The sequence below is a fragment of the Colias philodice genome, chromosome 19, assembly GCF_061535455.1.
Source record: "Colias philodice isolate Cphi_HAF_F1 chromosome 19, ilColPhil1 Martin Lab GWU primary, whole genome shotgun sequence".
NCBI lineage: Eukaryota > Metazoa > Arthropoda > Insecta > Lepidoptera > Pieridae > Colias > Colias philodice.
Window position 1 is genome coordinate 2,901,379 of NC_143104.1, and position 144,179 is coordinate 3,045,557.

At 34.0% G+C, this 144,179-nt stretch overlaps 4 protein-coding genes across 6 annotated transcripts; 1 reads left to right on the forward strand and 3 right to left on the reverse strand.

Moving 5' to 3' along the window:
* Positions 1 to 10,270: 10,270 nt before the first annotated feature.
* On the reverse strand, positions 10,271 to 13,459 carry LOC149479828 (uncharacterized). Its single transcript, XM_089707385.1, has 2 exons — positions 10,978 to 13,459; positions 10,271 to 10,905 (listed from the first exon to the last, which is right to left on the reverse strand). Exon 1 carries the CDS (start codon positions 13,308 to 13,310, stop codon positions 11,136 to 11,138), a length of 2,175 nt encoding a protein of 724 aa, XP_089563511.1. The 5' UTR covers positions 13,311 to 13,459; the 3' UTR covers positions 10,271 to 10,905; positions 10,978 to 11,135.
* A 5,942-nt stretch (positions 13,460 to 19,401) lies between these two features.
* Positions 19,402 to 83,367, reverse strand: LOC149479829 (uncharacterized). Of its 2 annotated transcripts, none has more exons than XM_089707445.1 (4): positions 83,262 to 83,367; positions 82,252 to 82,460; positions 81,692 to 81,840; positions 19,402 to 19,761 (listed from the first exon to the last, which is right to left on the reverse strand). In XM_089707445.1, the coding sequence occupies exons 1-3, from the start codon at positions 83,360 to 83,362 to the stop codon at positions 81,755 to 81,757; spliced, it is 396 nt and encodes a 131-aa protein (XP_089563571.1). In that variant the 5' UTR covers positions 83,363 to 83,367; the 3' UTR covers positions 19,402 to 19,761; positions 81,692 to 81,754. The 2 variants fall into 2 exon arrangements, with proteins under 2 accessions (XP_089563571.1, XP_089563570.1); XM_089707444.1 differs by lacking the exon at positions 19,402 to 19,761 and adding an exon at positions 76,226 to 76,387.
* On the reverse strand, positions 76,226 to 77,110 carry LOC149479830 (uncharacterized). The gene is made up of 2 exons (XM_089707446.1): positions 76,801 to 77,110; positions 76,226 to 76,387 (listed from the first exon to the last, which is right to left on the reverse strand). Exons 1-2 carry the CDS (start codon positions 76,987 to 76,989, stop codon positions 76,247 to 76,249), a joined length of 330 nt encoding a protein of 109 aa, XP_089563572.1. The 5' UTR covers positions 76,990 to 77,110; the 3' UTR covers positions 76,226 to 76,246.
* A 680-nt stretch (positions 83,368 to 84,047) lies between the features above and the next one.
* Positions 84,048 to 105,412, forward strand: LOC149479831 (uncharacterized). 2 transcript variants are annotated; one of them, XM_089707382.1, is made up of 11 exons: positions 84,048 to 84,348; positions 86,098 to 86,207; positions 87,194 to 87,230; positions 87,302 to 89,426; positions 89,720 to 89,873; positions 96,981 to 97,071; positions 97,403 to 97,567; positions 98,070 to 98,278; positions 98,891 to 99,045; positions 99,284 to 100,127; positions 100,506 to 105,412. In XM_089707382.1, exons 1-11 carry the CDS (start codon positions 84,294 to 84,296, stop codon positions 100,836 to 100,838), a joined length of 4,278 nt encoding a protein of 1,425 aa, XP_089563508.1. In that variant the 5' UTR covers positions 84,048 to 84,293; the 3' UTR covers positions 100,839 to 105,412. The 2 variants fall into 2 exon arrangements, with proteins under 2 accessions (XP_089563508.1, XP_089563510.1); XM_089707384.1 differs by having other exon boundaries at positions 98,091 to 98,278.
* The last annotated feature ends 38,767 nt before the right edge of the window (positions 105,413 to 144,179 follow it).

Sequence of the window (144,179 nt, forward strand, 5' to 3'; positions counted from 1 at the left end):
ACATTTATTTTAATTTTATTTATTTATTTATTTATTTATTCAAATGCTTTATAAATATAAATTTATAAATAATAAATTTATAAAGAATAGAAACATTCGATCACGAAATTATGTGGGTTCGAGTCTAAAACACGAAGATTAAAAATGTAACCAATGAACACAATCAATATTAGATTAATTGTAATGGTGTCTAGTTTGACTTAAAATAATAAACATCTACCCTCACTTTTAAAAATGTAGTATATTCACACGAAATATAAGCGCACCTTATAGGGAAGGGAAGATATGGGTTAAAGAGTTAAATAAATAACATGATTATATTTAAATTATTAATTTTCAACAGTTGTTCAGTAGTGATAACATGTAAATTGATTTGATTTTTACGAAATCTCATAGATGGCGCTGTTTCAAATTTGTCTTTATACTACTAAATTCATTAAACTGTTTCTCTGCCCAAATTACGTAAATGACATAGTTTTTATTTTGTAAAGCTAGATAATAGCATGGCTTACTCGAAACCAACATTTAAACATGAGTCTTTAGATTGCACGCTGTCGTAGTACACGGAATATGTAAGAAAAATAAAGGTTCACAGCTCCTCCCCCGAAGGTGATATCATGATAATATGTTTAAACTATCCTCACCCGACCTCTTAGAAATATTCATGCAAAATTTGAAGTAAATCTATGCAGTACTTTCTGAGATTAGCCCGGAAATACATACAGACAAACAGACAAACAGACAAACCGACAAACAGACAAAAATTCTAAAAACTATATTTTTGGCTTCTATATCGATTATAGATCATGGATCAAGTATTCTTTTAAAAAAATATTCAATGTACAGTTTTGACTTTCCTACGATTTTATTATATGTATATAGATTAATGTGCGTTTTGAGGACTTTAAAACAATAAATAGGCGATATTGTAAAACAATCTACAAAAGAACTTTTCGTAATTATTAAAAGGAGCTAAATTAATAGATTTTCAACTCAAATCTACATCATTAACACTAATTATGTTAAATAATTACCGTCGTTTACTAACCATGCAAGGCCCTTTATTAATTGTAAGGCTGGATGCATACTAAACACAGTTGGTACTAGATCAAGATAATATAGCGTCCTAGATCTAGATATATCACATATAACTTATGTTATTGTAGTATGATTTGCCTTATGGTATATGAATGTGCGTAGGCATAATATGAATAGGTGTGAATGTCATGCGACAAGAATATGTGTAGGCATATGAATATGCGTAGGTGTGTGTGTGTCTCGTCCTGCATACAAAAATATTTTACAGTGATTGATTTTACGATATTGAAGAGAAATTTTTCCAAATTATTAAAAATCTTCAGTGCTTTCGACATACCTAATATTAGTACTAAAACACGAATAATTACTTGTAGCATAAGAAATATTAAACCATATTATTACAAATAACTAATGAACACTAATTTGAAACATAATTCGATATCTATCAATTTATTCAATTGTTATCTTTCATTGTTAATTCTTTCGTTTTCAAATTATTTGACCGAATAATGATATAGGTAACCAATAAGTTATTAATCTTAAACCTTAGATTCACACATACAAGACTTTTATTAAACATAAAGACATACAAAACAAACATATGGACCTTATTATTTACTATTGTATGCGTGACTCGATACTAAATACGAGACGGGACGCGGGACGTTTACAAACTACGTGATTTTGACTGACTGACTGACGTGGCTGTGATTTTGTTTGATGTTATAATATTATTTGTGGCATGGTTATTTGTTATTAAATACATGGGAATAGTGATGGAATTTTTTTTTCTTTGAATCTGACACAGTATAAGATGTAGATTATTTACCAAAGAGACTCTATAAACATATTTTAATGTGATAATTGGTAATGAAGCTGGTGGGGCGCCTCATGGTAAGCGCTACCACCGCCCAAGAACATTTGCTGAAGCGTAAGGCTAATATTGCAGAGGCCTTACACCTCTACAAATAAATTGCCTACTTTTTAATAGGTATGAGACGATAGTAACAAGGAAGGATAGGATTTGAGACGGGGATAAGGTAAAGCACTCAATAGAAAATAGGCATCACAGTTAATGATATACCTATTTAACTACATTTACTGACTACGTATTAATAGATTGTTAAGATATTCAAACTAATTTGATTTACCTGCCAATACGGTACAATTCCTTACAGTTTTCGTACAGATCATTGGTAACAAATACCCAAGTTATACTCGGTATAGTCAATACGTCTAACTCGAGACAGTCATAACGGTTGAAAGAAGACAACTTCAACTCTTATCTTTGAAACTTTCCACAAAGACTTTCAACATTTACCGGGACATTTTAATGAATTTCCCACAGTGAATATCGCCGTTGGTTTTAATTTACATTTTGTTGAAATGTGAATGAAATTATTTTAAAGGATCCTATAGTTCGGACCTTTGATGTCAGAGAAATTGTGAACTTTAATTTTCTGAGGTTGTAACTTTGGGACAAAATGTAAAAGTTGTTCCAAGATATGACGGTATATTTAATGATTACGTATGTTTAAATATTATTCTTACTACTACTACTTACTACACTTTGGTAAATAAATAGAAATAGGAGGCTAGAGAATAAATTATACTACGGAGTTTCTTGCTGGTTCTTCCCCGTAGATACTGCATTCCGAATCGGTGGTAAATGGTAAAACCATGTCATGATGATTTTAAAGTGCTTCTAGAAATAAATATTTGATTTTGACTATATAGACCACTTCTTACCTTGAAGAAACATCTCATTCCCAAAGGAATTTCCTTGGATCAAACAGGCGAAGCTGCGCTTAACAGCTAGTAAAACCAAACAACACATAGTATGCAAATGACTTGTTTCCAAGTGCCAACAAACACTGTGACACGAAGTTTTTACACAAGATTTACAGAATCCACACATTTCAAAGTTACTAAACAATTTCCCGACTTCAAATTGAGTTTGAGTCTGAATCGTTTGAGTTTCAATCCTTAATGAGTTGCCCTCATTAAATAACTTGGCGGTGAAATATATTAACTCTTTAATTTTAACTTGTGTTACAAGTGTCTTGTCGTTGACGGCACCTCTGGCTAATCGTATGTAAATTTATTTAATTATACTTAAAATTATTAAAGCTTTGTTGCGGGGATAATATTTTGGTAAATTTGAAATGAAGAGAAGAATGAAGACATGTAGGTACTAATGAAAATTAAATGCTGTGTAAACTACATTCACATTTGACTGGCTGCCCTGAAGAAGTTAACACATACCTACACAATACTATTTGTAATTATTATCCTGACTTACTTGACTTAATGTCCTGTGGCTCCTATGTGGGGCAGAGGGCGTCCACAGTGCGCCGCCATCGCGTTGTTTTGTCTTGGGCTACGCTCTTCACCTCCTGCCACGTCAACCCAATCGCCCTAGCCTCCGCCGCCACCGATCGTCGCCAGGATTGCCTAGGACGGCCACACTTCCTTTTTCCTTGCGGAGTCCATTCCAGGGCTTGCCTGGGTATAATATGTGAGGTATTCTTTCTGAGGGTGTGGCCGATCCAAGTCCATTTTCGACGTAAATTATTATCCTAGAGAGATGAGATCTAGCTCCACAAAAGAACTTTAATATGAACCTTCCTTTTTTGTAGTATTACTTATTGATGAAAATACATTAACCAAAACACGAGGCAGCAAATAAATCACAAAGATTTGAGCGTGATGCATAAATATTCTACGACGCACATCTGCTAAGTTTCATGTATTGTTAAAATTAATACAATATTTTTGCCTAATAAATAGAATAGAGAATACGTTTTGAACCTTATTTTCTTCTTGAAATTTTAAGTTAAACTTTGAAGAAGAAAACCAATTTACCAGGTAAATTAACCATTTTTAAAATACCTATTCTTCAAAAAATTATCATTTGATTCTGTAATACTAAAATATATGAAATGTCTATTCAGCTAAAATTATGAAACTGAAGCATCATGTACAATTAATAATGTTGTCTGAATCCCGCGTTTTCAAATGACTCCCCAGTTGGTTTAAAAAGTGGATCAATAAACAAAAATAAAATTGAAAATAACAGCAGCAAAGAGAGAAATGAACGCATTATTTATTTAGCATTACATCTTTATACAAGGGTAAAATACTGCCTTCGCTAATACAGCGAGCAATAACACTGTCAAATAACGGGGCCCTCTGATTTACTATTAAGCCACGAATAAAATTGTTTATGTGTTATGGGTTATATAGAGCCGACCCGACTTCGTAAATGTGTCGTATTATACACATACATTTTTCCAATCAAGTTATATTGGTTTGTGTATGCTATTGTCTGCACTAATATTATGAACTTATCATTATATTATATTTATTTAGCTGTGAGAATAGAGTTAATAATTTACAAACTAATTCAAACATCTTCGTCTGCTTTCGAAGGAATGTTTTCGCAACATTTTGTCCTCCTGCTCCTGCTGCTCCACTCCTATTGGTCGTAGCGGGACAAAGACATTTTCTATGAATGTTATAATTATGCTTAACACGAAATAGTTTTTTAATTAGGACCAGTACTTTCTGAGATTAAATATTCAATTTTATAATGTTCGTACGATTTGAGCAGTATTTAACATTACATACAGTATATATTAAACAATTTCATTTTCATAAAAAATCATCACATCACGCCCTAATTATCTACATCAGTTTTAACAGTTCTTAAGTCAATTAATCAATCTCAGTAAATTTAATCAATTGATTTATAAATCATAATTAAAATTTAATAATAAGAAATCGAATTCTATTATAAAATGAACAAATCCTAATACCTATTCAAACATCCTGTAGCAAATACTTATGTGATTGCTTTTAGCTTTTAAATATTTATTAAAGATGAAAGCGGAGATATGGCCAACCATTTGCTTTATGAAGGATTTCACTTATTTATATTTAATATCCTAAATATCCGTATCTGCTAATGGGTAAAAGTTTTACTTGGTTTATTGCATTTTATGTACATAATGAATATTTAATAGTATCTAATAATCAATTTTTATTTTTTCATCGATCTATTGGTTGGACTCTTAAAAGTCCCTGCTACATTAGCAAAGTTTAAAGGAGTACAAATGTACCAAATAATACTTTATTACAGGCACAATTAATATAGTTAAAAAAACACGCTTAAACTTAAGAAACTATTGTTTTGTCACCAACCCTGGATAAGATCCTTGATGCGTGTGTATCTCATCATGTGTATCATGCGTGTGTACAAACTCTTTTCGTTTACATAGAAACATGTCGGTTACATACAAACATAGGTGAAGATCATTCTAGTTGTAAAATAAAAGCAATTTATGTCAATAGATGATCTTCCGAATCAAAATGTACCACAAAGCAATTCGAAATCAAATATGCAACACGCTATACCAAAAAATGAATATAACAAGCGTTTCAGATTTGGGATTTTCCGTGTGTTCGTCCCATGGTTTGTGAATGATTCACGTAGTTGCCTGTAGTCGGATTTTTAATTTTACTGCGAAATTGGTTTCAAACATGCATGTTTTTTAAGAAGGGTTCATGCGTTATAGGCAGGAATTATATTCAATTTGTTTTATCGATACAAATGTAAAGGTGATTTTTTGTACTAATCGGTAACAATCGATCATTTGCAACCTATAAACGAAACGAAACTTAATTATTATTAAAACATGAACATTTTAAATATTTAACTATAATATTATTAATAACCATTGCTATCAGAATTTATTTCATTTGTTACTAGCTAAAATTTAAGTTTAAAAACGTTAATTTATGTTATTATCTAAACCTACCAGAGATAAAGATTCTATAGCATCCTAATCAAAAGATATTCACAAATAATCACATTCATTTTAAACTTCACATTGCAAACAGCAATTACAATAACAGACTGTTTAAAAGTTTCCCTTAAAACCCCTTAAATCTCTGTTTCCCTTTTAATGAATTTAAAACTAAACACCGCTTTTACTGGGATTGTCGCATAAATAACTCCAAGAAAAACTCGCCTCGAATTTATATCCTTGTTAAATTGTAGATAGAATTAGTTACTTTTCCAAGTATTTGAATTAATTCTAAATTACCTAGTATCAGGATATTGTGTTTTAATGTTTCATTTCTAAAAAAGTTTAAAAACTAATTAATGTATGAATGTGGAACTTACATTGGAATATTTGCATGCAAAATGAATGTTAAAATATATATTATTTAAATAAAAATGATAATGATTCCTGTTATCATTATCATGTGAATTTATTTCCTATTATTAAAGTGTAAGAACCATCCGAGGTCTACGAGTAGGTAGTTAAAGACTTAAATTGTTTATTTTAAGCTATTGCATAGCTTTTATCTCAGACTTTGAGCGCGGCGACCGAATGTAAAAATTCTGTAACGAAAAAACCTAACACCCCCCACTCAAACCGGCACAGCGATGCGATGTTATGCCGCGGCAGTCCTCGAGTGCCAACGTCTTTATAATTCGATAGGGCCGGCTGCACACACGAAAAAACATGACTCATGCGGCGTTACCTCGCTCTGAGGCGTTCCATGTACCTAAGGCATGAAGTGCAAGCGAGAGCGCGGAACGAGCGACAAAGAAGCACAATCGGACGTTGTCACGTTCAACTATCGCCAGTAAACCGACTTTACAGACAACCAATATTTTTTTATTGATTTTACAATCAAACCGCAACAATATTGATAACAAAGAAATATCCTAATACATTACCGAAAAACGGACCATAATAAAGTGCAATAAAGTACAGAATAATGAAGATATACAAAAAGCACATGGCACATTTATTTACTGACCGTAAATAAAGATTACGGAAGCGCGGGAAATAGAAAAATAACAAGACGATAACCGTTAGCCCTTATATCTAGAGGAAAGTGATTTATTAGAAAAAAAGGCGGGAATAATTCAATGTAAAAACTAAATGAAGTCCTTGAATGTTGCCAGTAAGTTTCTATATATAGTTTAAATAGAAAACCTCTTTGATGACGAAAACGGCTAATTTTTCAAAACTAATGAAGCTAATTTTAAACTTACCTATTGTTATGAACGGAAATACAAAATTAATTACTTATTATGCATTATTTCAACCTATTGACATGAATATTTTAGCACTATTTGTAACTAGCTTTCTGCCCGCGGCTTCGACCGCGTATTCAAAAGAAAACTCGCACAGTTACATAAATATATTTGTATCAAATTTCATTCAAATCGGCTCAGTGGTTTCGAGATGAAGAAGAGATAGACGGATTGACAGAGTAACTTTCGCATTTATAACATAAGAAGGGATAAATAAATAAACACAGTATAGGTAGGTACCACTGCACAAAATGCATACAAAGAAAAAGAATGCAGACACAAAAATAAAGTATTTGTACTGTTCAAATGAATCTAGATAAGAACAGTACGGAAGGGACAGAATAAAAACAGACATTTTTGTTTTATGTATTTTGTTAAGCGCAGTCTCCCCGAAATGGGGGAGTTGCTGAATCACGTTGGCAAAGAGGTTACCCCATCCATATAAATCGGTGTTAAATGGCATATAGACAATAATATTGTTGTGTTTTTAGTTACCATAAAGTAAGAGAATATCTTCTTATATATAAAAATGAATCGCAAAATGTGTTGGTAAGCGCATAACTCGAGAACGGCTGAACCGATTTCGATAATTCTTTTTTTATTATATTCCTTGAAGTACGAGGATGGTTCTTATGTAGAGAAAACGTAAATATGTACCACGGGCGAAGCCGGGGCGGACCGCTAGTCTTATATATAAAAATGAATCGCAAAATGTGTTGGTAAGCGCATATCTCGAGAACGGCTGAACCGATTTCGATAATTCTTTTTTTATTATATTCCTTGAAGTACGAGGATGGTTTTTATGTAGAGAAAACGTAAATATGTACCACGGGCGAAGCCGGGGCGGACCGCTAGTAGTAAATAATTATTAAATTTTCACAAAAATAGTTAAACATTAATGACTGTCATTAAGCAAAAATGGCGTCAGTACACTCAATTTCAGACAAATAATTATAGTCGCAATAATGATATAGTTTAATTTACTGATGATTACACGGATTTAAAATGAATACGGCTTTTGTTATGTAGCTACAATATAGTTTTATTAAGTTATAATAATAACATTTTTTAATAATACTTACTACTGTATATCCAATAGATTAAACTGCATTAGGTACCACGTTTACGTAAAACAAAATAATGTTCGTAAAACGGTTAATGATATTTCTACACAGCTGCATAATCATCCCGATATAATATGAGAGATATATTTGAATTAAAAAATAATCATCTGGGTTACCAAGACCATCCTTATAGACTGCCCGGTTGGCTTGGTTGGTAGTGGCCCTGCCTTCCAAGCCAGAGGTCGTGGGTTCGATTCCCACCCGGGACAAATATTTGTGTGATGAACATAGATGCTCTGTGTCTGGGTGTTAATTATCTATATAAGTATGTATTTAAAATTATATATGTATGTTTATCAGCCATCTGGTTTGCATAACACAAACGAAAGCTTAGTATGGTATCAGATCGTGACGTGTGTGAAAATTGTCCTGAAATATTTATTTATTTATTATTTATTTCACCAGAGTCACTAACTAACCACCAGACCTATATGCCTTGTTTCCTACATTTGCAGAGTCAAGATAAGTACTGGACAAGCTAAAGCAAGAGCTAAACAGTGCGCAGTAGCGTTAATTTTATTAGAGTGCGCTTAGATCTTATTTATGTGTCTAGACTTTAGACATGGCTAAATACTGGGCGAAAACATGGCGTGGTTCAGAGCAATTCTATACAATGGATCGTGCTGACATTTTAACAAATGTGGCCTACGTTCATCCTACTTATTCTATATGGGTCATATAATTACGTAATAAAGAGCTTTGTTACGCGGCTGTATTACCTTTATTATGTACTGTAGAATTGTAATTAAATAAGTAATTACAGAAAACAATGTAATGTTTATCTTTAAGAAATTTCTCGAAAAATCGCAAACGCTATTATAAGAAAATTTCTATAAATTATATCTATAGATATTTTCTGTAAAATATTATATATATTTTTATTGAAGTATTTCTGAAGAATTAAGTCTTTGACACTTTAAATTGTTTATAAAAGTATCCATTTAAGAATTTTGTGCTGATATAAACACAAATTCTAGAAATTTCATTTCATTGCAATCTTTTATAGTTCGAGCTGTAAAAACTCTCGGAATCTTGCACTAAAATTCCAATAAAACGCCACATTTATCTTTACAAAAGTGCCAACTCATCGAGAATTCCATGATACAAAAATGCTAAGGAATACTCGTCTTTGTCACATTCGAAGCTGCGGTCCACTGATTTACAAACGAGAACAAACGCAGCCTCGAAATAATACATTCGGCGTCGCTTAGACGAATAAAACTGGCCACAGCGAGATAAAACTTGGAAAATGGAGCATCAGAATGCGAAAAACAATCGCTCAGTTTTTGTTACAAAGGTTCGCTGCAGGCGTTACGTTGTCTTCGTAGAGTAACACCCTTTATACAACCGCCAAGATAACTTGATCCCTTCACCCGTCTGTGTTATTTGAGATCGGAGAGGATAGTGTCGGGAACCGCGGGGGTCTCGCTACACTGGTCACTTTACACATGTCTTGTTCCGGGACGTAAAATACGGAGTGTTTTCAAAGGCTGCGGCTTGTCATGTATCCATCTGCTGTTGTCGGGACTCCGCGGTCTTTGATCGTTGTAGCTCTTTTTGCAAAATCTTCATTTCCACTTTGTTTCTGGAATAGAACCTATTCTGAAACAGGATCTTTACATGTTTGATTAGAAATTACATTTACACTATGATGTGTTAGTTAATAATTTAAAGTATCTAGTGGTCAGTTTTAAGGCAATATCAATTCTTATATTATTAAATATTGTATGTAGTTAATTTTTGATATCGAATCTTTTTAATAGAACAGAAGTTTGACTAGACATTCCGTTTAGACTGAAAATTCGTAAATAGAGTTGTATTTCATGATATTTCAAAAAAGTGTCATACATTTCCACACAGTTTAAGAACTGAAAAGCAACTGGTCGCGCCAATATAAAAATATACGTAAATATATTCTCGATATGAAAGTGGACTGTATTCAGATCTACGTGGTGTTAGCAAAGAGGGATAGACAGGATCATACGGCACATACCTCGTCGGAGGGAGTAGCGTCCAGAACACACGCGCCGCCACGCGGTCAGGGTCCTCCAGCTCGCGGCGGGCAAGAACGGCGTCCAGTCCCACACTCCACACAAACACACACGCGGCGGTGAGCGCGACCAAGGGCCGGGGCACGGGATACCCCGGTGGTGTTACAAGGGCACAATGCCTGATGATCTAGAGAGCCTCGTGGAAGCTCTCCGGCGGTGGCCGAGTCCCGAACCTCGCGAAGGAACGGAGCGAACTCGACTGACTGCAGCGACACGAACGTCGCGTTCACGTCTTATTGGACGTGTCACGTGGTTAGAGACCACGCGATGATTGGTTGTGCTCGTATGTAGGGAAGGATGAAGGAACACACCACAAACAATAAACGTTTAATTTCTACATTTACTATTTTAATTATATTGGCGTTACCATATCCACCCGCCCTAAATGGGTCACCATTTAAAACCAATCATAAGATACAGCGAAAAACTATGACTCTAGGATCGCATAATGCGCGCGGGTTAATAAAGTCCTAAGAGCCACGGCGGTAATATAAATAACAAGTTCTATGGCTCTAGGAGCGCAAAATGCGAGCGGGATAATAAAAATTCCTAAAAGTCACGGCGGAAATATAACTAACTAATTCTATGACTCTAGGATCGCGTAATGCGAGCGGGGTACAAAAAATTCCTAAAGTCACGGCGGTATTACAACTAACAAATTCTATGACTCTAGGATCGCGTAAAGCGAGCGGGGTATAAAAATTCCTAAAGTCACGGCGGTATTACAACTAAGAAATTATAAACGAAAGCGGTGCAAAACTTAAAATTAAACTTAACTAACTGCGGTAATATACTAATGCGGTATAACTATTGTCTTGGAAGCGGACATAAACGAACGACCGGGCGAAGGTAAGCTCCCTTAGCGGTTCTAACTGTACAAACGCGCGCGACGTCGTCCTTTGAAGGATGTACTTTCTCTACGACGGCTAAAGGCCAGGTTAGGGGCGGTGCATTATCATTTATTACAACCACGACCGTTCCAGGAGTAATAGGTGTCGAAGGTGTATTCCATTTCTGCCTAACCTGCAAACCGTGTAAGTATTCCATTCTCCAACGTTTCCAAAACGACTGAACTAACTTGTCCAGTAGCGAATGCCTATCAAGCAAACTGACGTGATCAGATTTGACTTGCGGCGCGGGTAAAGCTAATAAAAGCGCGGTTATTAAAATAACACGAAACAAATGCGTTATGATATTCATATAGTTAATATGATAATAGTCAATGATCATGTTAATTATGTGATCATTGCGCGGTAATATCACTGGATGCTTATGTGCATATTCCAGGGCGGAATCGCTTAGACGTCCGATGAGGATAAGTCTGTTGCGAATAAAAGGCCTCAAGCGGTTGAGAGCCTGCGAATAAAATTTATAAAAGAGTATATTATAATACTCCTCTGCAAAATATTTATTTTGCAGGGCGGGAATAATTTTATTCTCAGCGAAATTAGGTTCCTCTACGGTCATCATAACACCGCGGCGGGTTAATAATATAAGGAACCTATAAATATAAAATACACGACGCGACGAGACGCGAAGGGCGGTATCGTATAAAGCGCAATGCTTTATAGGCGGGCACACAGTGTGCACTAATAATTTTCGTTCGGGAATGTCTGCAATAGACTCACCATCGAGACTCCTAAGAGGCCAATCAGATGGGTCCGAACGAGCCCACTGGGGTCCGTGGAACCACAGAGGGTGCGGTACGAGATTTTGTGGCGTAATACCACGCGAAAGAATGACAGCGGGAATTTCAATACCAGAAACATGGTAGAAATTATCTGATGGGATGTTATACGCGACTGTGGGAGCAGCGAAGCCCATCATGTCCCACAGACGGGCGGTAATTGACAAGATGGAGTGCTTAGTGCACATCACATCGGCGGGAGCGGTAATTTTAAAATAAAAACAATCATGAACAGTAGACCAATGCAGACAAAATAATTTATGTTGCACGGTCTTATCAAACTCCACCGCGGAGGGTAAAAGTTTGTGCGAAGCGGGAAGATTATCTAACACATTTTTACTATTACTATTCCATTTAACTAGATCCCACTGAGCTCCCTTAAACAAATCGATGAGCGGCTGCGACGCGGAAACTGCTTCACATTCCGTGAGAATAGAGAAGGCGATATCATCCTCATACAACGAGGAAGACGCAATGCCACTCGCGAGCGGATATTTCGCGCCGTCATCTTCTACGAGCTGTCTTACCGTGCGCAGTGCATGATAAGGACTAGACTTGATGCCGAAGCAAACTCGATTAAATTGATAAAGAAGTAGCGGATCCTGCGGGCTGAAACGATATAAAAAACATTGAAAACGACGATCAAACTCACGCACGAATATCTGCAGAAACTGTTGGCGGCAATCGGCGGTCATGGCAATCGCGTGGAGACGAAAACCTAAAATTATTGTAAACAAATTGCCTTGTAAATTCGGCCCAACATGCAGAAGGTCATTCAACGAACGCTGGCTTCCAGAAGTTGGCATGCTAGCATCTAAAACCATGCGCAGCTTAGTCGACGATTTATCCTCGCGCAGAACAGCGTGATGCGGTATAATATAAATAGGTGTAGGGTCACGCGGATCATACGGAGGCGCGGGTGAAATATAATTTTTCGTTAGATAATCTTTTATGACGTCATCATATGCCAACCTTAATTTAGGTGAAGCCTGTAGCTTTCTTTCGAGGCACATGAAACGCTTGCGGGCAATATTAAATGAGTCACCGAGAGTGTAGAAATCATCCTTAAATGGAAGCGAAACAATATATCTACCACTCACGGGATCGCGGGTTGTAGTTAATTTATAATATTCTTCACATTCAACATCATCGGGATGTTGAACGGGCGGTGCGTTAGGAAGCTCCTCGAGCTCCCAGAAACGCCTGACTAATGAGTCAATAGCGGCGGTCTCTTGAACGTGACAACACGTCAAGGGCGATTTATGTATGTTAGGTATGGTGGGTACTGAACCCATTATTACATAGCCTAACACCGTGCGCAATGCAGCGGGCGCCGACGAGTCACGAGATGCATGAACTACGTCGGGGAGAAGCAGATGAGGGAACAGAGAAGCACCGATTAATAAATCGATTTTATTTGGCGTACCAAAACTCTCATCTGCGAGCGGTAAATACGAAATATGCGATAAGACAGAAGTGTCTATAACAGCGGTAGGTAGTAAATCCGTAACATGATCAACAACTAGCGGTGAAATATTAAAAGATATGTTGTTGTCAAGACGTGAATAAAATTTTATATTTACGGAATTACTATTTACAATTTTTTCTGAACCACCGAACCCCTTAATAATAGTACGTTCGGTTTTCTGCGGTTTAATACCTAAACGTTCACAACATTCATTCGTAATGAAGTGACTTTGCGAAGCGGAATCTAAAAGCGCGCGAATAACAAGCCGTTCGCCTTTACAATTATAAGATACGACTTCAGCGGTTGATAATAAAATAGTACATTGTTTATTCGCGGGCGCGTTGCATTGAAATGCGTTATCAGTATCAGCTGTATAGCTAGCGGTACATAGCGCAATGTCGGAGCGGACGCACCCGCCCGACGCGGACGGCGGTGACGGCGCAGGCAACGGCGGTGTGCTGCGCGGCGGGGGGTGAGACGCAGGCGCGGGAATGGACGATTCGCGTTTCAAATGTAACATCGTATGATGTTTTAATTTACAAATGCGGCAATTAGAATTAGACGAACAACTAGAAACTCGATGTTTTATACTGAGACAATTTATACACGCGTTTCTATCCTTTACGTATTTTAAACGTTCCTGCGGACTCATTTTATGAAAACTTGAACATTTAAATAAATGTTGATGCGTAATATTTGTACAAAGACAACTATATGCGGAATCAGCGGTTGTTACGTAAGACTGATACGTCTTAGGCGGTGCAGAAGAAGTATTATTTAAACTGCGGTTATAATTATTATTCTTTCGAGGCGGATTATTTATTCCCGAATTTGTGGAAGGATGAATGCGTTCTAATACCTTCGCACGAGTTTGAATAAATTGAACTAAGTTATCAAAAGTAGGCATTTCACTACCAAACTTAGTCTCGAAAGCGCGAACAGTATCTGAATCTAACTTCTTCAACGCGATATGAACAATCATTAAATCTGTAATATTATCTAACTTTATATTTTGTAAGGCGCGCACTGCGCTAATAAAGTTATCAGTAAATAAATCAAAGTTTGTTGCGGACGCACAATGCAAAGGTTTAAAATCAAACATTTGATTTAAATACGCGGAAACTAACATACGTTTATCATCATATTTATTTTTTAAAGTTTGTAATATTAAATTATAATTTTCAGCGGAGGGGGTTATACCAGCTATAACAGTTGTGGCCTTCCCCGTTAATTTACCTAGTAAATAATATAAACGCTCGGCATCTGTAAGGCCGGGATTGTTATGAACAACTGATTCAAAATTCGAAAGAAACAGCGGAAATGAGCGAATATCACCCGAAAATGGTACTAATTCGATAGGCGGTAATTTAGGCCTATTTTTATGCAAATTATTAATATCTCCGTGTGACGGACTTGGTTGCGAATATTGCGATTTAATTCTTTTAATCCTGCTATATAAAGACTCGAATGCAACGAGGCTTTTATAATCAGGTTTCGCGGTAGGTGTTAATAATAATAAGCGAGTATTGTATTCGTCTAAACACTGTTTATAATCATCGCGTAATGATTCTACCTGCGCGGACTCGTCAAGGAAACTTTCCATAAGCGCAGCGTTGTTTTGAATGTTCAAAGACAAATCATAAATTCTTTGCACCATTTCGAATATAATTTCGCGTTTAGCTAATAACATGGATAACTGCGAATCATTTATATCTTCCGAATCATTAACATCCGAAGCGTCACTATCAGGTAACTTAGTCATTTTCTTAGGCGGCATTTTTAATAACAAAAGTATATATTCAAACAGAGAATGTTACAATACAAGTTACAATAACAAGTAATACGACTAAATAAAGTAGGTCAGCGACGCAAGCGTAATATGAACCGAGTATGAATATTCAATATGGTCGGATTATAACAGCGGATCGCGGAATGACCTAGATAACGTTATAAATTTCGAGCGCGGGTAGCGGATAAATAAATATGATGAAATATGTTCGATTTATAATGATTTTAGCGTTATAACTGCGGATAAACGATATGAATATAGTTTTAATTAACTATTTTAATAATAATATACGCGTAACTTAATGTCACGGGCGGAATAAAATATATTTTAAGCAAAAAAATAATAGATGACGCAATGTCGATCTATGCGGTTATAGTTATTTCACAATGAATGTACTATTAAATCACTTATTAGGGTCTACAATGAGTATCCTAATAAGGGCGGGTTTAAAATATATTTTATATGAATAGTAGAAGACGCATTGTCGTTCTATTATATGCGGTATATTAAATAGTATTTCGCATTGAAGATACTACTAAATCGCTTATTAGGGCCTACACAATGAGTATCCTAATAAGGGCGGTGGAATCATCAGGTAATGGTTACTATCCGGGTCGAAGGTACCACTCAATGGTCGCGCCAATATAAAAATATACGTAAATATATTCTCGATATGAAAGTGGACTGTATTCAGATCTACGTGGTGTTAGCAAAGAGGGATAGACAGGATCATACGGCACATACCTCGTCGGAGGGAGTAGCGTCCAGAACACACGCGCCGCCACGCGGTCAGGGTCCTCCAGCTCGCGGCGGGCAAGAACGGCGTCCAGTCCCACACTCCACACAAACACACACGCGGCGGTGAGCGCGACCAAGGGCCGGGGCACGGGATACCCCGGTGGTGTTACAAGGGCACAATGCCTGATGATCTAGAGAGCCTCGTGGAAGCTCTCCGGCGGTGGCCGAGTCCCGAACCTCGCGAAGGAACGGAGCGAACTCGACTGACTGCAGCGACACGAACGTCGCGTTCACGTCTTATTGGACGTGTCACGTGGTTAGAGACCACGCGATGATTGGTTGTGCTCGTATGTAGGGAAGGATGAAGGAACACACCACAAACAATAAACGTTTAATTTCTACATTTACTATTTTAATTATATTGGCGTTACCAGCAACCATCTTTCAAAACTTACGCCACCTGTCGGTGATAGTCACGAAGCATCTCGCGTTTGATTTATAAATGTACTAAAAGCAACGTTAAGCATGTTGTATTTAAGTTAAGAGCGATAGAGATATTATCCTTTCATCATTAGATAATTTTTAAATTGAATTTATAAGCCCTGAAGGTCGCTTTCTAAGTTCAATTAGGAGTAAAAAATGTTATTAATTGATGTATAATTCCTTATTTTGGATGATTAGTAAATTACAAGCTAAATTAATCCCAATTTTATATGTATAACACAAATACCTATATACCAGCTGATTCTTCTAGAGAGATCTTACAACAATCGACCAAATAATGATGTACTATTGTGAACTACTTATGTACAGACATAAACTTCTCTTATCATAATTCTTTAAAACCACAACAATCTATATGCTCTGACAATCTTACTTCGATACCACGCAGCCACTGGCATTCAGTCGATCCAGAACTTTGACTCACTATAAAACCATGATCCTTCTAAAATTCAAACTTCTTCTACAGCAAATCGCTCAGCACTTATAACCAAAACTCAAAACTAAGATGTGGCACAGCACTTACTAGCAACTGACAAGTGAGCCACACTCAGTAATTTAAAACCGGCATGATAGCGTTACACACTACATTCTCATGGATATAATACGTGAAATATGTTTGGGAGTTTTCGAAATGCTTCTAGAAGATTCGGGAACCCGAAATGCACGTTCGTTTTTAAAAGGTTTTAATATTTGTTTTAAAAAGGACATTCATCAACAATATTAATTTTATGAAAGTTGACAATTAGTAGAAAAAATTCATCATAGTGGTATTGTATAAATTGATGTTGTTTCTTTTTGTGATATTTCCTGTGTCATAATTTCATTATCATTTAATAAACCCATTGCAGTTTATTAATTTTCATGTGTGCTTTTATTCCTACAAGTGGACAAAGATTTTGAATGCTGCTTTAAAAAAAATGATTCAGCATTTATGTTCCTTGTAAAGTCAGTATGTAAAATGTCCAAGCTATGTTATATATAATAGTATAATAGTTTTTAAGAAATAACGTTAAAGTGGTTGATATTTTGTGTTTTTCTTTTTTATTTATGTCAGTTCACGGCTCACGTAGTTACCGCTTTGACCAAAACTAAAACAACATCATGCGAATTTTGAGGATTTTATTTACCGGGTTCGTTAACTATCTCCACATTGATGTTGTTTGTATGTAAAACTTTATATGAAAGCAAGCTTACTTTTAGTTATTTTGAGTTTTATAATCAACAATTGGTGTATAAGCATTCTATAGATTTATCTCACTACAAATAACCTTTTTAAAAATTTTATATTAAAAAAAAAAGAAATATTTAGTGTGTGCAAAATAGTGTTAATTTCGTAATATACATAAAGAATGTAATAATGTTTCTTGCCTTAACTACGTATAAGCTTTTTAAAAATTTTATATAAAAAAAGGAAATATTTAGTATGTGCAAAATAGTGTTATTTTCATAATATCCAAGGAAATAATAGTTAATTGTTACGAATGCAAAATATTCACAAATCCCTCTGTGCTCTCTGTTTGGCTTAAATATGCTAATTAGGAGAGATGACATATTTTTGTGCACTCAAATTTACATTTTCGTAATAATATGATTATACAAGTATATTATGTTTGTGAAATTTTTGTCCAATTTTGTAAATCTGGCAGACTTAACAGTGTAGCGGAACTTTTTATCATACTTAGCCAGAACAAGGAATCAATCTATGTTTATTTCTCACTTAATATATTATTATAATGTGGTTATTTTTTAGACATTGTATTTTAATTGTTTTTGCATATATTCTATAGAAATCACAGAGCTCCATAGTCGTCCTGGGATCAATACCCTACATCTAAGGAGTGCTGGCAAACCATCTGCTCATAACAAATTGACCAGTAAAACATATTATATTATGACGTCCAATGACGACGAATATACGTCTGATCCATTTCCATAACTTATCACTACATAGTATAAAACAAAGTCGCTTTCTCTGTCCCTATGTCCCTACGTATGCTTAAATCTTTAAAACTACGCAACGGATTTTGATGCGGTTTTTTTTAATAGATAGAGAGATTCAAGAGGAAGGTTTTAGTATATAATTTATTATGTTTTAGACAAAGCGGGCGAAGCCGCGGGCGGAAAGCTAGTACATTATATTATATTATCTTCATTATACCTATGTGTAGATAACCTCCTCTCAGATCAGTATAACGCAATCTAGATCATTATGCGTTGTTTCATTGACTATACCAAGGGACCCGGCATCGATTTCAACACTAGAGATTATATTATCACTATATTGCAAACGGATACGTGAGCGTATTTCAAATGTATCTTTTATATCCATTTTTACCTAAAGCACGAAATAGCCTGAAAATTTTATGAGCTCCTGGAACCGTTTCATAAGTTGTTTAATGTTCTTTCAACATTTAAATAAGTAAAAGAATTTAATTTCACAATAAGGAAAATAAACATAATTGTATAAAGTAATTATATTTAAGGCAAAGTTTATCCTCTTTATGTTAATTTTTTATTATATGTATTACTTATATTAAAATTGAAAAAGTTTGTGATGCTTGAATGTTTGATACTTTCACGAAAAACAGTTAAACAGAATAAAAAATTTGGGACACAGATACATTTTAGTCTATACCTAAAATATTAATTAGTATTTGGACGATTCAAAACTGCTTCTAAAGGAAGTTTAGTTGTATGAATAAATGTTTGAGTTTGACCCTAATAGTATTTGTACTCATACTGGCGAAAGGCTGAATACCACGCAAGTAAAGCCGTGAATCTAACCTATACTTACCTTAAATTATAAAGGCTCATTATCCGTACAAATTTTAGTAGAACACCGTGCAATGATAATGCATACTAAAATCTACGACATGCAACGTCTCTGTGCCATGAAAACCCCGGATACATTAATTAACCTTTAATAATGCCATTTACCAGCAAACACCGCCATTAGCCAAAGAACTATTAAAGTGCATTCACAAATAAAGCACATAAATAAACAAAAACGAATAAAAAAACGTATGCGAAAGGAAAGCAGGATGTAGGTCGGAAGCTAAGCGTTGGGTACAAAAAGCTCTAATGCTGAGGGTTCTTAATGTAATGGACGTTGGAAAGTTTTAATATACGGCCACTAATAGAACAGGGGTGAAGTTTTACACGAAACGGTTGCGGGGACCACTGGTGTTTAGAACGGGGAGCGTAGTGTACCACTAGATAGTATGAACCGCCTGAAGTTAGCCGCGATCTGAAACACAAAAAAGTATATCACATTAATCAATTGTTTTTTCATTAATTCAGTCATCAAATGATTCATAATAAATTGAAAAAATTCATAATAAAAGAAAAATGTTGTGTGGTTTTATGAAACCACGGTAAAAGTGAAACTGTTCGAACGGTTCCGAACACTGCTTTGTGTAGCGCATGTCGCGTGACGGTCGGCTGCCGAGTAGGTATACCTACTCGGCAGCCGCGATACGTACGCGACATGCGCTACACAGACCAAAAAGTTTGAGACGATGTAATAAAAGTTTCACTTTAAAAAAGCTTGGTTTTTACAATATAGAAAATTAATCAGAAACATATATAAACGATAAGTAGTTAATATAAATTGTGGTGCTTTTGAGCATATAACCTATTAAATATCGATAAAAAAATGAGCAAACCACTATAACAATAATTATACTACACGTTTAGCTGTACCAACCATGCTTCACTATACCACATTATAGTTGCATGGACGAAAAATGAGTAAAAATAGATACCTAGTCTTTGAAGCGGCTTTTACCGGATTAAAATTTAAGTTCATTCGATTAACTTTTTCAGGTATGTGCATTTGTATTTCACCGTTATTTAAAATGTAATTTTTCCACTAGTTTTTTGTTAAGAATAAATTTTCAACAGAAAATCTAAAAAGATACTGGCCCTTACTTACTTTCTACTTGGTATAGATGTTATAACTTTACCTCCACCGAACTGGTAAGTACTTTAAAAGGTTGTAAAATTTTAGTGTCCTTGTGTATCGTTTGTTTAGGTGCCTCCCACGTGTTCACTCGTTCGGAAATTAAAAACACGGTTTTCGAGTTAAAAGGGAAAACTTTGCTGGAGTCAATGTCTGCCCGAACTTTTTATTGTACACAATTCACGGCGTAATTACTGTTTATATTATAATTTATTGCTTGGAAGTAATGGATTTGCTGATCAATGTGTTTTATTTTTATAGCTTTTTCGCGATTTTTTATAGAATGGTGCCTGTTATACTTTCGCTGACTTTTAAATGTACAAGATATATAGAAAGAACATTAAATACATTTTATATTGTTTGATTTTTAAAATCTGTGTTGTTAATACTTGATTAAAATTGTATTTATAAGTATTTTTGTTTTCTGTCTATATTATATTTTGTTTCCAAGACGTAATAGTTTAATTTTGATAAATATGGTTAAGCATCAAACATTTGCATTTTCATTTCATTAACTTATTTTTAAACAGCAGCGTATGAAGAATCTCTAGGAAAAATCCACGAATGCTTTTCATAATTTTTAAAACTGCATCAAATGACTTAAGGTTTGTGGCCACATTAACGAGTATGATTTGTTTCTAATTTTCACGCCTACTTTAAAAATACAACGTTCCATAGTTTCTTTCAGCGAACAATCGATATAAGGTGTTCTTAAAGGTTGCCTTATTCAAAAGGCCAGCAACGCACCCACGATGTTCTTGGTGTTATATTTATCTGAAAATAAAATCTAACAAGCAAAAACACATAAACATCCAACCAACCCATTCGTTAAAAACTAAAATACTCCGCAAATCCTTTGAAATCTTACAATCGACTCACAATTTAGAGGTAAGCTCGTTCAATTTAAAAATTCCCGCAAACCTTACGTCTCTAAGTTGTGTTACCTTTGTTGAAATAATTCTGAACTCGATGCACGCCAAAGCCAGCTGAAATTATAACTAAATTGCATTTTCCTGCGTATTCCACACCTTCCTAACTTCCTCTGAATAAAATTCCCGCAAAATGCTTTTTAAACTGCTATTTTCGTTGCTATCTGTACTTTGAAAGAGGTTAATTTTAGTAGCGAACGGCTTTGTAGCTATTTTTAAAGCTCTCCAAACAAGTTTGGAGGGATTTTTAAATCTGTAACGATTGGAATTTTCAATTTTAAATTTGTCAGTTACATGCGGTGAACTTAAAATTTATTTTTTGTCTTTTTTCGTGGTTAGTGCTATTTTAGTGACGTTTTAATTTCACAAAAAATAATTACTTACTTTATGCTAAAAATCTGGAAAGTATGTGAAGATTTTGTTGTGTAAAACTTTTTGTTTAATTTACGTATCCGAACAGTGTAATACAATTTATTTGCCCAAAAGAATATCCTTTCTGGCCACAAAGTAAGTAATTGCTGGAAAACTACTGGCTAGGTTACGTTTCCGGGGATCAGGTGAGACCAAATTGTGTTTGGCTTGATGGATGACTCTCCAGGTGTACGTTCATTACGGTAATTTCATTTGGTAAAGGTCAAATATAAAATAATATACCTATCCAATCAATGTTTATACATTGAACATCTGGTTGAGGCTTAGGTATAACTTAACAGATAATTGAATAAAATACGTAGAAATGAAATGTTTATTTATTCAACGCAAGAAGAGCTAGTCATAGATTTACCACGTGTTCAAATACCAATTTCAAAAGAGAAGATACCTACTGCTGTTATAATGCTGATTAAAATTATATTTATTTACCTCCTTATAAACATGAAAAATTCATGACGGAACAAAACCATTTCAAAAAAGTATTTTAATGTTATACGAAGATCTTATAACCAGAGTATACGCAGAGTGTAGACGTATGACGGTATTAATTTCACAAAAAAGTATCCAAACGAAACTTCCACACCAAAAGCAGACCTAACATCTTATTAGACGCGAGGTGAATAAGTATGAGTGGCGTCTAAATAAAATAGAATGTAATCTACGCTTGTAGGAGCTTACACAATTTATACAGAAATATTAAGCGGGGCGTAAAACCTTCCCGTAATCTGTACACGACAGTCGCATGGACCGTAAGAGCTCTCGCATGGAAGGTATTTCAGGTTTATACTATACTAGCTTTCCTCCCGCGGCTTCGCCCGCTTTGTTTAAAATCTAATAAATTATATACTAAAACCTTCCTCTTGAATCACTCTATCTTTTAAAACAAACCGTATCAAAATATTTTGCACAGTTTAAAAGATTTAAGCATACATAGATAGGGTCATAGGGACAGAAAAAACGACTTTGTTTTATACTATGTTGTGAAGTTTTCGTTATGCTATTTGAGTCCTTAGTTTTTAAGTTAATATGACGTGGAGATTATAAATTGACGATTTAATTGATATTTCTAAGCGCTTTTAAATGAAAAGATATGGTTTTTGGATCACAACAGTGGAATATGAAGAAAAGGACCGATATCTTAACATATTTGTGACTCTTACTTATACCCTTTTTGCGAAAAAATAAAGAAAGTATGAAGATGAGAAGACAGAGGAAAGCAAAGAAGGGAATTGATCTGAATAAAGATCATTAAATTGACAAAACTTTTCTTTTCAAATTATTTTAGTTTTTATTCTGTCTATCTTCTTCTAACCATACGTGTGCAAAGGCGCTTACCGTAAAAGGTAAAGTCTTCCTGTCCAATGCGTAGTTATTCTATTATCTAAGTTTTTGGTTCTGACACGAATCGCGGGTTTATTAGTTTTCGAACTAATATTATGTGGGAAATAGTTGATCAAAATAGGAACCAGACTATTTTGATCTTTTGTTGAGCCCAGATCAATGGCCTTAAAACAATATAACTATATTGTGTCATATTTAAAGCTTTTTAATTTATAGTTGAAAAGAATAATGTTTATTTGATTTTTACCTTCTCACAGTACATACTAGGTAAATATATACTGCGTTTACAATTTGTAATTATTATACAAACGTAAAAGTAAGTAAGTAATTATTTTTACAAAATTGTTCTCTTAAATTAGACCTCTTTAGAAAAAAAATACCCATGTTCTGGAACCTTCCTCGCCGTACCATTATTAAAGAATAAGGGACTAAAAACTAGCGAATGTGGGGGCAGGAATAATAAAATCGCGGCCAGCTATACTCACGGGATTGTTTCGACAAATTGCTACTGAGGAATTTAATATAAATCCGGGGTGAAAAGGGGTTGGCCCTTGGCCCATGATTATTAGACACGTGGTGATAAAATGGCGCTTTCTACACTATAAAGGTTACGAATTTAATGTTTTTTTGGACTTTAACTCGCAGTAATTTAGGTATCTACCTTTTTATTTTATTTCCTTTTACGGTTTTTATAAATAGACAACCAATCTTTCTTTAATAATATATTAATTATTTATTATCATATAAATACTTTTAAAAGAAGACAATGGAAATATTGAAGTGTATCATTTATGTACCTATCTATGAAAATATATGAATTACTAAAACGACAAACTTACCACGAAGTCGAAGAGAAACCGACCGAACAGAACTCCTACTTGAAGTATCGTAGAATAAGTACTAATTTTGCCATCTCAAATGCATGAAATACTAAAAATTTTGTATAACACCATTTTAGCGCTGAACCACAAGCACTTAAGGCACATTTCACAGATCTTCGTGAGACCTTAGCGGCCGTTCATTTTGTTTCGTCGAAAGCGAATAAAATACCCCATAGATAAATTTGGAACACCTTCCAATGTTTTACAGGTAATTGCATCTCTATTTTGTTTGCATTCCGTTTTAATTTGAACACGTGTTTTTTATTAAAGTACCTACCTACCTATAGAGTTTGTGTTTCTATATTATATTCGATCCTGTACGTAAAGTTTGTATGTTTCTATAAATACACATACATACATAGTAGTTCAGAGTACATAATATAATGTAGATTTGTGAAATGTATGTTTCGTGCAATAGAACATCTTCTTCTTCTTCTTCTTCTTTTTTCAAACAATATAACATAACTGAGAGCTGTTGTTACATTGAAGGCGAATTTCAACCACGGAACAATCGTGGCATAGCCTAAGTATATCGTTTGGCGCATATACAGATTTTCTCTTTTCTTTATTTACAGCACTAAAAATATAGTCATTTCCCAGTTTTTTTCCAGTTCATTCCAGGACAATATTATTTCCATTCGATCATAACTCCAGACATCAACAACTAACATAATAAATTTAAAACACAATCTCTCAGGCTGATTTGCATACCGCTCAAAACATCGTGAAACCCCCGAATTTGCATCGGAATGAGCGTAAAATGACCGCGACCCTCATTAGGAGACAAAACTCAAGTCCTTGCTACTTTTGTCTAAGCCCCGCCATTTTATCACATTTTATCAGCAAGATGGCCGAATGAAAAAACATGCATTGTCCGCTGTGAATGCGGTGACGTAAAGCATTTTATATTTGCATAAAATTTGCGTATTTTTGTTTACTTGAATAAGTTATTCAGATAAAACGGCATTCAAGTATTACGCGTTCTTGCAAAGAGTTTTTTAATTATGCGGACGAATATAAAATAACGGCGGTATACAATTCAACCTGGTTGCGTGACGGAAATATTATATGCCCTGGTATGCTAGATTCATGGATTTCTTTTTATTTAACGTTATGTAACACGTACGCAATAAATTAAAGGTTTAACACCTATACGTATGTTGGTTAACATGATTTTATTATTTGATAGCAATCTAGATATAAATTCTCATAAAGAGCCCACTATGTTATAAAGAAAAATATGTAGGTTTCTTACGTTAGATGCTCTTAAATGTTACTTAATAGCACAGTCATAATAATTAAGCTATTCTTTATACTGTTTTAATAGATAGCTTTCTGCCAAACTATCAATAAAGAACGCGAGGAGACAAATATTTTCAAATACTTATTTTAACGACACATACTGATACAAATAGCAAATCTACAGCTACATTAAATGCTAAATAGAATCATAATTCCAAACAGAAACTAAAGCTACACCCAGCGGTGCACGGGATGTTAAATTCGCGCAAATTTTTACCGCAACATTTCCTAAGTAATGCCTGCTGGGACATTGGAATGCTTCACGTTGTCCTGCTTTATTACACCACGTGTTGTGGTATAAACGGAAAGCGGTTTTATCCGGTTATGTTAGAAAAAGGATGCTTTTACACCAATCATGTGCGAGAATGTGTGTGTGTTTGTAAATAACCAATAGTATCCCTTCAAACGCTAAACGGTTCATACTAAATGACTCGTACATTATTGGTGGAAAACCTAATAGACTAGAGTAGATAATTTTTGAAACAAAAAAAAATCGCAGTCGGATGAAACCCATTACAAAAGGAGGGGAATATGATGAAAATAAAAGGAAAAATAAATTACATATTATGGTGTAAAAAAAAATAAACATTAGATACCATAGTAAATGTTCTCAGGAAATGCATACAAACAGTGTGATAATGAGATTTTACTAAATCAGGCACACTTCTCGTCTATAAGGGTACATTTTGAAAGAAAACACTTGGTTATGTTTTTTTGTAGATATTCTTAAGCTGGAATCTGGATACAAAATCAATAAGAAATTCAAGCATTCGTTTTTGCACAAATACGTTCACATTCTTAAATTGTTTTATAATGTTTGCAATTGACAATAAATACTAGGTATTAATTTAAAATAACCGATGTAATATTATTATTATTCGAAAAAATTATCTTATCAAGGATAATAACTACGACCCTCAAAGAATACATACCTTCCTCATTCCACTACTACTATACTACACTATTCATAACATAAAGATTAATAAATAACTGACCTGACAAATACATAGTATAGTTTGCACCATACGCTCCATAGCCCAGTATCGGTAAAGAACTATTTACTATTGTCTATAAACAGTTTATTTGTGTCGAAAAGTTTTCTCATACTGCGCCCCCGGATTGGCCGTATTTTATACTGCAGAGGAACTCTTTTGAAACTTTTTATCCGTTGCTCAATACGTTCATTTACATGCTATTAGCTGAAAAAACGTATTGAATTTGAGGGTAGACAGAAATTCTATGCGATAACGAACTTGAGTCTGGGATACCCTAAGTAGGCTTGTGTGAAAAGGAAATTTTGTGTTTTGAAAGTTCTAATAATTATTATGTAGGTACCTAAGTTTTGATTTAAATTAGTTATTAATGGGTAAAATAAGTATATACAAAAGATTAGTGCAAGTAAGTAAAGCCATGTGAGAAAAGTAACGAAATTTACAAACATGTGATATCTTATATCTATTTAACTATTACCTATTAAACATGTCATACAGAAGTCAAAGTAAAAATAATGTTTCCTTGTAATTCTAATATCTATTTGCACCAGTTTTATGTGAGAATTGTTACATAACTAAAGATGCAGGATTACATACGAATTTACAATATAACCGACAACCACATTGCTTAAATCCCATAACATAAAAAAAACACATTTCTTATTTACCGTGTACTGTTGGCAAAAATACTAGGAAGTTCACTCGATACAAATGCATGTGAAAGTCAACTCCAATGAAAATTATTTTCAGATTCAGTTTGAATATTCTTTTGAACGCCGCCGAGTGTCTGATGCCAATTCATGGGCCAATAAACTGGGATAAGTCTTGTGGGGTGAAAATAATCGATACTTTATATAGCATTCCGGTATTCTTTTTTTATTTCCTGGCTACTATTATAACGATTACGTTCAAACTCCGATTACTGTTCTTCTATCTATATTTATAGTTTGTTTGTAGAAGTAATTCTCCTAACTTTAAATTTATCTTTTTATTTTAATGTTTAAATAACATTAATCTTGATATCATTCATAGCAAATTATAGCCAGTGTTTAAGGCATAATATCAGTTACCAATAATTATATCTAGTAAAAGAATTGCTGCGGATAATTTTATTGATTACAAACAAATCTTGCATCTTTATTTATTATCTTTTATGTAAATTAGGTACTATATTAAGTGCAGAACTTTATTAGCATCGCTATATTATAATTATTAAAATTTATATACTAGTAGAAGCATATACAGTACATAGCTATACATATAATAATGACGTCATTAAAATCCTCACATAATTGGGACATGATTCCCAAATTCTTAACAGTACTTGAGGTAATACGATTATAGAAACTCGAATTGAATAGACATCAGTTGAATGCTTGCCTTGTTAGCCTTTGCCAATAACCAGCCAATTAGTTCTGCTTTAAATGATACAATAAATGTTTCGGCATTTGATGTGATGTTAGACTTTGTTAGCGGATTATGTGTAAAGGTCTCACCTGCGTGTAACAGATTACAGACAGGCATTCATATAATTGTCAATATTTTCATAGAAATAATTGGAAATTGAGTACTTTTAGTAGGTACCTAAGTTAATTCATATTTTCTTTTTTTTTTTACGCAAGAATTTTTAGAAATTACAGATTTCCCCGTGGCCACGCTCGCTGCAAACTGTGCGAAACGTCGCGATAATACTAATGAATAGATCGCGTTTAAAATTAGTTAAAATCTTTAATTTCTAAGTTAATTCGTCTTCGTTTTTTAGTTCTTAGGATAATACATAATAAGCATTTTTCCCCCAATTGAAATTACTTATTATTACTTAATTAAATTACCTCAGTAAGCTTTATTAACATTCAGTTAGGAGTATGACGAACGAATAAATATTTAACTGAATTCTATCCAGTTTTGGTTCAACAATAAATCATATTTTGTTGAAAAATATCACACAGAGTTACATCCGTATTATGTTTATGTGCTATGATATGAACATAAACCAAAAGCTTAGCGATTTCTTTATAAATTTTAAACAATATATTTCCAAATAACAACCTCAGAATAACATAGGACAATATGAACTTGAATGATTCTACCTAGCATAAAACGCTATACGATTTTACATACAAATGTCACAAAAGAATCGATGTTCAATCTTGGCTCCAGTAATTGGTGGTCGCATGGTGATTGAGCCCAGATCAATGGTCTATTCAAAGCAGACTCAGACGGTCTGAATACACGACACGATATTTATCAATAGATGCGGTTGGTAGCGATTTAATTGACAAGGATGCAGGATAATGGGAGTACTGCACAATGACGGGATTATCAAGTGAGGTTAGTGGCCAAATTGGCGAGTTTTGTAAGTGGTCCGGGAGCCAGCAGCAGATTTTATGACCAAGTTCCTCTCAAGCGGTAATTAGTAAAATGCATCAAAGTATAGTATTATGAAGCCTCGTGAACGTCAGCTGGAGCTCGGTTGGGGGGAAGAGCGGTTGTAGCCTCCCGTATCAGCTGACGGTTTTTCCACCAAGATACAGCCAGCTGACATATATATTTATCCACAGTTACATATAAGGTATCATCAGGTAAATTTTTGTTTGAGAGGAAATAACGGAAAATAAATTTTTCTTTAAATTTAACTTTCATGTTCGAGACACCAGCTGACGTATAATACACCATGTTGTAACCAGCTGACTATTTTTTTTCGTTGAGATATTGGGTTAGCTACAATTTGACAAATTTTTAGCTGAGAGGAAATGAATGAATGAATGTATTTTTTTTCCTATGTGCGTGGGAGGCACCCCCCCAACCACGCGCCAGCTGACGTTCACGAGGCTTTATAATACTATACTCTCATGCGTCTGACGAATTATCTCTTGAGAGGAAATAGTTAACCAAATTTTCACCTGGCTCCCTAACCAAAGGTTACAGAACTTTAGTAGCCAAATTGGGAACTCGAGTTTTGTAAGTATTAGAACATTTTTGAGCTACTCTCGACCTTAGATGATGGTGATGATGACTTTAGATGGTTGCACGAAATGATGTGATGAAATGGAGATTGAAAAGTTAAATAGTGAAAGGATGCACGGAATAATTACGGTAGAAGTACACAATAAGAATGTTGGTGGTTGCACAAAATGGTGGGATATTGGGAATTGGGAAGGAGTTTTGAATAACTTTTTATAGTCGATATTTATGATGTTAATATTTTAGTCAACTTTGGCCTTTATTTACAATTATTATAAAAAACCTTTTTGTATCAAGATTTTCATGGTAAGTAAGACAAGATATTATTTTGATAAACATCTGAATTCTGATAAATAGCTTTTTTCGTAATTTTTTCTTTGGGTTAACTGTGAAAAGAAATGAAAAGGTTTTTTATCTCCTTTCGCCTTCGAACCCTTTCTGCAAACATGGTTATTTTAGTAGTCAAAACGTCACAAGCGTTTATGTATTTATTTTTTCTATTTTTTTCATAGTTTTAATAATTATAAATCGGATATAAATGCTTTAAAATAATATAATATTATGCACTTTCATTTCACGCACGCTTAATACCAATTAAAAGGGACGGAAGCAGCTAATTAGCCGGTTTTATGGCGTCGCTACGAGTTTATTTAGCAAAAATAACTAAATATACAGCTTCGTCAGAATTCCATGCGTTTGTTAACTTCCCGCAATTCCGCTCCTAGACACTGTGTGTACTTCCCTTAAGGTTAAAGCATTTGGTACTGTGAATAATAGTTTAAATGTTAATGGATCATGCTACTAGAAACAGCAGTGGTATGATCTGTCTGCGTAGTTAGATTCTTATCTTTTATACAAAGAAACAGCAATGTGGCCAGCTGTAATAAAAAAGCTAAAGCATTATGCACTGCATGACCGCCTCCTTGATAAAGTGGTTAATGCTTTAGCGTAGAACCGTCCAGTGTCGATTCCAAGTGGAGACAAAAAAGACGTGTGGCACTCGGGGATTGCCGCGGTAAAGCTATTGCATAGCATGCCTTCAAGCCACACCTCCGAGCCCGTCGGAGTGGGGAGCGTGAGGTTTTTTTCGCTACGCAATTTCTCGATTCGGTCCCCGCGCTTAAGGCCCGCGATAGAAGCTATGTAATTGCTTAAAAACAACGGTCTAGCAGAGCACTGGAGGCTGTTCACCTGCTTGTCCGAACATCAAATTGATCAGTGAAACAGTTATTAAATGCATCTGCCCCAAACCTCATAAGGGGACAAGGGACTTCACTTTAATTGCTCAACGAGAAGTTTTTCACTATAACAAAGCAGTTATATTATGATTATGAAGTTATCAAAACCTAAAAAAAAAACAAATATAAACATTCCCAAATTCACCCTGATCACCTCGAATACCAAGAAAACAACAGTAAAGTCAGTCTCCGTTAACAAAGGCGCGACAATCGGGCGTACCAACTGTTTCCACGCAAATTATAATCGTGACGTCACTGTAGGTACAGTCTACAGCAATCACTCCGCAAATTACATGTAAATTAATATTTGCATTACGTTACTGACGAGGATTTTTGATTGCTTTGCGTTGAAATATTTTAAGGTGGGTTGAACACGAATAATCCATACTAATATTATAAATGCGAAAGTAACTCTGTCTGTCTGTCTGTTACTCAATCACGCCTTAACTACTGAACCAATTTGCATGAAATTTGGTATAGAGATATTTTGATACCCGAGAAAGGACATAGGCCACTTTTTATTGCGAAATATGTATAATAATATTATGTAGTAGTTAATAATATCAAATCTTTTTTATTTCTTACTTTTCCGTTTTTGAAGTCGGTTGTTTTTAACGCAGTTATTTTTATTTAATACCTTTTAGTGTATTTTTCAACACGAATCAAACGAGCCCAAACTCGATAAAATTGAGTCAATTTATTGCTGAGTTCCTATGGCCACCTTCCGATTCCATCATCAAATCAGCTTCATGTCATGATAATGTTTCATCGCTATCAAATTTACATACGTATTCAAAATTTCAGCTCAATCGGTTACCGGGAAGTGAATCAAAGTTACTTGCTACATATCAACTTAGTCATCGAGTACAGACAAAAATGCTCATAAAATAAAAACTACTGGGCCTATCCGAAAAAAAAAATTATGGGACCAATTCGACACCATCCCGCATCGAACAAAAAAAGAATCACATAAATCGGAAACCTCGGAGTAATCGGTGTACATACATAAAAAAAAAATATACCGGCCGAATTGATAACCGCATAAAATCGCATGGAGAGCTTAATTTTCATTAAAGGCTCTAATCGCACGGAAAGCTAAATTTTCACAAAAAAGCTCTAATCGCACGGACAGCTTAATTTTCACAAAAAACTCTCATCGCACGGAGAGCTTAATTTTCACAAAAAGCTCTTATCGCACGGAAAGCTTAATTTTCACAAAAAGCTCTAATCGCAAGGAGAGCTTAATTTTCGAAAAAAGCTCTAATCGCACGGAAAGCTTAATTTTCACAAAAAGCTCTAATCGCACGGAGAGCTTAATTTTCACAAAAAAGCTCTAATCGCATGGAGAGCTTAATTTTCATAAAAAGCTCTAATCGCACGGAAAGCTTTATATTCACAAAAAGCTCTATTCGCACGGAAAGCTTAATTTTCACAAAAAAGCTCTAATCGCATGGAGAGCTTAATTTTCACAAAAAGCTCTAATCACACGGAAAGCTTAATTTTCACAAGAAGCTCTAATCACACAGAGAGCTTAATTTTCACAAGAAGCTCTAATCACACGGAGAGCTTAATTTTCATAAAAAGCTCTAATCGCACGGAAAGCTTAATTTTCACAAAAAGCTCTAATCGCATGGAGAGCTTAATTTTCGAAAAAAGCTCTAATCGCACGGAAAGCTTAATTTTCACAAAAAGCTCTAATCGCACGGAGAGCTTAATTTTCACAAAAAAGCTCTAATCACATGGAGAGCTTAATTTTCATAAAAAGCTCTAATCGCACGGAAAGCTTTATATTCACAAAAAGCTCTATTCGCACGGAAAGCTTAATTTTCACAAAAAAGCTCTAATCGCATGGAGAGCTTAATTTTCACAAAAAGCTCTAATCACACGGAAAGCTTAATTTTCACAAGAAGCTCTAATCACACAGAGAGCTTAATTTTCACAAGAAGCTCTAATCACACGGAGAGCTTAATTTTCATAAAAAGCTCTAATCGCACGGAAAGCTTAATTTTCACAAAAAGCTCTAATCGCATGGAGAGCTTAATTTTCATTAAAGGCTCTAATCGCACGGAGCTTAATTTTCACAAAAAGCTCTAATCGCACGGAGAGCTTAATTTTCACAAAAAGCTCTAATCGCATGAAGAGCTTAATTTTCACAAAAAACTCATATCGCACGGAAAGCTTAATTTTCAAAAAAAGCTCTAATCGCAAGGAGAGCTTAATTTTCACAAAGAGCTCTTATCCCATGGAGAGCTTAATTTTCACAAAAAGCTCTATTCGCACGGAAAGCTTAATTTTCACAAAAAAACTAATCACACGAAGCTTTATTTTCACAAAAAACTCTCATCACACGGAGAGCTTAATTTTTCTCATTAAGCTCTAATCGCACGGAAAGCTTAATTTTCACATAAAGCTCTAATCGCATGGAGAGCTTAATTTTCACAAAAAGCTCTAATCGCATGGAGAGCTTAATTTTCACAAAAAGCTCTAATCGCACGGAGAGCTTAATTTTCACAAAAAACTCATCGCACGGAGAGCTTAATTTTCACAAAAAGCTCTCATAGCACGGAGAGCTTAATTTTCACAAAAAGCTAATCGCACGGAAAGCTTAATTTTCATAAAAAGCTCTAATCGCGCGGAGAGCTTAATTTTCACAAAAAGCTCTAATCACATGGAGAGCTTAATTTTCACAAAAAGCTCTAATCGCACAGAGAGCTTAATTTTCACAAAAAGCTCTAATCACACGGAAAGCTTAATTTTCACAAGAAGCTCTAATCACACGGAGAGCTTAATTTTCATAAAAAGCTCTAATCGCACGGAAAGCTTAATTTTCACAAAAAGCTCTAATCGCATGGAGAGCTTAATTTTCATTTAAGGCTCTAATCGCACGGAGCTTAATTTTCACAAAAAGCTCTAATCGCACGGAAAGCTAAATTTTTACAAAAAAGCTCTAATCGCACGGAAAGCTGAATTTTCACAAAAAGCTCTAATCGCACGGAAAGCTTAATTTTCACAAAAAGCTCTAATCGCATGGAGAGCTTATTTTTCACAAAAAGCTCTATTCGCACGGAAAGCTAAACTTTCACAAAAAAGCTCTTAATCGCACGGAGAGTTTAATTTTCACAAAAGCTCTAATCGCACGGAGCTTAATTTTCACAAAAAGCTCTAATCGCACGGAAAGCTAAATTTTTACAAAAAAGCTCTAATCGCACGGAAAGCTGAATTTTCACAAAAAGCTCTAATCGCACGGAAAGCTTAATTTTCACAAAAAGCTCTAATCGCATGGAGAGCTTATTTTTCACAAAAAGCTCTATTCGCACGGAAAGCTAAACTTTCACAAAAAAGCTCTTAATCGCACGGAGAGTTTAATTTTCACAAAAGCTCTAATCGCACGGAGCTTAATTTTCACAAAAAGCTCTAATCGCACGGAAAGCTAAATTTTTACAAAAAAGCTCTAATCGCACGGAAAGCTGAATTTTCACAAAAAGCTCTAATCGCACGGAAAGCTTAATTTTCACAAAAAGCTCTAATCGCATGGAGAGCTTATTTTTCACAAAAAGCTCTATTCGCACGGAAAGCTAAACTTTCACAAAAAAGCTCTTAATCGCACGGAGAGTTTAATTTTCACAAAAGCTCTAATCGCACGCAGAGCTTAATTTTCACAAAAAGCTCCAATCGCATGGAGAGCTTAATTTTCACAAAAAGCTCTAATCGCACGGAGGCTTAATTTTCAAAAAAGCTATAATCGCACGGAGAGCTTAATTTTCATTGATGTAATTTCACTTATTTCGAAGACATTTTAATGATTTTGAAATAAAAAATTGCGTATGGCACCTATTTAACAACGAAAAAAACGTCTTGCAATAACAAATTTGTGTCTGATGGATCTATCTAAAGGCAAAAGATTAAAAATTACGCGTTAATAAATGACTTTAAATTACGGATATTTTCCTGTGCGCACTAATAAATGCAACCACTACCGCCAGCCAGACAGCGCGGACTCTTACCGAAATAGCAAGAGAAACAGTATATCAAAAACCCTACACTATACTAAAATGACTTTTTTTAAAACGTTAATAGCTCCCGTACCATAAAAAAGATTTGACATTATTATTTACTACTTACATATTATTTATATGTGCTATTTATTAAAAAGGTTTGATGTCGGTGCACGGGCTTAATACTAAAATATGCTTAATGTTCGGCACCAACGTCAAACCTATTTAATACTAGATTTCCGCCCGCGGCTTCGCCCGCGTTTTCAAAGGAAAACCCGCATAGTTCCCGTTCCCGTGGGATTTCCGGGATAAAACCTATCCTATGTGTTAATCCAAGTTACCCTCTATATGTGTGCTAAATTTCATTGTAATCGGTTCAGTAGTTTTTACGTGAAAGAGTAACAAACATCCATACATCCATACATTTATACATCCATAAATCCTTACAAACTTTCGCCTTTATTTTCGTATTAAGAGGGCGTATAAAGCCAGATAATTCTACGATTAAGCCTCGCCCATTACGCGCCATGCCGCGCGCCCTCACAATACCCTCATACACCCGGCTAATCCAACGTACGTAAAGTTCATCGCACGCTAAATTATACACAATATTCTTCGCTCGTTCAACGCGTATTTTCGGTAGTTAGTAGGTATGTTGTCTAAAATAATTGTATAAAACAGTGAAGTTGAAATCATCACAAATTATGTAATATGTCTTTTTATTATTATTTGTTTATAATTATTAATGATAATCTATACATATTATAAAACAGTAAAAAAACTGTCTGTATGTAATATATAAAAAAAAAACAATATTAGGGAAACAGTATAGAGCACGAATCCGTAAAAAAAGTCTGTCGAAATAGCGAGTATAGATACTATTTTTAAATAAACATACGCAGTCGACGACACACATTCCTCCAGAACTTTATTTTGATTAATTTGGTTATAGTCCATTGAATGAGTCCCTCCAAGGGGGGTCTAGAGTGCTTGAGTTAGTAACGTAAGATGTTTCTTCGGAAACATGTCAAGAGTCACTAGGTAATAAACATACTAAAACCCCGGGCCACTAGGAGGAGCCCCGGAGTGGGGGGAGGGGGGAAATGGGTCCATTTTTTCATTTTTCGCTTAAATCTCAAAAACGGTACATTTTGGAGAAAAACTTTCAAGGAAAAATTGAAAGGCCATAAAATTATCTACAAGTTGTACCTGAATCATTTTTTCCTATATCCTACCGTTTCTGAGTTATACGCAGTAAAACATGATTTTGGCTCAAACAATTTCAACATCAATCGATCAAAAAATATTTCTTTCTTCCAAAAAACTCAAATGTGCAACTTGTGACCAGTACTGATAGATTGCTCTTAATTAGTTCTATAATTGGTAAAATAAACACATTCCTCCATGGAAGCCTTTAGGAGGAATCGATTGTCAAAATATTATATTAGGGCAGTTTGAGTTACTGAACTTGATCTTTTTATTTTTTTCTTCCAAAAAACTCAAAAGTGCAACTTGTGACCGGTACAGATAGATTGCTCATAATTAGGTCTATCATTGCTAAAAATACCAGATTCCACCACGGAGGCGTTTACGGGGAATTGAATTTTATCAGGGTAGTTACGATACATGAACTTTTTATTTTTTTCTTCCAAAAAGCTCAAAAGTGCAACTTTTGACCGGTACAAATAGATTGCTCATAATTAGGTCTATCATTGATAAAAATACCAGATTCCACCATGGAGGCGTTTACGGGGAATTGAATTTTATTAGGGTAGTTAGTTAAAAAGTTCATGTATCGTAACTACCCTAATAAAATTCAATACCTCCTAAAGGCCTCCATGGTGGAATCTGGTTTTTTTATCAATGCTAGACCTAATTATGAGCAATCTATCGGTACCGGTCACAAGTTGCACTTTTGAGTTTTTTTGGAAGAAAAAAAATAAAAAGTTCAAGTATCGTATCTACCCTAATAAAATTCAATTCCCCGTAAACGCCTCCATGGTGGAATCTAGTATTTTTATCAATGATAGACCTAATTATGAGCAATCTATCTGTACCGGTCACAAGTTGCACTTTTGAGTTTTTTGGAAGAAAAAAATAAAAAGATCAAGTTCAGTAACTCAAACTACCATAATATAATATTTTGACAATCGATTCCTCCTAAAGGCTTCCATGGAGGAATGTGTTTATTTTACCAATTATAGACCTAATTAAGAGCAATCTATCAGTACCGGTCACAAGTTGCACTTTTGAGTTTTTTGGAAGAAAGAAATATTTTTTGATCGATTGATGTGGAAATTGTTTGAGCTAAAATCATGTTTTACTGCGTATAACTCAGAAACGGTAGGATATAGGAAAAAATGATTCAGGTACAACTTGTAGATAATTTTATGGCCTTTCAACTTTTCCTTGAAAGTTTTTCTCTAACATGTACCGTTTTTGAGATTTAAGCGAAAAATGAAAAAATGGACCCATTTTCCCCCTCCCCCCACTCCGGGGCTCCTCCTAGTGGCCCGGGGTTTTAGTATGTTTATTACCTAGGGACTCTTGACATGTTTCCGAAGAAACATCTTACGTTACTAACTCACGCACTCTAGAACTTTTTATTCAATGGACTATTAGATTGTACGACATTTTTCGACTCAGCAATTATTCTAAAAATAAACATAAAAATTATCCTTTATAAAATATTACAAAGTTCTTCGAAATTTACGTATTATTTTATCGAGAGCTGGTAACTTTAGCAGGTACCTTTCTGGAGTATTTTTTTCTGCGTGGCAATAGTCAGTAGACACAGGTAGAGAGTGAGGGTCCACATTTTCCAAATTTAAAATTGTTCTGTGAAATTAGTAAATTACTTTCAAAGTTCAAACAGGGTCAATTAAACAAATATAAATTATTCAAAGTCAAAATAGCGAGTATAGATAGTATTTTTAAATAAACATACACAGTCGACGATACACATTCCTCCAGAACTTTGTTTTTATCAAATTCGTTAGATTGTACAATATTTTTCGACTCTGCAATTATTCTGAAAATAAAAATAAATATTATCCTTGATTAATAAAAAAATAAAATATTATTTGAAAACTAGTTATTATTTTGTTCATATTAACAAATTTCTTCGGAATTTCTTCGAAATTTGTTGTATTATTTTATCGAGAGACGACTAAAAACATGTGATTCAACACTAGCTGATGCCCGCGACTTCGTTCGCGTGAACTTTAGACGTGAACAACTAGGAGAATTTATTTAGAGTAGGTGTAATTTATATATAATGGTATAGTTTGTTTGAGCTCCTAGGGTATGTTCCAGACCTTCGAATTTTTTAATTAAAATACCCATTAGACTGAACATTTTTTTTAAGACTTCATTCCTATAAATGTGTAGCTGGGCTCTTATGGGTCTATATCAGATGTTCCAGATCTTTGATTTTTTTTAATCAACAGAAAATTTCCATCAGACGCAACAATTTTTGTTGACGTCACTCCTATAAATGTTAGAGTGTGATCTCAGGGTCCCTCATCATACATTCTAGATCTTCGAATTTGCATATTTATATTGCCCAGATAATACCTACACAACAAAATAACTTTCATTCAAAGCCGTCCAATAGTTCCGGAGATTGGCGTGTACAAACAAACAGACACATAGAGTTTGGTAACGCCAATATAATTAAAATAGTAAATGTAGAAATTAAACGTTTATTGTTTGTGGTGTGTTCCTTCATCCTTCCCTACATACGAGCACAACCAATCATCGCGTGGTCACTAACCACGTGACACGTCCAATAAGACGTGAACGCGACGTTCGTGTCGCTGCAGTCAGTCGGGTTCGCTCCGTGCCTTCGCGAGGTTCGGGACTCGGCCACCGCCGGAGAGCTTCCACGAGGCTCTCTAGATCATCAGGCATTGTGCCCTTGTAACACCCCCGGGGCATCCCGTGCCCCGGCCCTTGGTCGCGCTCACCGCCGCGTGTGTGTTTGTGTGGAGTGTGGGACTGGACGCCGTTCTTGCCCGCCGCGAGCTGGAGGACCCTGACCGCGTGGCGGCGCGTGTGTTCTGGACGCTACTCCCTCCGACGAGGTACGTGCCGTGTGTATCCTGTCTATCCCTCTTTGCTAACACCACGTAGATCTAAATACAGTCCACTTTCATATCGAGAATATATTTACGTATATTTTTATATTGGCGCGACCATTGAGTGGTACCTTCGACCCGGATAGTAACCATTGTTTGGTCATTCCGTATAAATACCTGATGATTCCACCGCCCTTGTTAGGATACTCATTGTGTAGGCCCTAATAAGCGATTAGTAGTATCTTCAATGCGAAATACTATTTAATATACCGCATATAATAGAACGACAATGCGTCTTCTACTATTCATATAAAATATATTTTAAACCCGCCCTTATTAGGATACTCATTGTAGGCCCTAATAAGTGATTTAATAGTACATTCATTGTGAAATAACTATAACCGCATAGATCGACATTGCGTCATCTATTATTTTTGCTTAAAATATATTTTATTCCGCCCGTAACATTAAGTTACGCGTATATTATTATTAAAATAGTTAATTAAAACTATATTCATATCGTTTATCCGCAGTTATAACGCTAAAATCATTATAAATCGAACATATTTCATCATATTTATTTATCCGCTACCCGCGTTCGAAATTTATAACGTTATCTAGGTCATTCCGCGATCCGCTGTTATAATCCGACCATATTGAAAATTCATACTCGGTTCATATTACGCTTGCGTCGCTGACCTACTTTATTTAGTCGTATTACTTGTTATTGTAACTTGTATTGTAACATTCTCTGTTTGAATATATACTTTTGTTATTAAAAATGCCGCCTAAGAAAATGACTAAGTTACCTGATAGTGACGCTTCGGATGTTAATGATTCGGAAGATATAAATGATTCGCAGTTATCCATGTTATTAGCTAAACGCGAAGTTATATTCGAAATGGTGCAACAAATGTATGATTTGTCTTTAAACGTTCATAACAACGCCTCGCTTATGGAAAGTTTCCTTGACGAGTCCGCGCAGATAGAATCATTACGTGAAAGATTTGAAAAGTGTTTAGACGAATACAATACTCGCTTATTATTATTAACACCTACCGCGAAACCTGATTATAAAAGCCTCGTTGCATTCGAGTCTTTATATAGCAGAGTTATAAGAATTAAATCGCAATATTCGCAACCAAGTCCGTCACACGGAGATATTAATAATTTGCATAAAAATAGGCCTAAATTACCGCCTATCGAATTAGTACCATTTTCGGGTGATATTCGCTCATTTCCGCTGTTTCTTTCGAATTTTGAATCAGTTGTTCATAACAATCCCGGCCTTACAGATGCCGAGCGTTTATATTATTTACTAGGTAAATTAACGGGGAAGGCCACAACTGTTATAGCTGGTATAACCCCCTCCGCTGAAAATTATAATTTAATATTACAAACTTTAAAAAATAAATATGATGATAAACGTATGTTAGTTTCCGCGTATTTAAATCAAATGTTTGATTTTAAACCTTTGCATTGTGCGTCCGCAACAAACTTTGATTTATTTACTGATAACTTTATTAGCGCAGTGCGCGCCTTACAAAATATAAAGTTAGATAATATTACAGATTTAATGATTGTTCATATCGCGTTGAAGAAGTTAGACTCAGATACTGTTCGCGCTTTCGAGACTAAGTTTGGTAGTGAAATGCCTACTTTTGATAACTTAGTTCAATTTATTCAAACTCGTGCGAAGGTATTAGAACGCATTCATCCTTCCACAAATTCGGGAATAAATAAACCGCCTCGAAAGTATAATAATTATAACCGCAGTTCAAATAATATCTCGTCTGCTCCGCCTAAGTATCAGTCTTACGTAACAACCGCTGATTCCGCATATAGTTGTCTTTGTACAAATATTACGCATCAAAATTTATATAAATGTTCGAGTTTTCATAAAATGAGTCCGCAGGAACGTTTGAAATACGTAAAGGATAGAAACGCGTGTATAAATTGTCTCAGTATAAAACATCGAGTTTCTAGTTGTTCGTCGTATTCTGGCTGTCGCGTTTGTAAATTAAAACATCATACGATGTTACATTTGAAACGCGAATCGTCCATTCCCGCGCCTGCGTCTCACCCCCCGCCGCGCAGCACACCGCCGTTGCCTGCGCCGTCCGCGTCGGGCGAGTGCGTCCGCTCCGACATTGCGCTATGTACCGCTAGCTATACAGCTGATACTGATAACGCATTTCAATGCAACGCGCCCGCGAATAAACAATGTACTATTTTATTATCAACCGCTGAAGTCGTATCTTATAATTGTAAAGGCGAACGGCTTGTTATTCGCGCGCTTTTAGATTCCGCTTCGCAAAGTCACTTCATTACGAATGAATGTTGTGAACGTTTAGGTATTAAACCGCAGAAAACCGAACGTACTATTATTAAGGGGTTCGGTGGTTCAGAAAAAATTATAAATAGTAATTCCGTAAATATACAATTTTATTCGCGTCTTGACAACAACATATCTTTTAATATTTCTCCGCTAGTTGTTGATCATGTTACGGATTTACTACCTACCGCTGTTATAGACACTTCTGTCTTATCGCATATTTCGCATTTACCGCTCGCAGATGAGAGTTTTGGTACACCAAATAAAATCGATTTATTAATCGGTGCTTCTCTGTTCCCTCATCTGCTTCTCCCCGACGTAGTTCATGCATCTCGTGACTCGTCGGCGCCCGCTGCATTGCGCACGGTGTTAGGCTATGTAATAATGGGTTCAGTACCCACCATACCTAACATACATAAACCGCCCTTGACGTGTTGTCACGTTCAAGAGACCGCCGCTATTGACTCATTAGTCAGGCGTTTCTGGGAGCTCGAGGAGCTTCCTACCGCACCGCCCGTTCAACATCCCGATGATGTTGAATGTGAAGAATATTATAAATTAACTACAACCCGCGACCCCGTGAGTGGTAGATATATTGTTTCGCTTCCATTTAAGGATGATTTCTATACTCTCGGTGACTCATTTAATATTGCCCGCAAAACGTTTCATGTGCCTCGAAAGAAAGCTTCAAGCTTCACCTAAATTAAGGTTGGCATATGATGACGTCATAAAAGATTATCTAACGAAAAATTATATTTCACCCGCGCCTCCGTATGATCCGCGTGACCCTACACCTATTTATATTATACCGCATCACGCTGTTCTGCGCGAGGATAAATCGTCGACTAAGCTGCGCATGGTTTTAGATGCTAGCATGCCAACTTCTGGAGGCCAGCGTTCATTGAATGACCTTCTGCATGTTGGGCCGAATTTACAAGGCAATTTGTTTACAATAATTTTAGGTTTTCGTCTCCACGCGATTGCCATGACCGCCGATTGCCGCCAACAGTTTCTGCAGATATTCGTGCGTGAGTTTGATCGTCGTTTTCAATGTTTTTTATATCGCTTCAGCCCGCAGGATCCGCTGCTTCTTTATCAATTTAATCGAGTTTGCTTCGGCATCAAGTCTAGTCCTTATCATGCACTGCGCACGGTAAGACAGCTCGTAGAAGATGACGGCGCGAGATATCCGCTCGCGAGTGGCATTGCGTCTTCCTCGTTGTATATGGATGATATCGCCTTCTCTATTCCCACGGAATGTGAAGCAGTTTCCGCGTCGCAACAGCTCATCGATTTGTTTAGGGGAGCTCAGTGGGATCTTATTAAGTGGAACAGTAATAGTAAAAATGTGTTAGATAATCTTCCCGCTTCGCACAAACTTTTACCCTCCGCGGTGGAGTTTGATAAGACCGTGCAACATAAATTACTTGGTCTGCATTGGTCTACCGTTGATGATTGTTTTTATTTTAAAATTACCGCTCCCGCCGATGTGATGTGCACTAAGCACTCCATCTTGTCAATTACCGCCCGTCTGTGGGACATGATGGGCTTCGTTGCTCCCACAGTCGTGTATAACATCCCATCAGATAATTTCTACCATGTTTCTGGTATTGAAATTCCCGCTGTCATTCTTCCGCGTGGCATTACGCCGCAAAATCTCGTACCGCACCCTCTGTGGTTCCACGGACCCCAGTGGGCTCGTTCGGACCCATCTGAATGGCCTCTTAGGAGTCTCGATGGTGAGTCTATTGCAGACATTCCCGAACGAAAATTATTAACGCAAACTGTGTGCCCGCCTATAAAGCATTGCGCTTTATACGATACCGCCCTTCGCGTCTCGGCGCGTCGTGTATTTTATATATTTTATAGGTTCCTTATATTGTTACCCCGCCGCGGTGTTATGATGACCGTAGAGGAACTTAATTTCGCTGAGAATAAAATTATTCCCGCCCTGCAAAATAAATATTTTGCAGAGGAGTATTATAATATACTCTTTTATAAATTTTATTCGCAGGCTTTCAACCGCTTGAGGCCTTTTATTCGCAACAGACTTATCCTCATCGGACGTCTAAGCGATTCCGCCCTGGAATATGCACATAAGCATCCAGTGATATCACCGCGCAATGATCACCTAATTATCATGATCATTGACTATTATCAGATTAAATATTTTATGGATATTGTAACGCATTTGTTTCGTGTTATTTTAATTACCGCGCTTTTATTAGCTTTACCCGCACCTCAAGTCAAATCTGATCACGTCAGTTTGCTTGATAGGTTCTCGCTACTGGACAAGTTAGTTCAGTCGTTTTGGAAACGTTGGAGAATGGAATACTTACACGGTTTGCAGGTTAGGCAGAAATGGAATTCGCCTTCCACACCTATTACTCCTGGAACGGTCGTGGTTGTAATAAATGATAATGCACCGCCCCTAACCTGGCCTTTAGCCGTCGTAGAGAAAGTACATCCTTCAAAGGACGACGTCGCGCGCGTTTGTACAGTTAGAACCGCCAAGGGAACTTACCTTCGCCCGGTCGTTCGTTTATGTCCGCTTCCAAGACAATAGTTATACCGCAGTTAGTTAAGTTTAATTTTAAGTTTTTGCACCGCTTTCGTTTATAATTTCTTAGTTATAAAACCGCTGTGACTTTAGGAATTTTTTATACCCCGCTCGCTTTACGCGATCCTAGAGTCATAGAATTTGTTAGTTGTAATACCGCCGTGACTTTAGGAATTTATATACCCCGCTCGCATTACGCGATCCTAGAGTCATAGAATTTGTTAGTTATATTTCCGCCGTGACTTTTAGGATTTTTTATTATCCCGCTCGCATTTTGCGCTCCTAGAGCCATAGAACTTGTTATTTATATTACCGCCGTGGCTCTTAGGACTTTTATCATCCCGCGCGCATTATGCGATCCTAGAGTCATAGTTTTTCGCTGTATCTTATGATTGGTTTTAAATGGTGACCCATTTAGGGCGGGTGGATATGGTAACGCCAATATAATTAAAATAGTAAATGTAGAAATTAAACGTTTATTGTTTGTGGTGTGTTCCTTCATCCTTCCCTACATACGAGCACAACCAATCATCGCGTGGTCACTAACCACGTGACACGTCCAATAAGACGTGAACGCGACGTTCGTGTCGCTGCAGTCAGTCGGGTTCGCTCCGTGCCTTCGCGAGGTTCGGGACTCGGCCACCGCCGGAGAGCTTCCACGAGGCTCTCTAGATCATCAGGCATTGTGCCCTTGTAACACCCCCGGGGCATCCCGTGCCCCGGCCCTTGGTCGCGCTCACCGCCGCGTGTGTGTTTGTGTGGAGTGTGGGACTGGACGCCGTTCTTGCCCGCCGCGAGCTGGAGGACCCTGACCGCGTGGCGGCGCGTGTGTTCTGGACGCTACTCCCTCCGACGAGGTACGTGCCGTGTGTATCCTGTCTATCCCTCTTTGCTAACACCACGTAGATCTAAATACAGTCCACTTTCATATCGAGAATATATTTACGTATATTTTTATATTGGCGCGACCAGAGTTTTTTTAGGATTTACGGGAACAAACCTATCCAATGTCCTTTCTCAGGTCTCAAGCTATCTCTGTATCAAAGTTAAAGCTTAGAGAGCCAGACATACATACAGACAAACAGACAAAAATTCTATAAACTATGTACCTATATTTTTTGCTCCTATATCGATTGAAAATCACGCCCCAAGTAGGTATCCGTAAAAATATTCAATGTACAGTTTTGACTTTCGTACAATTTTTTTTTATACCTATGTGATTGTAATATTATTATCTAATACAGATTGTAAATATATATAATGTGTACCTAGTTACTATTCACAACCTGTATTGGTTATTTACTGGAGCAAACATAGGAATCTACCTATAGTAATACTATAATATATATATAATAATATAAAACATTCCCGATTTGATTGATTGCATTTGCAAGGCGACCGTAGGAATTAGGTACCTACATAACTAAGTATAAAAAGTGTCTTTGTAAATTGTAGGTACCCACTATGAATGTAGGTATCTATAAATATCGTCGCATGAATACTCAACTCGCGGAAACGAATTTACAGAATTTACACAAATAATAATATCCAAACTCGCCTGGATAAACTTTCTCAAATGAATCTATAGTTTAGGTGGTCTGTTGCGGTTCTGCATCAGGTGTTTCAGTTTTCAAAATAAATTATTATTTTATATTTCCCGGATAATATAATAGTACCTACACAACAAAATAACTTTCATTCAAATCCGTCCAGTAGTTCCGGAGATTAGCGTGTACAAACAAACAGACAAACACAGACAGTTTTTTTTATTTACGGGATAAAACTCATCCTATGACCTTTCTCAGGTCTCAAGCTATATCTGCACCAAAATTAGAGCCCAGACATACATACAGACAGACATACAAAAATTCTAAAAACTATATTTATGTATAGATATGTACTACATATTACTATGTAATACAGATTATGAATATATTATATATATACATATACATATGTATATTATAAAAAAATACCTATTCAATGTAAGTACAGTTTTGACTTTCGTACTGTTGTTTACCATTTTCAACAAATCAATATTCGGCGTAATTATAAAACACGGCGCAGCAATTTTAGCGTGGTCTACTCGTCTCAACGGAGCGATAGCGTCTGATGTATGAAATAGAATTATGTTTTTAGCTCCCGGAACGTGCGATGGAAGATGATTTCTTGCGTAATTAAAAATATAGTAAGCGCCAAAAGTGTTTTATCGTGATTAAACCAAAACTAAAAGTAATTACACAAAATGCTCTGACAAATATCTTGCAAATGTTTTAATATAATTGTTTATGAAAAAAAAATCATAATAAGTATTACCATGTCCAGTAAAAAACGTAAAAGTGTGAAATTTAGAGGTAACTTCGTGAATTTTTTCTATCGAGTCAATTTCAATATTTTATGTTTTTGATCTGACAATATAATCGAAAATATCATCAAGTTTTACATATATTTTATTTTTTATATTTGGTCTTGAATATTACACGTATCAACTAAAAGTTGATTGGTGATTTGACTTTATACGCGCCCTTAAGAAAGAGCACATCCATACTAATATTATAAATGCGAAAGTAACTCTGTCTGTCTGTCTGTTACTCAATCACGCCTTAACTACTGAACCAATTTGCATGAAATTTGGTATAGAGATATTTTGATACCCGAGAAAGGACATAGGCCACTTTTTATTGCGAAATATATACCACGGGCGAAGCCGGGGCGGACCGCTAGTTTACTATATTTTTTAAAATAATATTTGGATCTTTAACATAATAATATCTACTCTACATAAATGCCATAAAGAAAAAAAATTGAATTTTGGGCATATGTGTATTCAATAGAAGTTTACTTCATTATGAAAATAATATGCTACTACTATAGGAATAGCTGTTTGCAACATGCAAAACTCTTATGTTGTGTCTTATGACAATGAGCCATGAAAATTAGTTTAACGTTCACCAAAAAAACTAGCTAAAAATATTTACTTATTTAATGAATTTGATTTTAAAATTTGAATGTGTATAGACCGCCTTATTTTAATAGCCTAGTTTTCGCGTAGTTTCGTTTAAATAAAATTTTATTACTAAACTTACTTTAAAATTGAAAAAGGTAAAATACCTGGCAGTATTTAAGGAAGAGGAAGAAAGTTTTACTTTCCATTTTTTATGAATTAAAAACTAATTGAGCGTTTTGCTGAGAGTATATTAGTAGAGTAAAAAATTATAAATAAAAATTATTCCTTTTTACCCTAACTAATGTACTACTTAGTAGTAAATGCATGCTTTTCTTAAATCTATAAGTAAATAGTCCCAGATTCGACTCTATTGTAGATTGAACTCTATTATAAATAAATAAATAGTATGGAAAATATATTAATAGCATATAATATTCTCCGTTTTTATAGTTCTCATTTTATGCTTGTTTGAATATTTTGCCATGCAGTAAGTATACACAATCTGCATTTATAGGCCTTATAGAAAATATTGATATCAAACCCTTCTGAAAACTGTATAATGTCGGAGAAAATCCATTTCATAACCCTCAGAATTAGAATAGTTTTCAGCCCACCCTAATTTATCAATTCGACCAGATGGTATTTAAATTAATATTATTGAAAGTGAAAAATATTCACATTTCACATTATAAAGAGAGTCGCTTCCCGTTGTTTAAAACTGCATAATGTAACAGATATCTGGTAGGTACATTATGCTTGAACATGCATTTTTTTTAACAACTAATCGAATTGCATCTTTTTTCTTTTATTATCTGTATGCTTCAAAGAAGGTAACTTAAACATTATTCACAATTACTTCATAATATGTTTAAAGATTAGACCACGCTTCCTTCCTATGTAATCTTTCCAATGTTATGTGAAGACGGTTTAAGTATGTATTTTCATACACGTAACCATAAAGTCCATAAATCTTCGTACTCGAAATGATCCACACGCCGAAGCACCCTCAAGCGTCTCCTTAGTCAGACCACGCGTCCCAATAATTAGAACACGTTCATAATTATTTATTGTACTGTCACCGATCCTTGATAAGTGTAAAAAGTTTTAATAAAATCTGTCCGTTTAAAGTGGATCTAAATCGACTGTAAAAGAGTCGGTTACATACTAAGTAATCAACTATCTATACATATAATAAAATCGTAGGAAAGTCAAAACTGTACATTGAATATTTTTTTAAAAGAATACATAATCCATGATCTATAATCGATATAGAAGCCAAAAACATAGTTTTTAGAATTTTTGTCTGTTTGTCTGTTTGTCTGTTTGTCTGTTTGTCTGTTTGTCTGTATGTTTGTCCAGGCTAATCTCAGAAAGTACTGCACGGATTTACTTCAAATTTTGCATGAATATTACTAACAGGTCGGGTCAGGCTGTTATATACATATTATCATGCTATCACCTTCGGGGGAGGAGCTGTGAACCTTTATTTTTCTTACGTATTCCGTGTACTACGACAGCGTACAATATAAAGACTCATGTTTAAATGTTGTTTTTGAGTAAGCCATGCTATTGTCTACCTTTACACTATAAAAACTACGTCATTTAAGTAATTTTGGCAGAGAAACAGTATAATGAATCTTAGTAGTATAAAGACAAATTTAAAACAGCGCCATCTATGAGATTTCATTAAAATTAAATCAATTTACATAATATTAACGCTCCTTGGAAATTCATAATTTAAATATTATGATGTTGGTGAGTTTGTTTTTTTTTAAAGTTAAATAAATAATTCATATCTTCCCAGAGTAAATTTCAGGTGCGCTTATATTTCATGTGAATATACTAAATTTTTATAAGTGAGGGTAGATGTTTATTATTTGATGTTAGTTACAGTTATATAGGTAATAGACGTAGTATTTATATTCTCTTTGGGTAATAGTAGATAACAGTGATTGTGTTCATTGGTTACATTTTTAAAAATCTTCGGCTTTTTTTTAATTTTCGCCTTCTTGCGTTCCCACAAAAGGTAAGTTGTAGCTTTTATATTTATTGTTTATTATAATTATATAGTTAGACTCATGTTTTTAATTAGTTAAAGTTATGACAAAATAAGAAAATGATGAAATTTTATTTTTATCATGTATAACTTTTACAAGACTATATTATACGCCCAAAGAAGGTCACTTTAGTTCTTGATAAAACTTTATTTGTTAGTAGCTTTTTATTAAAATTAGGTACACTTATCTTTTGATTTTTTTTTATTTACAGATTCAATGTTCATAAAAATTGACGATTTGCGTGAGGATGTAGTGGAAATTAGTAACCTTGCGCGTGGTCAATCAATATTCAATACATATTATAATAAAATTCTAGAAAAGTGATGTCTGTACAATGAAAATATATAAAAAAAATAGCAGGGGTTATTATTAAATCGATCTCAAACCCAAAACTGTAGTTATAATTTTTTTTGTCTGTTTGTCTGTATGTTTGTGCACGCTAATCTCAGAAACGGCTTATCCGATTTAGATGCGGTTTTCACTAATATATTGTGTTATCTTCATTTAACATTAAGTGTTTATTTCATGTTAATCGGTTTGTAAATAAAAAAGTTATGACCATTTAAGTATTCACGGCGAACATTTGCAAAGGCATTCTATTGTACACTATACAGTGTACGATAAAACGTAAGTTATCTGTTATACGCTACAGTAATTATTCCTTATAAATGTCCAGGTGATCATATCGAAAGTCCCCAAGGGTGGGGGGGTAAGCTGAGGTAGTAGGGGGGGAAGGGGTCAAATTAGAATTATGCTTACTTCTAGGTAAATTTTATACATAAAATGTCCTTTAAATTATGTCGTATTATATTTTTAACCCCTTTTAACCATTTTTAACCATCAAAAAGATGGGTGATAAGTGTTTGACCGCTATGTTTGTCTGTTTGTGCCACCGTAGCTCGCTAACAGGTAATACGAATTAGATGCGTGTTAGGCAGCATATTTTCCGACGCTGGTTCTTAGATAAAGTGTATCAAAATCGGTTCATCCATTTATTATACCTAGGTATATAGAGGTAAAAGTGGGAATGTGGGAAAAAATATTAGTTATATTTTTATCCAATTCGGTTTATCCATTTATTAGATTACAGCGGTGAAAGTGGGAATGAACAATAATCGAATGTGGTCAAATAATAATATACTCAAGCGGCATATCAAAATATAAAAGAGCAACGTGTTTTATCGAAATCGGTTCATCCGTTTATTACATTTAGGGGTGACAGTGGTTAGATAAATAAACCAAATGGAGCATCAAACGACAGGATATGACGTGTACATATAGGTATAATTAGATAATATGGTTTACATCAAAATCGGTTCTGCCATTTACTAGGTGTGGAAAGAGAAGGGTTGAAAGTCTGTGAAAGAAGAGGGGGATATGGGAGCGAGAGGATAGCCACACCCTGGAAATTTTGAACTCTACTCAAAGCCACATAGGCCTGGCTCTTGGCAATTTTTTTTCCTAAAGATACCACTTCTTTTGCCACTGTGATCCATTACAATTTGTGCACGGTTACGGCCCAACTTAAAAGATGTCAAGGAGCAACAAACTTATAGATATCAATATGATGTAGGAATGTAATATGGAGGTAGAGGTAGGTCTCGCTCACTTGAAAATATCACATGAAAATAAGAAACCGAAGTTAAAAATTTAAAAATTAAAAAGAAAAACCCAACGCAACGAAGGAAAAGGAATAAATAATAATTTTACAAACTTCCCGACGATCTTTAAAATTAAGTAACATTACAAAAAAAATATAATTGTATATGATATGATAATGATGGTATGGCAGCTCCGACGACTTTGTTTTTTTATTTTTATAAATATTTAAAATGTTATTTATTTTTAAAGATCTTCGGGAAGTTTGTAAAATTAGTGAAACTTTTATTACATCGTCTCAAACTTTTTGGTCTGTGTAGCGCATGTCGCGTGACGGTCGGCTGCCGAGTAGGTATAAAGCAGTGTTCGGAGTCATTATCGTACAAATACGATAATTTTGTGCCTAAGTTTCACTTTTACCGTGGTTTCATAAAACCACACAACATTTTTTCCTTTTTCTATGCACTTTTCTTCGTTGCGTTGAGTTTTTTTTTTTATTTAATTTTTATTGCACGGTCTAAACGGTTTAGTTACTACGGCGTGAGACAGGAAAGATCTGAGCGCTGAGACAAACGTCAAAACGCAAAGGAATAGAATCTGCTATCTATAGGTACTAATTATTGTCTTAAGCGTATGATGTTTTGATAAGGATTTGTTCACCTTACCAACGACGACGACGACCACGAACAAAATTTTCATCCAGTCGTAATTTAACAAAATTGTGCAAAACACAATTAAAAATAAATTATTAAAATTTCCTGTCGTTCTGGTGATTGGAATTTTTATTTTTGAGATCAACGAATGAAAAAATAGATTTTTCGTAGAAACGGTTATATATATTGTCAAACACATCCATACAAGGAAGGAATTTATTTTTATTTTTTAGCTCAGTTTAGTAATAAATTTTACTAACAGTTCGTTTAATTATTTATGGTAGTACGTGTTTATTCAATAAAAGTTAAGTAGTAGCTACCTACTATGCAGTCACTATTCCACGCGGACGAAGTCGCGGGCACAGCTAGTAATAACATATAGGTAAAGCTAATATACGCGTGTTAATAAGATACAGACTTATCCCTTTTATAGTAAACTAGGTTTCCGCCCGCGGCTTCGCCCGCGCAGTCAAAGAAAAACCCGCATAGTTCCCGTTCCCGTGGGATTTCCCTTCTCGGGATAAAAAGTAGCCTATGTCCTTTCTCGGTTATCAAAATATCTCCATACCAAATTTCATGAAAATTGGTTCAGTAGTTTAGGCGTGATTGAGTAACAGACAGACAGACAGAGTTACTTTCGCATTTATAATATTAGTATGGATAAAGACGATTTCCTTATTATGTGACGTAATACGCATGTATATTCTTGCGTTACCATAAATCTAAGCACTCGAAATGATCCGCACGCCGAAGCACCCTCAAGCGTCTCCTAAAGCTTTGGTCTGGTGATCATGACGCACAACGCTGAGGTATGCGCCCCAACGCAGCGTCACGACGCAGCATTTACCTTCCCTGCGGAGAGGTGGTCAGTTGATTTTGCCGCAGCTACCAAGGTAGACGTGAACATGAACAATTTTGCTGTAATTATCAAACTTTTATGTTTTTTGTCTTTATTTTTATATAAAGAAGGATAGCTGCGAACTAATTCTATTAAATTGTCTTCGAAAAAATTTATATTGTCGCATTCATATATGCCGTGACGCATACCCGCACACCGCAGCGTTCAATCGAGAATGACGCCGCGCTGTGCGGGAGTACACCTCCCCACTCACCGCGCTTGCCCTTCGCCGCTGACGCATACTGCGACGGAACAAGAGAACATTGTCGACGTTTTTCATATGATTGAGTGTCCGGCATCGCAAACCGTATACCTCAGCGTTGTGCGTCATGATCACCAGACCAAAGCTTTAGTCAGACCACGCGTCCCAATAATTAAAACACGTTCATAATTTATTGTATTGTCACCGATACTTGATAAGTGTAATAAAGAGTCCGTTACATACTAAGTATTCAACTATTATAACATATACACCTTTACGTATACACCTTTACGTATATTAATACGCGTGTTAATAAGATAATATATATAGTAATAGAGACAACTTCCTTATAATGTGACGTAAAACGCTATATTCTTGCGTTACCATAATCTTCGCACTCGAAATGATCCGCACGCCGAAGCACCCTCAAGCGTCTCCTTAGTCAGACCACGCGTCCCAATAATTAAAACATCGTAATTACAGTCCCCAGTGTTGCCGCACTAATTGCACAAAGTTTTCTGACTATCTCATTAAAACTGTTCAAATCGAGATACGTCAGGCCTTTTCGTGGAGTGTTTAAGAGTTAAATATTCTGTTATGTGGAACTTTCTGGATGCTAATGCGTTTCATTCATTTCTGTGGAGTGTGGAATTAAATTAAGTACTGAGAAATGGAGTTGTTTCTGTATTTTTAATGTGTGATGTGGTAACTTTGTATAGTGCTTCTATTTTTAGTTGTAGGTTTAATCACGTTTTTCTTATTATGGTTAGGGAGCCAGGTGCAAATTTGGTTAACTATTTCCTCTCAAGAGATAATTCGTCAGACGCATGAGAGTATAGTATTATAAAGCCTCGTGAACGTCAGCTGGCGCTCGGTTGGGGGGGTGAGCGGTTGTAGCCTCCCACGCACATAGGAAAAAAAATACATTCATTCATTCATTTCCTCTCAGCTAAAAATTTGTCAAATTGTAGCTAACCCAATATCTCAACGAAAAAAAATAGTCAGCTGGTTACAACATGGTGTATTATACGTCAGCTGGTGTCTCGAACATGAAAGTTAAATTTAAAGAAAAAATTATTTTCCGTTATTTCCTCTCAAACAAAAATTTACCTGATGATAGCTTATATGTAACTGTGGATAAATATATATGTCAGCTGGCTGTATCTTGGTGGAAAAACCGTCAGCTGATACGGGAGGCTTCAACCGCTCTTCCCCCCAACCGAGCTCCAGCTGACGTTCACGAGCCTTCATAATACTATACTTTGATGCATTTTACTAATTACCGCTTGAGAGGAACTTGGTCATAAAATCTGCTGCTGGCTCCCGGACCATTAGCAGCAATACAAAATAACATCAATATTACAAAAAAACGGATATTATCTAGCCTTATTTCTTTTTCATCACATAATAATTATTCTACATAATATTATGTTACATCGCACATTATAATCCCTACCTTCTGACGCAGTATTCAAGGTCACAAATGCGCTAATCACCTAGACCTTATAAACGATTCCAAATACACTACCAACTTAAAAAAAAACATTTTTCAATAGCACTATGAATAGTCTTATAAAATTCACTCTACTTAAGTATTCAAGGTGCATGTTGGAAGTTAAAATTTATACGATATTGTAAAACTTAATCTTATTACCAGGCATTTCCAATAACGCGATTTTCAATACTTTACAAAGTAATGATGGAAGTTTGTTGGGTTTTACATTGTTTCAACATAATATTACTGGCAGGATAGAATACCACTAGTAGAAAAACTAGTATAAAAGTAACACTTTTAGATCAACCACAATTATTTTATGTTTATGTATAGCTTAAATTTTGTATTCTATACTACACAATATGTCTGAACCAACGCGTCATATTTTTTTCTCACATAATATAAAAATATGCATATTATAGGCAAGTCGAATCTTCAAGTAGGTGCCAATATGCCCTTGCAAAATTACATGCGTTAAATCTTCTTAAAAGCCTGAAACCTAAAGCATAGTCTCAAGCGTAAAAATCTGACAGTCTGTAGCTGCCCTTGACACTACAAACATGTCTGAAAATTATTTGGTTTGGATTTCAATGAATTTCTTTTTCTTCAAATTCTCATACTTTGTTTTTTATGAGCCATTCAATGTAGTAAACAAAGCAATCAATACATTCTATAAACCACATTATTAATCTGTCGTAAATCGTGAAGTGGAAATAAAGAAAATCTTAAATACAGCAGACCGCGGAATTATATTGGGGTGAATAAATCAACAATATAACGAAAAATGCTGACAATACAAAATAGGAGGACAAACCAATAATATCAGATACAATAATATCGCATCTTATTAGAGGGTATTAAAAAAATAAAAAATCAGTCAAGTGCGATTCGGACCCGCGACACAAAGGGCTCTGTACAAATCAGCTAAATTTTTTATCTCCTATCCAATTTATGAACGTGTCAACAGTTGCTTAACGCCGATTTTTTGTAACCTGTTGTTATATCAGAAACAGTAACAATTACAAATACCTTAAATTTTTAAAATCACGGATCACGAGGTACATTCTGGTGTAGAAGAACGGACACATAAAACAGGGAAGCCTCAGTAATAGAGTCCCATTTTGCATTTTTGGTACGGAACCCTAATAAGCATCTTCATTTTCGTGCAATACTTATTTTCCTTAAAACGGCTGCAATGACAAAAAATGTATATTTATTTATTTCATAACAACGCGAACAACAGTTTTATTAGATACGTATAAACTATAAATTATATGAATTATCTTTTGCCTTTGTTTAAATTCTTGGACTTCGTGTGAGCTTGTGCTAGTTTTATTTTTATTAAATTACTAGCAGTCCGCCCCGGCATCATGGCTGTATGTAGAGAAAACGTAAATATGTAGGTACGAGGATGGTTCTTATGAACCATCCTCGTAGTTCAAGGAATATAATAAAAAAAGAATTATCGAAATCGGTTCAGCCTATCTCGAGTTATGCGCTTACCAACACATTTTGCGATTCATTTTTATATATAAGAAGATGACTGGTGTTACTATTTTGATATAAATATTACTTCATATAAATAGATATTATTTAGTGATATCCACAGACATGTATATTTAAGTAGACAACGCAAGTACCGCGATCTGTATGAAAACCAAGCGTGTCATATTTTTTGTACTGACCTTGACGCGTTATGACGTCACGAGCGCTTTTTAGTGATGTTAATTTCATTTTACGCTAAATCGATTAGGCCGCCACTCGCGCGGCGATTCTAGTATCGTCCTATCCCATCGAAGTAAATCGAAAGAAATCAGTTCAAACTAGATCTATGTCTAAGAGGTAGTCAAATAAATGAATCGTAATCGATTACTAAATCGATTCAAGACAGAAAAATGATAATTACCATAGACAGAGGGATGATAAAATAAAGTTATAAACCTTTTAATATTCTAACAAGTAAACTAATGTGTTTAAGCTTTTTCTTACATATGCCCATTGATTTACCATGTACTACGTACTAGAGAGGCCATCGAAAGAAAGTAATGAAACTGTCAATCAATCAATCTTTATGTCCCGTTGCATCGATCCATTTTCCTTTTATGTTCGGGTTACTTGGAAAACTGAAAAAACAAACATAGTCTAAGCAATAAGGAGTTTTCTTAAAAAACTCCCAAGATGACACTTTAACTAATGGCGTCCATGTCATAATATTTATTTTTAGTACCTTTGTATTAAAATACTTAAAAGTTCTAGGTCAAGTCGTATTAAATGACAAAAAAAATCTATGCCTTTTTTTTCTGAAAAATTGCTCCTTCAAATTATCATTTTTCTGTTCGATTATAAAATCGATTAGAATCGAGAACTGTTGCATCAAATGAACATCACTAACCACAAAATTGGACAGAAAAATGAGAACAGAAAAATGAGAAGACGCTATTCATTGCTTGTTATCATACGACGCGATCTTTACCGTGCCAAGTAAAAGCCGCAATGTATTCCGAATCATTTCGTATGATTTGGTATCCGTGTTTGTCACGATCGTTTTCCACAGATATTCTTTATTTGATTTTAAAATAAATAGTGCATATTCTGATTAGAAAATTACTTACCGGTGGAAGGAAACATCTCTGCTAACTCGGCCACTCACAGCTGTGGAGTTTCTACAGTCTATAACGGCGCAATTCGGCATTTTACTTTATTCAGCTTCACGTCTTTCCTTGGCGAACTGCAAGCGCGGACTGAGTGCAGGCCAGCGTCAAGTAAGTTTCATAAACTTAGTTTGGACACGGGAAGTACATACACTCGCTTAGTCTATCTTGATACATGTCTGTGGTGATATCTATCTCCCATCTCATATTATATTAGACTTCCACGCTTGCTTTGATGAAATAACATCAAAATGTTAAATTTTTTCAATGCCTAAGGTCGTGAAATAAGGGATGGATATCAATATCTATACAACCTTTAATGATAATATGTGTAGTGAGTACGGCGTACGTAAGCGAAGCCGCATGAAAAACTTGAATATAAACAAATCAGGATTCAGGTCACACAACGTAAGCAAACAAAATTACGGCATAATACCATTTCGCAATACAAAACAGAAAGCTTTTATCCAACCGATACCGAATCCTGACCTAAAAATACTAGGACATAGATATTTTGCAATTGCACCCGACATGGCGTTAAACCTGTTACGTCACTTAAACCACTCCCGATCAAACAACCTAATTTCAACCTTAAAGCAGGGCATTATAACTCCTTTTCACATGTGCTATTTGCACTGCAGAGTTTACACCAAGATTTCTAGAACATTCTGATGTCTTAGTTTAGTTCCTGGAAGGCGGTACATGACTGACGTATTTTCTTGTTGTTATGTTATTATACGAAACATACAAATTACTGGTTTTGCTACTAACGAGCGTATAATTTACCGTGACAGTTAACTTGAAAAGAAATCTACACTGTAATTTTGTAACGGTAATTTTCATAATTTCTCAATACGTAGTCGTAGTCGTAGGAAATTAAACTATTAACAAACATGTTTATAGAAAATTAACGAATAAGTCGTTACTGGATGCTCAATTTTTATTAAGTTTAACTCTGTAGATGTAGAAGCAGGACGAAAGATTAGTATAATATCTTAGTATAATATATAGAGCGTTAAAGTTTGTACTTTTCTTTGTAGAGCGTAATAGAGTGAGAGCCCAGCACTACCAGACCTTACGTATTTACTATAGGATAAAATGTTATAGCATTATGTAGTGATTTTACGTTTATTGATTGCATACTTGCTTAATTGATTCATATATGGCATATTATAAGAACAAAAACCATATTTAAAATTCTAATTATTGATATTGTTGACACATATTCTATGCAAATGAAAAGAAAAGAAGACTAAATATTACCAGACGCTTTCCGTGGACCACCCCAAAAAAAATTGTAATCTATGAACTATTTATTCAAATGTCTGGTTTTTATGTAGGACTGGTTAATAACTATATAATGCATATTTCCAAAGTCACTAGTAATAACTAAAATGACTAGAGTATTCCCAAAATTGCCTCAAATCCAATGAAAATCAGCCCACTGACAATAAGATCATCCATCAAGGGTAATCTTTTTACCAAATGCCTTTCTGATCACATACAGCGCAAAGGCGGAATATATTTCAGAAATGTTCTTTTGGTCTTAGTAACGAATATCGATCTTATATGTTTAACTTTGTATAATATTATCTCATTAGATTTAAAAATAGGTATATGCAGATCCGATTGAAGTGTGTTTAAAAAGTATTGTGTGTTAGCTCGCGTAATAATAAATAATTTAATAATAATTATTGTTGTCAAAAATGTCGCTTTTAGAAATTAATTTAAATACACAGCTGGCTATAGGCTACAACGAATATTTGAGACTTAATTATTTATTCTATTTTGACCGAAGATCAAACTAACTCAACGAAATCAAAATCACGTCATCCGTTTTACAGTTGCAATACAACAAACATCGTAAACCATAATAAAAAAAAACCTTATAAAAAACCAATCCATATTTAAATATAAGGGACAGGAACATTTCATGCTTTTTACAAAATTTCCTTTGAACCTTTTTCCAAAGATTATCCTGTAGCCATCCAACAAAAAATTAACTTAGTCAATGCAATTAGTGAATAATTAAATTATCTTTTATTTGATCTCTATAATGAAGCTTATTTATTTACGGCTCTGGAGGCATTTATTATGTAAATCCACGCTTTATCCAAATTGACTTCTACCATGATGCAAAAAAGACAAATCCGTCGTTTTATAGCAAACTTTTGCTCAATATTATTTCACTTGGTTCGAATTCAAAAAGGGTTTTATTTTGTTAGGATGTTTTTAAACTGTTCAGTAGATTTTTAATGTTTTTCTAGCTTCAAATATTGCGTGTTTAAAATAATATAGTCGTTCTCAAAAGAGATAATTTATGTAGGTAATCAAAGTTAATGTTATTTCTTATATTTTAAATGCGAAAGATTTATTCAATATTTTCACGCCTGAACTACAGAGTAATCTTCAACATACGAGTGGATATAGAATATAAAATCCATTGAGATAAACATAGGCTTTTGTCAACAAAACTTGAAGTGTTCGCGAGGAAAGCGCTCGCGCAATTTTAGAACAATATTTTCACTCTTTTAATGCCATTACGCATACTATGCTATATGATATAATTTATTGTATTTTGGATGTGTTTTAGAAGGTACTAACAGCTATATACAATATATTATGTTCATTGTAGCCTTACCCGTATTTACTATTTGTCTCTAACTCTCAAGTGCTTAACTCGTACTAAACCACGCCATTTAAACATTTACCTCTATTTAGACGTAGATATTATATTTCTTTGTAGAAACTGTATATTATTTCATAACAAATAATAGTTTCATAATTATTAATAGTAAAATCATCTTGGATATAAATCTCCAGAACATTTGGATATTTACATATTATATTATTACTCATAAACACGAGACAAACCAATATCACTACATACTATACTATGTACATAGTATAAAACGAAGTCAATTTCTCTGTCTCTTTGTCCCTATGTATGCTTAAATCTTTAAAACTACGCAACGAATTTTGATGCAGTTTTTTTAATAGATAGAGTGATTCGAGAGGAAGGTTTTAGTATAGAATTTATTAGGTTTTATACAAAACGAGCGAAACCGCGGGCGTAAAGCTAGTAACAATATAAAACGTGTAGTTACAATAGTGATTGTTTCCAACGCGTCATAGTACAGGGTTGTGAACCTAATTATGGGCGTTTATTTTGCCGTGAAAACGTGACAGTTCGTTAGTCGCTTCTTACTGGAATACAATGTTTTATTCCTTTATTTTTGGACTGAAGGGTAAATAAACCTTGTAATTGTATAGACGTGTATTAAAGTAAGTAGTTAATAGAGTATAATCCATACTAATATTTTAAATGCGAAAGTAACTCTGTCTGTCTGTCTGTTACTCAATCACGCCTAAACTGCTGAACCAATTTGCATGAAATTTGGTATGGAGATATGTATTTTGATACCCGAGAAAGGACATAGGCTACCTTTTATTGCGAAATATGTAGTATATACCACGGGCGAAGCCGGGGCGGACCTCTAGTATATTATAAAAGTAGCTATGTAATGTTTGGAATTTTGATTTGAAAGCAATGAATTAATCCAGAGACTTTTTATTAATATGGTGACAAAAGCTTGTAGTAAATTATAGTTTTATAATTAACAAGCTTTCGGCCTGCAGCTTCGCCCGCGATTTAAAAAAAAACCCGCATAGTTCGCGTTCCCGTGGGATTTCCAGGATATAACCTATACTATGTGGTAATCCAAGTTACCCTCTATATGTGTGCTAAATTACAGTGTAATCGGTTCAGTAGTATTTGCGTGAAAGAATAACAAACATACATATACATACATCCATCCTCACAAACTTTCGCATTAATACTATTAGTAGGATATTTTATTAAGAGCGATAATCATAGTTCTTTTTGTGATTGTTTCTTAATTGTTTGTTAACTCATTTTATCTAGCAATTATAGACTAAATTATGCGAATGACAAGAACTTAGACTCTATTCTATACCGTATTTACTATTTAGGTAAAAGATTCACACCAAACTGTTTATATAGTACAATTAATTCTATAAAACAATTAAATTGCCTTTTAATGCGTTAACGCAAACGTTCATTGAATATTAAACAAGTATTTTATCGAGATGCGAAACTGTTGTTTCATTAAACAAGGAATTACATCGATAAGTGTGCGATAAAAATTGTTTTATTATACCAATATCGGCCGATTTATTTGTCATCAAATACACAGTTTCAGCGATTTATCGTGTACCAATATAACGGTAATTATGTCTGATTTATGGGGTAATGTTCATTCGTTTATTGGTTATAAAACTACTAGGTGATATAAATATTTTTCGGCTGTACCTTTATAGTTTGTTTTGACCTGGAGACGGGCAGCCGCTGATGGGGTTACGGACGAATTCTACCATACCCGTGGCCCTGTCGTTAATGCGGCTTGACGGAACACAGTGGGGTTTTGGTCGGTAGGAATCCGACATAACCCACGGCCCCTTCCCCGGAGGCAGTGGGTATCTATGCAAGATTTCCCTAAAAAAAGGATACCTTTATAGTTATATATTTTTTCAAGAAACACACAATTCATGTAGATTTTTGTAATAAAAATCTAAATAAAATTGGAACTAGTGAATTGTGTGTTTATTTAAAAAATCTTTACTAATTACTTATTATACAAAGCAGTTTAAAGTAACAATACAAAATATAAATAATATTATAAGATACCTACCTTTATTATAAGATTGCAATTAGTAAGTAAGTAAAGTAGAGTATAGACAAAAATTTCTTCAAGATCAATCCAGCCGTTTCGAATGAATTTGTTACAAACATAAAAACACTGTGACACTTAAATCGGTTTTAATTAACTTCAATTAAGTATTGCAAAAAAACATTGTCATCGAACTGTCGCATTATTGGTAATTGATTAAAAATTAAATCGACATTGACATGGGATAAATTAAATACAACAAGAAAGAAAACCCAATTGCTTGTTTCTTCAGTTACACAATATTATATTCGAAAAGGAAGTGTTTGATAATTATTAAATAAAAAATACGTGTGGCACTCGAGGACTGCCGCGGTAAAGCTATTGCATAGCATCGCTGTGCCGGTTGGAGTGGAGGGCGTTAGGTTTTTTCGTTACGGAATTTTAAATTCGGTCGCCGCGCTCAGTCTGAGATAAAAGCTATGCAGTAGCTTAAAAACAAACGAATAGAAATGGAAATCGATTAAACTTCGATACAGAATATTAATAAATTAACTTGGTAAATTGATTTTGCCCTCATCATTCATAATGCCACACCAATTAAAACGTTCATCAAAGTATGGGTATAAGTAGTTTGATTTCATTTAAATACGACAATCAAATTCAGGCTTTACATAATGAAAGATAATATACTATACCTTCCTGAAGAAAAGAAAAAGTTGAGAATTCCAAAATAATTGTACATACATAAGTAATTTTTTTATTTCTGAAAGAAGAAAAATATCAATAAATACATACCCTTCTAGTCCTAATAATATGTAAAAATTTAAATAGATTCAACTCATTTGTGTGAACTGCTTTGAAAGCGTGTGAAGCTGAACGAATCTGCATGAGATTTGGAATAGGTAGATTATAATTTCAAGTAAGAAAAAATATAGACTTTTTATTTACGTACAATACAAAAATAGGGCAGTATGAACTAGATATTTCTTCCGCCATCCTGGCAATAATTCATAGGAACTGTAAAGCGAGAAAATTATATGTTAAGTATTTCTATTACATATGTAAATACTTAAATGTTAAAAAAAAATTGTTGTATGTTTTTGAATTACAACCTAATAGATGAAGTAGCCAATTTTGATATTATTCATGATTCTTTAAGTTTTTACCCAAATTCAACACTTTCTTTCTCTTCAATATACGGTCTTAAACAGGCTTTATTACATAACAAATTACATGGTAGATATTATAAACAGCAAGCTATGAACTCCCCGAACATACAACGTCTAAATATCTAACCACGCTTTTAGACAATTGTCTCGCTTAAAATTATATTTAGTGCGACGTCACATATCTTTAGATGTACCGTGTCGTGAAAAAGAGCAAGTGAGCGCTGTAGTTCTTGCTTCATGATTCTGGTATTAACACCATGGTAATATGGGTGAGTTTTCTTTGTATTTTACGTGGTTTTAATGCATTTAAACCGTGTGGAGGTGTACACTTTATTCAAGGCAGCATCGCATTAGTTTCAGGCTCTCACCTGCGTTCCTTAGTCGGCAAACATATTTTACAACGCTTTTGATTTGGGAAATTCTATATGAAGCCTTGCAACTGGATGCATTTTAAGATATATAACTGTTATTTGTTTTACGCAGGTGTAGATCTTCATTTTAATACTTGCTAAAATATGGTGCACGGAGTAACTAGATATTTTCTGGGCTATTTATTTTCTGTGTAAGTTTCCTGTGCAATTTTTTATTCGTTAATTAAGTTAATTAATATTATTCTTCCGTTTAAATATTCTTCTTTTATCTATTCTCTTAATTAATTACATGCCTTCGTTATCACGAAATTAACATCCCTCCTAAGTCCTTAGTGCTAGACCAATAGATAAGTAAAAAGGTAGATAGATTAGGAGTGGTACACCAAATGTGGCTTATAAGTCAGAAGTATTTTACATTTATCTCTTTTTCGCTCGCAATAAATGGATAATTCCATCTTGCTTTGACGAGTGACGTTTTTGAAGATCGAATGTTATGTTGGTAACCTTTTTATACATTTTTACGTTATCATTGGCTGGCTCTAAAGAAAAGTTTGCGAATTCCGTATATTACAATTTAATTCCCGTATTCATTTTCCAGTCGAAGTAATCATTGACAATACTATAGCTTTAGATTAACAATAGCTGAAGTGAATTGTGAAATTCATTGACTGGACCTGACTGGACCACGAAACCTTTGTTCACGCTGATGTCACTTAGTACACTTTCTGTCACGTTATTTTGTAGATTCCACTTCATACAAAAGAGTATATTTTTCATTAAATATTATTATATTCGATTTTTGAACTATTTTAAAGTATGTATTCAAATGCATCGTATAAACAAAAATACAAATGAAATATCCTACCTCTACTTATATAAATACGACAATAGGCATGACGACAGTATCCATAAATGATCGTATTAGTGTTTTTAAGGGAAAATGTATGATAAATAAATTAAATATATTGACTTAGAAATCTTAAAAACGTTAAGATTAATGAGATTATCAATAAAATAAAACATTGAAATTCTGCAGTTGGCCATTTTGACTAAAACACGCGTGACGTCACGAAGTAAACAACTCACGTCAGATGTGTTTAGTCGTTATGAATATGTTGAGAATACGCATTTTTATTTATTTTCTATTGTTTCACGTATGCTTTATCAACTCAGAAAAGAAATATAATTGCGAATTCACGAATACATGGTTCGGGGTTCTCCGCGATAACTTTATACAATCATTTCTTATTATTTTCTCGCTTGAAATAATTACTAACACATTTTTGAGCATTAATTTTATGTGGATTCAAACTGCAATACTGCACACCACTTATAAACTTTGTAATTCGTTTCTATAACACATATTAAATAAATATTTTTTTTAATTTTCTTCGCAATGCGTACAAATAATTACGTATTTACTAAAGAGTGACGTCACGTCTACGCCATGACACCTGCGAGCTGTTTTGGCACAGTTAATAAATATTTTTTGAAAAAAGGCTTTTATCTTCGTCAAATTCAAGTATATTACCGAAATATAGGGTTTTTCTTGTATAGTAAACGTATACACACATTATGGAAGAGGATTTCAAAATCTTTCGTCATGCCTATAATTAGTTAGGTACTTACAAGCTATACGACAGAAGAAAAACAGGGCAAACTTTAAAGTTCCTGATTATTATTAGACGAATAAAATATTGGAATAATTTTAAAGAATAGAAAAATATCATGATACAGGATTCGAATTCGCGTCTTTTCGCCGTACCGTGGCATATAGTCGCTTTTTAAATTATAAAAACACGAAATTAAATGTTAACGAGCTAAGAATTAACACATCAAGACCTTATTAAAAAGAAGAAAACAATAATGAACGTAAAATAGGAATTGCAAAAGCATTTTAGCATTATTTCCCTTTATCTTAAGTTCGAGTAACTGCTAAATAAATTTACGAAGCTTAGCTCTTAATTCTCCGGGAAATGCGTCCATTTCCTACTTTTAAAATATTTAATTCAAATAAGAACTGGAAAGTATCAGGCTTATTATTAATAGCGAATATAGAATTGTTATAATTTATGTTATTCATGTAATAATGCTATTCAGAATTACCTTCACTACATATTTATAGTACCTATTTAAAACAAAGTCGCTTTCTCTGTCCCTATGTCCCTTTGTATGCTTAAATCTTTGAAACTACGCAACGGATTTTGATGCGGTTTTTTTAATAGATAGAGTGATTCAAGAGGAAGGGTTAGTATAAAATTTATTAGGTATTAGACAAAGCGGGCGAAGCCGCGGGCGGTTAGCTAGTAAATAATAAACCAATAAACAACCTAATTTTAAAGGATTACATATTTTATACCATTAGATTACATTGCATTCGTAGAAATTTGATACGGTTATTTTCTACACAAATTGCTGCTTCCAAGAAATACATATTATCTTGAATCCCGCATGGTACAGACCAACTACAATGAATAATTGCTTATACGAATATTTAGGTATATGTTATTGTTTATAATTATTTATTCTTTATTTTCCAACTAAATTATGCTATCTTGCACTTTCTGTTTCCGGCAAACCCTACATGATTTGGATGTGACTTATATACAGATACAATATTAATGAAATATGTTTATTGTTTAACTTCAACTTACATTCAGGTAGCACGCAAACGAAGCCATGTGCTAAAACTACTATTAATCGATCTACCTCGGTACAAATAAATCTATTTTCTTTCCTTCATTCTCTTCACAAATCCCGCCAACGAAGCAATGCAAACATCGACTCATCGATATAAAAACTTCATCGAATTTTTCGAGCGTAACTTGAAATTATTTTACGAATAATTAAAAATGTTTTATAATTGAGCCTCGCTCGGCAATTCAGTTTTGTTCAAATTAGATGGGGTGAGTCGGGGAAGTGACACGACCTTTTTAAATTTTTATGAAACCGTCAAGCAAATGGCGACTTTTGTAACTAAGTCAAATTTACGATTCAGCTAAAATGTATATTTTATACCTACTCAAAGAACTGGTTGTAATTAAAATAATGGGCAAAACAAATTGATCTTAACTAATTTAATTCAGTCAAATACGCTTAAGTTAAAAAATTTCAGGGTTCTTGAACTCCTGATCGATAAACAACTAGAATTTTCAATTTGACATATTAATCCCATCACCATTACTCGAATTGTCATGATGATGCTGACATATCGTAGAAATAATAGCTGTTGTAGAATATGAAGTATGCTGGTAACTTAGGTACGTAACGAGATAATACCCGTGGCCCCATCATTAAAGCGGCTCGACGGAACACAGTGGGGTTTTAGTCGGTAAGAATCCGACATAACCCACGGCTCCTTCCCCGGGGGCAGTGGGTATCTTTGGAAGATTTCCCCACTATAAAAAAAGGTACGTTACGGATGGGTAATGTTTTGCTTCAACCATCATAAATGGTTTATTTGAAGTAATATTCTTACAATAGAATGGTTCAACTGGATGAAAGTCTTCTATGATCCTTTACCAGCCTTACCTTTTATAATAATAGAATTATCGTATTATACAATCTGATAAAACTTTAAACACATACGAATAAAACACCAAATCAAACATTCGATAGGTCGCATGAAATTTCCAAACGCGCTAAGGGGGCGCATAAAGCAAAATAACCAATCTTCTATTAGATGATACGTGTAATATGCAAGACCAAATCTAAAAAATAAAATATGTATCAAACTAGATGATATGTTCAACGATTCTGTTTAATCAAAAACATAAAATATTAAAATTTACTCGATAAAAAAAAATCACCAAGTTAGCTCTAATTTTCACACTTTTACGTTTTCTACTTGACATGGTAATACTTATTATGATTTTTTTTTCATAAACAATTATATTAAAACATTTGCAAGATATTTGTCAGAGAATTTTGTGTAATTACTTTTAGTTTTGGTTTTATCTGCGATAAACCACTTTTGGCGCTCTTTTTTTCTCGAGATAAACGTTTGATTTTGTCACGATAAAAGTGGTTTATCGCAGATAAAACCAAAACTAAAAGTAATTAAACAAAATGCTCTGACAAATATCTTGCAAATGTTTTAATATAATTGTTTATGAAAAAAAAAATCATAATAAGTATTACCATGTCAAGTAGAAAACGTAAAGGTGTGAAAATTAGAGCTAACTTGGTGATTTTTTTTTATCGAGTAAATTTTAATATTTTATGTTTTTGATTAAACAGAATCGTTGAACATATCATCTAGTTTGATATATATTTTATTTTTTAGATTTGGTCTTGCATATTACACGTATCATCTAATAGAAGATTGGTTATTTTGCTTTATGCGCCCCCTTAAGACCTCATCAAATTATTGTGTCTAGACAAAAACAATATTGCTTTTATTCTGCGCGATCTTCGATACATTGCATTAATAAAAAAGAACTCCTTTTTATTACACTCATATTTTAAACATTATATTTTGATTTTAAAGATTTATATAACTTTCTTTTACTTACTTCGAAACTGCCCTATTAAGTAGGAAGGAATAAAAAAACCCGCATGGAGTAGAATTATCACATTTTAATTTTCTTTTTCATGTAAAATATACATAATATTATACTCTTTATAGTTTATACCAACGCGACGGCATATCAAAAAAACGGCGCTGTTTAATCAAGAGCCTAGACTTTTAATTAAACAGCTGAATTAACCAGTTTGCTGCCAAATATGCGAGATAATTCGTGATCAAGAGCTTCGCAAATCATTTTAACCAATGCTTATGAATAATAATTGAAATTTCTGAATATTGAAATGAAATTAATACATTAGGATTATCTATAAAACATTTCGACTAGGTTTCAAAAGCTAGCTTAAAAAGCACCTTTGAATCAACAATAATTTATTGTTGTACTAGCGGTCCGCCCCGGCTTCGCCCGTGGTACATATTTACGTTTTCTCTACATAAGAACCATCCTCGTACTTCAAGAAATATAATAAAAAAAGAATTATCGAAATCGCTTCAGCCGTTCTCAAGTTATGCGCTTACCAACCACCAGATAATTACCAGACTCCTGAGACCGATACTCCGCTCGATTTAAACTACAAAGGTATAAGTGAAGAAAACATAATATTATGTATATTGTTTAGCTTAGGTACTATCTACACTTTAAAGTTGACTTTTTTTCATTAACTAATACTATATTACTACTTATATTACATTTTAATAAAGTCCAATTAATAATTGACATAATAACAACTTAACTATCCCTTTACACGCGTTTACATGCAAACATCAAATTCATTAAATATTACGGACTAGAATTTATTATTTGACATCTGTGTAAACACAGATATCTCAGAGGAGCGATATTATTTAATATTTATAAGCCCGGACTCATGAGAACGGTGTAACTCGATATTTGTGTAAAATATAAGAGATATTTTTTTATTTGCGCTATGATTTATTCGTTTTTGTGCGAATACTTTTGACACAGATAACTTTAAATAATAATGTTAGACGTAACTTTTGATTTAATATTTTTGTGGATGAGAAGTTGTCAATATAGTTGTCACTGTTTCCTGTCCGAACATGCTTAGCTGTCGCATACTATAAATTGCCACGTTCCTTTGTCTCGTGGCGCATTCGTACGAATCGTGCCTAGGGGCTCTGACGCTGTTTATACGACGTTCGACCCAACTACCCTCACTTTACTAATAGTCGTTGACTAGCTGCGTTTTGTTATCAACTACCTACATCAATTAGGTAGCTGTGTAGAATCGCAGTACATTCTTATTACATTCAAACTAATATTTAACCCTCTCGCATATTTTATTTCTTACATCAGAAGCGGGATAGAATTCAAGCCCATACTTTTTAAATGTGTTTAAGTTTACGTAGTTTTGTAACGGCATACTGGCGTTAGTGTTTTTTCGTGCGTTGTGTAAAGTAAAAGTTTGTTACGTGGATTATTGCAACGGGAATGTAGTTCATCGAAGGAGTTGTGTGTAGTGATCCAAATCGCTAGTCGAACCCTGGCGTTGAGGTATTGTCTAGTCGCTGACGTATCGTAGTGATGTATTTCACTAGTCGAACGAGCGTAGATATACCAAGATACGCGAAGGGAGTGTAGGCACTGTCATGTGGATGTGGTTATTGTTCTGTCAGGTCAGTCTGGCCGAGGCAGGATGGTTGTGTAATCCCGAGATGAACTACCGTAGTGTTTTAATACGAGAAAAGGCGTACGAGGACGTACGATTGTCAGTATGGCCGTGTTAGACGTAACTTTTGATTTAATATTTTTGTGGATGAGAAGTTGTCAATATAGTTGTCACTGTTTCCTGTCCGAACATGCTTAGCTGTCGCATACTATAAATTGCCACGTTCCTTTGTCTCGTGGCGCATTCGTACGAATCGTGCCTAGGGGCTCTGACGCTGTTTATACGACGTTCGACCCAACTACCCTCACTTTACTAATAGTCGTTGACTAGCTGCGTTTTGTTATCAACTACCTACATCAATTAGGTAGCTGTGTAGAATCGCAGTACATTCTTATTACATTCAAACTAATATTTAACCCTCTCGCATATTTTATTTCTTACAATAATGTTATTTTTCAGTTAATTAAAGATCATCATATAGTTCCTCAAGCTATTTCATGATATTTAGATTATCCTCAACATAATGATATGCTGTAATATAGGCGTTTATTAAAAAATATATTTTCCTAGCTGTGCCCTGCGGTTTTACCCGCATTGCTCCGCTCCTGTTGGTCTTAGCGTGATAATATTATATAGCCTATAGCCTTCCTCGATAAATAGGCTATCTAACACTGAAAGATTTTTTAAATCAAACCAGTCGTTCCTGAGATTAGCACGTTCAAATAAACTCTTCAGCTTTATAATCACAAAATATATTCAATTAAATAATAAAGAGAAAATCATCTTCATGCCAGAAATTAGTAAAGGCACCATGGTGTACCTAATGTAATAAGTACTAAGAGAAGCGAAAGGTCTCTGGTGCAATAACAGTTTTAATTACGTTAAAAATTACAGAAACTTCCGTATCTTGCCACTCCATTTTGTTTTTACTGTTATTTTTATGTTGTGCCATGGCGAATATTATTTGATATTTCTATTCATTTTCTGGTATGTGTAATTGAGAACATGTTTAATGATTTTAAAATTAAAGAGGTAATTTTACTGCTTTCTTTATGAGACTCAGCAGGTATAATCTACGCCTTTTTCATTTTGTTCATAACTAATATCCAACAAAAAGTACTAGGTACCATATTGCCATAATAAAAAGTAAGTGTAACCATTTTAGTTTTAAAGAAGTACTGTCTTCTGTCTAGGTATACTAAGGAAACTATTAATAAATGCCAATGCAAATGCAAATTGCAATAATTAGGTACCCATAATCATTGATACATGATAATCATAAGTATACAGTATAAAATAATTGAGTTACTAAGTGATAATTATCTACATTTTCCGCAACTTTAATTAACTGAAAAGAAGCTCCTGAAAATAATTATATCAGACTACCCTTACGAAAATGATTATACGTTAAATTCCTTAACGATATCTCTGAGAGAATGAACTGACCTTTCAAACAAAAGTTCAAAAGGGATCGTTCTATAAAAATCATTCACATTCAACAAGTTACAAAAAAGGTAAAATTAAGGTTTTATTTACAGTATAAAAACAGCGTGGATAAATGTTTGTTAGTCTATCCCACAGCAAGGATTGGATCGAGATTTATTTTAGCAATTTTTTTAATACGAGAACCACGCGCACACGTGTTTATTAATTGTATGTAGTAAACATCACTCATAATCTGAATTAACCCACGTCTTTACATATTATGTGAATAGCTAAACATGCTGTAATAATGTATTTTAACACTTGTATACCATATTTACTTGCAAATAAACGATTTATTTATTTGTTTTATTAATTTTTGTATGATGAGTGAATCCACTGCCTAAATCTATAAGATAAGTAGTAAACATGACAACTGTAATAAATTCTCCGCGGATTCTCCATCAAGAAACAATCAACTGGCAAACTTTGAGTTATCTGAAATTAACAGACGTTCTAAAGCGTCCAAAGTTAATCCAATCGGAGTTGGCAAGTAACACAATGGAAAGATTAGGGGAATTCTTCAGAGGCAAATACATTGTCCAACTTGGCAATTTTCAAAGTAAATCCCGAATCGCAAAGTAAACTGTGAAAATTAATACAAGAAATTGTTAACTTACATCGGATATTGTGTGACTCAAATAATGGGTTTTGTTGGAAATGTTTAAATGCTTAGCGTATTCCATGGGTATTCACGGATTGCTTCTGTTTTCATTTCGAAATTGAAATGTAAGAACGTGATGTTTTGTGCTGTTACGTTATATCACAGTATTACCATATTTCCTACAGTATGGCGACGAATGTACTTGTGCAGAGAAACGGAGGGGAACTGGCGGGGGGTCGGGCGACGCGGGCCGCTTAATGCAAACACGCTGAGTTTGCATTAACTATCGCGAAAGGACGACGCAGTCGTATTTTTTGTGTAATAATTTTATTATACATAGGTACTTACCTATTCTATTATGGCGCGCAAAAACTGTTCCGTTTACGGATGTTAATCTACATTGAAATCCCAGAAGGAAACAATATTTCAGAAAGATTGTATTAATTGTATCTGTTGAATTAAAATCAAAGCTATGTAAATGTTGTCCTCATTATTTTCTAATCAGATTGTACATCCCAATGCGAATGCATTACTTAGTTAAATGTTATAATATACAATTAAGAACACCCAAAAATAGTTTCCACATAAATATTTAGCAGTGCAATATCTATAATTATATATTTATGAACAAATAATTACATCAGATTTAATAATCGCAATTATTTTGAATGTACATAATATGAATAAATGATTTCATCATAATATAAATAATCACAATTGTTTTATTTCCCATTTGTTGCAACCCTAGCGTATTTTCGTGTGGCAGCGTAAGTACCTACGCTGGCGGCGGCATCGCGCGACATCAAAGGCGATTCCTTACTGTAGGAAATAACATTGTAATACTGTGGTTATATTATGTACCAATGCATTTGATTTGATACCTATTTTAGATTGGAGTGTTAGATTAGGTTCTATTTAAGGTCTGTAATGAAAGCAATTAAATATATTTAACTTTTTAGAATCCTATGCATGCTTGTTCCTCTGATAAAGTTAAGTCAATAAATTTGTATTTTCATTCATCACATTTAATCAACCGTTTTAACTAGTACCAGACAATTTCGAAAAAAACAATCGAATATTGTAATTGGAATCCTATTAGATAACTAGCAAACCGGGCGACCTCCGTTTCGCCACCAGAGACACCTTTTCTTTGCTAAAAACCTCACGGAGGCCGAGACCTTTCCAACGAATGCAAAACCGTGGAAATGGGTTCGTGCGTTCTGCAGTTATAGCGTCAGGAAGGAAAACCCGACTTATTTTTATATACATAGTAGATTGTGCATTAATTTCGAGAGAGCAAAACTTAAGCATACTGTTTTAATGCCATAATGGTGAGACATACATCTCTCAGAACAAAACCAAAAAGCATAAAACTATTCAGTGACCGCTGCGAGCAATAAATTGCTAGAAACAGAATCTTACGCGCCAAAAAGCAAATCTTCCCGCCATTACTAGAAAATTAAGTTAAAAGCTAGCAAGAAATTTGGCACGTTACGGCTGATAGCCATCTAATGGTCTTCTTGTTACACTGTAATTGTTTTTGTTAATTCCACTTGAAATTGGTCTGGTTTAAATATAGTTTTATTTACCCTGGGTTTTGTTTTTGATTGAATATTCACAATTTTTTTGGACATACAGCCTGTAGCCTAATAGCTTGATCCAAAAAGAAGGCCTAAATTAAAAGGTGTTTAAGAGCAATATCTTGCTGGAGATTCGGAAGCTCTATGTGGCTATAATTTAGGGAAGTACCTGTGGTGTGGCATATTGATCTCTATAGAAGATGCAAGATTTAAGATTTTTTTGTTTGTTTTACAATTTTAAACATATTATCTACTTAACCGCTCTTAAAAATTAGTTTACCGTTGAAAAGCTTCTTAACAGGGCAACAAAGGCTATATTCTTATCCCGTTTTTAACCGGGTGAAGTCGAGATAGTTTGCTGGCTAGTAATTACTAATTAATATATAGATAGGAAAGTAGTTTCCAATACAAGTTTGTTCTGTTATCTGTCCTATCAACAAACAATCAAACCTCAAAGTATTCACAACTTAGTACCTACAGTATGTACTTATACGGAAGACAGAAGAGAATTATAAACAATGCTGCTTGACATATAAACCTTATCATCACAATAATATATTATTGTCCCTTGTGATCTATGTATTCCTGAAAGTTATTAAATTATGTTGTTACTATTCTTTGTAATATTGAAACGATATTAAAATGTAAAACTTTCTATCTACTTATAATTATGTTATTAACAAAAGTAAAGTCTTTGCTCTGTAGAAATAAATCTACAGAGCACAGACTCCTGAAAATAGATATTTTTCTGAGGATAAATCTTACTTCAACGTCTAATGTTTTATATCTACATGGTTCAAAATCTATTTCAAAATTCAAAATGCGAGGGTAGTTTAACAATAATATAAAATAGGCAACCAAATCACATAATACTTCTATCAATGCTTATTACTTTATCATTCCGTACCTCCTAAACCACTATTCTCATGCAAAAACTTCTCTAAAACTAGTTAGTTCACACAGATTCTATCACATGTATTTATCATACGATAAGCCGCGTGGCTACAATAGCGAAGTCAATTTAAAGTTTGGGAGCTAATTTATGTTAGTTGCGATACCGCTTCAGTATGGTTTAAACTATGTACAAACATAATTTGAGTGCTTTATTCCTGTAGTACTTTGATGGGTTTAAGCTGCTTTTGTTTGATTTTTCTATACTAATACTAGCGGTCCGCCCCGGCTTCGCCCGTGGTACATATGAAAAACAAAAATGTTGGCCGATTCTCAGACTTACCCGATATGCACAGAAAATTTCATGAGAATCGGTCCACCCGTTTCGGAGGAGTATGCAGACTAACATTGTGACACGAGAATTTTATATATAAGATTAAGAAGATTATAAAGAGGAAAGGTTTGTAATTATGTATGTATGGTTTTCACGCATAAACTACTGGTCCGATTTCAAAAATTCTTTCACCATTAGAAAGCTGCATCTTCACTGAACAACATAGGCTATATTGCATTTAAAAAAATTAGAGATCCTTACCAAAAATGCAATAATGTAACGAAAGGTGTAAAAAATTCCTTAATAAAAATTCTGTCATCGCGTGCACTGCGGAATCTATTCCTTGAAGTACGAGGATGGTTCTTATGAAAAAAAAACGTAAACATGTAACTAGGTACCACGGGCGAAGCCGGGGCGGACCGCTAGTATTATAATAAAATCTATAGATATGTACTATATTTTATGCATGAAAATATTGCATCATTTGTTGATTAAGTTTTAAAAACACGATGAACAATACCGGAAATAGATTCACTTTCGCATTTGTATGGTAGTAATTATTAATAGATAGTTCATAATTAAGTAGACAAATTAATTTTATAATATTTAGTATTTCCCTCATTCCTGTTTGAGTAAAGTAAATAGGTACCAGTATCAAAAACCAACTAATCATTTTAACAGTCTCAGAAAGTTATAATTAGCCTCCTATCACACCGTACAGAACAACAAAACCATGGACATACCACACAGTTCCAAACTATTCTAAAAATAGATTCTATTCCGGAAGCTCCTGAGGCGACACTGCGTTCGTCCGCAAAATGACAGGCTGACCACATTCACACCGTAACGTAATAGCTAAAAGGCTCTAAATATTATATTTAATTTTTTAAATCATCGTTATTTTATTCAAATTCAAAAATAATGGAACTTGAACAAACAAGAGAAAACAGCACATATGAGGGAAAAACCAAACATACAAACTAAATCGGTTTGTATTAAGAAGGGATATCTCCCAGGCAATTGGAAACTAACATAATATTTTGATTATTTTTTTGAAACTCTACATAAATACAGTTTTTTTAACCATAAAATACGGAGTATGATGAAAGGCGGGTGTCACGGTATAGCTGCTTGTTTTATTCCTTTGGTTAAATTCGTAAAAAAACAACTAAATCATTATTCTCATATTAATTGATGAATAGAATATGTTCAATATAGACTAAATCCGAGAGTGGCTTAAACTCAGAAAATATCCATCCCAAAATAGTATTTATTAGATTTACAGAATCAATGTATTTCACGCTAAAAGATGTATCTCACGTGCAAGGTATAGAGGTGAGAGGGGAAATCTAATACATATATCGAATTGTAGCCATTCCGAGGCATTCGAGGCGCGAATATTTTAAGGTTTCATAAAATTGAACACTTCATAGTTATCGCGGATATTATAGCGGATTCTAAATAATCCGGGTTGAGTGATTTTGCGTTTTAGAGGCTATGGCTTCTGCTAATATGGGTGTTATGTTAATTTTAGCTGATGAAGACGGTAATCCGTAATAGAATATTGGATGATCTATGTACTTTCCATATTTGAAAATTTAAAAAAAAATGTGTGCGTGTACTAGTGTACACACGTAAGAAGTGAAACTTCTTTATGACCTTATTTTTCAAAAAATAATTTACTATATATGCAACTTTGAAGAAATACGTCAATCACGCGTGTAAGGGATAAAAACAAGATGGCGCGTAACGGAAAAATGTTACACAAAATTTTTTTCCAACCCCGATAAAGAAGTTTCACTTCAAAAATATAGTGAAATATTACGTATTAAATACATAGGTATCGTGTTTTATTAAAGTATGGATAATTTTCAATGTTTATTTTTCAGATATGAATCAAGACGGAAGTAATAAACCGAATAGGTAGGTAGCGTAAGTTAAAATTTAAAGTGACTCCCTTGACTTAGGAAATTCTATATTACCAGTATTTAAATAGAATCATAGATAAAGTGATATTACTCGTAATTTCATGAACTAATTTTTTTATGTAGATTGTAGAAGCATTTCAATATAAAACTAAATAAAATAAAATTACAATACAGTGTGACCACGATGCACACAGCACAACGTCTGTCCGTCTGTCACATGCTATCTGAAGTTAGTTTTTGCGACTCGTTTATTTTTAGAATTCCGGTGTAAAAATATTACAAATTCGTATGCAAATGTTTTCTAGATACAATTAATTCGGTTAATTCGTGAAAGTTGAGTTGTCCTGGGTTTGAACCCCGTTACAGAACAAACTGTTACATAATATTATGTATGATGTAATAAAACGGACTTTCACAACTTGATCCGAGTCTTTGATAGTCTATTTAAAACTAATAATTATAATAATTTGTTGTCTTATTTTTTTATATTTTTAGTGCAGCAAAATTATTTTAATTTTACTCGTTCCATTAAAGTACAAAATTAATTAAAATGGTGACGTTTTCGTGATGATAAAATACAAGTTCAAAATATAATTTACATACTTATTTACATATTAATAGCGACGGTACAGTTTGATAAAATAAAAACAAAATAATATGTTATATAGGTACAATTTGTTTTAAAACTGACGATTTTTGCCTCCTTACAAATAATATCGATTTAAAAACGTTTTATTAACTTGATGTAACTATTTTAAATCGAAACCCTACTTGTTTGATGGTATCTTTTATTTTTTGTAAATTCATAATTCCGAAACAAAATATATTGCAATTATTACAAACAAAATGGTACTAAACTGATAAATTATTTAATAATGTCTGTTACAACAAAAATGTATTTGTCCAATAAAATATTAACAAGTCTGGAACATTATTTCTCCTAAAGCAACGTCACTACATTTGAATTATAATTATTGATCAATAAAACTTCCAATTTAAAATACACATTTATTAATCATCCATAAATAAAAACATCGTATTTAATCTCCCGTCCTCTGTCGCTCTTCATCCGTAAGGTCACATAGGTGTAGCCAATACCACCCTGTGTCACGTTCGCTGACGCTGAACTGTTTGTTAAATCGTAGGCGAGAATACCCTGAAAAAAACATTTTAAAGATTATAATAATACATAGTTTATACATCATACATACTATAGGTACTACAATATTACTATCCTATCCTACTATCCTACTAATTCCTACTATCAAAATTTTAATGTATCAAAAAATGAGGAAAATATCTTTGAAGCAGGTTAAATTATATTATGTAGGTACCTATAATAATATAATCAGTGTCAAAATTAGAGCTCAACCGTTGCAGATTTTTCTTTGGTTATCTCAAATACAGCATCTGTATTTATTTTTCTCTTAGTCATTCTTTTAATCTTATCTAATATCAGATTGTACATTGTAGCAACATCCAGAATGAGTCATATATCAAATTCATATTAAACCTATAGAAATATATAAAAATGAAAGTAAAAAATATTTGTGTAAATATATTAAGTACCTGAATACTCTGGTGATACGATGGCGTGGAGAAACTGAAATTCTCTACACGTTTGCTGAACATATGCGAGCCGTAATGTATCGTACGGTGAAACAAAAGTGGTCGGAACACATTCGACCCCATAAACGTATGGTTACACTCCACATACACTAACACAGCCACAAACAAACACGTAAAGAACAACCTCATTGCTACACCTTTTTCCCGCCGAAAAAAAAATAAAACCGAACAAATGACAATCGATATTCGAATTTGGAACGCTATTGAAACAAAAGAAATTGCGCTCTATATAATCTGTAGCGTTATCAAGGCGGGGGAAATTAGATATTTTTATCACAGAGACCGACGTACTTTAATTAAGTACTTTTTAATTGGGTAAAGAATTCTTTCCCCCGTTTTCATCATTTGATAAGTTAGTGTCATAAAAATATAATTAGATATTTTTTTATAAAATCGCTGATATCATTATTGTTTCTCGATATATTTTAATTACGTGTAACGGTATTTTAGTCATTATCCAAAACATTTAAGAATTTCCATTCTACATCTCAACCCTAGTAGAGTAAACACGCGTGAACGTAACTAAATAATTAATACACTATAATCAATTTAGAGGCACAATTTAGCGTATAATTTTATACCTATTGTTCCATTGTGCACTGAACAAACAATTTATTCACAGTTTTAATATTATATCGGCAAACTGTACAAATATTAAAAGATTTTATGTATTGAAAAATATCCTTGAATCATAAGACGGAGTCTATTTTTCTGGGCATACAATATAAGATTGTACCTGTGTTAAAACTTAAATTATCTATACTTATAATAAATCTGTAGAGAGGCCAATTCTGTACATGAAATATATTTAAAAAAAACTATGAAGGGGTGATAAGGGATCGCTACTGATGCCAAAAATGCAATCAGTAAAATTTTTGTCTGTCTGTCTGTCTGTCTGTATATTCGTTATAGAAACAAAAACTACCCGACGGATTTTAACTAAATTTGGCACAATTATTCTTCATACTCATGGACAGGTTATAGTAAAAGAATCATGTAAATCGGTGTAGAAACACCAAAGTTATACATGAAAACGTTATAAGTCATCGCGCGTGAATACAGAATCATGCCATAAGGATTATTTTTGTGTATCAGTTGCCGCGTTCGACGCGCTGCGCGGCGGGAGCTATAAAAATTAAAAAGGCGGCGGGTCTGCACCCGTTTCGCGTTGTCACGGCATCACGTGTGAATGGCTGAACCGATTTCGATTATTCTTTTCTATTATATTCCTTGAAGTACGAGGATGGTTCTTATGTAGAGAAAACGTAAATATGTACCACGGGCGAAGCCGGGGCGGACCGCTAGTTGTACATAATACTGATAAAACGAAAGAAAAAGTAATATATTTTATTAATCTCCAACGACCATAGAGGTAGTCTAGATCTTAAAATGGTTTTTATCAAAGAATATGTTTCTATGTACCTACATTTAAATTCAGAAAATAAAATCTCACGATAAAATGTTCCTAAGTTTTAAACATAAATTTTGCATAATATTTTTAATAATGTACAAGTACAATCCCCTTGACACATATAAGGTTGAAGGAATTCACAGATCTTGTAAAAAATAAAGAAAACTGCTTTCTCACGTTTGTACGAAATTGGTCACAGGATTTCGTTTCCTTTTGTATTCAGGCAGATGAAAATATTTTATTCCATTGAAAAATGTTCCTCGTCCGTGTCCGAAATATTCTAAATTTTTGTTGCTAAGATCTTTTTGTTCGTACAGTGTTGTGGGTGTGTTTATTTAGAAAATTATTCGATTTATTAGTGTAATAGAATAGATTATTTTATTCATCTAAGTATATAATATAGAGAAGTTTATTTTTGTGTAAGCGTTTAAAATTTAAAAAAATCTATACTATATTAATATTATAAACCTGAAGAGTGTGTTTGTTTGAACGCGCTAATCTCAGGAACTACGGGACCGATTTGAAAAATTATTTCGATGTTAGATAGCCCATTTATCGGGGAAGGCTATAGGCTAATATATCAACCAACAGGAGCGGAGCAATGCGGGTGAAACCGCGGGGCACAGCTAGTAAAAAATAAATGTTAGCCTATTTGGTCCTCTGCTACTATTTTAACTTGAATTACTTTATTTAGAGTAAAATTATTTAATAAACAAGAAAACCTTCTCCTCCATCCTTTATACATTTGTCTCACAATTTTTCAGTTTTCCACAATACAAGACGAATAAATCAAGATGGATGATCACATCGTTTATTTACCGCGACGAAATGGTTTTTGGTTCAATGGAAACGTGACGTGGAATCAACGAATGTCTTTTGTGTTTATGTAAATGTATGTGGAAATATGTAATTCTAAATTTGGTAGATATTCGTGTACAATTTGTATTTTTGCGCTATATATATATACTAGATTTCCGCCCGCGGCTTCGCCCGCGTTTGCAAAGGAAAACCCGCATAGTTCCCGTTCCCGTGGGATTTCCGGGATAAAAACTATCCTATGTGTTAATCCAAGTTACCCTCTATATGTGTGCTAAATTTCATTGTAATCGGTTCAGTAGTTTTTACGTGAAAGAGTAACAAACATCCATACATCCATACATCCATACATCCATACATCCTTACAAACTTTCGCCTTTATATTAGATATTAGATATATTAGATTAGATGTTTTTCACACAGGAAAAGACACTTCGGAAGAATTCAGTATAGGCACTTCCTGCCCTGCCTTATTCCTTTCAACACCTGAACAAAGATTTCAACCATCTCTATAAGATACCCTACCAACTCCTTTATAATAAGAGCAAAAGAAATTAAGACCTTGTAATATAACCTACAAATCATGGACAGGAAGCAGGAAGTAGCCAAGTCTGGTAGGAGTGCTCTCGTAACGGATGTAACAATTTTGGGACATCCTAGCTACTTGAGATCGATACTTGACCTTTGACCGCTTATTTCTCGATTATCAAGCTGGGTGGTAGGGATTTTGCGTACTTACTTTATATTGGTACTTTCGAATATTATTATGCTATAAGCTATTTATATTATGACTAGCGGTCCGCCCCGGCTTCGCCCGTGGTACATATGAAAAATAGATGTTGGCCGATTCTCAGACTTACCCGATATGCACAGAAAATTTCATGAGAATCGGTCCACCCGTTTCGGAGGAGTATGCAGACTAACATTGTGACACGAGAATTTTATATATAAGAGATAGAGGCTAGAGCTATTGTAACAAGTAGGAGGCCTTTGTCCAACAATGGACGCCCTAAAAAGCCTGAAACCATGATGCTGCAAGCACAAGCAAGTGTTTCTATAGGTTACCTATCTGTTATCTATACTAATATTATAAAGCTGAAGAGTTTGTTTGTTTGTTTGTTTGTTTGTTTGAACGCGCTAATCTCGGGAACTACTGGTCCGATTTGAAAAATTCTTTCGGTGTTAGATAGCTCATTTATCGAGGAAGGCTATAGGCTATATACCATCACGCTACGACCAACGGGAGAGGAGCCACGGGGGTGAAACCGCGCGGAGCGGCTAGTTCTGGTATATAAACTAGATCGCTATAAAGTATCATCAAAAAATTTTAAGTCGTTAAGAGTAAAACATGGATACAACTTTACGAACTTTCACTTTTATAATATTAGTAAGATATAAAGCTTCGTCGAGAAAAACTAGACGAGCGTACAAAAATTATATTGATTTTTCAATTTATGAGCATTAAAGAAATCACCACAGCCCTAAACGGTGAAGGAAAACAACGTGAGGAAATTACAGAAAACTGCAGAGAAAATAAACAAAACAAGCGTTGGTTACTTGGTCTGCTTTTTCTATGTAAGTAATTTTTTTTAATATGAATTAAAAAAAAAGAAAAAGGAACAAGGGTTAACATAAAGTGATTATAAAATGAATGTGAATAATTAATAAACATATAGAATAGTTTTGTATGCATTGTAGATACCTATTATTGTCTTTATACATATTATTTATTCAAAATTTCTTAAAAAATGTTTTTGTATTAATACGTAGATACATAAAGTGTGTTCCAATAATCCGAATTTATTCAGTTTCTATATTATAAAATAATTTTGGAACATTTAAAGGTCATAGAATGAAAGTAGGTACTACTCATAATACCCAATCACAATAAATTAATGAAAACTACCTTTTTACTGAAAACATAATAATCCACAGGAAGCGAAGCGTTCTTGAAATATTTTCTCGTAAAATTAAAAAAGGTCAAATGATTATAATTATGTCATGGCTCTTCGTCATTTTAGTTTCTATTTATATATTTGAATTCAACAAATTGATAAAAAATAACTTATTTAAAAAAAAATCAATTCATACAGCAATCCAAAATTTTCTATGATAAATAGTCATTTGTCCTTTAAATAATTAGATGTAGTTAATCGAAATGAAGTGACATTTTCAAAATTAGCATAGCTTTTACTGGCAAATAAGCTTAAAAAATGTCCTCATCAGAGCCTTAGAAACAGATGGCTTTTAACTTGATTGGAATTTAATAATGGTTATATTCGGGTACGCTTTAAAATATTTAATTACGCACTTTGACCGGTCTGCATAATTTTATTAAAAACGGTTAATGTAAACGAGTTTTTGATACTTATAACCCAATTAAGATAACGCTGATTGCTGTAATCTATATTTCCATTTTTTAAATGTTAACTTATGTTTCGGTATGGCTTCGTTTGTAATTTTCATTAAATAAAGTAATAACTAATAAGCATACACATCCGATTTTTAACTTTATCCATGTCAAATTTTATCAAAATCGATTCAATGGTTTTGCGTGAATGTGTAACATACAAACATAAAGGTATAAAATATTAATATACTTACAGTCAAATATTCGTATCTCCTTTATTGAATGTTACCAGTATAATTATTTATTTATTATTTTTATTAATATAGTCTGTATCTTTTAGTACATACAACTAAGTCATCTCCCATTCGTTTTGATTTTAAAACTGTTGCTTCAGTTGAGATAGCTGTAAAAGAAAGATATCTGAGTATTATTTGCTATAATGTTTGCCTACCGTAATATTTATAAGTAAAAATATAAAAAAAACAAATTGGGCTTGTAAATAAAATATCTAGAGCAGGTAGGTACTTTACTTGTATTATCAATAAAGTAAATTAAAACGTGTTCCAAATTATCCAAGTATGTTTTAAGTATTATTTCGCAGTACCTATTAATGTGAGGCTATGCGGCATGTGCCATTAAATAAGCTTTTCTTTATTTTCACCGAAAATACCTTTTAATTAGTATTTTCATAAAGACTTTATTTCGGATTTAATTTTCCTACAATTTTTTTCAGTTACACCGGTAGATGGCGCAACTATTTATACTATCCATTTCAACATGAACAAAGACTGGGTCAAAATCTAGTACAACTTACCACTACATTTATTAACCGGCAGAAAATTCTGCATCTTCTTTAACATTTTTCTATTTCGCTTGTAAAACTTAGCACGTCGCTCCGAGCCAAACTTTATAGCTAATTCAAAATGATTTATACGTCTTCTTAAATTTCTATTCGACATTATTATCCGCTCCCATATTTTGCACACTCGGCTTGCTATGCGAAGCGCTGCATCGCTTAAATATCTGGATTAATGAAATAGTACCTATTAGAGCTATTACGCACTGTCGACCAGTCGCTGGCGACTCAGTCGCCGGCGACTGTGACTTACTATAGTTTAAATAGGGGCTTGCGCACTTAGTCACCAGTCGTCCAGGCGACTCGGCGACTCGCCGCGTTGTGGCGACGCACAGGCGACTGGCGGTCGCCGGCGACCAATAGAAGCACGGCTTCAAATGGGAGCGTTCGCACTGCAAGAAACTGTCGTAGCGACTCTTGTAGGGACCGGATTCAGCACGAAGTACTTAGAGCTATTACGCACTGTCGACCAGTCGCCGGCGACCAGTCGCCGGCGACTGTGACTTACTCCTGGACGACTGACGACAGCTCAATATGTAGAAAATTTGAAGTGGATTTTTTTAATATCTGTTGAGAACTATTCGTTTTGTAAAAGATGAAATATTAGGAAGTTAATGTTAGGTACATACAGTTATAGGTTTGACTTGTAGGTACATATGATATATTCTGTGGTTAACTAAGTTAGTATTAGCACAGACTAATAATAATATACTACGTATACAAGTATTAGTATACTTAAGCCCAGTATAAGGTAGATTTCATACCTAAAAAAAATATTGTGTAGCCTGTAAGAAGGTAAGAAGCTGAAGGTACTTATATTTAAAGTAGTATATTTTTGAATAAGAAACTTCTAATTATTCATACTTAATTAATCTAGAATCATAAAAAACTATTTTCATGTTGTCGACAGTGGCTACTAATTATTAATAGTAAGTATAAGTATAATACGTGCTTAGACAAAAACTTACAAGAATATTTTCCAAGATAACTCCAGCGGTAAAGAAGAAATAGCATCGCGTTTCTTCTCTTGAAATATTTTAGTGCCAAAAACAAAAACTTTCTCGTACATTATGCCATATATGTGATATTATTCAAGAGCCTACTTCGCGGGTAAACGAAAATAAACATAAAAATGTGTTTCATTACACGCGCAGTGACAAGAATAGTGTCTGAAATATTTTATTCTAAAAAATGCATGTGGTATTTTTGAATAGGTAATACCTACGTGTTCAATCTTCCTTTTTTAAACTGTAAACATGATAATATTTTTTTTTTGTCATACTAACTAGGTATTAGCACAGTATTAGTAATATTATAATGTAAAATAATAAACAATAATGATTGATTGTAAATGATATTATGATTAAATAACAGAAAATATATGGTAATGGATTTTATTTGTAACGTATTTAATTATACATACAAAAAACTTACTTTATTTTTATAAAATGCATTCATCTATAGAATTTTATAGATGAATGCATTGATATCGCTGCCATCTATGGTAATTTAATGGAACTAACAGCCTTTGAATATTTTTTCCCATGTTGCCATACATAAGCAGATTTTATGTGAGATTTTATAATTTTAAAGTCTCTACAAATTTCGTATAACTTTATTTGGATGATAGATAACACAAGATAAATAATATTTAACTTAGGATGAAGAGGAAAACATTATTTTTTTTATCAAACTTCAAAGTAAAGTGTCATTTTCAATTTTAATCTTGACGTTAGAATTTGGTTAAGTGGCAGCACTGGCCAAATCAACAAGCGGCAGAACGTTTGCGTTTTTGCAAATATTAGCAAAAATCATTTTACTTTAAATTTTTATGTCTTTTATTTAGCTTCTTTCTTTCGAAACGTTTTTACTATATTTTGGAATTTTTTCATCCCCCTTCAGTGATTGGAAATGTACAGAATTGCAGTTTTAGTTAGTGACAGATGTTAAAGTGTTAGTACGCGCCAGTTTACCAAGATCATTACAACAAATTAACGATAATGGAGGAATCTCTTGTCAGCTCCAGTGCAATGGCCTCTAACGGTGATGCAAAAGGTAAAAACCTTTCATGAAATTCCCGTTAATTTCTTTCGGCATCTATTATTACGCGACCAAATAAAGAAGGTTGCCATGTTACTTTGGCATTTAGAATTGCGATGTTTATTGTTACTGTACTTATAAATTATTATATGCATAGAAGTTTTTAAACCCAATATCCCATGCCAATTGAATCCTATAAGTATCGTTTATCGCATAATTCATGTTAAGAATAAAAAAAATGTGACATTTTGCATTGGTCGTATGTGTGCACAAAAACATCAATAAGATTAAAATTTGTTCAAAAATATGTTTCATAAAAAATGAATGTATCAATGCGACTGATATTCATATATGCGTTATTTAGATTGTAACTTGTAGAAGCGAATATTATGTAACATTCTAATAAACATAAACAGACAAGCAATTTTGTTTATTTTAAGGTTATAATATGTAATGACAGCCTGGGTTGTTTCGTAGCTGACTTCACTCCACTCAACCAAATCAATAAACTTGTAATTTGCACTTCAGTTGCAATGCTCATGACATGCATTATCTTATCATGCATTTATCTGCACAATGTATTAATAATGCATTTTATACATTATAATTAGTTTCTAATAAGAAGATATGCACAGAATTTGTCTAATTATCCCAACTAAACCCTTTTGCTTATTACAATAGTATTTTATGTATAATGTATATTACCTATTGATATTGATTTTTCACCTATTACCTAATACATCCAGATAATATTATGTTTGCATTATACCACAGTACTAATAGCCTAAGCAATGTGGTAATTGAAAAGTGGCATCAACAAAACTTTTTAAATAAGAATGAAAATCTTATTTTGATTCAAAAACAGTTGCATAATATTCAATTTTTGTTAATGGATAGGTGTAAGGCATTCTCATAGCATAAGTAGCTTTTGCCTACAGCTTTGCTTATATTCAAATTATATAACAATACCATTCTTGAATCTACCTATTGACAGCGAAAAAATTTCATTAAAATCAGTCCAGCCATTTGGAGGATTTATTGACAAACACACACATGAAAGAAACATAATATCTACGTCACTGTAAAATTGTAATCACTGTTGATTATGTTATGGTATAGATTTTTTTATAAAAAAAAAATATTGTTAGCAATATGTAACAAATTATAATCGTATTGATGTTTTTTCTATATAATATTATTATCTCACAAGTAAGATTATAATTTATCCATCTTTACAATTTATGGGTACATAATTATATTTACAAATTAGTTTTAATTGTATAGTAGAATCGCAACAAACACTATCCATTGGTGAAAACACATGGATTGAGACTGCAACATATTTGAGTTTATGTTCGAAAAAGGCGGACAGAGAATTCTTTGTTTTATTACAATACTAGCTTTCTGCCCGCGGCTTTGTCTGTGTTTTCAAAGAAAAAACATGCATAGTTCCCATTCCTGTGGGATTTCTAGGATAAAACCTGTCCTATGTGTTAATTCAAGTTACCCTTTAGATGTGAATTTATAATATTAGTAGGAAGTAGGATAAAACTAACTAATAGATATGTTGAATCATGAATGATAATTTTGAAATTATAATGCAAGTGGTGGGACTGTTAATCCATGATTTAGCAGGAAATTCTCTTCAAAATTCTATTAAAAAATTGAGATAGTATTCTGTATATTAAGACAATATTCTGTATATGAAACTGAACAAAATAAAATAGAATAAAATAATCTAGGTAATATGTATTTAAATTTCAGACGACCAAGTCCAACAAGTGTCGACAACAGCGAACACATCAGAGAATCTCTTTCCGGAGAGTCCAGTGTATGAACCAGAGGATGAAGTTTACCTCATAAAGGACGACTCGGTAAGTTTATAAATGAAATTATATTATGTGTGTTTGAAATGAAAATGAAAAATATATTTATTTCATACACACAATTTTTCAATGACTGAAAATGGATGGGTCCTCCTAGTAAGTTTACAAAAACCTATGTCTATGTTGCAGTCAGTTTTTGATTGAATGACTAGCGCGTTCATTGAATGATGATTATTCTGGCAATTCTCAACCTTGTTCTTGTGGACGTTTAGAAAAGTTAAATTCTCAGCATAATATTACATTATGCCAAGCGTCCTCTCTGTTCATAGGGCTATGTTACAAACAGCGGATTGTAGTTAGCGAACTAGTTGGACATTGAGTGACGTTTGTTAATTAATGTTCGGCCTAGACATTCGAATGTTTTCATTCAACCGAATAGCAGATTCAATCAGATCATGGCAATATGCACACAACATATTTTATTTCTACATAACTATTTTATGTTATTTTTCGACTCTGACCTGTGCTGTGCATGTCTTCTTTATTACTGGTGGTACATTATCTATATACTTAGCTTATAGATTTAACAGAGTATTGAATAATAAAAATTACAAAATCTATTTCAAATATCATCATAACAAAATTTATATGAAAACAATTAACGTTTTATGTCAATCATTGCTAACCTGACCACATTTTAATTCTAATTAGATCGCGGTAATTGTGTTGGCTTCAGGGCAGTGCATTATAACCATAAAATAGTATAATTATCAATTTATTGTTAGTATTAGTATATTATTAGTTATAGGATAAATTCTATATCTGTTTGATGAATGGATTTTCTGTATTGGTTAAAGAGAGAAGAATATTTCTTCTGTTAAATTGTTTTCTGTGCTCTGACACAAAAAAGCCTAATTTGTGTTATCCGAACCAACATGCATATTACATATAAAAGAAAGATGGAAGTGTGAGTGATGTAGTAATATTTATGATTACATGTAACATCCTAATTTTTTGCATAAATGTATTCCCAGATAAAAAACACCAGTGTTGCAGAAGCAGAAGCAAAAGGTAATAAAATAATCTGTTTGGACCTAAATTATGAGTTTGAGATATTCTTTATTAATTTTTTTTTTTAACAGGTGACTCCATAACTCCTGCAAAGCGTAAACTATCGGAAGACAGTTCTGATAGCAATGCGAAAATTCAAAAAATTGACTTAACTGATAATGAAGACGTTGTAGGGTCAGCCACTTGGGCTGACTCTCAATCTTTGGATGATGAAGTTTCTAGTATAACCAGTGTAGCTAAGAGGAAATTAGAAGACGAATTACCATCAACATCTCGCGTTCGCACCCCTGTCCGCTCTAGCCCCAGAAAAGTATTAAAACGTAGTAACAGTGCTGATGTGGCTACCCCGAAAACACCAAAAACGCCAAAATCGCGTTCTGTCAGTGTTGACATAAGCAAAAATCGGAAAACACCAAGAAAAGGCCAACTTGACTTTGTCAAGAAGGATGAAGACAGTCAAACTAGAAATACTGACAGTCCGAGCCGCCCGAGTGTGGAATTTGTGAGAGAAATACTACCAGCCAAAATTCCAGAAACTATCGCCGAAGAGAGTATATCGGAACCGCTTAATGACTCCCAGAACATCTGCTTAGCTCTATCACCAACACCTGAAGATGAAGAGGAAAGTTCAAAGGCGAAAATTACCAACTATAGTAGTGAACCCACAGTGGTAAAGGATAGAGATGAAGTAATTGGTCCCAGTGGGATCAAAAAAGCTAAAAGTGACAGCTATGTGTTCTCAGACGCGAATAGTACAAATTTAAAAGAGTTAAATAAAGGTAAAACTACCGATCAAGAGAGTACAGACAGTATAAGTTCTGTAGGCTTAGATAGCCCTGAACATATTGTGCCAACTGTAACATCGAAATTGATATCCAAATTATCCAATGGCAATTCATCTACGCCAACCGAACTGGCCAGTGCTAAAAATGGTACATCAGATAACATCACACCTGATATCGCAAAGTTGAACGGCAATAAAGGAAAGCAAGGGAAAAATGAGTCATTCCGGGCTAGCAATACTACAACGCCATCGACTATATCACCTTTACAGAATGGACATTCGATACCAATCAATACTCCACAAATACCAGTTTTCGATATCCACGTCGCACACAATGACGATTGCGAGTTTCTGTCGCTGTATGTCGTACGAACAGATAACGATGTAGGAATGGATATGTGCAAGGAATATCAGCGGATATCAAAACGTTTCACTATCGATCCCTATTTAGGTGATGTGTCCGTTAGCACTTCACCATCAAGTGTAACAAGCGGAGGAATGTTGAATCTTCAAAACAGGACATCATTTGCATCAATAGTCAGTTCTACTTCTACATCTAGTAACCGCACAAGCGATGGAGCATTTGTTGTACCTCAACCACCTCGAAAATCGGTGTCCAACCCATCAACATCAGTCAAGGGTTTTGATGGACTGATGAAAAAACTCCAAGAGATATTCTCGCACATCAGAGAGGCCTCCATTGAAGATAGCAATCGTTCATTGAATGAAGAAAAAGTGTCAGTTGGAATACAAACATCCGACTTGCTAAGTAACGGCAGTGCTAGTCCTGAAGAAGTTGGAAAATGTGATAAAGCAACACCAAAGAGTTCTTTAAAGAAAACAAGGGTGCGCGGAAGACGGCCCATTGCTGGTAAGACGAAACGTGCACTCTTACCAACACAGCATGAAGAAGCGGAATACGCGCAAGCAATGTCACCCGAACCGACTACTACAAACGGTGACAATGGCAAAATGTCTCCAAAAGACATCAAAGACGAGAAACCGCTTTCAGCTTTAGTTGGAACGCCTAAATCAGTGTCCAAATTGAAACAAAAGCGACGACCTACTTCACCGCGACCGGCTACACCCGTGGAAAAAGTTGTAGTCAAACCAGAATATCCAGGTTTTGCGCCCGACACTGTTGTATTGGCCAAGTGGGTTGACAAGCGCTACTACTCAGGAAAAGTTCTGGAAATCACGGAACCAAACAAATATCTCATTAAATTCGATGATGGCCAGAGCAAAGTGCTCTTGGATGACTTCATAATATTTGGCGATATGAAAAAGCTGCCATTACAAGGTCAATCAGTGTATGCTTTGGTTGATGAGGAGCAGAATTACGAGCCAGGCTTAGTGCTTGATGTCGAAGAGAATAGCAATGGAACTGTCACCTACAAATGCACAACTGACGGGTAAGATAAATTATGTTTTGAACACTATGTATAAAAAATGCCTTTTTCTACTATCTCCAAATTTAAAACCTCAATTTAAAGTCTTCAAATTTTGAGTCTTAATCTATTCAACATTTTTCGTTGTAAACATCGTTTTTCATTTTCTACATACGAAATAAATCGTGGTTTATTATTATTTTGCGATCCAAATTGCGCAACAATCAACAAAAAAATATACCCTAAAATTTACCAAGTTACATTATCTTGTTTAAAAACTTCTCAAATCTCAATTCATTTCTACTTAAATTCAACAGGGACACGATAGTAATAGTAACAGCTAGTGAGTTATACCTCACGGAAGACCAAGCTAGGTCTCTAAAAGAGTCTGGTAGACCTCGCTCACCCTCTGCACCAGCAACACCTCGCCGACGACATAACAGGGAACTCGATTTGGATAATATTATACAGGTAATTGTTAGCCAACTTTATCTGGAAAATGTATATTCTTTAGATAAAGTTAAGGTCTATGCAATATTCAATCTATCTCTCTCTCTCTCTCTCTCTCTCTTTTTCTTTAAATAATGGGAAACAGTTAGATTATTTAAAATAAAAGATATTAATTGGTGTGAATATCTCATTTGGAATCATGAAACACAAAAGACTTGTGACCTGTATTTTTCTTTATTAAAGATGTACGGACTATGGTTCGTACACCTGGGATGCTGCTGCTACTAATAAAACTAAGCTGCTAAATAATATGATTTTATTGCTATGCTGTAATGAGTTACATACGTACGCGGCTCGCGACGTTTTAATGTGAACTAACGCTAATGAATATGAATATGAAAATGCTGTGATATACATAAATGATGATTTTGCACTCTGTGCGGTTGCACCGTACATGCTCCCGGGCAACAAGAGTGATGGAAATGAAAGCTATGATAGATATGACGATGAGCTAACCTATTACAAGGTGAAAACAATATTCTTAAAAGCTATTAACAAATGATGCCCGATAATCATCAGATATCGATCTTAAGGCTACACTTTTCTAAGATAGGGAATTGTCTTTTATTGATTCACTGAATGACGCACACACACATTGCTCTGCTTTTTTGTTTCACACACACTTTGCTCTGCTTTTTGTTTTACACACTTTACACTCACACACTTATCACTAAAACTAACACATGGGTCACTGATGGCACGCTGCGCGCTGGTACGCGGCAGGCGCTCGCGCCGCGGAGGGCGCTCGCCGCCGCCGGCCGCCACGCACACCACAGGCCCGCTGCTGCTGCTATCCCCTGAATGCGCTTCCCAAGAGCTAGCAGGGAGTCGTTGTAGCTTTTTGGCCAGCTCCAAATTTGATCCGGTGTTTATAAAATACTGAATCGGTTGGATTTCGGATACACCTCCGGCTCAATATTTATCTTATAAGTGTGTTGTTTATGTGAATTAATCATGAATATTTAGCTTTAATCTCAGACAATGTATTCGCAATAATATATCTGACACCATTGATAAGGCCTGGTCGCGTGCGCCTCGTTGAATCGAAATGCTGATTCAGTAACATGCGGTCATGGAACTCCAATTGTTTACAACCGTGGCTTATTATTTTGTATAATACGATGTTACAATGAATATTACTTTTTAAAGTTTCATAAAGCTGATGATATCCAGATGATTGATATAATTAATTATTAATAAATTTTGAAGTTTGGTTGCTTATTGGAGTAGTTAATTAATTTCTATCCATCTTCAACTATGTTAATTTATTGAAGAATATAAAATGTTTGTCGACGTTTATTCTTGTTATATTGAAGTTGTTACTGTATAATATTACGTTTGTAGCTGACGTGTGCATTAAAATAAATATTATTAATTTGAACGATACATAATAAGTTTATATGAAATGATTTAATTGGAATGCGCTTTTTTCGGGGTGTTTGCTGGTGATAAGCTGCTGGTATGATTCTGTAGCTTTTGCTGATTTGTTTCTTCTGTGTTAACAGGAAGAATGGACAATTTAATAACCGGTCGCTTGATAATACCCGTCTTAGTTTTTACGCTAACGACTCTGACGTAGCCGTCTGATCCAGGATGTAATTCAATCACACGACCCAACGCCCATTTTCCTGGAGGTAGAAGAGCGTCGTGTATAATCACGATGTCGTTCAACTTGATATTAGGCTTTGATGTTTTCCACTTGCTTCTGGCTGATAATGACGTTAAATATTCAGCTCGCCACCGTTTCCAAATATCACTAAATATTTTTTGCGTCAATTGCCACCTCGTTCTCTCATCTCTCTCAGTTTCTATGATTGTTAAAATTGGACCGCTCGCTAAAAAGTGGGAAGGTGTGAGATATGCTAAGTCATCAGGATCTTCAGATAGAGGAGATAGGGGTCTCGAATTTAGGCAGGCTTCTAGCTGATAAAGTAGAGTGGCGAACTCTTCGTACGTTAGCTTTTGATCGCCTAGGACTCTACGTAAATGATATTTTAGGCTTTTTACCGCTGCTTCCCAAAGTCCTCCCATTATTTGTACTTGTTTTACCGGGTTGTGTCGCTTGCATATTACACAATTATATAAACGTTTCTTAACCGCTCTGTTGCCGCCGAGTATCCAATATCGCTGACGTAGCCAAGAGTTCGTCAACCTCGCTCCACCGTGGAATGTTGACTTATGTGCTAAATCAATTAATAAATTTGTAAGATGACTGCTCTGTGGTATTATGTAGGGATGTTTCATGTTATATGAGATGTTGCTGTTTTTTAGACGACCTCCAACTCTTAATAAACCTTCTTCGTCTAGAAATGGATTAAGACATAATAACTTGCTCTTTGAATCTACTCTACTTAAGCTATTTAAATCATTTATTTCTTGACTAAATTCTAAATATTGTATAGCTTTTATAATTTTTAATTGTGAATTTTGCAACTCTTGTATAGTTAAATAATTTTGTTTTGTTACGGACGAGGATATTCGCAATATCCATGCTAGTACTCGTGACGCATATGTAAAACTGGTGTATTTGTCAATAAAATCGCTAATAAAGTTCGCTGAAATATTATTATTCTTTGTAACGACATTTGATAACATTTTCTTTGCTTCTAATTTAGTATCATACGTTAATTGTTGCTGATGTTTAATATCACTGAGTAGCCAGGTGGGCCCTTTCCACCATAGGTCATGTTTTTCTAAAAGCGCGATGCTCATGCCACGGCTAGCACAATCTGCGGGATTATCGCTGGACTTAACATAACGCCAAGTCTGTGGTGGTAAAGTTGTTGTTATTTTAATCACTCTGTTTGCGACGAAAGGCTTCCAGCGGCTGGGCTCGCCCTGTAGCCATCCAAGTACAGCTGTTGAGTCACACCACGCAAACGTTTTTACATCGCGATCGCTTAAACTTTGCTTGACCTTTGTCATAAGTTTCGAAAGCAAGAGTGCACCGCTTAACTCTAGTCTCGGTAACGATATGTCGGTCTTTGACGAAGGGCTAGTTTTGCTGACGGGGACAAGTTTCGTTTTAGCGGCTAACAGTGTTATGTGCGTTTGATCTTTACGCACTATCCGTGCATATACTACGCATGCATATGCCTTCAACGACGCATCGCAAAAACCGTGTAATTCAATGCAATCGTCTCTCCCGCTACAAATCCATCTCGGGATTTCGATATTTCCAATATTCTCTATGTCTGCTCTTAATTTTTGCCATTCAAGGTTAATGTTGTCTGGTATGACGTCATCCCAATTTAAATTAGTTAACCATACGCTTTGAAATAATAGTTTTAGTTGAACTACAGCTGGTGCCAACCAACCAAGAGGATCGAATATCTTTGATATTTCTCCTAGTAGTTCACGCTTCGTAGGCCTTAAATCGGATAGCGGATTCAGCTTGCATATAAACTTAAAATTGTCTTTTTGGGCATTCCAACTAAGACCGAGTGCTTTCGTTGATTCCTGATGCTTAAAATTGTACGTATCGCTCGCTATGTTTTCTGCTTTATCAACGTCTTCTAATAATGATGACTCATTCGCTGACCATTTGCGGAGATTAAATCCTCCCGATTTGAGTAAATCGATGAGATCTCTTTGCAATTGCTTCGCTGATATGATGTCAAATGCGCCGCTAAGAAGATCATCCATGTAAAATTGTTCTTCTAACACCCTCGCTGCTATCGGGTAACGGTTGCATTCGTCCTTGGCTAACTGCTTGAGCGTCATCATTGCTAAAAAGGGCGCTGCTTTTGTACCATACGTAACAGTGGACAAAGTATATTCCCTGAGTGGTTGATTCGGATTTTCGCGCCAAACTATTTGCTGATAACGCTGATCTTGCTGTGAAATTAAAATCTGTCGAAACATTTTTTCGATATCTGCTATAAATGCGTAAGGATATTTTCTCCAATTTAATATTAATAATAAGATATCCTGCTGTAAATTCGGACCTCTATACATGACGTCATTAAGGCTTACACCCGTCGATGTTTTTTCGGATGCATTAAACACAACTCGTAATGACGTAGTACTCGAATCGGCTCGATGTACACCGTGGTGCGGCATGTAGTAGGCAGGTTTCATGTTACGCGCTATTGTTAAGTGCATGTGACCCAATTCTTTGTATTCGTTTATGAATGATTTATATTTATTGAATAAATTGTCGTCTTTTTGTAGCTTACGTTCTAATTGATAAAATTGAGCGCATGCTTTTGCTTTCGATAAACCTAGCTTTTCATTTGCGTCTGGATGTAAAGGGAGACGAACAACGTATTTTCCATCTGATTGACGAGTTGTTGTTGATTGATATTGCTGAATACATTGATAATCCTCTTGTGATATATCTATGTTTTCGTTAATGTCTTCGATTGACCAAAATTTTTGAAGGCTATCCACGTCGACCATGACAACGTTACATTGGTATGACTTTACGTTGCCGCATAAAATCCACCCAAGGCGTGTTTGCTGCGCTACAGGAATAGATTCGCTTTGCTTAATAATTCCCTCCATGATAATAGATGAATAGACATCGGCACCTAACAATAAGTCAACTGGTCGGCGTCGATAAAACTCTGGATCGGCTAGCTGTATGTCGTTAATAAATGACCACGCTGGTTTGCTGAATGATTTGTTTGGTAGATTGTTCACTGCATGATTCATTATAAAAACTCCTGTATTTAATGAATAATCGCTGTATTGAGAAGATATTTTTATGTTCATAAAGCCTTTACACGTGTTCTCTTTCGCGCCTAAACCTAAAATCACTCCCTTACAATGCTGACGCGGCAGACCGAGTCTCTGAGCTGCATTTTCGGTTATAAGGGAAGTCTGTGATCCTTGATCTATGAGAGCACGCATGATTAATGATGAACCATCTGCAGCTTGAACTGAAACTTGAGCTGTTGCTAATAAAATTTCCTGCGTATCATCCAGAGACACGTGAGAGCTGTTATTCGGTTGTTTTTCGGGGCTTGTTGTGCTGGCTGTATTTTGGGATGTCCGCTGTGCGAACGCTTCATGAACCAAAGTATGATGGTTCTCATTGCATACTCGGCATCTTTTAGTGGAAAAACACTTATTACCATTATGATTATACAGGCAGTTTTGACATAGCTGTAACCTGGTAATTGTTTGTAATTGCAGTTTAGGTTGAGATTCTGCGAATTTATTGCAATATATTATTCCATGATTATTGTTGCATATTGGGCAATTTTGCGTTGTGTAATTGATACCTTTTCCGTTTTGCGATGAATTATTATAGTTGCTAGCGAATGATTTAAATAAATGCGATTTCTGGAATGCTTTAGGATATGCTGCTGGTGTTGGTTTTTGAGGGTGCTGGAATGTTTTAGGTGGATCTTGCTTGCGCTTAGATGATTCTAATGCAGTAAATTTCATCTCGAGGAAACTTAGAAATTCTTGCAGTGTCGGTAGCTCTCTAGGATTCTTCAATGACTCGATGTAATCGTTATGAGTGTTGGTATCTAATTTAAGCGCTAAAATATGAACGATCATCGGGTCCCACGTGCTTGTATCAACACCAAGGTTTTTAATGGCATTCAGGCATTCCTTTGTCGCATCGTGCATGTTTTTAATTAGTGCGAGCGATTGCTGCTGCATGTTGGGTAGGCCTAAAATAATATTAATATGAGATGTAAAAATAAGCTTTTTATTCTCGTACCTGTGATTTAATATTTCCCAACAGGAAGTATAATTTTGTGAGCTTATAGATAAATGCTGTATGAGGCGTTCTGCCTCGCCTTTGATCTTACTTTTCAGATACTGCATTTTTTGTGAATTTGATAAGGAAGGATTAAGATGAACAGCTTCGTTGAATAGATTTTTAAAAGATACCCATTGCTGATAGTTTCCATTGAAAATCGGAATGTCAACCTTCGGTGTAATATTTTCTCTGTGAGAGACTGACCAGAGCTTTGTGTTTATCGCTTCTTTAAGGTTGTTGAAAATGCTTTCGTGGCGAGTGAAAGAATTCTCATATTCAACGTCTTCCCCGTCCAAAATGCTGTCGATTTCCCAATGAAGGGAGTCAATAACGCACAATCGGGAATTTAACTGTTGAAGGGCATCCTCGAATTTCCACTTAGTGCATATTTTTTCGACATCAATACTTGTTACAGTTCTTTTAAAAGCCTTAAAGTTAATTGCTTGTTTATGGAATAATTCATCAAGTTTGCTCGATGTACCTTGCGATTTAAATGATGGCTGAGGATTTAAATCCTGTTGCTGCTTGCTTGTTCCCGGCTGAGACAATAAGCCAGGTGTTGCAGGTGTTATAGGGCTTTCCTTGCTTTCCGCTGGCAAGTGCCGCATAATGTAAGAACGCGTTTCATAATAAAAATCGGCCGTTCGCTTATAAATGTTATTGCTAAAATATTCATGCGATTTATCGTCATATTCACATATTTTAATATGATTGCATTGAAATTCTTGCCAGTAAGAATCTAACACACTTAATCGCTTATTGATTAATCGCTAGCTACTAGATCTTCCATTATGAAAATGCTACTTCGCTTCGATAGATAGTATAGGTAAAAAGCTGTGGACTCACCGCTGCTGCTGGAACTTACGTGGCAGTTCCCACTACACGAGGTATGATTTATCACACGCGAATGGGTCCTGCTTACGTTTAAGCTCGAAGGACCATAAAGATGTACGGACTATGGTTCGTACACCTGGGATGCTGCTGCTACTAATAAAACTAAGCTGCTAAATAATATGATTTTATTGCTATGCTGTAATGAGTTACATACGTACGCGGCTCGCGACGTTTTAATGTGAACTAACGCTAATGAATATGAATATGAAAATGCTGTGATATACATAAATGATGATTTTGCACTCTGTGCGGTTGCACCGTACATGTTGTTTCCACCAGTTTTCAAACATACGTCCTCTTTCGTCACGAGCGTGTTAGAAATTTAAACCTGTCTTATTCTTTTGCAAATCATAGTTATTTCAGTGGTTACAACTATGATAAAATATACTAATTTTGAAAAATGTGTTTGTTGTATTTTGTGGAATCTTCTTTCTTTAATTTAAAAATCAATCCAGGGCCCGCGCAGCGCTCGCAGCCGGGACAAGGGAAATTCGAGCGCAAGGAAACGTGTTGCATCACCAAAGAGCCCTAAAGCTTCTACATCAGGTATTTGTTTAACCCATTGAGCCCCGAACGGCCCGATCGGTCCACGACACAATTGATTTTCTATTGTGTCTGTGATTCCGGGGCCTGAGTTATTAAACGCACACTGAACCCACAAATGTATTTATGTAACCTATTATTATAATAAACATACATTAATTTATTTTAGTAGTATGTTTTTCATACCCTGTACAAATTTATAACGTTATTGTTGTTAAAAATAAATGCTTTCTTTCTAATAATAACAAACATCTCCTGGGCAATCTTTTAATAGGCGATTGTGAGTACTCAATTGTATTTTAAATAGAATTAAGCCTACATCCATATTCTCTAGGGGTGAAAACAAAAAGCACCCCAGTGGCCGGTCGTAAGCGGGTAGCAAGTGAGAGCAGTGAAATGAGCGAAAGCAGTAACTCAGCTCCACCAGTACGGTTGGAGGAAGTGACTGGCGTGGAGCCGGAAGTACAGAAGACTCCACGGAAAATTGATGGGGTTAAAGGTAAGGGATAATAAACATAACACACAAAAAAAACACTTCGAGTAAAAACAGAACACAAAAATGTAAACTTCGATAACAAATAAAACACTTCGATAGGTCGGTAGGGAAAGGGAAACTGAAATATCCAGGTGAATGATAGATTTCTTAACATTTCTGGTGAATAATAATTGTCAGATTATAGTAGCAAGTCAATCTGTATATAGATTCAAATGGTACTAGGATACGATTTTTTGGAATAGTGCGGCTTCATATTATGCTAACAAATAACAACACTGTCAGGAAAGCGCGTGTCACGTGTGTGATGAATACAGCTTCTGTTGCGTAGCGCAACTCCAAAAAGGTGTATCTTAACAGCATTTGAGCCAGATTTGGAGTATCTTTGTGAAACTTTACTATATTTTAATTTCCAAACCTAATTTAGGTTTGAAATTTTATTTATTTGGGAATGTGTGACGTTTTAAATACATTTAACATAGAAACGCTCAATGCTATAACCTTCCAGCCGGTCCTCTCCAATTGAAAGGTGCGGCTAAACAGAACATTGGCAAGAAGAACTCCAAACTGACTAAATTCGAGAACGACGAAGATACCGTATTGACTCTGGGACCGATACCACCTGCGGGTAGCACTCTGTTCGCTGGACTGCATTTCTTGCTTACTTGCACTGAACAGCCAAGGCTGGTGGATAAGAGGGAACGGGAGTCGGAGAAGGTAGGATTTTTTTTATTTTGTAGGTCTTTTTTGAAGTGAAAACTTATTTAGCGGCGTTGGGTATAAAATCTTAAACTCGCGTCAGGACACGTGGCCTGATCGAAAAAGCGTAAGACGGATTTTTTTTTTTTAGCCCTTATATTCCATGCGTAAGACGGATACCATTCCAAAATATCAAACATTCTGAACGTTAATAATCAAGTTTTCACTTCTGCCGGCACTCCTGGAATGCAACTCTTTTTTTTATTTTTATTTCATAGGTCATTTCTTTTTGGGTATGTAATGGTAGGCTTTGTTGGATTACTGTGTGTTGTAGATTTCGGTTGTATTTGTCTTTTTTTCTTATAAATCGTATTTTCACAGGTTGTGGTTGTGTGTCGTATTTTCACAATGTCACATTTAAATAATTTTTGCTGGATAATAGAAATTTGTCGATGTAATATTTTGAAATTATCATTGTCCCTAGTTCAAATAGGTCAAAATATTGAATAATCCGTTCAAAACGCTTCTGTGTACAGAGATATTTTTATTTTTCAATTATTTCTTGAAAATTGTTTTGTTATCGAAATTGGGATGGACTTTTTAACTTTATTTGTATTTGTACATTTTTAGAGTCAAGATACGCGTCACTACTCCTCCGAAGAAGATGGTGAAACCACATCATCTATGGTAGGGACAGATACTGAGGAATTGGAGTTCTGTGACCGTCCATTCAATAAGGAGCGGCTGAAGGAGCAACTGGAAGCTGGTGGTGGCATTGTTTACAGGTAAAGTATTGTTTAAAATTGTTTATTTTTATTGACAATTTATTAGCTTTTTCTTTTAATTTGACATTCTTAACACGGGGTTGAATTCAAAGATTTTTAGTTTTAATTTTTTTTTTACATTAGCATATAATTTACATGAGCTCTTAAGAAAGTGAATGAGAGAAGATAACAATTTATTTGTTTTTGTTTTTTATCTATTGTAAATTTTAATGCCCACGGGCACATTTTCAACTTTCAGCGACTTCGATGACGTGCCGAAGAGCAAGTACGCGTCGTGCATGCTGATCGCGCCGCGGCCGTGCCTCACGATCAAGTACATCCTGTGCCTCGCCGCCGACGTGCGCGCCGTGTCGCACGCGTGGGTCGTGCGCAGCTGTGCGGCCGGCGCGCGCCTCGACCCCGACGCGTTCCGGCTGCCCGCCGGCTTCGCGCTGCACCGCCGCGCCTACGTCACCTGGGTGAGTGCGCGCCTCGACCCCGACGCGTTCCGGCTGCCCGCCGGCTTCGCGCTGCACCGCCGCGCCTACGTCACCTGGGTGAGTGCGCGCCTCGACCCCGACGCGTTCCGGCTGCCCGCCGGCTTCGCGCTGCACCGCCGCGCCTACGTCACCTGGGTGAGTGCGCGCCTCGACCCCGACGCGTTCCGGCTGCCCGCCGGCTTCGCGCTGCACCGCCGCGCCTACGTCACCTGGGTGAGTGCGCGCCTCGACCCCGACGCGTTCCGGCTGCCCGCCGGCTTCGCGCTGCACCGCCGCGCCTACGTCACCTGGGTGAGTGCGCGCCTCGACCCCGACGCGTTCCGGCTGCCCGCCGGCTTCGCGCTGCACCGCCGCGCCTACGTCACCTGGGTGAGTGCGCGCCTCGACCCCGACGCGTTCCGGCTGCCCGCCGGCTTCGCGCTGCACCGCCGCGCCTACGTCACCTGGGTGAGTGCGCGCCTCGACCCCGACGCGTTCCGGCTGCCCGCCGGCTTCGCGCTGCACCGCCGCGCCTACGTCACCTGGGTGAGTGCGCGCCTCGACCCCGACGCGTTCCGGCTGCCCGCCGGCTTCGCGCTGCACCGCCGCGCCTACGTCACCTGGGTGAGTGCGCGCCTCGACCCCGACGCGTTCCGGCTGCCCGCCGGCTGCGTGCGTGCGTTGCGTTGCGTTAACGCTGCGTGAATGCGTTGCGTTAACGCTACGTGAATGCGTTGCGTTAACGCTACGTGAATGCGTTGTGTTTACGCTGCGTAAGTAACAGCAACGTGGTGCTGCTGCGTGACCACGTGATTCTGCTGATATCTGCGTGAGAGACAACAATAAGTCATGTAGGTACCTACCAAACATATCGACCTCCTACCTTACGTCCAAATCTTATGCTTTTTTAAATGTATCCTAATCCTATCTAAAGTTATGTAACCTAAAAACAAAAAATGCATTCCAGTTATTCCAAATTTATAACACAAACTGTTTTTACAGGTTCCACCATCCGGCAAGCGGAATACAACATTCTTCGAAGACAAAGTGATCCTCATATGCGGGGAACAAGACACGTTCGTCAAGTTTTGGGGCAGAGTCTGCACACTAGCCGGAGCCACTACTCGAGTGGTCAACGAAGAAAATCTAAACATGTCGGGAGCATTTGCTCTAATTGCTGATTTCGACTGTCCACATGAAGTCCAAAATAAAGCGAACCAAGACAACATACCAATAGTTTCTCCAACGTGGGTTAAACAGTGCCTTATCGAAGGCAAAGCCCTACTGCCAACCAGTCACGACCGGTTCTCATTTATGTATACAGAGAATGAATGATCCTGGGACTTCAAAAAAGTGCTCATTATACGTGAATATTGACACATGGTGAGTGCTGTGACAGGGACACGTTAGTGATAGTGTTAGTGTAAGTGTTGGTGCAAGTGACACTTTGTAACTACTTGAGTAAGTGTAAGTGACACTTTGTAACTTCTTGAGTAAGTGTGACAGTGTTGGTGCCAAAGTGACGCTAATGGTGGTTAAATAGAAGAATTTGGAACTATTACTGGTGGAATCTTGGATGATCTCTTAAATAAGGACTTGGAACACATTCCGTTGTTAAATATAGGAGTGCTTCGAGGCTTCAGTCTTATAGTTGGAGTTTAATGTGCATAAGTGTATGTGCATAGTGTAAGGATGATGGTAAGATTTCTCAATGAATATGTTAGTATAGATTTATGAGAAAGAATCTAACCTTGAAACAGCAAACTCAAAAAATTCAGATAAAATATTGCGAATTCTAAACTGTGGCTTAATTTAGACTAAATTAAGTTTTCCCTTGTTATATAACAACTTTTAAAGGTAAGATTCATTATTTCGAAATAATATCTTCACATATTTCTATACTTTGAGAATTCTTGCCCTAACAAGTTATGGCTGGTATAAACACTATAGGACTAAAGTTTCTATGCACTTACAAAATGTATGGTTGAGTGTCGATCAATTCTTACAGAGTTTATCGATATCTTACTCTTATTAACATAATGTGTACAAAACTATTCATAAATATACATAAGCTCATGTAATAATTAAGTTCTGTTACATAATTATAATATAGATGTACAGAAAATTTAATGTAATGCACAACTCCTCTTATGAATACTAAGGTTTTATTAAGAATTATTTAGGGCCAAAAAGATCATAGTCCTGTAATAGAATTATGCTAAGAAGCATGAATCTATTACAAATAAATTGAACATCTAATACAAGGTGCATGAGTCAAGTTGCATGACATGCCAGTTAAGCATGATCAAGCAATTGCAAATTTTGTTTACATATAGGTACTATTTAGAAATTGTTATTATTTATATTAGAAACAACCTAACTTACGTTTCTACTCTCCATAAGAACTATCCTCGTCCTTCAAGGAATATTATAAAAAAGAATTAATGGAAAAGGCTCAACCATTCTCAAGCCTTGCGCTTACACTTAACATTTGGCGATTCATTTTTATTAATTTATTGTTGAAGGAATATTACTAGCGACAGCTTTATTTATTGAAAAGTTATCATGCTTTTTCGTAAGTATAAGCTAGATATAAGGTAGTTATAAGAAATGCTGCTGTTATTATTTGTTAAAAATGGATGGTTTTTCAATAAATACTGATGTCGCTAGTATAAAAAAACTCAAGTGTACTATATACGGATAAAAGCCTATAGGTTGTCTAGGCCTTAATCTGTTTAATGAGCAAAAAAATCATTCAAATATATTGTTGGTTTATTTTTTAATGCGTTAGCCTAGAACTCAGGAGTCCTAGGTTTGATCTCACCCAGGAGGGTGAGACGAAAAAATGTTTAGGTCTGGCATGACACAGAAGGCTACTACCTACTTGTCCCTAAAGAAAATCGATCAGTGAAACAGATGTATGCATAATGCATCTGCCCCTTACCCCACTAGGGACATCACATATAAAAATATATGAGGAAGTTTAAAATAAAAACGACCTTCACATTAATACAAATTCTATTTATTCTATTAATATGTTTGTTAAAAAAATTATCTGTAACTGTGTTGATCATTAAAATTCTGATAAAGTTTGATTTTTTAAATGTATGTCATGCAAAATGACTTTAATTCTTATGGTTGTTAATTATATACCTAAGGCTGGTAATAATGCACCATTTTAACCCATTTTTGGGTTAATTTCACCCATACTTGCTCATAAATCACACACCATACATAACTTGTATCAGAACCCCATTTTGATTTCTTTATGTTATAACTCATGTATTGATAACTCTTTATTCAAAATTATTGACAAACTTATTGGACAAATTCATATAAAATAAAATAATAAAATAATATCTTGGTAATCATACTAGACTATATGCATAGTATAAAGAGAACAAGTAGGCCGACTCCCGGCGTTTAGGTACTTAACTCGCGAAGCGCAGGGTTGTCACTTGTCACGTTGATATCTATACTAATATTATAAAGCTGAAGAGTTTGTTTGTTTGAACGCGCTAATCTCAGGAACGATTTGAAAAATTATTTCGGTATTAGATAGCCGATATCGAGGAAGGCTATAGGCTATATAATATCATCACGCTAAGACCAACAGGAGTGGAGCAATGCGGGTGAAAAGCTTGCGTATATCTTTGTTCGAAGATAACTTACTTGTTCTCTTTATACTATGGTACATGAATTAAATTATCATTAATTTCTAATCATGACTTATTTTGATTTTTAATCAACATGAACATTTATGTTTAGGGCGGAAATGTTTTTTTTTTTCTTTAATAATCATTGCATTCAAATAATAATATTGTACATTAAAATGTATAACATATTCATTATATATTTTGTAAATTATATCTATTGTATGTTATTATTATAAACATTTCAATTTGGGAAATTGTTTTGAATTCAAGATTTTTTTTCAAGAATATATTTTGAAGCAAATAAATAATAATCATATGGTTTACAAATACTTATATCAAAAATTGTGCTAAATTAGGTGTAAGTATTTCACTTTTAAATTATAATATATAATATGCTTGTTTGTTTGTATGTTACAAATAAACAGGCCACCTACAGACTATATGTTAAAAATTTAATAAAACTTAAACCAATCCATGGATGGATATGGTTATTATAATAAAGGTTTGTACAAAATAAATAAAAAACGCGGGTGATGTTGTAGGCAACAATTATTACTAAATTTGAATGAATATGTTTTGTATTTTTTTTTATTTTCATTATGTTTTCAGTTTTGAAAATCAGTTGAATTCTATAAATTATGAAAAGTGTTAGTATCTATATAATTTTTTTACTACAACATTTATTCGTTTAAAGTATCGAATGATTTCTGTTAAATTCTTTTTTTTAGTAACATACTAATTTTACTTTTTTGTGTATAATTTACCTAATGAATATATTAAATGTGTTCCTTTTTGTTAAATGTAATGAACAAATAATTGTTAGTCGTAAGTTCTTGTGCTTAAGATTATTTGCATGTGCGTTGTTCTCAAAAAGAACTAGTCTTTTTTGTCATACATATTTATTTTCTTAATTATTGCATTGTAATATTCATCAGGTATTTGTCGAGAGCTAAAATCTTATATCTGACACTCCCTATATTTTAATCATTTATCAATAAAAAATGTATACTCTGGTTATCACATTACCCATTTTAAACTTATCATACAATAATTACTGTGTGATTCCTTGTGCTACTTTTTTTTAAACTTATCATACAATAATTACTGTGTGATTCCTTGTGCTACTTTTTTTTTAAACTTATCATACAATAATTACTGTGTGATTCCTTGTGCTACTTTTTTTTAAACTTATCATACAATAATTACTGTGTGATTCCTTGTGCTACTTTTTTTTAAACTTATCACACAATAATTACTGTGTGATTCCTTGTGCTACTTTTTTTTAAACTTATCACACAATAATTACTGTGTGATTCCTTGTGCTACTTTAGTAGTATTGAAGTCGTATAAAGTGTGGAGTGTCTTATTATAGGAAACAATGTACTTCTATAAGGCAACTTAAATAAATTAAAGAAGTATTCTTGAGGTAGAACTGTAGTGCTCCAAAATCATAATGTTTAGATACACTTGATAAAAAAACTGGAAATTTTAAAAAAGGAGAGACATTATTGAAGTGAAATTTCTTTTAAAAAGTTTAGTGTAACATTTTTCCGTTACGCGCCATCTTTTTCTTTCCCTACCACGCGTGATTCGGCGTATTTCTGTAAAGTTGCATATAGTAAATTATTTTTTGAAAAATAAGGTCATAAAGAAGTTTCACTTCTTACGTGTGTACACTAGTAGACGCACACATTTTTTTTAATATTCATTCTCTTCTAAAATTTACAATCTCATGTTTCTCAGATTTCACAGACAAAGCGTTTTACAATATAAATGTTTCGTTTTTGAATGATAGATAGATACGCAGAAATAGAAATAAAAGATAGCCAAATCAATAATATTGACCATATAAGAGCATTATATCAAATAATTTTACCTATGCCTTCATGGACACTACAGAACTGCCATGTATATATACAACATTTACCTGATGAAACCTAATTTGTAATACAATATTGAACTGTTTCTAGTAGCTTAGTGAAGTTTCAATGAGCCTACAATCTGTTTGGTGAGAATTGATATAAACATTATAATAAAAACCTCGTGATAGTATCACTTATAATAGCAAGTATGGATTTGTACAGGGTGACTAGCGGCCTGCCCCGGCTTCGCCCGTGGTACATTTTTACGTTTTCTCTCCATAAGAACCATCCGTACTTCAAGGAATGTAATAAAAAAAGAATTATCGAAATCGAGTCAGCCGTTCTCGAGTTATGCGCTTACCAACACATTTTGCGATTCATTTTTTTATATTATGGAAGATTACTAGATTGGTTGAATTTTTGTCAAATGAAGTAAGGAGAATGTATTATGTATAAGACGTAATTGATAAAATGCTATTATTAAAGGATATTCCTATCAATTCTCACCACATAGATATTTTGATTTTTTTGTCATTATTTGTATAAGATTGTTTATTTATGCATTATGTTTTGCAATAAAGTTAATATTATGTTAACTGCTATTTATATTAATTATGAGTCTGCATTTTTTATTGTGTTAATAAAATATAAATGTTACATATTAATGGAAAACTCTGTGTATCTAATTAGGAACCTACCTCTTAAGATAACCTGGCTAGAAATAAAGTTTTGTTAGTCTTAATGTACTGTTTAGGCCTTGAAAAATTACTAAAATTATATATTAGTGTTTTGAATTCGATTTCAGTATTGTTTTTTGATCTTCGAAATTTCTGTAAGATTTAGATAAATGAAAATTATTAAATATTTAGTCCTGATATTATGTAATTATTCATTTAATATATAAGATAAAATCTTGATATGATCTGACTATGTAAATATGTCTACTGTTAAATGTGGGTTTAATTCTGGTATTTGTGAAGCTTTTTTGATATAATTTTTGATAGAATTAAGTGTAGATGGAATTGGTGTAAAATTTAAGTGAAATGGTATGTGTTGTAATATCGTTTTTGTGTTGCAAGTTTTGGAAATTCGTTGTATTCTGGGTGTATTTGTTGTTCAAACAACTGTTTAGATGTAATGTGTAAATTATGAATAAATGATAGAAATAATTGACGTTTTTTCATTCAGTCTATCTATCCTTGTGTAAAATAATGTGCTGCATAATGATAAATGCAGTGATTATTTTGTTTTTTAGTTCTTACACTGTAGTACACTTTGGTGGAAGGTGTAATTGATAGAGTATTCATTTTATAATAAAAATTACCAAAAATATTGCTATTACACGAAAATAGTATAATAGTTTTATTATCTCGAAACTGCAATTAATAAAAAATAAAAATAAATAAAAAAATTTAATTCATTAAAAATGTCCTGTCCAGGATTTTCCCAGTCAACCCATTTTTAATACATTTTTTAATAGACTAAATTAATTATAAAATTGGTCTCATTCTATTATCACGCCGTTGAATTTCGCCTTATGTTCGGATCTTAGACCATAAGATTATTTTAATAATTTTAGAGTATATACAATTCATTTTTAGTTTCAACGCCATCTATCGACACACACTTGAACTACCTACACCTTTGTACCTCGTATCGAAAACGTCGTTACGAAACTAGCTCATAGATGGCGCTAGCCAATTTAATTAGTTTTTATTATGAGTACGGCCTGATATTTTTCTCAGCTATAATTTATTTCCATCCTTTATTTCACTCGCATCAAACGTTTATTGAATATATTCGAGGTGAAATATATTCTTCTATCTATATCCTATCTTATCTGTATCTGTTCTAATATTTTATCGAAATCTGTTCAGTAGTTTAGGATTGAAAGAGTACAGATATTAAAACCGTTTAAATAACTTTATATTCTTACGCACTTAATATAGCCAATTAGGTACTATAATATATAATACGATACCTACAACCTACGATATTTTTCGACGTCGAAAATATAAAAAGTGCGATATTAAAATAAGATGACCTTTACCATTATGTACTTGTATACGTAGTATATTATTATTAGTCTGTGCCATTACAATTACCTATTTAGCATCTACGTACCTAGGCATTGTCTTCCTAAACTAATTACATTAATTTAATATTCAATTATCTAATTCAAGCTGAGCCTACTTCTATACCTACCAGCTTGTAACATAAATTATGCCAGCGGTAGAGCTCGGTCGTTTTACTACATATTTATATATAGTATATACTTACCTACCTAATTATTACAAAATTTATTAAAATTTTAAACACCAAGGTAGGTACCTACATAAGGTGCGATTAACTGAGAAATTATTACTCGTGGATAGGTAATACCATGATAATACACAGATATTACAAAATATAATGTTGTTATTATACCTAACATGATATTGCTGCATTTTTGGAATCAAATATTCACTACTTTAAATAAAAATAGCAATGATGTGTTTTTCATTATTGAACCTACAGTTTCACGTGATTTTTCAATAGCCAGCAAACCGAACAATACCTACATTCATACGGTAGGTATCCACATCGGAAATAATTTCCAATTCATTGTAAATGTTAAATTCTATTCAAATTTCATACATTTTCGTCATTTCTGTGCATAGTTCGAATTTACATACAATCGACTATTATTCCGTAAGTATAAAAACACCTACATAATTATTTATCGTAAGAAGTAAGAACAATGAGCGAGTGGTTGTGACCCCTGGGGGTGAACACATGATGACTTCTACCACCAGAGTGTATCATTTAACCCTAAATGCTTGTAGGGCCAAACTTAAGGTTACACATATAAAAGCGGCAACAAAATTGCTGTGAAAACAGTTCGGAGCTAACTTTGGTGAAGTTTTTATTGCAAGTGCAATGTTTGTTTGTGTGTGACAGTGCGATGTTTCGTGATCGAAACGTGATGAACGCGTAGTGGATATACCTAACTTGGATGTTTATTATAGTTTTACTTATCGCAAATGCGGTAATTTCTGGTTTCTAGTTTGATATGGAATTACTCGTGTAAAACTGGGTACTCAATTTTCTAAGACACGTAATTACGTAAGAAAGACACTTGTCTTAGGTTAGACTTGGTCAGTAGTCCTGTAATAACTTTATCTTCTTAGTTATTACCATTTATTACTCATATATTATCGAAAAAGGTATCTTTCGAATTTATTATCGTTATTCTTTTAAATAGATAGGTACCTAATTTAATTTCAGCTATAACAATTATTTATCTCAAGTATAGAAGAGTAAATGTAATCTATGTTATTATTGATATGCGATCTTGAAACTTTAAACATATTTTATCTTTCAAAGCCGATAATGAAGTCAAAGTTTATCATAAAATACTCACAAAAATATTTGAAGATGAACAAAAAACGACATCTTTAAATAATATCTATTACGTACTTACATAAGTACCTAATAAGAAAAATAATTTATTGCTTTTTCATTAAAAAAAAAATCATCGGAAAATGAAAACGTACCTATTTTTGTAATGAATATTAATCCCATAAAACATTAATTAATAATAATCATTTTGTAATAGTTATATGAATAAATCTAGTTTTAGATAGAGACATTCGGAAGTAACAAGTTTTATTCGAATCCCCAAAACCTCTCAATTCCTTCCAACGAAAACTGTATAAAATAGTGCCTTAAAAATATAACAAAGGTTCATTTAGTTCGTACTTCACTCAATAGATAAGCTTTATGATTGTTGGCAATAAACCATGTCTTGTTTACTGTCCCCTTATCGGGACGATAAATATAACGTTGAGATCATTTCTTAATGTGGAATATGTATCGGTCAGCTGGTCTGCTGGTAATGACGCTCTTCGAATCTTGCAAATTATTAGATACTGCTAATTTGAAAAAAAAAATAAAGACTGTACTAGGCAGTAAGCACCTTGTACGTTAGTGGCTATGTATTTTTAACAGTTCTATAACCATAAATAACATTTTTGAGTCGGTTCACAAACGTTAGGTAGGTATGTTTCGTAAAGAGAAAGATTTGTAATCATAAATTAATAAATGTATTGAAATACTATTTTACTGGTAGTAGCAGCTGTAGTCTCCATGTTTCATGAAAGATGAGAGAGTCCACCCCGGAAACTATATTTTTATGAATGAAAAATAAACAAAAAAAAACATCACTTAAAAGCCATACTATAGAAACCCATTTGCAACAATTTTATTCCTAATTTCCTAATATTTTTATATAAAACAAGCAAACCCCAATGTGTTCCAAATAATAAAAAAATCTATTATTTTTATAAACCACGCCAAAAACCTATGAGCCAAAGATATGGCTCCCAAGACGCCACTTGTCGAGTTATCGCCGAAGATACCACGAATGTGTCAAGAAAAAATATTGTTGTTATGATAATAGTCGTTTTTTATAACTACTGATATGGAGCTTCGTAATAAACTTTTATCAGTACTTGAGATGTGTTAATAAAGAAATAGCTTTTGTTTTCGGCTCCATTTTACTTTGCTGATAACGGTATAGTTTTGTTATTACCGTATTATTGCTGTGATTATAATATTTAAATTGTAAGTAGGTAGGTATTATTATTTTAAGTAGGTATTTTCTGTTTATTTTAAATACATATTTTCATATTTAATTAGTAGTTCTAGTATCTTCCTGTGAAGAGGTAGCTTAGGCCACCAGCATATTAGATTCCACTTGGAATTTTTTTGTATAAGAATTACGATAGCATTTAATTATTATTACTTATGTATTTAAAAAATATCCTATTATTTTAGAAACTTAATATACCTAAGTATGTACCTACCTGTATTAATTATAAGTTATTTAAAATGAGAATAAATACATTTTAAAATATTCTTAGCTGTTTTATTTAAATCCTACCCTATTCGACCTAGTTTACAAAAGTAGGTATGTTACGGTCTACATTAAAATTCATAACATGTCATACAAATTTGCCTTAACATTTTTTTAAACAAATCTTACATAAGCATTAGGTATTGTAATTGATTGCATATAGGTACCTGATCATTTACCATTTCACTAGAGTCTAAACAAAAATATATTTTTTTTATTGTCATATTATATTGAGCGCATTATAATCCCGCCCTAAAAGTTATCATATTATAAGAATCCTTCAAAATTATGTTACCTACATTTCAATTCATAACCTCTAACCTCTTTGTATATACCACCACCTGTAAAAGTTTAACCATTTCAGTACATAATGATAATCATTACCCGTATTTATTCACAACCCTAAAGGTTACATGGTATAAAGCCTTCAGGGTTCAGGGTGGGTGTGGCAGCCAATAGCTGTACTCCGCGGGGTCACGACCCCGCCAATCAGGCCTCGACCCGCCTTATATAATGACATATATCTTTGAATGTATGAAACTTTCAGGATCGATCTGAATTATATGCTATGTACTTATTATGTAGCATTATTTTTTTGGTGTGTTTAATTGTAAATAAAGTGATTTTTACCTGTTTTTGTTAGTTACCTATAAAAGTTTTCAAATGATAATTGACTGACGGTAGGGAATGACCTTTTAATCTTCTGATATATCTATTCTGTTGTGAAACATAGTAAAATCGGTTCTATCTTCGGTTAAATAAGACAATTTATAGGTAAAGCAAAGCAATAGTAATTTATCAGCACATGAGAAATTCATATACATAGGTACCTAAGCGTAATTAAGCTATTATTGAAAACTGAATCAGTCTGAAATTTACAGTATTAGCTTATATTACACACAGCTTCTTGAAGAATAACTGAAATTATACCAATCCTTTGTCTTTTACATATACGAATTATGTTGCCATTCTGAAAAACATAGTTCAAATTCCATTCCAAAAAAGGGAACACAACAACAAACGTACCTATAAATTACATGTACATAATATAGTCTGTAAAAAATCTGTAAATACAGTAGGTATATCTGTGAATAGAGAAGCGTAGCGGGGCGCGGGGCGGGAGGTGACTTATTGATTTTCACGAGACGCCGACTTTTCTTGCTGGCCTCAGTTCAGAGGTAAATTGAGGTACTGTGGCTGAAATAGAACTTGAGTAAGTATATAGTTGTGGAAGAAAATCACGGCCATATTGTTTTTCATTGTATTAGGTTTGAGGTTGAGAATTGATAAATTTACATCAATGAGTATTTGGTTTAAAATAAATCAGGGCCAACATGTTTTTCATGTATTGTATTTACATAGTAGTTAGTACGTATTAGATATGAGGATGGGAATTGGTGAAATTATACTAAACTTAATAAAAATAATATAACAATTTAAATATGTTTACTTTAAGATACATGAGACATGACATTCTGATTAAAATGTACTTATTATCCGATATTCAGATATACAAATAGTAACCCTTATTTTATTTCTGATATCTAACATGTTAAAAATGCATAATATGTTCAGAGTGTATGTTCAGTTCACTTTCACTATACTTAAATGAAATTATGGAGGGTGAAAAATCTATGTCACATAGTGCCTTAAGAACAGCACATTTTTTGATTCATATTATCATCTATTGACGTTAAGAATGATTATAATCGTAAATTATTATTTACTAGAGGTCCTCCCCGGCTTCGCCCGTGGTACATATTTCGCAATAAAAGGTAGCCTATGTCCTTTCTCGTGTATCAAAATATCTCCATACCAAATTTCATGCAAATTGGTTCAGTAGGTAGTTTAGGCGTGATTGAGTAACAGACAGACAGACAGAGTTACTTTCTCATTTATAATACATATTAGTATGGATGTCTAGGTATTAATATGACGATTCTTGAAGCTATCTAGTTGAATAAATGAATGCTTGAGTTTCAGTATGTGTTTTAATTTATATTTAAAATGATACTCTACATCTCTACCATACTACGCACATCTTATAGTTTAGGTACTATATTATTATGATCTATATCTTATGATTTTTAGTGTAGTAGGTAGTATAGTTAATTATAACTACCTACCTGGTATTAACCAGGTAGGTACATCTATAAGTATAGAGAATGATTCCACCAACAAAAAACACACGGAGACTGCGCTGAAAAGAGAGATTTTTGCAAATTCATTACAATTTGAAACTAGTACATATATTATTTAAATTATTTTCAGTTATTATGCAAGTTTGACGAGGTTATATGGTCAATTCGCTTTAGTTTATTAATGTAGAGTAAGTAGCAACACCGCGTAGCTTGCTAAAGGAAAAGCAGAGTCGATAGAGTTCCTGAGTGTCTCTACATTTTCCAAATGTATGAAAAGTTGTTAAGAATTGTAGAACCTTATAGATAAATTTTTGGCTAAATAATATATTTCCATTAACTATGATTCAGATGTGACAATCTTTCTTATATATAAAAATGAATCGCAAAATGTGTTGGTAAGCGCATAACTCCAGAACGGCTGAACCGATTTTGATAATTCTTTTTTTATTATATTCCTTGAAGTACGAGGATGGTTCTTATGTAGAGAAAACGTAAATATATACCACGGGCGAAGCCGGGGCGGACCACTAGTTTTAAATAAATATCTATTAAAAACAATTCAGTCTTAGTTATAGAGACGTTTTCACTAAAATTAATTAGGAATTAATTAACAAAAAAACCTTTCAAATTACTTCAGAACCACAGTTAAATACTCATACTATTTCCCATCTAAAATATTTGCTTTGTGTTAGATCAAACGGAGTGAAAACAAAACGCTGAATAAAACAGGGTGAACAAAAAGCTACCCTCATTAGAGACTGAAAGATACTCGCATCGCTTTGAACTTGCCGACCCATGGAAGAATTCAAGCGAAAATAGACCATATTAATATGTGGATAAGGTTTTAAGTTCATTGGAATAGTACTTACTACTTACTATGTACTTATTTATATAACATGAGCAAATATATACCATATTTTGTGGTTATTACATTGTAAATTGGCTGGACTAATTTTATGTAGTAGGTATATGGCTGACTGATATTTGTTATTTACATGGCGCATTTTTATATACCTACTGAAAATCATAATATGTATGTAGCCATTTTTGAAATCGGTACAGTAGTAACATGACGTCGTTGGTCATACAAACACACTTTTCAGTAATTTCAGTTTTCTTTTATAATGACTAAAGTCATAGTGAAATATAGCTATACGAGGCAACTGCCATTTTTTTATTACACAATATAACAATTAACTCAATCAACAAAAAATACAATTAGAAATAATAATAAAAATTTAAACAAAACAATACAGTAAATGCAAAAGTACAGCATTTTGAATTTCTATACAATACTACAAATACTAATTCAATACATCTTTCTCAAACCAAAGTTTTCTTGTCATTCTTTACATTTTCCTTATTTACCTTAAAAATGTCATATACATTGTATATATTATGTAAATAGCTATTGATCTAGCATGTCGTGTTAATTAGCAGGATTGAACCGCAAACTGATTGGGAGCCGGGACTGCACCCGCTGTGAACCACTGCAACTTAGAACTTACGCCAATTATTATTATTTATTTATAATGTAATAAATAGATTTGATAAAACAGTATAGAATAGAGAGGATTAAATTAAAATCATAGTAATTATACAAAAAGTGGGTTGAAATATGTAATTGTAAAGTGGGACTGATCTACATAGTATATTATTTCATTCAAAAATACCAGACTCATTAAAAATGTACGTGTAAAATGTAGTCTTTATTATGATTAAGTAACCATTGCCCATTAGCATAACCAGTATTAAGTTATTTTTTAAAGATTTTTACACCACAAATCCTAAACCATACTTTAAACATACTGTGTTCATCGGTAATCAATTTCTTTCAATTTCTATACAGCTACTTACCAATAATGTACCAAGTCCACAGCTTACAATGTACATACTAATTGAACGCGTGTACACAGTTTATGTTAATTAGCGACACGCCCGGTTGTTTCGGCGATTGATTAGATGAGCAAACACTGGCTATAGAGTATATAGAGTTTAGCCATAGAGTATACTAATGCCTTTGTGCTAATACTAGACGGTTTTGGGATCGAAAGATGTGAAAAATTTATTGAAATTAAAATTTTGAGGTAAGTGCGTAAAAGTTGGTTGGAGTTTTAAAACTGAGTAATTGCTGTTTAATAGATCTCTCGTACACACAGCTTTATTATGTGTCCGTATGTATACGTATGTAGGTAGGTATATAATAATTATTTTAATTATCTAATGAAAAAAATTAAGTACCTACATTTATATGTACAACGAGAGTAGTATTTACTGTTATAATTTTAATTTTATTAGGTTCAGATTCTGAAGAGTTCAATTAAATATCTTTATTACGTACTAGAATTGACAAATTAAGCTTTTCTTCCATATCTGATGATCCAAGTACATATTTTCAGTATTAAATCTCCACTCCATTGCAGCCTTCGTCTCTGAAAAAAAAAATACAACAGAAATTAAAGTACAGTACAAGTTAATTCAAGCATACATTAAACCTCATCGCTTCAACACGCCAAACCCTAACTTCTGATACGATTTACAAGAGCATCGTAATCGAAAACCACTCATGAAGACCTCCCATACCGCCCTCTGTTCTCGAAAAATAGAAGCTTAAAGTATAATGTAGACGTAATGCAGCATGACATGCATGCATGCATGCTTCATACGTAGTATCATTCATAATATGGGCCCTCTTTACAATGGGCAGCGTTGGTCGACCGTCGAGTAGAGGCAATCACGATAGCGTAGAAGGTAGGTGCTCATTCATAATCGCCGTAATGGCGGTAAGCATCGACGGTCATTTGTTGGGCCAACACTGCTAAATGTGAAAAGGCCCAAAAGATGGTTTAATTCAATGATTGAAGTGAATGGCATGCAAAAATATGTGTATGTGTATGGCATGCAACATGATTGTTTAAATCGGTGCATGTCTAGTAAAACCTTAGAGTGGTTCACGCAGACTGTATAAAAATGCATGTTTTGATTTTAGTCACTCAAGAAGCATGACAATTCACGGCATGTCATGCTTACTACCGTGTAGGGACAACTTTACGTATTTAGATAGCTGAGGTCCATATATTCTGGTCGGAGATAATACGGTCTTTATATGACACTACCGCACCCCGTTCCGATCCGATTTTTAAAATGTTTGCACACGAGATTTAAGTGCATGTATCAGTATGATCGGATTTGCTATAATGGGATAAGGAGTTACGTTTACAAGGATTATGGATTACCGATTAGAGATGGGTTTTGAAGTACGTCCTTGTAATAATATTGTAATTCGATAAAGGTTTACAATGTTTTTGATATATTTATTGTATTTGGATGTACTTAACTGGATGTTTTTTGTCACATTTATAATATGAAAATGCTACCTAGGTATTAAACACATAAACTATAAAAAATAGTAATTTAAAAATGAATCGCTTATTGATAATTATTTACCTACTGAAACAATTTCTGGAAACTATTGACATTTTATGTGTCGGTAACAAATCAAAAAACAACAATACATATTTTTTTTAACAACAATTTAAAATGAAACTTATAAGTAGGTAATAAATATAAAAATCCTATCGATACAATAAACGAACAAACTTTCGAAAAATTCTTTTATTTTTTAATAACTACGTAATTTAATTAAAAGTCAATAGGGCTTGTTATGAAGGTACAACATGCCCTTTTGAAACAGGATAGGATATTATATCGGTTGTTTGGAATTCACACAAAAACCACGGAATCCCGAGGGGCGGAACCACCTGTGAATATTGCATATTTCCAATCACGACACATATTTTGTTTGTATACAGGATGTTTATATTGGAATATTTATTAAAGTTTTTAGAGTTATATAATTTATGCTATTCATATCAATACTAATATTATAAAGAGGAAAGGTTTGTATGTATGTATGTATGGTTTTCACGCATAAACTACTGAACCGATTTTGATGAAATTTGGCACAGATAATCTTTAGACCCTGAGAAAGAACATAGGCTACCTTTTATTGCGAAATATGTACCACGGGCGAAGCCGGGGCGGACCGCTAGTCTTTCATATGTTGAGGATTTTCATTATTAATGCAAGTACTTAACACATCTTATAAGAGAAATTATATTATCGTATACTACTATCTATTCAATAAGTATCTTATAAGATTTATATACAAAAACAGAAATCCATCTTGTACGATAATTATATATAACTACATATATTATTTTAATGTTAATATAAATTTATTTTAATTCAAATTCTGTATTATTGAAGTGGAATGTGGATGTAGCAAATGTATAATAGCGGAACAATATGTTATTACTTTTATTATGACTTATTAAAATTCAATATTAATATTAGGTACTTATAGTGAGTTTATTAACTGAATTGTATGTTTCTTATCGAACCTTAAAATGTTGAAAGAAATACGGCAATAGAGAAAACAACAACCTGTATAACATAACGTGACCCCGTGGGAATTCGCCCCGCGCCGTTTCTCCTAATATTACACACCATTTCAACCAGGAAGCGTTTTTGTTTGTTTCATCTAAGAAAATAAACTTATTGGACTTTAAAATTAATATTCTACTACGAGAAGAGAATCCAAAGTCCTGCGAGACTTTCGGTCTTCATGCCAATTCAATTCTATATTTTTCTAATATTAATAATTATTAGCTTGTTGAAACTTTTTTGGAGAATGCAAATCATACCATCGTATGTAGAGACTACCGACTAATTCCACTGTCCTCTATGGAGCTCCTTTCAGTGGGAATAGTTTCCTCAAGACCTATAGGTATTCTACTCAAAGATGGACCAGAATATAACTGTAATTTTGTATACGTTACTTCAAACTCAATTAACTACCTACCTACTTAACAACAAACCCTTAAAATGGTAAAAATTATAGTAATATAGAGTTATCATGTTTCTATTTCTAAGTATGAATTGAGAATCCTGGTTCAAAATCATTTTTAAGAAAATTAAATTACCGTTTAACAACTGGCCACCCCTCCAATAAGAATGACACATAAAAATTTACCTAGTAACCTGTGGTCTAATTAGCAATTCGAATTGGCGGTATTATGATCTGTCAAGTTTCCTGCGTTTCCTGATTTGACAGTTCACATTTGACACCTGTAGCGTGTTCCCACGCACCACGTGTTCCGCTAATTTTGAGCTGGCCACACCTGTTCTAATGACTGTGATTTTATCTCTGGGAATAGGAAGCGTCCCTGTGTGTGGGTAGAAATTAGTCAGATGTACTTAGTAGGTACTCACTACTCTAGTAGGTTGACTGAGCTTTGCTTTGCTCGTAGATAGGAAGTTTAAGATATGAAAAAAGAATATTCTTATATAATGTTATTATATTTTACAACAATGTAATAAAGAATGGACTAATGATTAAATTATGTCGGAATTATAGACACAAAACTTAATTCTATAAAGCGCAGAAGATAGAAATGATAATGATTTTTCTGTTTCCTTTAATAATAAGAAATGTTATCAGCCCTTTACCCACCTGATAAGTTCATACAATACTTCTAAGCTTTCTGGACTTTATCATTCTATCGATATACTACTATTATGGGACGGCCTTCAACGAGATGGACAGACGACCTGATCAAAAGATCTTGAAAGGCTGGAATGATGATGATGATGATGATGATGACTACTATTATAGTTAAAAACGGTATCCTCATTTAATTAATTGTGCTAAATCTTTGACATAAAGTCGTGTACAGACAGTGCACGATCCACAACAATTTATCACAGCATTTCCCTAACATTAGGACGACTATTACTACATTCTAAAACCTACTTTATTTCATACCTTATAGATCATTAATTTGAATGCATTTAATGATTATATAATTCGCACATGTAGGGCATTTTAAACTTCATTTACATAGAAATAAGGTACAAATTGGTTTGTTTTGAAATTCAAATTAGCAGTAGTGCAATGAAATTAATCTAGTGGTATAGTGATGACGTGATTTATTACACCTGGACTTCCGTCTGTATTGGGGTTCGATTCTCGTGGGTGTATGGGTATTGTTGTGTGAAATAATTGAATAATAAGTACTTTGATAGTGATTAGTCGATCGACAGATTTGATTGGTGTCGATAAAATAAGTGCGCTGAATTTAGTGATTTTTTTAATAAAAAGTAATTATTTTTCTAATGTTACTAATACGCGTTATTCTTTTTTGATGAAGACAGAAGACTTATTATTTATTTAGCAAGTGCTTTTAGTATGTACAAGTATAACTTATATTAACCGGTATAAGTTACTTATAACTTATAGAACGGTCAGTCTCACAAAGTACCCATAGACCATTGAGATAATATTAATATGGAGTCGATACCGCCTACACCACTTATGTTCCACTCAACATACGTCATGTGGCGTAACTGCACTCAGTCGCTTGCTCGCTCATTGGCGCGAACGTCACGCTCATTTTTTATTTGTTTTAAAGTGAAACGCATCAAATATGCCTACGTGTGTGTTACGATATTGCACAAATAATACAAATAATACGGAAAAGTGCAAAGGAATAACTTTTCAATCAGTAAGTAATTAGATAATAATTTTTAAAACTTAGTTAGAACAAAATTTTTGGCGGGCGACATTTTGCGTCATTTGTCATAGATTAAAAATTTAAGATATGACATTGGGCATGAAATAAGTGTTGTTAGTAATATTTGCTGGCGTATATTTTTATAGTATAAAATAATAATTTTACATATTTAGAAAAGCATAGACTGGTTGTTAATTGAAAAAAGGTGAAATCATGAAATATGAAAATCAATTACTTAATCACCAATTTTTTTTTTGTTAATTGATTTTAATCAATTTTAATTGATATTGTATATAAGCTACTGACTTGAACGTATAATTGAATTATTATTTATTTATCTGCACTAATATTATAAAGAGGAAAAATTTTGTTTGTTTGTTTGATTGTAATAAATAGGCTCATAAACTATTGGACCGATTTTGATGAAATTTGGCACAGACAATCTTTAGACCCTGAGAAAAAACATAGGCTACTTTTTATTGCGAAATATGTACCACGGGCGAAGCCGGGGCGGACCGCTAGTTCAGAGATTAATATTTTTTCTATTCAAGGTTTCCATGTCTGGGTCGTGAAGAAAGAGAAAAATGGGTAAAATTTGTCCAAAACAACCGCAGTGAAGAAACCTGGTTACCATCCGATAGAACTAGCATCTGTTCATTGCATTTTCGCGATGAGGATAAATATACCACAAAAGCGGGAAGGCGTATTCTAAAGAAGTCTGCTGTTCCTTGTATTGATGTTAGTAATAATAATAAAATTTTACGGATTTGTATAACAAATAAAATATTATTTTAGCCATCACTAACATTATTATTATTATATTTATTTTAGCCGAAGGTGTGCTACAATAGTACTGGAACAATACAAGCAATTTCTGAGCCGGGAACATGTTCTGAGGATGATGAACTAAATACATATAAATAAACACAATTTTTACACGGCTTTTATTTTTTTTCTAAAAAAGGCTCAATTTGTAAGGAATGAAACTTCCCATAGCCCATATTGAACCTCCTCATCCTATATTATATGCCAGATATTGTTAGCCCCGCGTAGTAAAGTCAGTTTATATCTAAAATAAATATTAAGTAAGTACAAAGAAAATTTCAAGTCAACGTGCATGTAAGGAGTGGCACCCAATAAAATAGACAGAAAGAAACAAAGTGTCGCCTCTATAGCGGTGAGTCAGTGACATCGCATAATCTATGACTGTCTAGCCGTCATTCGCGCGCCCCGCGCCGCCATCTTGGCGCACAGATTTTGTTCGTGGTGTCTGCTCCATTATTAATATTATCTCAATGCCATAGACAGCTGCTGCGGCATGAATGATTTAGATTGTTTTCTATTCCGCAAAATGATGTTTCCATTCAATAGAAATAGAGCACAGGAATAGAGCTGCCATTTACCACAGAATAAAAACTGCGCATTCACGTAATATTTATGGAAAACCATTATTAAACATTTTCAAAGTTAGTAAAGATGATGTTTTAGAATTAAAGTGTAACTGGTACATGAAAGCACTTTTGTTTATGATCATAATCATTTAGTATCCACCAAAATGTACCACGAAACTATGTCTCAGACTTATTTAGAGCACGGAAGCAATAACTACAAGCTTCAACAAACTAGTTCAACTAATAGCCTATATTAATAACCACAATTATCACCGCCTCAAAACCCTACGTCTTACGCCCCCATTATTTTTTTCCACGACAATTACGCGGTAAACGAAATTTAATTGTCAATCTTACCGTGTCCGACATTACCGTGAACACCGCTTAATGACCATTGTATGGCCATAATAATATACCAAAGTAAATAAAAATCAACATTTCAATAATCAATCCATTTTGTTTCTTATTGCAATAAAAATAAAAGCCAAACTGTATTTTGTAGCCGCGCATTTTACGTTTGTCAATATGACATCTCAATTGACAGCTGCGCGCAGCCATTTTGATTTGGCGGCAAATTTATGTTGTCCACCCACGGCATGCGACTTTTATATTGAAAATGGACATCCGAAACTGTGTCCGAAACTCATTATAAGGACATTTGCGTCATTTTGCGGTACGTCTCTATTTAAACTTGAATCGATTACACGATGTTAATTTTTTGCTCTTTTACGTTCATGCGGCTGGTGATAATAAATTAACTCTGTTATTTATTGCGTTTATAAAATGTGAAACACGTGCTATGAAAAGTGGTTGTGAATTCTTTGTAACTTCATTTTCATACTAAGGTCTGATTACAATAATTGCAGTCGTTTTTTTCTCTTTGTCCTACTCTATATTTTGTCTCTACATTATTTTACTAATAAGAGTTATAATTGAAATATTATTAATACTAAGCAGAATGTCCTAATCAAAGATAATAAGAGAAATAATCGCATTACAATAAGGTTAATTTGACGAAAGTTGGAAACCATACAAAATGCCGTATGTGGGTTGTTAATAGGAGAAGTAGGAATTTCGTTTTCCGTCTTTATTCGACGACTTCCGCTTGCGTATTGGCTTCGGTTGATGGTGACCATTCTGTGGAATAAAATGAGACAAATTGGACCCTTTAAACAGTTGTAACTGAGGAACTGAAAAAGTTCTAAGTACTCATGCCTGTCTAATTTATGCTGAATCTGAAAGAATTTCTCGGAATTTAATACAAGATGGTATCAACAAAGTGCTATGGAACAACTTAACAAAATACCTAACCTAAATAGGATAAGAGAAAATAGTAGATTATCCTTTCCTTCATATAGTTCTGCAGTTCAATTAATTTTACTCTACCGGCTTTATTACAGGTAGGTACATATTAGTCTTTTTCGCGAATCTTTCATTAGTTTCCCTAGCATTACAATTAATTTAAGAAATTTTTCTAATTCCCATTAATTCGTAAATCATGGTCACCAAACAGTAATGCCACAATAGTATTACAAGAAAGACAATCCTCTTTGTCCCGTGCTTTCTTCAACCGCATTGTAAGGCTTCACAGGACATACGCATGGTAATTAGTATAATCTTATGTATTACTAGTTTAGCTTCGCGACTTTGTCCGTTGTAAATTGTAATAAATAATTAATATACCTACTTAGTTAAAAAACTAAAAATATGCTAAAGCTTGATAAGTGTACAAAGTTTGAATATAAGCTTTTGCATTGTGCTCAGGTAGCTCCAGTTAAAAAAATCATTTAGAAATCAAATATAGTCATGAATATTGAATACATACGCTACAGGGATGTTATCACTTGCCGGAATAGCAACAGGGGCATTGCGCAATGAATTGCTGTGAAACTTTAGCTAAAAACCGATTAACAAATAAAATTTATACTACCTAATTTGTCTTCAAAACAGGAAGATTGTTTTTAATCTGATATTGATACATGTCCAACTTTAACATAAAAATGATTCCAAGGCAGTTTATTAATTTACTCCAACAACAAAATTTTATCTTATTTCCATAAACCATATGTCACAGTCTATTTACGAACAAAAATGCAACCCTCATTATGTAACTTTATCTATCATTACTTTGACTCTCACCCCCGCGATATTTTTCAAAAATCCCCAAAAGAGACAAACAAACAAAAAGTTTAATGGCGGAACTCACCTTAACCTTCCGTTTCCTTTACATTTCCTATATTTCCCGCTCATTTTACCAAATATAGACCCTATTGTATTGAAATAAGATCGAAAATTAACATGCATTATCTTTTAAGCTCTATTAAGTAGTAATTATTTAAAACAAAAACGTATTCATACAATTTTAACTTTTAATATCACGTAATTAAAGGTGATATTTGTGTAAATAATTTAATATAATATTAACACGCTTTGATGTATTTGCAGCTTTTATAGGTAAATACTAAATAAATCATGGCAAATGATTTGTGTCTTTGAGAATAGATGTCTTTGTTTGGATATTATTAAATTAGGAAGTATTTTTTGTGAATCCAGATGATGTATTAGAATGATGACAGAATTGAATCTTTAGATTTACGTAGAGCTACTTAGGTAATAGGTAGAAAATATTAATAAATTTTCAATAAGGCATATTTATTTTGATAAAAAGTTAGATAGTAAATATTAACATTTTTAATAATTATGTTAAAGTCTTCTATATTAAAATTATTTTAAAACCTTTCAGCACTCAAGAATCGTGATTAAACAATGGATATAACAACTTATTATAGGTTAAATATACCTAGTAATTAAAAAAGTTACTTAATTTTTTATTATAAACTAGCTTTCCGCCCGCGGCTCCGCCCGCGTTTTCAAAGAAAAACCCGTTCCTGTAGGATTTCCGGGATAAAACCTATCCTATGTCCTTTCTCGGTTATCAAAATATCTCTATACCAAATTTCATGCAAATTGGTTCAGTAGTTAAGGCGTGATTGAGTAACAGACAGACAGACAGAGTTACTTTCGCATTTATAATATTAGTATGGATAACAACCTTATTTCGGCAAAAATGATAAAACTGTGACCTTGTCCACAAATTACTTGCTTATGTATAGCATTAAGTATTCTTATTAACTATTCTATTCCATTATCTATGTGTGTGATCGACTATGCTGAAACTGAAAGGTCATACCTACTTAATTATTGGTACATAGCTACAAATTTTCTTTTAATGTAATAACTAATAATAAATGGATCAGAACAACTTGTCCGATCTTTTGTTTACATTTAACACCTTATTTTATATCCTCTTCTAAAATATATCTTATTCTTTTAAATACGTACATATAAAATAACAACAAAATTTCTTCGAATTGGAGCATTTTCAATATATTAAGGGTCAAATCAAATACTTATTAGGACAGGAAGCAATTACATTGACCGCGGTAAGGTGATATATAAAGGGGAGTACACACGTGCAACTTCCTTCCTCTTAAGGTTAAGCTACACTGGTCGTACTTCGTAATGTAATATGTATGTTTATTACTATTAAGGGGATATATTGTAATTGTTGTATGTATGTAAGACGTTGATCAAGATATGGTTCTTGTACCTAAGGAATGGGGACATATTTTTAACATGCGTTTTTGAGTATGTAGGTACTGCTCTACGCTTTTTGTTGTGTAGTTATTGATTAAGATAAATTCGTTTAAATATTAGAGATTCAATTTAATTATCATTTATACATATTTGCAGAAGTTATATAACAGTATCGTCATTATAAACAAGTAACAATTTGCTCAATGTAAGATAGGCATTATTTTCCATAACTACTTTAAAAATATTATGTGAGGAAAATAAAAACATAATCTCAAAAATTTAAAATTTAAAAACATAATCTCAAATTTTTTCATAACTGAACAACAAAATTGTACACGCAGTAAATTATTTAAATTATCCGATTAGCGAATCATAATTATATCGATTTTAAATCTCAACAAATCGCTTCATTAATAGCCCTATCAGCGACCTCTAAAACCAATAAAATTAACGACTCCGATAACATCCAATCAAAACAGGAAATCATCACAATAACAGCTAATACGACGATTAGAATTCATCGCTTTTCAAAACATCTTTTCTTTGCCCACTTTTTTAAAAAGACAATTCGTAAGCAACTTCCCGCAATAATATTTACATATTTTACGGACTACAACTTTGTTGGTTCATGCCATTTATCTATTGAAAACAACTTGACATTTATGACCTTAGAGATAAGGTTGGTTTTCGCTTAGTGATTAGTATTTGAGTGTAAAATATGTTTGTCAAGGTGTATGTGGTATCGAATAATCGCAAAACTATGGGGTTGGAGAAGAAATGTGTCAGCTTTATGCCCGTATTATGGGTCTGTATGGGGCTGAATGACGCTTTATATTCATAGCTTTCATATTATTTTTTTGTTCTTGAGAAATTAACGTTTTTACTGATGTTTTTGGTTGTGTTGTTTGAATGTTTATTAATATGGTACAAAAAGTATTAAAAACACAAACAGTAGCGTCAAATAGAATTCGTAACATTATTTCTTCGTAAAGTGACAAGACTAAAAAAAGAAAGTCTATGACAAGACATTGGTTATTGTTTTTTTAAGTTTAGGCACAATTTCGTATGTATGATGAAGGGGATATTATATTATTAATGCTCCTGGCATTCCTAGATATGCTTATATATTTACAATCTATAGAAGAATATCTTCGACCTAGCCAGCTAGCCATAAAAATAGAACTTCACTTCAAGTAAGTTCGTTTAATTGTATAAATATGTTTGTTACCGTTAAACACCATCCCTCTACCAGGCTTTTTAAATTCGAATAATAATACCAGCCAATAAAAAACGGTTTTACATAAAATAATGCGTCATAAAATCGAGTTTCATGCACAATATATCCCAGTATTCAATGTTGTGTGACGCATTGAATCAAAAATACTTTCGTTTTAAAAAAATACCCAATTTATTGCTACGAAAATTGTCCCTAGCCGTGACGGATTTGTGCAATTTTTACCCCAGTACACATAAATTGTAAAATGCATTATAATATAAAGTAATGGTCAATAGTGTTGTAATGTTATAGTTTTGTGTTTGAAGGTGTGAGTTTTATCTATAGTATAGTCACAGTATTACCATATTTCCTATAGGAAATAATATTGTAATACTGTGGTATAGTTTTCTATAGTGCTGGTATATAGAGTATGTTTATATTGTTTAAATACCGTACGTACTTTGTAACACGCGGATTGTACAAAAAATTATTGCAGTTTCATTATTGCATCATTATGTACTTCAAGAATTTTCGAATTGCAGAAATGACATTGGCTAGATTGAATGGTCACATAGAGTTGTAATACTTACAAGTAAAATTATTCATACTACATAGGTAGGTACCTACTATAATCCTGTTTAAAGCGTTTTAAGTATACATTTTCACCTTTTGACCCGACTATTTTGGTTGTAACAGCATATCTTTCCGTATTTTCCTTGCATCTCAATATAGTTTAACTATTATTACAGCTATTAGCCACAGAGTGAGATAAGAATGTCTGCAGACAAAATTCGGTAGTAAGAAACTGAAACTGATCTTTCAGTTTAATGGGTGATATTTTTTCTTCATGGGCCGGGTCAGAGGTTAAAAGCGACCAATGGCGATACGCAGACATTGTCCGTCTCGCTCTGGTAAATAAGTTAAAGAATTTCAGGAGCGAGATGCAAGATTCTATTCTTGGGTTCGTCTGGAGATGTTTTTGGGTGGTGGTGCGGAAAAGTGTAGGGAAGTTGCGATTTTTTTACAATTGAATACATTCTCATCCACAATCTCCCGCTTCTTCCTTGCAATGGTAGCAACTATATTTTAGGTTCTGTTAATGTTATGGTTCAAATAGTTACATAAAATATTTTTGTTAAAGAACCCAGAATAGGTACTACAAGTACTTACGAATTTTTATCAAACCGCTCTTACAGATTCTTGACATTTAAATCTTTTATACATTTTTCTAATTCAATTTTAATATTTTTTAACAAAGCATTTTCTCCCCAACTGTACTTCTGTATATTCCTGGCGTTGCTCGTGAAATAAATCCACATCGGGATTGCGGGCGAGCTTGAGATTACCTACACTTTATTTTTATTAACATTTTAAGGAAATGCAAGAACAAATGTCATTATTGAACATAAATTTACGAACGATTGATTTATTTGGAAGATTTATGGGATTACGCGTACTTTTTTATGGACGGATGTTCTTTGATTTATAAGTATTTGTTAGGAAATTGAGACATTAAGTTGATAGCTGTGAAAATTAAGAAAAAATTAATCAAAAGATGTGTTAATACTTAATATGTTTCTCTTATAAATATGATGTTGATTTAAAATCTTTTTTAAAGGGATCCATCATGTTACTGTGAATTGGAGGGAAAATTACTGCATTTATTTCTTGTTTTTTTTTCAAGATTTTTACAGTTTTATGATTAGGTACATATTTCTCATTATCATCAAATTTCATATTATCATCAAACCAAGTTTCTAATGCATGTCATCACTTTATAAAGTCAAAAAATACGAATATTAAAAATGACGACACAAAAAATTACACCAAAACAAACAAACCGGTCCAATAATAACCAAACAAACACCCACAAAAAAAAACAATATCCGATACGAAAAATTAAATAAATCTAAAAGTGGATGGAATAAATTTGACAAAAACTGTTCCCTCGACACACCAAATGAAGCATCATTTGCTTCACACAAAACTATCTAATATTGAACAAATGGAGCACAAAAATAAACATCCAAACATGCAGCGCAATTAAAAAAAGTCGACAGCCATTTCTTTTTCCATAAATACTCGCGCTGCCGTTTTTTGAGATATATCTTCCTGGCGACTTTTTTACAAGATGCTAGTGGTGTGGGATATCGATACTTTTATTTTGGTTATAATTTTTCATTACTTTGCCATATACATATATATATATATATATATATATATATATATATATATATATATATATATATATATATATATATTTCATATAGTAAACACTCATAAATACGGCTACATACAAACAATTATTGATGATACCTCACTTGTTAGTAACTAAATTAGTATATTTTTTTATTATAATACAGTTACGCATTTAATTATTTCGTTGGCCAATTTATAGGAGTACGTTTTACAATCTATTCTACCATTTAATTTTATAAAATGTTTACCGTTAGTTTTGAAAATGAGCAAATATTAATATAAGATGAACCTACTTAATGATCACTAATAATTAATTAACTACGTAGGTATAAAATTGATTTTTTTATGTTTGCTAAATTAATAAATTGGTACCTACTGTTACTGTAGCACAATTTCTATCGACAATATCAAGCACAACACTACCAATACTTTACTGCACACACATTGTATTTGGTTTTCAAATCCTCAAGCGCGTATCTGTCCTCATAAACCAGCATAAATAACAAAAAGGAAGTTTACGACAAAAATTGATTCCACTAATGACATTATGTTCACACTAACTAAACTAATTTGGCGTCAAATCTATAATTAAATCTTGAGAATAGAACCTAGCTTTTACTGCGAAGTCATTCGCCTTTTTAACGCGAGATTAATGGAATTTCCGAATAATGTGATAAATTATTTTTCAAACCATTTTTTATAAATGAGGATTTTCTATTTGATTCGTGCGAGTTCGTCTGCTCTCAAAAGAATTATTTTATCCTATTTTTGCAACATTTTCCATTGATGCTCCATTCTATTGACCGTGAAGTTATACATATAGCCTTCCTAAATAAATGGACTATCTAATACAAAACCACAGAATACATAATAGTAGACAAAACATAATTTTATAATTATGAAGCCTAGTAATAGTCCCCAAGATTAAACATAAAATTCTGACAAACCTTTTTCTAATAACATGCATAGTATCGTATCGATTACTTTCTCTATAATTTCATTCACAAAATATTAAAATAAAATTTATCTTTATGAAAATAACAATGAGGCATGTAAATACTTTACACAAAATCAAAAAGAAACAGGTTTGTTCCACTTGGCGCGATCAATTATCATCTCAATGAGACGCGAGATGAATTAATATAATGACTGATACAGAGTACAGACGCGTGGACGAAGTGTGACCAACGAGTTATATTTGAGTAAAGGGATAAGTAAATCGATTGTATTTTAAGTTAATATCATTGAGATGTAAATTTGTAAAGGGTCAAGTTGAAAACTTTTGAGATATGTCGTGTGTTCAGGTGTATCAGTTTGTATTCAGTTGTTCAGCTTCAATAAAAATCTCGTGTCTCTTTAACTTCAGCATGTAATCAATTATTATTTGTAGAACATTTTAAATATACTGTAGAGCTGTATGTGACCGCTCTGTAGATTATTATTATGTTCGTCGGTAATAGGTCACACAGTAATAATTTACTATGAATGCAAAAACCTTATACCACATTATATTCACAAAGGTCAAAGTCAGCACAAAAGATTAATGACAACAAGTGCCATACGAAATGAGCGCAGTTCTCAAGAGCGCCCCGACCAACGGCCGCCATTCATCAATATTCAAGAAATTCCACTTTCTACGCAACTAACAACTATTCATACGCATAAGTCGTGACAAAGATTCGCGCTATTATCCGCGAATTCTCACAATAGCCGGGATACAAGCATTAATTATAAATTCTGGACGCGGTGCTATGATAAACGCATTGTCCGGCATAGGTCAGCGCTTGACCCGTGAGAAAGGGAGGAAAAGATTTAAAATCGCGACCCTAAAATTTGAATATCCCCTTCATATCGTCTTCTATCCGTTAAGAAAACAGTTTCATTGTTAGCGGGCCGGTCGGTAGCTTTTGTGTGCAAATAATTTATTCCGTCGCATGTACGCCGAGCGGTGCAGTGTCACCGAATTATTATTCAAATGGGGGCAGGTGACTGGACACAAACAGAACTGACCTTCGATACCGGAATTTTGTTTAATTGCCTAATGATTGCGTGGAAACGGACGTTGGAAGTCAGGTTCGGATTTTAATAACGACACCATGTGAATTAGTTGTAATGATAGTTTATTTATTAACAATGCAGAATGCCAGAAAAAAAAGAATCATAACATAAACAATTTTTAGTCTTTTTTAATAATTATCTTTAATTATTGAAGGTAAAATTTAAATGAAATCTGGGATATGGTCATCAAAATTCGAACACCTGCGCGGTTGACCACTCCACCTGCATCCTAACTCCTATTGCACGTATTAAAATAAAATATTAGGTACATTGACCAAATTCAAATTATTGATTTACGCAAAACAAAAATAATATCCATATATTATACAATTAATTAACATAGTTCTTATAAATTATAGATACCCAAAATTCGTATTTAAAATATTCCTTTTGATTATTATTCAGAAATATTACTTCGTATCCATTATCAAAAGTGACCAAAACGATGTTAATCCTCCAACGTGCACACAAGGGAGACGCTATCAGCAACTATTTTATTTCTACCCTCAACTATTTTCCCCAAAAAAGGGACTTACTGAAAGGCAGTCATCAATCAGTGCTATACGGATTATTACAGCTATAGCAAAATATATAGGTTATTTCTTCGAATATTCATTATTCCAGCATAAAAAATATATTCTAGTATTAATATATATATAACAATTGACATAAAAATCTGGGGGCACGGCAGTGCCCCCGCCAAGTCGAGCAAAAAAAAAGCGGCACGGCCGTACCATCCTTTTCTCGAAGCAATTCGGGCCTTTTTCGACCCCCTATAATTCGGTTGTGGATAAAGCAAGAAACCTGAATCTTCAGTAACTAATCCGGCATTGTATAAACACGGAATATTTAAAATTTCAGTCAATTTGAACCAGTAGTTTAAGAATGACAACTTGTTAAAGTTTCTAAATTTTGTCACTCACTGACTCACCGATCATCAAAAGTCCAAGGCACTTCTAGCAGACTTAGAAGCTTCATATTTGGAATACATATAAAGTTTAGTGTCTTAATCATGGGAAAACTTAAATATTTTGTAATTTCGGTCCAGTTTTCCAAATACACCAACTGCATCAATAACTTTGTAATCCGATATAAATATATGGGATTACAAAGTTATTTATGCAGTTGGTGGTTGGTGGTGCTTATAAATTTAATAGGTGTAGATAGGTACCTACCATATGAGGCAAGTCGACTTTGGAAGTATTAAAGCGCAGGAATCATCAATTTGTGAATACAACAGATTAAGAAGTATTTACCGTCCAGACTTGTCAAAAATTGAGACATCAAAGCCTCCGAGAAAAGCCCATAGAGACAGGGAGTGGGCTTTGAGAAAAACTGTGGCTGAAGCTCAAGAAGTAGTACCGGAAAAGAAAAAGAGGAAGACTACATATAAAAATAAGAAAATATCATAAGACCTTTAACAAAATTCGTTAGAAGTAGATGGTATCAAAAAGAAAGGCTCTACAAAAAGAAGTGAGATCCCATCAAAAACATCCTGTAAAAAACCCAAGTCTCGCAGCTCAGTCTTTCTACCGTCAAAAGTTGTGAGATCCATGTAATACCAAGTCGGTTAATCTATTTAGTGTCTACTTGAAGGACCTTCTGTCTTAAGTTATTACATAAGTTATTATCATGCCAATATTAAAAATATTTAACGTTTTAAACAAATAGATCGACTTGGACATCGCATGAAAACAAAATGAATATTACAATATTATATTAGATTCTTTAGTCTCTCGCGCCTCACGCGATTGAAACCCTCGTTCCTGTTGGTCGCTGGCCCGTCGTGCTGTGTAGTGTGATACGTACTAATAATCAAATCAAGCGATGTCCAAGTCGATCTATTTGTTTAAAACGTTAAATATTTTTAATATTGGCATGATAATAACTTATGTAATAACTTAAGACAGAAGGTCCTTCAAGTAGACACTAAATAGATTAACCGACTTGGTATTACATGGATCTCACAACTTTTGACGGTAGAAAGACTGAGCTGCGAGACTTGGGTTTTTTACAGGATGTTTTTGATGGGATAATTATATACAGATAGAGATCTATTTTAAACTCGACAGTTCTGAGTAAGTCCCAATCTATTCACAAATTAAAGAGCATGTTAACAGCTTGTCGTAGACCATTTGTCATCAACAAGTTTTTAAAATCGATAGCATGTAAAGTGGACTTTTAAAGTATAATGTATATTTGTATAAGGGCCGATTTTTCAATGCTTGGTTAAAACTTATCCGTCCAATAAAGTATTACACGATAATATTAAAATGTTACGTAAACTGTCAAATACGGGCAATTAAAATACGTTTTTAAAATGGTAGTTTTATACATTATTCGACGAATAAGTTTTAACCAAGGATTGAAAAATCAGCCCTAAGTTAATCAAAAAATTTCATATAGGTAAAATAAGTACCAAACCACTTTGGATACCTATTAAATGTCAGTAGATAGGACTACGTAACATAATACATATTAATATCACTAGACCACATCGGTCAATAATATTTTATGCGACATTAGAGAATAAATTCTATGACATAAATAAGCCATTTAAAAAATGGCCAAGATTGAGAGACGATCTCACGATAAAACTTTACGAGTTTCGGGTAAAGGGTAGGAATCTGTCTGCAGCGATCTGTTTCCATTGTACACGTTTTATTTTAGTTGTGAAATGACCATTCACTTCCGGTATCTCGTATGAGCTATAATATTGAAAAATAATGTTGGTGTGATTGAATATCGACTTTCATAAAAATTGAGATTGTATTAAAATGCAGTATGTAGGTAACTTATATTATTTAATAAAACTAATTTACTTGCAATGCCAAGTCTATTATAGTGTAGATGATTTGTAAAGAACGTTGAGAGCTGATGTATTATTAAAATACCCTTTAATCCATATATCCAAATATGGATTAAAGATAAATGTTGATTAAATTACAAAATACAAAGTTGAACTTATTATGTTTTATTTACTTATGTTTTATATTAAAATTATTCAATACGAAGAACCAGGTTCAAATTATTGCAGGTTCCTCTAGAACGCGTTCATTTATTTTAATTTCTTAATACTAAGCAATCCAAGAACTCTACCAAGTTCCTATAAAATCTCGTGACAAAATGCGAACAGTCTCTCAAATGAAATGCGTAAAGGGTTGGCTTGATCCAGATAATCTGGCCTTAAACCACGCCAAAACCACACCCTCACCTAACCCACCAGATTATGGAGATTCCCATATATATGGCCATTTGTTTTTATGTCTAGATTCTGAATGATAACACTAAGACTCGAATAAGTGAATGGTTATAACTTATAATGTGGCATGAGAAATATATCAGAACCTACCGTGTAGATATAAATTGTATAATACCTAATAATTAATAAGTGATGATATAACATAATATAACATAAATAAATAAATAAAATCTTTATTTGAATTCATACATTAATTTGTCACATTAGATTGGGGTTCAGGCCCCTTTACTAGAAAATAATTAATGTAAATAATACTCTACAATTAATGTTTTTGAAACTTTAAAATCATATAAAGAGAATTAAAAAATTACCTACTCAATCTGCCGCTTATTTAATACTTACCTACATATTTAAATTTATGTGTATGTCCTTTATTTGTTTTGGTGTCCTTTAATTTCAGCTAACACCTGCATTATAATGGAATTCGACGAGCAACAGTTATTATGAGAAATTTATGCTACCTTTTGTAAAATAATTACCTTAACCTTTGCAAAATCTAATCAACCAAAACCAGCGACACTATAACTTCACCTAAATGTTACATAACCCATTGTTTTCTGAGACCATAGAGCATAGCATAGACCACATACATAACATTGGTACATAAATATAACGGTCTAGCTGGTCCTACAGTCCCTTCGTATTTCCTATTCTCACGACGACCGTATAATTTCGCTATAAATAACAAAGAGTGGGCATTTCGCGGTCCAAACTGTATATAGGTACGATGAATTTTATCAATGCTCATAATAATAGTGTGTGTTTTCACTTCTTTTTCAGATCAAATTGTTTATTTTATCGTGAATGTTAGGGAGTGGTTAATATTGTTTTATCGTTAAATAAATCAAATTACAAAAAGGATGAAGAAATTGACCATTATGCAAAACTGTGTCGATAGTTAAAATGTAACAAGCTCCTTATCCTTTTCTGATAAATATACCTATAGAACTATGATTAGTTCCTAGTAACCGCATGTACTGGCTTCACCAGAATTAACCCTGGATAAGGACAGGGACTTATTTCTAACGGTAAAAGTTTTTGAATTAAATCTCAATAAACAATATATTGAATCTTTCCACCTTTCCCAGTTTAGCTAAGAACCTAAAATAACAGTAGACAATTTAATTATATCGAAAAACAAAATGAAAGAAGCTTTATGGTTAATTGTAAAGGTGGAATTTAGAGCCTTAATAGGCTAGAATCTTCCTAAAATATGGATGAAAATAAGCAGAATATTACAGCAAGAAAGAGCAAGTTATTGGGGTCCACTTTGTAAATATTAATCTCGTAAATTTTTTGTCAACATCCTCCCTTGTGCCCTCTTTGATGGATAGGGGTAATATTGACGCAATATTTTACGATACCTCATTTTACTACTCATGGTATTTTGGCAAATATGACGTGTTTATGTCAAATTCGTAGATCGTTTTTTTTTATTGATTGTTGCTGTGAAGATCCTGTGATGTTGTGATGTACATTGAGAAGGCATTGAGGTGTTCTAGATTTTTGATAATTTCGATCTTGTTTAATGTTGAGTATTAGATTTAGGATTAATATTAATTATCTTGGAAATATTTTTGAGCCGGTACTTTGGAAATCTATTAGGTCGAAAAGCGGGGTTATTAAAAAAATCTATTAATATAACTACAAACTACCTCTATAATTTAATTACAAACTACCGTTTTAACTAAACCTTATGTTTCGTTTGGAAATATACAGTATTAAAAAAAATCTATAACTATGATTAAAGTAAAAATTTACCTTATGCTTGACTACTCAAAATATTTAAATGATTCATAGCCGTTAATTCTGAACCATATTTTCTCAAACAATTTATATTCTTACGACTCGAAGATGTAACAATCTTTTCTAAATATAAAATTGTATACTTACATTTCTTTCCAAAGAACAAATCGACCATAATCCAAGTGGACAGATGTTACAATAAAAAGTTCTATTTACGCTAAAGGCGTGAGAGTTGCCCGCTACAAAAATAGAGCTTGTTAGTGGTCATTCGGTTTTTTTTAAATTTGTATAACACTCCGTGAGTGGTTGAGAAAACATTTTTTTTACAGATTAAATATTTATGGCCAGTCACAAAAGATGGATGCAAAAAAGTTTTATTTAAAAAGTAGGGTGATTGAGATTTTGAGAAGCAGTGGCTTGTAAAATTAGTGCGTGAATAAATTCCGGTAGTTGTGTAAATTTTTTTTATTTGTAAAGAAGTGGACAGCTCTTAAATGTCAACATTTATATTTTATATGATAAACGTTATGAAAATATAAGGAAACGAATTGAGTCACTGGGAACGATTCTTTAAATATAGACAGAGATTTTAAATAAATAAATAAAATAGGAAATGTAGTTAGAACATAATATATTGCAAGTAATAACGATGTTTATACCTATGTACACTTTAAAATTATAATCATTCTTACTAAATTCTAACATTTAAATACTTATAACAACATATCTCATAACTATACCGCGTTACTTTTTGCCTTTCCAAACAAGATATTTTAAAATATGCAGACATTCGATCCTAAATATAAACATTGGCCAAATTGAAGCGATGGCCATCACAAAAGAATACGATAAGATCGCATTTTCGGAGCAAACACGCTTGCACACGACCGGTCAAGGTGCGCGGATCTATTGTCCAACCTCCTTGCTGCAAACTTCTTTCACCGGCTCCAAACATAATTGCCTTCGCCCCTCGCGCTCGGCCAAAAAAAAATAAAGTTATTCCGTATTCAAAACACAATATGTCACTTATCGATTTATCGCGTCACGAATCGAAATGTCCTTTTTAAATTTGGAACATTCGGACCAAATCCCTTATTAGTTAACCGTGAAGTCGCCGACAGTTCCCATGACGGGTGAATTAAATTTTTTGAAATTATTCAAAGGAATCTGGACGACATTTTATTGTTGCGAATATATTTCGGAAGTGATGCGGATTAGTTCCGATCGCGATGTAGGCTTGTAGCTGGACATTTATTGCTTGGTATAAAAGAAAATATAGTTTATTAAATAATACATTTTTTAAATAATAAATAATGCGTCGAATACGTTAAAAAAACAAAAAAAGAAGAAGGATTCGTTAAATAAACGAATGTTTTTGATTCCGTTACCACTTCACGAATAACATTTTTTGTCGTTAAAAATAGAGATTAGCAATAGCGGGTGAAAGAGACCCCAATATTAATAATCCCGTTGATACGGTCTCTGATTTCGTTGGTAACAAAAGTCTAGATGTGTTTGATAACCTAGCCACAATGGTGGGTGCATTACACCCCCAGCGGTAGGGTTGGCATAGAAAATTAGATATATTTATTATGCTTGTATTTTGTTGAAAATTAGGAGGAGTCAGAAATAAAGTTATAAAGAGCAGATATATTATATGAATTATGTAATAGATGTCATTTAAAATTAGATATAGCAAACACACAGCGTAGAGCGATGTAACATCATAATAGTTTGGAAAATCCAAAAGTGCACGCCTCATAATTTTTTTAAAATAATCATTTATTAATTATTATATTTGTTTATTTAATAACAATTAAACCACATCGAATCAGACCCTGAAAAATGAAAGGGTTCTATTCCTGAGCATACTCAAGCGTAAGAGAAAAAAAAAGACTCGATTAGTAAAGTATTTCGGTCGCTATCGTGTTAACAAGAAAATCCTCCGCACATACAGACACACGGACGTCCAAGACAGAACTTTTTTAAACTGTTTTTTAACTAGTTTAAATAACAAAAATGACATCAAAAATATCATGAATGTTAAAAATAGTGTTTTTTCTTAATATGTGTGTGTATGTATTATCTTACAAGTGCAATGTATGATACATAAAGACATTTTAAGTTTGAAAAATCAGATGTTTTGCGCGAAGTGACAGTAGTACCCACCTCAACGCTTCGCTTATGAGGCGTGCAATATAAAGTATGGTATGAAGTAAATACGATGTAAATCTTAATTATAAGCTTTTAAATTGGCTGTAAAGTGATTTTTTACAATTTTTACACATTGGTATTTAAAATGTACAATACTTCAAATACAAATCAATTTCAAACAAATAATTATATTAATTCATTTGCTAACCCTACATTTGTATTGAAACCCACGCGATGAGTGCCATAACCAACGACCTGATGGTAGATAAGGTAATTTCGCTCAAGTATCCGAATTGTGCACCAGAATAATTAATATTTACCCGTATGTATAGCTATAAGGTTCAAAATAATAGTCAGTTTGGAAGATTTTGAAAACTTTAAGCCGTTTGTGTATGAACGTTTTGAATTTGTTAGTTCTAACTTTCATACAAGTTGGAAGTATGCACATTGCACAAGATGTAATATTGAGATGAAAGTATGTAAGGATACATATTTTTTCCTTTTTATATAAGGATCATATTATATTTTATGCACATGATATGAAGCCATTTTATATATACAAATTAAAAAAGCTTTTTATTATCAAAGCCAAAACATACTTGTACCTACTAAAACCAATCCATACCTACTAATATTATAAATGCGAAAGTAACTCTGTCTTTCTGTGTTACTCAATCACGCCTAAACTACTGAACCAATTTGCATGAAATTTGGTATGGAGATATTTTGATACCCGAGAATGGACATAGGCTACCTTTTATTGCGAAATATGTACCACGGGCGAAGCCGGGGCGGACCGCTAGTCTTCTATAACTACGGAAGATTCTGTTATTAGTATTTTTTTTTAGTTCTGGGTTACCTACCTCATCAAGCCGTATGATATATACACTTAGTTTTTAAACGCGACAATCCTAACGTCTCTAGCCGCCCTAACAAATTGATATGCCATTATATTCATACAAATATTGTTTGGCCCATTGTGATAGAGGGAGCATGCCCTTGAGGTTTACTTGATTGATTAATATTCAGATTTACCAGATACGTATTGTACTGTTCGCTCTTTGTGTGTAATTAGCCGTCTTGCCTGCTGTGACTGCTTGGCTGTTAATATATACTGTATGTTTGAACGCGCTAATCTCGGGAACTACTGGTCCGATTTGAAAAAATCTTCGGTGGTAGATAGCCCATTCATCGAGGAAGGCTAAAACCGCGGAGCACAGCTAGTGTAAATATAAAAAAGTAGAAAAATGCAATAATTAGACCTGATAGAACGACTTAAAATGAAATCAAAAACATAAACCAAAGATTAGATAATTACTCTGTTTTGCAATACAGTCGAGTTCATATCTAATTTATCATCATTATATGGCTCGCTAAATAAATCTGTTTATGTCTAAATTAGAACAATGAAGTTAGGTATAATGACAACAAATTATGTGTCCCAGAGGTCAGATGATTGCTGCGACGTGTGTTGTTTAGCATAATTGGGTTCAGGTCCCGTGCACTGTGATAACTGTACAGATTTACATACTAATGTTATCTATACTAATATTATAAAGAGGAAAGGTTTGTATGTATGTATGTATGTATGTATGTATGGTTTTCACGCATAAACTACTGGACCGATTTTGATGAAATTTGGCACATATAATCTGTAGACCCTGAGAAAGAACATAGGCACCTTTTATTGCGAAATATGTACCACGGGCGAAGCCGGGGCGGACCGCTAGTAAATAATACTGATACTGTGAATTTAAATATACTGAAAACAACAACATTTATCGAGCGATCTCTACAAGTACGAAAACCAAATACCTAAAAAAGAAAACTACCGTACAAACTTATTAGGTATTTAATTAGTGACATAAATCATAATATGATGATATAAAAGCATTTCTAAATAAATTACAATTAACAGTGAAAACTATACAGTGACAAATACAAAAATTAAAAATTAAAAACACCTGCGTCATGCAAATATTGATTTCAATAAACAATCCTTCAATTTGCAACATTTTGCCATAAGTATGAAGATTATCATTGTTTTGTTAAATTTATTTCAAAATAAACACGCAATATATTTTATTATTACCTACAGGATTAGTCCCGTAACTTTAATTCGTGTGGAATTTCACAAAAACAATGTTGTGAAGATCATCTTGACAAATTTACTGCCACTTTTTGTGAATATTTTTTGCGTGTCCCGCAAATGCGAACATTTTTTTGTTTTCCCGTGAAAGATTATTTTCGAGGTGTTGACTCAATTTTATCTTAGCATATTTCTTTTTGACATTTTATTAATATCTTGAACTAGAGTTGATAATTGAAATATTAGGTGGGATAGCAAATATTGTTATGTACCTACCAACTTAGTTACCTTTTTTTTTTTTTATACTAAAACCGACAAAGGAGCGGGCGGTGTACTGATGAAGGTGATCACCGCCGCCCATAGCAATTGCAACGTTAGGTAACCTTGCGATTGTTTTGCCGGCCTTTGAGGGACGCGTAGGCTCCTTTTTTAAGGCATTCATGTCATAGGTAGATGGAAACACCGAAGAAGGCAAGCTGTTCCACAATTTTGTTGTTCGGGGCAGAAAATGCCGTGAAAAACGCACAGTTGTTGATAGCCACTCATCCAGATGGTGCGGATGGTACTTGAGCTTGTGTCGTGCAGTGCGATTGTGGAATTTGGCAGCCGGTATTAAGCCAAAAAGTTCCTCGGAACACTCCCCATTGTACAGGCGGTAGAATACGCACAGAGACGCAACGTCCCGCCGCAGTGCCAATGGATCGAGCCGATTGGTTAGCTCGGGTTTGCCGACGATTCGAGTGGCTCGACGTTGCAGGCGGTCAAGAGGAAGTAGTTGGTATTGGGGTGCTCCAGCCCAAAGGTGAGAACAGTATTCCATATGAGGCCGAACTTGTGCCTTATACAGTTGCAGGCGGTGAGCTGGCGTGAAATACTGTCTCGCTCTGGCGAGCACCCCAAGTTTCTTAGAAGCCAATTTGGCCTTGTCCTCTAAATGACCCCTGAACTGCACATCGCTCGCAATGTCGACACCGAGAATCCCGATATTCGGCGTGGCTTTGAGGAGAGTGTTTTGGAAACGAGGAGTCACCGTGAACGGCTTCTTTTTGGCGGTGAATGCGCACACTTGTGTCTTTGATGGGTTGAACTTCACAAGGTTATTCTGACCCCAACTGGAGATTGCATCCAGGGTTTTATTAATGTTGGACACAAGTTCGTTCCGATACTGATCCACCTGCTCCTGAGAAATTCGTGCGTGCCCGGAGTATGTGGCATCGCCAGTGCTATCATCAGCATAACAATGAATATTACGTATTTGCAACATATCATTGATATGAAGAAGGAATAGCGTAGGCGACAACACACACCCCTGCGGGACACCAGCATTCACAGGCTGTGGCTCTGAGCACGATCCGTCGACTACGACCTTAATGCTGCGTGCCTTGAGAAAACTGGAGATCCAACTGCATAGTTTCTCAGGAAGCCCGTACGAAGGCAGTTTCGAGAGGAGACCTTTGTGCCACACCCGATCAAAGGCTTTCGCTACATCTAAACTGACTGCCATAGCTTCCCCCTTAGTCTCAATAGCGGAAGCCCATCTGTGCGTTAAATAGACCAAAAGATCGCCAGTCGATCGACTTCCACGGAAACCATACTGGTGGTCACTTAATAACTGGCGATCTTCTAGGTAACGCAACAAGTGGCGGTTGATTATGGTTTCCATAACCTTGGAGAGTAAGGAGGTTACCGCGATCGGCCTGTAGTTTGATGGGTCAGAGCGTGTGCCTTTTTTAGGGATCGGGTGTATCAGAGCGGTCTTCCAACTGCTTGGGACAGTACCAGAGGTGTATGAGTAACGGAACAGGCGCGTTAGAACCGGAAAAACCTTTTTAACCGGACCTTTTTAACCGACTTCAAAAAAAGGAGGAGGAGGAGGTTATCAATTCGGCCGGTATATTTTTTTTGTATGTATGTACACCGATTACTGCTAGGTTTCTTAACCGATTTACGTGATTCTTTTTTTGTTCGATGCGGGATGGTGTCGAATTGGTCCCATAAAATTTTTATTCGGAAAGGCCCAGTAGTTTTTATTTTATGAGCATTTTTGTAACGTTATAAAAAACTTTCTTACAATAAATTAACTTAAAATAATAAACCTACTAAATTACTACTGTAAATACCAAATACCTTCAGGTACTTTTCACACATTACATTTTTTTAAATCAACGTAGCTACATCATTACATGAATAATTTGTTATTTAGAAACGTCACCCACAAGACAATAACAACACCAAACTGCGTTAAATGCTTTAATATAATTAAATGAATTTAACTGCAAAAGTTTCAATTGTTTCAATAAAAATTCGAACAACCATATCGAGAATTTCATAAAAAAAATACATAAAAAATATTGAAAAAAATGAAAAATATTTTTATTTAAAAACCATATGTTTTTACACAGATACACTTTGATTGACGTTACACGCTTTACACATATTGGCTTAATCTAGGTTTATTAAAAAAAGGATTACCTACCTATAGTACCCACACTAGGCAACATAGGTACGTACATACGTGCTATATATTTTGAATTTTCTAATACGAGCTACAAATCAGAGATATAAAGCAATGACGTTGTATATTTTAACATCAAGTGTCCTTAGTCTCTTTGTTTCTTACAAAATAATTAAAACAACATCATTTGCATACAATCGCTTACTGAATCGATATTTTTATACCTGGTCATGTTTCGTCATGGATTTACTTTTAAAATAACTTACACATCTTGAAAATATAGGTACGTAAAATTTAACAAAAAAAATGTTGTGGTTTTATGAAACCACGGTAAAAGTGAAACTGTTCGAACGGTTCCGAACACTGCTTTGTGTAGCGCATGTCGCGTGACGGTCGGCTGCCGAGTAGGCGGCTACTCGGCAGCCGCGATACACGCGACATGCGCTACACAGACCAAAAAGTTTGAGACGATGACGTAATAAAAACACGTCAAGGTTTCAACCCTTTAAAAGTCTAATAAATACAGTGTCAGTTTTATAATATGTAAAGGGATCTTAAAATGTATAAAACCGCTTATTACAAAAGTATTCGTCGTGTGCTTACGCGCAGCATCCAACCCTAACTAACCCTTAAACGCGTGCCGGGATCAATCCGACCACCTTCCATCCAACAGTTTATCTCAATCCCTTTATTCCTTCACCAAAAGGGTACAATCGTAAGGATTCTGTAATGTACCACGTGCCTTTTGTTAAGATAAAAAGATCCCCTACTTTTTATACGACATCCTTTATTCAAGCATCTTAGTATGTAGGTAGGTATACCTTTTGTAAATTATATACATTTATCAAATACATAGTGAGGAAATCTGATATAACTATAGCTGTACATGCTAATTTCTGTAACGAATCAAGTCGATTCTTCCAGTGTTGGGAACATCGAACACGTGGTACCTTACCGTGGGACCACACATGGTTTGAATAAAACTACGATATATAGGCGATTCCGAAAACCAGATTTCTTTCTTCATCAATATTCACAATATTGGACGAAGCCCCTTTTTTGAAACGCTTTTTGTACAGGTTTAACGACTTTTTTCTTTACAGCAAAAGACGCTGGTGACCCGCGACCTCTGGGACCCTTTGCGCGGTGAACGGTTGAAATCTAGTTTTGAAAAAAGCGTGTCTATCTCTGTCTGTTTGTCTTGTTCACAATGTGTGTGACGGTTTCTGAAACTGAATTGTCGCGGCCGTTATAGCTTCTAGAAACGTACAAATTATTTTGATGTAAAAAATATGTTGTACTGTTTTTTTTTTACTTTTGCATCGTAGAAAAATTAGTAGTACCTAGTCGTGTGTATAAGTACTAGGTACTGCTAATTATTAAGACATAGTAAGTTATAAAAACATCCAATAAGATAAAAATAAAACACGTTGAGTATTCCTTATAATATTGGGAATTACCTAATGTAATTGTTAGATATTAATATTAAATTCGAAATTTTCCTTGAAATTACGAAGTTACAATCATTTGAATTGTTTTTAAAAATATATGCAGCGCGCTAAATGTAATAACATAACAAAATTTCATCATTAATAACACTTACTTATCAAACTATCAATAACCGTTAATAGTTGTTTACTCCCAACCACGCGATCAAAAAATCCCGCCTTTTTATTTTACATTTTTCTTGAGATTTCGCACAAAAGCCGAACGCTCCCGTTAAGTAACCCAATTTTTACACCATAAATAATAGGAAAAAAATACAACAAAAGCCAACGGTCGTCTCAGTTTTTTTACATGTCCGAATTGTATGTATTAATTTGTAAAACGCCCCGATGCTTACACACAAAGTGCGTATTGAGAGCGAAAATTAGCCCACATTGTAGCTTTTTTTGCTTTTAAGCATTTTTTATCTCATTTTAATATTTTGTGACAACATTGACAGCTAGGCCGGTGATAGGAATCGAGGATTTGTAAATAATCTCATTGAAAATTAATACCATTCTGAAGAAGTTTTACATCGCCTGATTGGGTTTATTGTTAAAGTTATTTTATTATTGGGCCTTCCGTAAACAACTTTATGACGTGATGAGAATAATGCTAATCTTGAAAACGGAATCAGAAGCGTCTTAGAAAAGTTTTTTAGAATAGAATTTTAGATACATATTTTTATAGAGATGGCATTTTTGGTTTTTACAATTATTCATACCTACTCTCGCTTAATCTTTTGCTTAATTTTGTTAAGTACCTAATGAATCTACCTATACTAATATGTATGTTTACTGGAACTACCAGCTAATTTTTTTTGTGTTTTATCAAGCATCTGATGTTCGGAAACCAACCATTTCTGAAGGAGGACTAGGTATATCCATCTAGCGAGCCGCGAGCGGTAAAACGTAGCAAAAATATTCCTTTTGCGAGCAGACTAAATTGCGTTGGTCAGCTAGTGTAACAAATAAGGAATATTTAAATACTACAGTATACACGGATCAAAATTTTAGGTAGTAGACATAAAATATTAGTACCTAGATATAAAAAATAATAATTTTCAAATAGGTAGATTCTATATCAATCATGGCACCACTTTTTTACCCACTTCCACGCGTGCTTTTTACAAAAAAACCCAACGACACTAAATTCTATATCTAAATCCTGTTAAATCTCTGTCAAAACATCGAACAAAAGGATTCATTGATACAATCACAGCATCACTGATGGAAGACTGTAGGGTTAACAAAGTCAGCCTCTTTACCCCTTACCACGTGCCGTTTTGGGGTTAAATTGTAAGAAAACATAAAGAATCATCTCGAACTTTAACATTGTAAAACACGATTTTTTTATATATGAGCACTTTTGTCAGTCAGGTGAAAGGGTATTTAAAATAATATTTATTGATCGAAGAATGAAGTAATATAATGGACGAAAGTAATTATAAACGGTAGGTGGTATATTGCGATCAAAATTTCAGATTTACAGATATCAAAATTATAACACAACAGAGAAAAGAGCAAATATGGGAATACTGAAAAACCTATACAAAGACCTACTTATATACGTAGAAATGGATAAATTAGGTCACGCTCCCATCAGAGAGGCAACCATCCTCACAGAGGAAAAATGTTGAGAAAATTCATACCTACAAGGATTATGCAAATTAGTCTTAGGTAATATTGATAGATATACCAAGACAGACAAATACAATTACGAGGTCTCCTCTGAAAATCAGTGAAAATACATTTTTATGAATAGTTTTTGATTTGCTGACGGGGAGTCCATTAGCCACTTCTGCTGTTTTTGTTTCATTATTTTATATTGTTAAGGTATGTATCTGTTTTTTCATGGCAAATAAGAAGTGTATCTATTTCTATTTGTCTGATT

Excerpts from the sequence above, each read along its gene's own strand:
- LOC149479828 (XM_089707385.1), bottom strand. The coding sequence starts at position 13,310 with ATGGGTTCAGTACCCACCATACCTAACATACATAAATCGCCCTTGACG.
- LOC149479830 (XM_089707446.1), bottom strand. The coding sequence starts at position 76,989 with ATGAGGTTGTTCTTTACGTGTTTGTTTGTGGCTGTGTTAGTGTATGTG. Across the intron at positions 76,388-76,800 it reads CGTATCACCAGAGTATTCAG|GGTATTCTCGCCTACGATTT; the intron begins GTACTTAATATA and ends TGTTTTTTTCAG.
- LOC149479829 (XM_089707445.1), bottom strand. The coding sequence starts at position 83,362 with ATGTACGAGAAAGTTTTTGTTTTTGGCACTAAAATATTTCAAGAGAAG. Across the intron at positions 82,461-83,261 it reads TTATCTTGGAAAATATTCTT|ATATTTAAGCGATGCAGCGC; the intron begins GTAAGTTTTTGT and ends TCATTAATCCAG. Across the intron at positions 81,841-82,251 it reads GCCGGTTAATAAATGTAGTG|CTATCTCAACTGAAGCAACA; the intron begins GTAAGTTGTACT and ends TTTCTTTTACAG.
- LOC149479831 (XM_089707382.1), top strand. The coding sequence starts at position 84,294 with ATGGAGGAATCTCTTGTCAGCTCCAGTGCAATGGCCTCTAACGGTGAT. Across the intron at positions 86,208-87,193 it reads ACCTCATAAAGGACGACTCG|ATAAAAAACACCAGTGTTGC; the intron begins GTAAGTTTATAA and ends ATGTATTCCCAG. Across the intron at positions 89,427-89,719 it reads TACAAATGCACAACTGACGG|GGACACGATAGTAATAGTAA; the intron begins GTAAGATAAATT and ends TAAATTCAACAG.